Source organism: Spodoptera frugiperda, chromosome 31, assembly GCF_023101765.2.
Source record: "Spodoptera frugiperda isolate SF20-4 chromosome 31, AGI-APGP_CSIRO_Sfru_2.0, whole genome shotgun sequence".
In the NCBI taxonomy this organism is placed as follows: domain Eukaryota; kingdom Metazoa; phylum Arthropoda; class Insecta; order Lepidoptera; family Noctuidae; genus Spodoptera; species Spodoptera frugiperda.
The window spans coordinates 9,080,135-9,202,030 of record NC_064242.1 but is presented as its reverse complement, the minus strand read 5'-3'; the positions used below and the strand labels follow the sequence as shown (position 1 = coordinate 9,202,030).

The 121,896-nt window shown below is 35.5% G+C and overlaps 3 protein-coding genes across 6 annotated transcripts; 1 reads left to right on the top strand and 2 right to left on the bottom strand.

The window, feature by feature from the left end:
- Positions 1–405: 405 nt before the first annotated feature.
- On the bottom strand, positions 406–8,141 carry LOC118276418 (cell division cycle protein 20 homolog). Of its 2 annotated transcripts, none has more exons than XM_035594716.2 (10): positions 7,668–8,141; positions 7,287–7,393; positions 6,486–6,653; positions 6,107–6,200; positions 5,503–5,732; positions 3,196–3,342; positions 2,852–2,979; positions 2,227–2,374; positions 1,590–1,789; positions 406–1,057 (listed from the first exon to the last, which is right to left on the bottom strand). In XM_035594716.2, the coding sequence occupies exons 1-10, from the start codon at positions 7,963–7,965 to the stop codon at positions 958–960; spliced, it is 1,620 nt and encodes a 539-aa protein (XP_035450609.2). In that variant the 5' UTR covers positions 7,966–8,141; the 3' UTR covers positions 406–957. The 2 variants fall into 2 exon arrangements, with proteins under 2 accessions (XP_035450609.2, XP_035450610.2); XM_035594717.2 differs by having other exon boundaries at positions 7,287–7,363.
- Positions 8,142–9,358: 1,217 nt separating this feature from the next.
- On the bottom strand, positions 9,359–44,374 carry LOC118276327 (apoptotic protease-activating factor 1). 3 transcript variants are annotated; one of them, XM_050707255.1, is made up of 20 exons: positions 44,309–44,374; positions 34,673–34,830; positions 33,783–34,007; positions 31,440–31,648; positions 30,660–30,957; positions 25,870–26,105; positions 24,878–25,433; positions 23,538–23,728; positions 22,395–22,512; positions 21,785–21,971; positions 21,038–21,382; positions 19,312–19,570; positions 18,649–18,792; positions 17,934–18,219; positions 17,063–17,408; positions 16,537–16,850; positions 14,275–14,412; positions 13,621–13,892; positions 13,084–13,263; positions 9,359–12,572 (listed from the first exon to the last, which is right to left on the bottom strand). In XM_050707255.1, the coding sequence occupies exons 2-20, from the start codon at positions 34,808–34,810 to the stop codon at positions 12,410–12,412; spliced, it is 4,605 nt and encodes a 1,534-aa protein (XP_050563212.1). In that variant the 5' UTR covers positions 34,811–34,830; positions 44,309–44,374; the 3' UTR covers positions 9,359–12,409. The 3 variants fall into 3 exon arrangements, with proteins under 3 accessions (XP_050563212.1, XP_050563210.1, XP_050563211.1); XM_050707253.1 differs by lacking the exon at positions 44,309–44,374 and adding an exon at positions 41,947–42,220; XM_050707254.1 differs by lacking the exon at positions 44,309–44,374 and adding an exon at positions 34,896–35,052.
- Positions 44,375–55,352: 10,978 nt separating this feature from the next.
- LOC118276182 (toll-like receptor 6) lies at positions 55,353–60,281 on the top strand. The gene has a single exon (XM_035594406.2). The coding sequence runs from the start codon at positions 55,571–55,573 to the stop codon at positions 59,594–59,596; it is 4,026 nt and encodes a 1,341-aa protein (XP_035450299.1). The 5' UTR covers positions 55,353–55,570; the 3' UTR covers positions 59,597–60,281.
- Positions 60,282–121,896: the final 61,615 nt, after the last annotated feature.

Here is a 121,896-nt window from a genome sequence, read left to right as displayed (position 1 = left end):
AGCAGGTGAAGTTGTTTGAGAGTGCAAGTGCAAGGTAATTCGATTGAAACTTTCTTACTGGCCTTGAACTCAAGTTCCAAAGTTAGTGTTTAAAGTATTTGGTGATAACAAACGCTTTATTACTTAGTAAATAACAAGATTTGAGCTCGTAAAAAATGTTTAAACTATTTGACTGCCGGCATACAACCGTTGAAAGCAAATATTCCGCTAACCGCCACGCCAGTCACCGGTAATCACAGGTCACAGACGGTCTGTTTCAATTAAAAGAGTCAAAATAATAATTATATCAATCATTCAGTTACGTTATATGCCATAAAATGCCATAGGCAACTTAACTCATAAAACTTAAATAATAAAAATAAAACGTAATTTGGTCGATTGAAATAGCAAAAAAAAGAAACAAAATTTGGGAATGTAGGTAAATCTTTATTTTCTTAATGTAAAAATTACATACATAATTAAAAACATCTTAACACATATTTAAAGTCTTACAAACAGTTACAATAACATGTAGTTGTACAGCCCTTAAACAAGGAAGCCGAGGTAATGAAATGGCGAATTAAAATAAATAGGACATTTAAAGCAGGGAAGAAGTAAAGAGAGAAAGGAATATACTAGAACCAGAAAACAGTTCACATCTGCATTTTACGACCTCAACTTCGCTTGATTAGTCAAAAACCAAACACTTATAACAAAACATACCAAACGCCGCGAAATTGTGTTAATCGTTAACATGAAAAATTCATTAAAAAGTTTATCATTTCAAACTTTAAGTTAATACGCATGCAATGCAAGTAATGCACGTTTTAAGTCAAAAAATCACGAATATTTTATATAATTATAATTTAACAATACCACTGGCACAATTATACAACTTATAGAGTTGTAATTATAATTAATTAAACTATTGTAAGATCACTTTCAGTCAATTAAATAGTTTCAGCTCGTATTATCGAGTTATCTGATCAAAGAATTCATATTGAGTAATGATTTAGCTGCCTTCGAATCGGTTGGTTCTTTCTTTTTGGATGGGTCCAACATGAAGCATTTCCATAGCCTGTAATAAATATAAAATACTAAGTATACAAATGCCAAAACAGTAATCAATCAAGTGAAACATAATAATTTAATGGCCCACTCTTAACAATGACGTAAAATACTCCAATTTGACATCACATTAAACAAGTGCCTGCATAACATCACTGGTTTTTGGTATTTGTGAATATGTCGATATTATAAACGTTAGGTGACCGCACTGCGGCGAAACCTAGGCAGTTTTAATATCGTAATTTTGTGAAACAAGCGGCCGCACATACGATGTCGTGACAAATTTTAAAATAAATCGTAGAATAAAACTGTCGCGGAAGATATTTAATTAATGGAGAATTTAAGGTAGAAAATATCGAAGACGGTGTCGCAGTTTTCCGGTTAACAGCACGCGGGAAAAAAACGAAAAATAAATCTCGGGAATAAATCGTTGTGTGACCAAGAACTTTACTTGGCGTTCTATATTTTGTACAACATTCTACCTCTACAAGCATTTTATGAAAATCGGTGGGTATAGTATTACATAAGTAAATTTAACATACCTGAGTGTTTCATCAGCGCCTGCAGAGAGTACGGTAGTGCCATCGGGTGAGAGAGCAAGATGTAGTACTCTTGCCATGTGCCCGTTGAGCTCTGCAACTCGTGTCATGACGGGGTACTTCCAGATGACGAGCTGGTTGTTAGCGTAGCCGTGGCCGGAGATCAGCTCCTTGTAGTGAGTGCTCCATACGATTGAGCATACCTGTATTGGAAAGATTTTGTAAGATTGGCTTTCGGTTTTTTGATATGTGTAATACTTTCTTGGGCGCTACGGTTACGGTTCGGCGCTAAATTCTTCATAGTATCTATTCACCCTTCTTCTGTCCCTATTCTCCTCTAGATCCTTATTCACCCCGTTTTACCGTATACGTCGATTTCTGCCCTCATCATATCTCAAGTCTTAAACAAAACCTTCATTCTTGATGTAGATTGCGACTCTTATTTTAGATCATAGTAACATATGTTATGTATTGTTTTAGTTAGATGCCTATATTACCTAAAATGAGTCTTATTTCCTAATTGATCCAGCAAACCCATATCGCTAAAAAATAATTTTACTGTCTGTTTACTATAGTTATTGAAATAAAATCAATGTCAACAGATTTGAAATGAATATTTCTGGTGTGTATTGAGTGTTACCTGTGACTTAGTATCGACAGTGTTGATGTTGGCTCCAGTCTTGATGTTCCAGATGCGTATAGTTCTGTCGGCGGTCCCGCCGCCACTGGCCAGTATGCCGGCACTCCAGGGACACCACGCCAGGCCCTTCACTGCTGCCAAGTGCTGACTGCAAGGGAGACAGTATGAGATGTAAGAAGTTGTATTGTAAAACAAATTGATTGTTAAAAAAATCAATTGCTGTTCGTTAGTCTTGCTAAAACTCGAGAACAGCTGGATTTGATTATTTGTGAAAGTCTAGGGAAGGTTTAAAATGTTTGAGGCGGTACGAAGTTTGCCAGGTCAGCTAGTAAAATTATAATTTTAACAATTATGATATCTCTTGTCTGCTATGGACTTACATTATGTGTGGTTAGTAGTTTTTTAAGTTGAAGTTCAAATTAAGTTAATTAATATGGAGTAGTGATCCCCACATTCAAACATTCGTGTATTATGCTTTTCGTGAAAATATATAATTGGCTTTTGTCACATTGTATACCTCATAATTTAATCAAATTGTACAACTGTTGGTTTTTCATGTGGTTAAATAAATAAGCAAGTTGATTTTGGATATAAAGAAAATATCGTCTTTAGTGCAGTAACTTACTTGAACGAGTACAGGTGCTGTGTTTGCGAGTAATGTTGTCCTTGTGCAATTGGCCAGATATTGAGCAAATTGTCGTTGCCGCCCGAAGCAAGACATTTACCATCCGGAGACCATTTCAACCCGCAAATCTGTAGTGAAGAGAAAAATTTATTAATCCTTCAATTATTCAACGTGATGTGTCTGTTTTCGTGATAAACTCAAAAAATATCAAGCAGGTCAATTTTAACCAATATATTATTTTTTGTGAAGTTTTAGGAAAAAATTGGTAACAGTTTTTGTATCACAAGCAAAGGTGATTGATTTGCTAGTAGCTAGTAAGTTATCCAAGTTTATCATTACAATACCTCCTGCGTATGCGCATGTATGGTGGCGACGGCGTGGTCTCTCTGTCGTACGTCGTGGTGCACGATGTTCCCGTCGCGCGCGCCGCTGCTCACTATGTACATGTTCCACGCTAGGGATCCTACGCGACCCGTGTGACCGTCCATTACCTGATGAAAAAAACAAAGAATCACGCACAATCTAGACACACGGCAGTGTGTCCGCCAAGTTCGAGCAAAAAAACCGACACACCTGCCGTGGGTTATATTACACGAACCATTTCGGGTCAAGTTCGACCCACCTATAACTCAAAATCTATTTTATCTACGCATATGAAATTTCTAGTATCTGTCGAGATCTACTTACTTATCTAAAATACAAAATTTCATTAATGTACCTATTGTAGGTCTTGAGATATTGACGTCAGAAAATCGCTATTTTTACTATACACTCACTGACTCACTCACTCATCAAAAACCTAGACCACTTCCAATGGTCGTATTGACTTGAAATTTGGCATGGAGGTAGGTCTTTAGGTCAAGGTAAAGGAAAAAATCTGAAAATGGCCAAGTGTGAGTCGGTTTTAAAAATAATGAAGGTGTAAATTCATACCCCTAAGGAACTAAAACAAAAAATTTATCTATATCTTCCAATGGCTGTACCGACCTAAAATTCGTTACGAAGGTGTGTATTTAGTCAAAGTAAAGTAAAATAAGAAAAAAAGAAAATAAACCTTACAAAAATAAATGAAATCCCACCCAAAACATAAATGTGAAAGGCTGCCAAGTTCGATAATATTGGAATGTTTCGCCTATAAAAGAAGTGAGATCTAAATAAGTACCAAGTTCCATACACAGACCTCAGTTAAAAATGATATAACTTGGCAAGTTTTAATAGAAAATTATATACTTGACTCATTGCGTTTAGTAGGTTTATAACAAAGTGTGTGAAAACTTGCCAACTTGTTATATCTAGACACACGGCAGTGTGTCCGCCAAGTTCGAGCAAAAAACCGACACACCGGCCGTGGGTTATATTACACGAACCATTTCGGGCCAAGTTCGACCCACCTATAACTCAAAATCTATTTTATCTACGCATATGAAATTTCTAGTATCTGTCGAGATCTACTTACTTATCTAAAATACAAAATTTCATTAATGTACCTACTGTAGGTCTTGAGATATTGACGTCAGAAAATCGCTATTTTTACTATACACTCACTGACTGACTCACTCATCAAAAACCTAGACCACTTCCAATGGTCGTATTGACTTGAAATTTGGCATGGAGGTAGGTCTTTAGGTCAAGGTAAAGGAAAAAATCTGAAAATGGCCAAGTGTGAGTCGGTTTTAAAAATAATGAAGGTGTAAATTCATACCCCTAAGGAACTAAAACAAAAAAATATCTATATCTTCCAATGGTCGTACCGACCTAAAATTGGTTACGAAGGTTTGTATTTAGTCAAAGTAAAGTAAAATAAGGAAAAAAGAAAATAAACCTTACAAAAATAAATGAAATCCCACCCAAAACATAAATGTGAAAGGCTGCCAAGTTCGATAATATTCCAATATTTCGAAGCATTCCAATGCTTCGCCTATAAAAGAAGTGAGATCTAAATAAGTACCAAGTTCCATACACAGACCTCAGTTAAAAATGATATAACTTGGCAAGTTTTAATAGAAAATTATATACTTGACTCATTGCGTTTAGTAGGTTTATAACAAAGTGTGTGAAAACTTGCCAACTTGTTATATCATTTTTAACTGAGGTCTGTGTATGGAACTTGGTACTTATTTAGATCTCACTTCTTTTATAGGCGAAGCATTGGAATGCTTCGAAATATTGGAATATTATCGAACTTGGCAGCCTTTCACATTTATGTTTTGGGTGGGATCATTTTTAACTGAGGTCTGTGTATGGAACTTGGTACTTATTTAGATCTCACTTCTTTTATAGGCGAAACATTCCAATATTATCGAACTTGGCAGCCTTTCACATTTATGTTTTGGGTGGGATTAAGAACAACAATATTAAGTGCTAAATCTAAGGTATAATAAGAGGCCAACCAGTTTTTGACTGGCTAACTGATTTGGAGGATGCATGCACTGTGCATGCATGCATGGTGCATGCATCCTCCAAATCAGTTTTTTTAAGGGGGAAAATCATCCAATGTCCCGCCTTGGGTGAGGCGAGAGGGAGTGTCAGTCTCTTACTGACTAAAAACACGTTCTCACTCCTGATTTTCGAGCCAGAGCCCTGGAGAACTTACTAGGTAGTCCGCAATTCCGGATCCTCTTATAACTACTAATGAAGTAAATTATACACACCCTCAACCTCTTAATCTTCTCGCAGTCCCATAGTTCTACAGTCGCCGCAGAAGTTCCTACGGCAAGATGGGATCCGCCGCCCTGCACCCATTGTACTGAACACACGGTTTCCGATCCTTCTAGAGTACATAGCTGTTCTATTTGACCTGTGCCTGCATTCCACAGATAGACCGAGTTGCCTAGAGCTACAGCGAGGATGTTTGATGCGCTCCAGTCTACTAGATTGAGATCTGTAAATATAGGATTTAGAATATGAGAACAATTACTTAGAATATAACTATCTTTCTCTACTTTTAAGAGGTATGGTAGGTGGAGGGTAGCATTGTAATGTAATACAGCAGGTTTATGGTGATAGTCAGTGATAGCTTAACCCGTCGTTGTGAATGTAGATCCACACAAGATAAATAGTATTTTCTATTATGTTTACCAGCAATCAAATGGTTAATAAAGATTGCAGAATAAATACAAAATTAAAGATTTAAATTGTATTTAAAAATTTTAAAGACTTTTAAAAGGTCAAGGGAAAAAGATCATAACATGTCTTGATACAGTTGAGGAATGAAAATGATTTGGAAAGAAAAATTTATATATGAAGAAGACTTACAGTAGTCATCCAAGATATCAGGAGCATCCAATATTCTGTCAGGTGCTTGTGGAATGTATCTAGTTGTATTCTTTACTGACGATGGGACTTTAGCCTGGAATGTTAAACCAATATTTAGAACACAACTGCATATTCATATTTTATTTAACACTTAGTTAAAGGTATTATGAATATTTTAATGTACAGTAAAATAAAAATTAGTTAAGTTAAAATCACAAATATGATTGGAACCCAAAGCACCAAAGTAGGTTGTATAGTAATGAATGAAAATACCATATAATCTAAGCTTTCAAAGTTTTAAGAATAGTAGCCTTAATAAATATTTTCAAAGTATTGTTAGTTAAACTGGCATAAGGTAAGTAGAAGCAAGCAGGTATACCTGTGAATACACAACCCTAAGTCTGTTCTGGTATCCTTCAGGAGCTGCAGGTGCCTTGCAGGTGTACTGCAGGAGTCTGCCAGGCTCCGTGTCTGTTAGAGCTCGTCCTATAGCTTCACCAGCTGCTGATTGGGGAACTTCTTCATTCTTGTCGTCATCACGGCTCATCTGTTTGTGGTTAAAGTGTATTATGTAGCGTTTATTATACAGTTGGTAAGTGTAATGTTTACTTACTGTAAAGTAGTAAGGATGAATTTAAGAACATGATTTTGCCATATAGAAATTAACATAGTTCTTTACTATTTCAAGTAAAAAATGCTATAAGTTTATTTAAATTCCAAATGAAATAATCAAATAGAGGCAGTGCCGGCGTTAGGGGGAGGCGTGATGGGCCGACGGCCCAGGGCGAAAAATTCTGGGGGACGCCGATGCCGCTGCCGATGGGATCCGCAAAAAACGAACACTTGATATTGCTTCCCTCAAGTGGGCGCCACAATATTTTCGCCTGGGGTATCAGTGGCCCTTACACCGGCACTGAATAGAGGCATAACATAACATGATTGAAAGAAAGAAAAACAATTTATTTGCACCATTATAAAATGTTGCAGGCAAAACAAGAAAACCATTTTAAAATAAATAAATAAGCAACATGGCGCATAAAGGCGAGTGCCCAGTTAAAATGCCATAGTCCAAGAACAATGGCTGGAGTCACGGCGCTGATCACCTGATTGCTTACCATCAGGTGATCTGTCTGCTTGTTTTGTCTCCTATTCTATGAATAAACAATAAATCTCAACTTACCATGTAATGGCACAGGTCATAGTTAGAATTACTTCTGGAGGGAATAAACCTGTCAGCTTTATTTGGTGTCTTCGATGCTTTGTTTGGAGTGGGTGTAGTTGATCGACCTGAAAGGTATAGACGGATAACTTTTCCTTCGAAATTGTATGTCCCGCTTCTAAGGTAACAAAACAGGCAAGAATGCAGTACCATCTGACCAAAGCAAGGCTAGAACTTTATCAGGCAATGAGGCAGGTTGAGGCATAACTAACTACTCCCGCTAATACTCTTCAACTATTTGTTTCCCCAGTAAATTAACACAAGATGCCAACTGGCCACAAAAGAAAAAACCATGCTATGTCAACAGAGGTCCTGCCTTTGTTGTTTATTAAACAACTTTACCTGGAGATTTGTTTTTGGACGGTGTCTTCTTGCCCTTCTTGTGCTCAGTGCGCGTTGGTGTCTTGTTCGTAGAAATCACACTGTTGTTACAACTTTGGTTCGCCGATATTGACAACTTTTGCATAGACTGGTTGCAAGAACTCAAATTTACATTGGAATGATTCTTGAACGAGGTACTTAACGGGTTTATGTTTTCACTGTTCGATTTTTTCGCCCAACGTTGAAGAGGGCCTCGAGTTATCGGTCCGTCCATTGTCGCTAAACTATTGATTTCATTTAAGTAATTAAACTGGGCCATACTTCCACTAAATCAATTACTACACTAGACTATCAAACACTGACAATAAAATATAAGCTTTCTCATTCATAAAGTACGAGAAACTCAAAAGAGATAAACCAATTTATTCATCAAAAGAATAAAATCAAAATTCAGTTCCACTGACAGTTGATTCTAAAAAGTACGTTGGTTTTGAAATATTTGAAACGAAATATCGCATAAAATGTTGCCAGGTAATTATTTTACCACTGTTTGTTGAAAACCATAAATAAATTAATAAGAGAAACTATGAATTTATTTATTTTATGTTTTTTTAATGCATACCTTGCATTTTATAAGAAATAAAAAACCTGGTGTCAGATAAGAGATGATTTGAGACATTATAGAAAAAAAAAAAACCATTTATGTATTTTATGTTGTAATCACAATTAATTTCCTTGTCAAATCAATCAAGAATATTCATTTTAACACTAATTATCGAAAATGACATTTTGTTAAATCATTTAAAAGTAGAATATAGGCCAAATTATGATTATTGTAAGGAAATATTTGTCTAGTGTATGGACACACTACAAATGTTGCAATTTATAAAAAAAGTACCTTAATAGTAATTAATTTTTGTAGTTTTTTGTTAAAAATATTGAATTTGATTGTTATGTACATAGATGAATTTATTAATATTTTAGAATCATTTGACAATTTTAAAATATTACCATATCTCCAAATCATGCCCTCTCAGAAAACCGTGGTTATCTCAAAAACTAGAGGCACTAGCTCAAAGATAACGAAACTTTTGTCCTCTGACGACACATCTCCAGAAAGACATTTTCTGATCGGGAGGATGAGGGTGGGAATGACCTTGGAAGAAGTTTACCCTCTTTTGAAATCTCAAACATAGTTTAACATAGGCATTTTTTTTATAATGAACATTTATAATTTTTGAGGATAGGACGGTTCAGCCTCAACCTCGAAAATAAATTTTACCTCTAGTTTTTGAGATATGTGTTGTTTTCCTTGAGGCCGTGATTTTAAGATATTGGAATGTTTTCAACTTTTGAGATTTTAAAACAGGGCAAACTTCTTTCAATGTTTTTCTGGGTGGCTGGCTGGCTTTATGGGTGTCTCAATCATAAAATAATTGTTTTTGTGAGGAGTGTACGGGCAAGACGGTTATGAAATTTTCGTTGTTCTCTAGTAATTAAGATATCTACAGTCTTCTGTCAGGTCGTGGTGTCGAATCATAGCTCCTTGATCGTTGTTCTTCTATTAATTAACGAGATCACTGACAGACAGACTGACGGACAATTCTTTGACGTTTCAGTGCCGTTTAGGATTAATCGAAATAAATGCATAGACTCTTTCAGGTGAAAATGTATTTCTAACACGGGGTGTGGGTTTAAAATGAAACAAAAAGCATTTTTCATATATGTATTAAAAATAAAATAACGTATTATCAAAAAATATATTTAAAAATATTCTCCTTATACAAACCAATCACTACGATAAAATATAATTTCGATGTTGAGGAATTCGTCCATTATGCCGTTTCTCGAGGAACCAGCATAGAAGCGTTAGTTCCCGCAGTTTATTTATCGAGAAATACATAGCAAAACTGGAATTTACGGTAACTAACAACGGCATAACAGGTGAAAACATGTCTGTAGTGAATAACATAAGATTTTTTAAACATTGCATTGTCATTCATCAAAAATTATGCTGAGATTGATTGATAATATTACATTAAAAATAGCATACCATTTATAAAATACGAGTTGAGCATTATAATGGTAAAGTTCCGAAGTTCCAATGGGTTTATTATTATGGACATTAGATTCAAAAGAAATGGTCAAGAGATCACTTTTGAGCAGAATAAAATTGACTTATTTATAAAAGAAAAAGTACCTTTGTATTCTAATAAAAATACTAGGCGGACTTTTGATTCGACGTTTGGCTTTTACGTATACATTGACTACGGTCCTACGGAACTCTACATACATATACAAACACAATTTGGGCGGCAAATTTTTGTTCAACCTTCCTATGCAGTGGTGCAAAAATAAAACTATAATTTTCTATTGTTCACAAAGAAACTAACCACTGCATCTAAGGCTGGAGTCGAATTGAAAGTATTCTTTGTAAAAGAATGTGTTTCAGTATAAAATTACGACATACATAATTTTCCTATCAGTGGCACCCAAAAGGATGCATTGTATTTATCACCATTAACTAATTCATAAAAAAAATCATAATCAATTGTTCATTAATCTAGAGTATTTAAACTGGATAAGGCATGCATTAATAACATAGGGAAATTGTGCGTGGTTGTAAAGTTGCAAAACACGAATGCCGTCTCCAGTTAACATACTCTTTGTTCATAATTTCTTATCACCTAAAACTGGTTACAATTTAAAGTTCGACAAAGTTGAAGTACATCATATCTATACGTATTTATAGTTGTCGGTAAATAAACGTATCAACTACGTGTTAACATTTAAGCACCATTACATTATTTAGTTCATAATTAAAAATATATTTATGTTTAACAAGAGATCTATCATGGACTTATTTAAACATAATTACAATTAAAATATTGAGAATAATTTGACTTCGCTGAGAAGTGGAACAAAATAGCTGATGTAACTGTTCTACTCTCTCGGAAATCTTATCATAGTTTGGTATCTATATGGGCATTAAAATAGATTCCAAATACATTTAACAATATTATGTACTAGCACAATATTACCTATTTCGTCCTCCGGCTCCCAATCTCCTTTACTGGTTAAATTATTGCTTCATAAAGCCGAAAAATGGCACATTACGCGTTAAATATGATTCTCACTGCGAATTAATTTAATTTCACTAATTTTAGTCAGTACTTTCTTCGTTATCATAAACAAAATTATTGCAAACAATTTTCGAATACTGACGGGACATAAAATACATAAGAGTCCCCGTTTTCTTTAATTCATAAGAAAAATAAAAAATGATTTTAATTTACTAAAATAATTTTGGTTCTACATCGTCGAGTTGGTATTAAGTATTAAAATAATTTCAATTAATAATTTCAACTAATGAGGAGATTCGTCCAATACGAATAAATCATACCAAAAGTACTGGTGGGATTAAGATTACAATAAATCTTATAATCTAATAAATGTACTAATGTACTAGAATAACAGTTTGTTCATGATTAACGACTAACATGAAGCAATGTTCATTTGAAAGAATTCTATACAAAATGCACTGGACTAGTTTTGAGAAATAAAGGGAGAATAATCCTAAATAACTTGTCATTTAGGCTCATTATTAATTGGCATTAGATTTACTATTATAGGAATCACAACTCATTACCAAATGCATTATATTGAGTGATTACTTAAAAATATATTGTATTGATTATAATCTCAAAATGCTGCATGGATTATTTGATACAGAGTATTAATTGTTGTATAGAATAATACATATTATATTTATTTACGTAAATTTATTTACTCTAAAATTAACCTTTTGGCTGTCGGTATACGAGACATAATAGAAAACACATTGTGTCTCATATAGATATACGTTTCTACGTACAACGGGTTTAAAGTTCATTTTGCATTGCACCTATTATAAGGAACAAATGTACCTATCATTAAAATACTATACATATTTTCGTTTATAAATATACTAGCTGTACTACTTTAGACCCAAAGATATTTCGAGAGGAATCCAATAAATTTGATCTTTATTTACGTATAAGTACTTGCATTTTAAGTTTATTTGACAACCTGCAATATTGAGCACCAAACTCTAAACTAAACATAGCCACAACAAAAAGTTTAGTAAGAATTAGTTTATACTATTTAAAAATAAATGCATTGAAAGGCAGTGTATTTAGTTCTAAGATATTTCATTGAGCAGATCGTTTTTAATGTATTATTTGTTATGCAAAAGTAATCGTTATGCTTAAACTCATATGGTTGCTATTCATATACTACAGTAAAAAGAAGATTAAATTAATATTCATAATTTGAGCCCTAACTTCATAAGACCTACGCATTTTTAAAGATCATAATAGCACACATTTTCATAATATACTTTAAGATTGAGACAAAATATAGAGGTAGAATTTAAAAGTTGAATAACAGACCCAGGTCAGCTTAGTCCAATCTGTCAAACGATTTTCAACCGTATTATAAACGCATTAAGATTTTAATATATTTACTTACACCATACCCCGAGTTGGTAATATTCCAGTGTAGGGTGTAAGTCCATTCCCATACTAAAGACTACTTATTGAGAATTTGCCAAGCAAAGAGATCGTTGCGTTTACTCGATCAACGACGGCAGTCAACTTTATTGTTTTAGTAATAAAGTCAAAAATTATTTGACAAACCGAAGCAGCTGTATGATCTGGTCTGTTGAAGGGAATAAGTAATGAACATTGCTTCACGTAATATTAGAGTTACGTATAAATTGTACGCTATTTATGGTTCGAGCGCATAACATTCATGATATGGATGTGTCCAGGATTGTCCACTGTGACGAAACATGAGAACTTTTCGTCATGACTTAGCCGCTTTGCGTGCATACCTGATAGTTTGATGCACGCTAGGATTTCTTTCCTTTTTGATCCTTGTTTACACCTGTAATGAAATGGGATGAATTAGTAAAATTGATAATTAATAAATACTCTTCGAAAGCAGAGATGCACATAGAACTAAACTTTTGCTGAGGCCTTAGTATGAGTTTGTTGTACGTTTAACGAGATCGAAACGAGAGCGCGTTCGTACAAAGAGAAGATGTCATAACTGGGTCATTTTATGGGGAGTGCAGGAGGGACGCTACAACTATCGGCCTTATACTAAAAAAAATGTTGCCAGTTGTCTACCTACACCTTTTGTCACAGTGCAGTGCAATAATATTATGGCATCTCCTCTTTGTACTTCCTGTTTCATGGGAAGAATGAAAAAAAAAAAAATCAAAATTGTTTTTCCAATCAAATTATCTGGTGTTAGAAAAATAGGCCCTGTCCTATTTTCTACGTTTTGGGAAAAGTACATCTACAGAAGTCCTTCATAACGATCTGTTTTGAGCCTCATGTTCAAACAAATGTGATATCATAGCAATATAACAAATATGGAGGATGGTACTTACGTTTTTCCTTTCCAAAGAGCTTTCCAGCACTGCTGCGGTAGAAAGTCTCCGTCTCCGAAGAAGAAGTTGCGCTTAGGAGAGTTGGGCGAAGCGAATGAGGTGGAGTTATCTAGACTCGTATTGGGCGTCTCACAACTCCTCTCTAACGGACTGCCTAGTGGCGTCATCACATTGTAGTTCCTGTAAACGAACGTTTTAGGACGTTACTTTCTTCAATGTTTATGATGTTTGAAGTGAAATCTTATAAAGACGAATGATTAAATAATAAATAGGACTTTAATTACTGTATTGTTTTTTATTTATTTTGCTAACTGAAAGCGTATAAAATCTAAGTAGACATAATATCATGTCGCCAAATTGAGCTATTTTATTGTATAACGTTTTACAGATATCGTGGTGAGGATTTGAAAAATTAGAAAACCCAATAATAATTTCCCCTTTGCCTTAAAAGTTACGCTTACTTGAAGCACTTATTGTACAATTTACAAATTACGCGAACAAAACATTTCGTATCAAAAACTTCAAAACACAACTAACCTCTTCCCAAGCTTAAATTTCTGCGTCTTCATAACGTGCGTGATATTCCACCAAACAATCTCCGTTGCCATGGTAACCAGTACCAATGGCGGCTGTTCAGTGTCTACGTCATCATCTTGTGACGTCGACAAGTGATACGGTGTCAGATGCGGTGATGACGTCATCGAGTTGCGGTTTGCACGTTCAGGGACGGGCGAGAACGAGCACGAGTGGACTTTGGACTTGTGGTGCTTTAGTAGGCATAGTTGACGTCGAGCTCGGACGTTCCATACCTGGAATTTATTTATGAATTTTATTGTTTGTTAATATAAATTTTGTATAAGGAATATAAATAACGTTTTTGCAACTAAATTCTTGAAGGGATGAGACATGTGTGCAATATATCTAACACTTTTGGCCAGTTATGTTACAATACAAGGCCCATGTAATAGGAAGCAAGTCTACTGGTGACCATGCAAGGCACCCTAATATGAAGAGGAGACCTGTAATCCAGGTGGATTGTCAAGAATTGTTGTTGAATACATTAATATTAAATATCTCGAAGCTACACTTTGGAATGAGCACCTAGCTTCACTGACAGACAGACTGACGGACAATTCAATTTGACGTTTCAAAAGTGCCTAGTTTAGGATAAATGCTTTGACTTTGACTTACCACAACATTCCCAGAGTCGAGTCCGAGTGCTAGAATGTTCCCGTCCGAAGTGAGATCGCAAGACACAATCACATTGTTCAGTCTGTAGTCTTCAATAATCTGTAGTTTCACTCCATCATCAATTTTGAGTTCAAATGTCTGGAAGATGTAACTATGTTATTAATAAAATATGTTATATACAGGGTTAAAGGGTAAGTCGACCTAAATCCTTTAAGACGATAGAATGTTGACTGATTTGCAACCCCATATCCCAAACTTAATCGTTTAAATTATCGGCATTTTAACAACATGATGCTTTGTGGCTAAATTTTGTTTTTACAGTAGATTAGTTGCTTTAGAAAACTAAAACTGTTGAAGCAGTGTCAGACGATCGAATGTTAAAAAAAGTAAATAAATTTGTGATAAGTTATTTTTCTTTGTAAGATATTCAAAAAAAAGTATGACAACTGTTCTGCAAATGTGCGTTAAAATATCTACAATTCTTCAGCTTTCTGATAAGGTATAACATGATAGGGAATAATTTAAATTCTTTGCAAAACATCGATGAAGTACTACAAGGTAGTAATAAGAATATCGATAATTAAGCTTCAAATTTAACTTGAGTCAGATCAAAATAAAACAAACTGGTTCACTTCATTTAAGGAGTGTAAGTGGAAAAATCATCCAATGTCTTTGACGAGAGGGAGTGTCAGACTCATACTGACTAAAAACCACCCCCGGTAAACCCGCTAGGTAGTCCGCAGCTCCGGATCAGGCATCAGCCCTACTGGGCTCCATCTGTGGTGGTATGATGGCTCTTTGAGGCGCGCGCGGAACGCTACGCGTCGCACGCACGGGTCTGGTTCTGTTCGGGCGGTGAGCTACCCTTGCTCGCCGTCCGCAGGCCCGCACTGGACACTAATTATCCCAATAAGTGGATCGGGAGAGGCAGACCTGTACCGTGGCCAGCTAGAAGTTCAGACCTGACCCCTATGGATTTTTATGTGTGCGCCTCAAAGAGCCATCAGACCACCACAGATGGAGCCCAGTTGGGCTGATGCCTGATCCGGAGCTGCGGACTACCTAGCGGGTTTACCGGGGCTCCGGCTCGAAAAGAGGAGAAGGAACAGGGTGGTTTTTAGTCAGTAAGAGTATGACACTAAGGTGGGAGAAGACATTGGATGATTTTCTCCACTCAAAAAAAAAGCCACTCCCTGACACTCCTTCTGAAGTGAAGTGAACCAGTTTGTTTTATTTTGTTATCTGACTCAAGTTAAATTTGAAGCTTAAATATCGATATTCTTATTACTACCTTGTAGTACTTCATCGATGTTTTGGCAAAGAATTCAAATTATTCCCTATCATGTTATACCTTATCAGAAAGCTGAAGAATTGTAGATATTTTAACGCACATTTGCAGAACAGTTGTCATAGACTTTTTTTTAAATATCTTACAAAGAAAAATAACTTATCACAAATTTATTTACTTTTTTTAACATTCGATCGTCTGCTACGACTCAGTTGGTACAGTTATTTACAGTTTTAGTTTTCTAAATAATAAAGCAACTAATCTACTACACAAAAAAGTAAAAACAAAATTTAGCCACCAAAGACAAAACAAGGGAGAAATAGTCAAAAAAATGGGAAATTTTATCAAAAAAGTTAAAATGCCGATAATTTGAAAACGATTAAGTTTGGGATATGGGGTCCCATGGTCAAATCAGTCAGGAATGATGTAAACTATCACGTCTTAAAGGATTTAGGTCGACTTACCCTTTAACCCTGTATATAAATAATTATATGAATTTAAAAAGTAGAACGGTGATGGGAGAGTTGAATACATTTTTTTTATATATCCTACTCTTCTCGCTTGTATAAGGGCCTACATATTTGACCGAGACCTGAACCTTTTAAACTGCGATCTTGTGATGTAGAAGAATATTATCATTTAATACTTTATTAATCTAGATCAGTAGGGTTCCAACTGGTGATCCGCAGAATGCAATATATGGTCTGCGATTTATGAAAGATACACAAGAGAACACATAGTAAAAATACCATGTTTAAAGCTCAAATAAAACGTCACAATCTGAGAGGATCAACTGATTATAATAATCAAAAAGTCACTATTTTTATAAGAACGAATCTCACAACTTTGGAGAAAATCTTATGTGGTAAACGTAATAGTAATAGTGATCCCTGTCCTAAGAAAAATGTAAAAAAATAGTCCTTGATCAACAAAATCTTGGGAAATATAGATAAGGTTAATTAAAGCAAACATACCTGAAATGTACTATTCTTCTTATCACAAATAACAAGAACATTATTTTGCAAAGCGGCCGAAGTAATATAGACATCAGGCTGTCTTCCGATCAGTATTGTTTCTACATTTAAATTCTTGCTCCACAATTTGATGGTAGCGTTAGACTCCACTGTGATGATGCCCAGGTCTGGTACTGAGAAACATTCGACTAGACAACTGCCCTTACAAAGGTTTTTGTACTCTTCACTTCGGAAGATCCTGCCTTGGGAACTTAAGCTTGTTTCACTGCTTGAACTGGACAGTTTTTCTGAATAACCATTTTTCTTAGGAATACCTGAAATTGAAGTATGGTATTAGTAGGTGAAAATAAGTACCTATAAGTTTTTTCATAGGTTGTCTTCAATTATTTATTTATCTGTTGGTTAATACCATTTGATTTGAAATACAACTTGAAATCCAATACTTTTTCCAAAAAGCTTTTTTTAAATAAGATGAATTTATAAAACGTGAGCTACAGATGAAACACTGTTTGTAATGACAGCTTACCCTGAATATCATTAAGTATTTCTTGCGAACCAAGACTATTGTTGCCTCGTCGCATCATTTCAGGTTTCCAATCTCCATTAGCCGTTAGTTTATAGGCCATAAGGCACGTGTTCTTACCAGCCACAATTAGTAAATTCGGATCAACGAAGTTTAAATACTGCACTGGGCTATAAACATCCATTATTGGTACAGTTTCCTTAGTCCGTAGTGTGTATTTCTTCACAATACCGGATTTTAGTCCGTAAATGATATACTGATTGCACGGTGAGATTTTCACTCTTGTAATACTCTCTGATTTATCGGATCGCTCTGTGATTTCTGTTAGGACTTTTCTGCCGCGCATTACCTGGACAGGGCGAAAATATAATGTTACACATTTATTTTGATACGCGATATAGTGAGGCGTTTTAATCGAAAATTGTTTTATGCCAGTTATATACAATACAATCAGGCGTTACTTAGCGGAAATCCATGCTAGACTAACAATACAGTAAGATTTTTAACATTGAACATGCGGCGTGCATCATCGCCGCAGGTCGAAACGAGCCGCCGAGTCAACACCTCTTAAGGATGCTCCGTGGAGGAGCGAAACATATGTCGAGTGGTATATTGCATGTTATGTGTGTGTTTTATGTTGCACCCCTGCTGCATGAGAATTTCATTGCTGGCGGGAGGGCGGTGCTGCACGCCGCATGTTAAAAAATACATGTATAAGCGGAATTAAAACTAAAAATCTTACTGTATTGTTAGTTATGCCAGTTACATTAACCAAAAATATTGAACACATTTTTTTCAATAAAAGCGTTTAATTTGAAATATTGCATGACGTCACGTCTTTTTACATTAAAGCAAAATAAGTGTTGAGACATACCTGAATATTATTCTGATCATCAACAACAGCTAGTAAAGGTTGGAGCACACCGTCGTTGTTATTGCAGATTCCTTTCAAATTCAATGGTTTTAGAGCGCTTCTATCTAAACTCATGGAGTTTTTAAGTACCATTTTAGGTTGGGCTTCTCTAAGGTTAAATGATTGATGTCTTTTTGGCGTCGTGTGTACACTTTCCGAGTTATTATTTGGGGATGGTGAGTTCGGTGTTTGAGGCGAGAGTGGGTGGAGGAAACTCACGTCGAATTTCGTTGTTAGACGTACTCTCCTAGAAACAATGATATGTAAGGTTAGGTATGTTATTGACAGTTTGGTGCATATGACAATGATATTTGATGTTCCTTTACAGTAATTTTTGTGGGCTGTAGACTGTAAGCTACATAAATTAGAATGTGAGAAGTATTATATATAAGCCCAATTTAACATAATTATGACTTTATGACATTCACGCATCCTACGTCTGCGCACACTGCTCATGATGAAAAGTCCCTCTGTGACTCGAAACTAGTATAGATTTTCTCTATTATTTTACGTGAATAAACCGTGATTTTTAATTAATTTAGTATGTCTCACGATAGTTCTTATGTCCGATGTTTAGAGACTACTTTTGTATCAACAAGTTTGATTATTTATTGGTACCACAATAGTTAAGAAACATAAACCCACCAAATATACAAAATACTTGAATAAAACTTACCCATTCATTCGTGAGATATAAGAAGCGTCCAAGTACCATACTTTAGCTGAGTCTTCAATGGACCCAGTGCCCGTTAGAAGTACGTCAGAGCCTGGCTCGAATTCATCATACATCATTTCGCTCATTGCCATTGCTACTACGTTTCTGGAATAAGATAAATAATATATTAACTTAAATCTAGTAATTCAAGTTTAGTAAAGTGTGGGAGAGCCATGCTTCGGGACGAATGGGCCGGCTTGACCGTAGTGATAACACGGTCACACAGAAAAACACAATATCTCCTTTCCCAATCTTCCCCATCCCCGATTCCCGAACAACCCTTAAATTCTTAACCCCCAAAAAGCCGGCAACGCATTTGTAACGCCTCTGGTGTTTCAAGTGTCCATGGGCGGCGGCGATTGCTTACCATCAGGTGATAAGACTGCAAGTTTACTAGCGTGTTTCATAAAAAAAAATTAGAAGAGTATTTCTTCATTAACTCCTGTAAGCCAGGATCTACAATAGATACAACCATGTAAACACCGGAACACTGAATTTCGGCGCATCTCAGGGACATGCATGACTGCCCTGAATCCCGCAACGAAATAAACCAGAAGACATTATTAGAGGAGAAGAAAACGAATAATTGAAAACTAAGTAACAATTCATCAAAAAAAAACTTACCCTCGCCGATTCTCCAGATCGAAACACTTGGTATAAGTTTTGAGATCGATACAGACGACCCGACTATCATCAGTGGCGACACAGAGCAGTGTACCGGTTTTATTGACAGCCATTGCAATGAAATACAAGTTGTCTTTAATGTCACTACTTGTAATAACGCGGCGGCAACAACACGTGTTCTTTATTGCGCCTGCGTGGGGCCGACTCATCTCATGCTCCATAATCTCGTTCGGTTTTAGCGTTATGATTTTGTTGCTACCTGTAATTATAAGTTTTGTGTTAGATTATAAATCACAATATTTTTTTTATTATAACTTTCGTGAGACATACTGAATTAATTATTATGTTATCTGCTTATTCACTTAACTGTTTGACGAGGAACTCGACTAGTTTCAGAGGCTCATATTCAGCAGTAGCAGCGCGACGATCGCCGCGTCGTGTGTCACGGAATGCTGCTTATGAATATGAGCCTCTAGCATAACTTGAAATAGTCGAGTTTCTCGTCAAACAGTTACGTGATCGGGCGAAGCCGCTGCTGGCAGAAGCTACCGTAACATAATATCAACAGTCAACACTGCTGGACTACAAGTTTATCAATGGTGCGTGTAATATACAGGCGGGTTTGAGTTTGAACTATCAGGGGGCTTATTTGTGAAACCAATCTCAATGCAAATTCCAATTTAATAAAATCTCAATAATTATTCAATGTCAAAACTCCAATCGTATTTGTTAAAAAGAATTCAGAGTAAGGAATATAAAGCTTAATACCATTTAAGTAGTTCATTCGATATCTACTGTTGCAACTCAACAATCAAATTTCACAATATTATGTATGTCTATCGATCGGAATTTGGATTGAAGAGTAAGTCCCCAGGTTTATGAGAGAAAGTAGTTCCTCAGTTGGCTCTGGCGATACCCGTGGGAAGAGTAGGGATGGTGAAAAGATATTTACTCTATCGTGACTTCACGGCCTTATAAGGAGAAAACATTCAAATCAGTCAATTATTTATTTAAATACGTCGATTGCGTTTGACGTCACCACTATTACTCACGGAACTAGTTTGACGCATCAATATCAAGTTGTAATAAAACTAATAGATAAGAATACATAGTAAGTTGATAGAGGAAAACTGTACTATAATAAATATAACAGTTAAAACTCCAACGATAAAAACATGTGACGCAGCGTTAAAAAAAGGAAAGAACATTAAAAATAAATAATATATCCTTATGTAGATATCAATATCGGTCAAAGGCTATGGTATTCCATAGCTACTATATCTACCAGTCTATTAGCCACTCACACCCATAACTCAATCATTTTCTTACATATTGCACAATAGTCCTGCATCAACCGGGGATTGTCCTTTGGTGTACTTCCATAGTACATACAGGGATAATTGCCGGCTGATGTCCTATTTTACTTGGATTAAAATTGTTCAAAGGGCTTTTGCGAGTTGACTTCGGCCCCTCATACGCCTTCCAAAGGTCCGGGACCCTGTGGTCCCGTGAAAGGAAAAGAACATACATAATCACTACATAGTATAAAAAAGTCCCTTTCTGTGCTTAAATCTTTAAAACTACGCAACGAATTTTGATGTGGTTTTTTTAATAGATAGTGATTCATAAGGGAGGTTTTTAGGTATAATATATGCATAATATAGTACCATTGTACCTATGTAAAGCTGGGGCGGGTGGCTAGTAATAATAATAAACCAAAACTTACGAGGAACAGTGACCATATCAAGAACAATATCAGTCTCTTCGAAAGTGTTGATTCGTTCCTTGGTCTTCAAATCGATCACTTCTACCCTTTTCACGGGCCCATCGGTAGCAACGATGACATTCTTATCATAATTACAGGGGATACAACAAAGAATTTCTCTGTCTCTATCAAAATCCATAATTGTCCTGAAGATTTTGTTCCTCTCGCTTCTAGAAGGGTCGTAGAATTCGATCTTTTTGCTCGTGTGCATGATTAGATATTCTTCATTGTTCGACCATCTGCAGTTGAGGTATGAACCCTGGATTTGTACGTCTGCGAACGTATTGTTGTAGCATTCTTCTGGTTCTGTAATGTTACAGTGAATTATTATTATTTTAGTAAGGTAAAAGTTAACAGAAGATTTATTTATTGGAAAAGGTAACCCAACATTAAAACATGATGTGATGAAATACTGAATTGTATTCAAAGGCAATATATTAAGACATCACATCACAGGTTACGGGATACTTTAACTGTGTGTTAACAATATATGTATAACATTTTATCATAATAGTTCCATAAATTTAACAAGAATTTTGTGCGGTAAAAAGATGATGAAATGTATTAATCAAAACATTCAAGTCCGTCAACTATAAAAAGAAATACCACAACCAAAGTCCTCACAAAACACATCAACAATTACCCTTTAAAAAAAACTTAAACAATTTTATTTACAGAAGCAAAAACCAAATAAAAATCAAACAATACCTTCTTCGATAACATCCTCATTCTCTTCATATTCTAAGTCGTCGACGTACCACAGCTTGATGACGCCATCGTACGCTAGCGCGGCTACCATTGGCGGGTTCTTTGTCAGAGACACACCGATCCATTTGATTGGCGAACCTGTGCCACGGAGCTCTTTACCCTGCTTGTTTGTTACGATGTTGAAGAACTGGGGAAGAGAGAAAAATATAATGTAAAAAGATAGACGATTATGTGATAATTGAGGACAAAAAGGAGTGAGTGAGCAGTGACAAAAAGGAGAACGGTATTTTTAGAGACTGCACGGTTAGCGCGGTGGTTCGGCAACCGCCTGCCGTGCAACGTGTAGCGGGTTCGATTATCGCACGAAGCAACTCTTTGTGTGATCCACAAATTGTTGTTTCGGGTCTGGGTGTCATGTGAATGTGAACTTGTATGTTTGTAAACGCACCCACGACACAGGAGAAAATCCTAGTGTTTTCTGCCATTAAGAAAAAAAATTATTTTTCTTTAAAGTTAAGAAATTACCACATAGGATTGTTAATCCAAAGTTGGAAAAGTAATGTAATGTTATGAAGCAAGAAGGATAAAAACACCATTAGTATGAACTAACCTTAATCATACCGGAGTTGGTACCGACAAGTACGTAATCCCTTAGAAAGCACACAGCTGTGATCTTTTCTTTGACATCAATAGTTGAGTGCTTGATTTCATCCACGTTTTGTTCATGCCTGTAAATAACGTAATAATTATGCTTATTCAATACACAATTAATTCAGAAATATCATTTTTATTAATATTTATAAGTAATCAATATTTGAGCGTGGAAGCCATGCTTCGGCAGGAATGAGTAATCAATCGAGCGGAGTGATACCACCGCCTTACAGAAAACCAGCATAAGTTTCGTTTCGTTGTGTGAGTGAATGTACCGGAGGCCCAATTAGCCCCATCCTTAAATAATCGATTGAGCCACGTTATCCACGTGACTGCACGTTATGCGCACGCTTACGTCAATTGACTATTCCACGATGAATGCTTGCATCTTGCGTAGAACAAAACCGTATCCACGGAGCGGCACTAACTTCTCATAAAACACCTATCGTTATTTGTAGGCTGCATGCATTCGTCAAATGACAAGTCGTACATAGTAAATATTATAAATGGTGCTACATGAGCTTATATAGCGTGACATAAGATGTCTGTTCTTGATATTGAATAGTTATTACATAGATCTTACATAGAGATTAATGGGCCATTAAACATAGTCTATACAAGTAAATGGGATATATTTTGAGAATTCCATAGAATTATAATCATGAGTCATATGAAGATTTCGCGGTAATAAGAATGCTGTTTATTTGTTAAGGAAACAAAAATAAAAATCGGCCTGAATGACTAATAGAATGAACAAAATTGTACAAAACATTAATCAGGAGCTGGTTAGTGCATAGCGATACGATTATTTAATAAGGAAAAACAGTTTTATATTGTTATTGATCAAGGAAAACATTAGTATACAAACATACGCGCAATTAGTAATGTGAGAACATAGAAAGCTACAAGTCCAAAGTACGACCGTATTGAAATGCCTATAAAATCAATAGATATATAACTCATTTTGAAAGCAAAGTAGGCATACAGCAACTATAAGATCTTTACCAAGAAACAAGCAATAAACGAATTTGAATTTGCGTTACAATAAATTGCAACTTATTGTATAATCAGCAACAAAAACATATCGAAAAGAAATACTTACAGAAAATCAAAATACAGCTCATTATTATTGCAATTATCTTGGGCAATTTGCGATGCTTTCGAGTATAGTATGCCTTTAGACTCGTTTTGTAGGATACTTTGGATAATGTCAGTGCAAGGGTAATGAAATAGGTCATTCCCATGTGTGCTGAGGAAAGCTTTGGTGTTGTTAATCAGTTCCTGGTCTAGCTCCTAAGAAAACAAAGCATGATTAGCGAAAAATCTATAAAAGAAAAATTAAAGTGTGTGTGTAATAGCCACGCCAAATTAGACCTTATTTGTGGAGTAACATAAGGGTTAATTTAGCAAAAGTGTGTGTGTCTGTAATGGCCACGCCAAATTAGACCTCATTTGGATTAACATAAGGGTTAACTTAGCGTGTTACATTGTCTTTAAATTAATGAAAAGTCACAACTATTGCAAGCTGGAATAATAAAATTCAGTTTTATACTGTAGCCTTATAAATCTAATAACATTATGAAGAGATTTGAATTTAAAAGTGGAACAACAGTGCTAATAAATTAATGATCCATTGTTTGGTTAGCCATCCGTCAATCAGTCACTAATTCAATACTAAATAAGGAAATTCGCAGACATTTTGCGGTATTATACAATTTACTATAAAGTTATCGAGCCAATAGTATGAGGATGAGAATCAAAACATGGCCAATGTGACGCTTTAGTGAAACGTCACAGCGTCTGACCATTTGCATTAATAGTATAAGGAAAACTTTGTATAAAATACAAATAACACAATTTGTATCTGAAATGTTTATATTAAGTAAGATTAATTAGACTCAATTAATAAATACAGCTATTTAGACTGTTATACAGTCGGTTTTAAAACGAATAATAATATTATTGTAAAACTCTTTAATTAGGGTATCTACAGGCATATGATCAGAGCAAAATCATTTTTCACTATACAGTTTTAAAGATCACAATTGAGTAGTACTATAATAGTACCAAAGAACCAATACGAAGACCAGCAATTGTTTAGTTTGTGTTCAACTTTACGGGATCCTATGAAGATGTGCGAGTTATATATGTTATTGTGACGTTATTACGTGACTTGAATGATATTTATCTCTTATGCCGTGCTCAAAATCATTTAATGATTCCTTAACCCAGTCCTTAGCAATAGTTACAGGAACAAAATCGTTACTAAGAAACGGTTTAAAACATTGACTGCAAACAAAATTTTGTTGAAGGCAAATCCTCCATTAGCACAGGTCACTTTTGGCGTTTAATATGTTAAAAGTAATCATTAAATTTCTCTGAGTATGGCAATTAAACTACTACATATCTATCTCAATATTTAAAACACAAATCAATACTTACATATCTCAAAATATAATTCTCATAGTTCTTTAGGTCGGAGATCACATCGGCTGGTCCGGTTAACCTGACTTTGTTGCCCAAAAACTTTAAATTCAGGAACAATTTGTTGAACAATGTCCACATGTCCTTGTAATTATCAGTATGTTTGATATGGTAACCGATGTAGAAGGCAATGTAGCCATCATCAATGATTTCTAGCGGTGGGTTTTCAGTGTTATAATGATATCTACTTAGGAACTCTTCGTGTAACTTCTTATTGTCATCTTCCCCAGTACTTGTCAAGTACTTCATGATAAGATCATGGATCTCATACATGTAGTTCCTCTGTTCTCGATCATAAACCTCGATGATAAGAGATTTACTCCGCAACTCTTTCATAATAGATTCCACTTGTGAAATCTCCTTGTTCCACAATTTGCTCAAGACTTTGGTAGAAATTTTAACGTTTTTCGGTAGAATTTTTAGTTTTTTGAACAGGGGTAACACATTCTGGTTTAACGAGTTGATGCAAACTTCGATTGTTTTCATCGGATCGTACTTTTGTTTTATGGGGATGCTGAAATATTAAAATGTTATTATTTTTCTACTCCACTTATTTTGATATAAAATGATATTTATGTCTGTAGTGTATATCTATTGTTACCGTTTTGAAGGGGATTTCCCGAAACGGCAACTTTTTCTAGGCATTAGACTAGGACTTTCCGCGTTATCGGTTTTTATGACACAAGGTCTTAATACGAGTTTAGTTTTACGTTTAACGAGATCGAAACGTGACTGCGTTCGGCGTTCTGATTAGCCGGCTTCAATAAAACGTTAACTAAATGTAAAGCAAACTTGTACTAAGACCGCTGATATTATAACTTACATGTTATCAAATACCATTATCATAATAACAATCAAATTGATAAATGTATGACAAATATGGCTTAAAAATGATCTAGACGACTAAACTAGTAATTATTCAGTCAGAAATTTTAAGTAAATTGACTTACAATGAAAAATGATTCTCCTTTTTCAATTCCTTGACGTAGTAATTCCATCGTTTTGGGTCGTCGAGCAGTCTTTCCCTGTTTTCTGCTAGTTGTGCTCCAATTAATCCAATGTTAAAAGGGCTGCCTTTACAAAGCTCATGGATTTTCTTCGCTTGCCACGGTAACTTAGACACAGGCACTTCAAGCGATAGAGCGAAGATTTCCAACGATTCCCTTTCTTCTAAACTGTTTTCTATCTGAAAATTAAAATAACTTATAATATTTTACAAAGACCTAGCGGGTTACCGGGCCTCGAAGAGCAGAAGTAGGAACGGGGTGGTTTTTAGTCAGTAAGAGTTCGACACTCCCTCTCACCTCACCATAGACGGGAGAAGTCACTGGATGATTAGACCCCTCAAAAAAAAAAAAAAAACCATACATCATGACGCCATAGGTGTCACAGATATATTTAGGCTACGTTGACAATTTTCAATCTGGAGTGCTGTAAGCTATGTTGCTACTGACAAAGTTAAGTCTTTTTTTTTTTTGAGGGGCGAAAATCATCCTATGACTTCTTCCGCCTTGGGTGAGGTGGGAGGGAGTGTCAGACATTCCTTCTCCTGCTTTGAGCCGGAGCCCCGGTAACCTTTTACGTTGTCCGCAGCTCCGGATGTATTTGAAGAGTCTAATACTGTGATAGAAGTTACACAGGGGCCATTTATTCATCATTAAAATTAAAATTTACCGTTTGAATTAATCTAATATGATGAGTTTACAACGTCAAATTATTGAAGCGAATGATTGAACGTAGACTTTTTGTTACAATGCGTGGGGTAACGAGACTGATGTGAGCCATCGATTTAACCTTGCTTCGTTTTGGGGATAAAGAACCTTTAACACAAAGAAATATGGTTTCAATTAGATTGTATTTTTTTCGACTGTTCATTAGTTACGCCATGCAGAATTATTGTTCGGTAGGAAAGATGACATCAGTTATTTCAGTTAACGATTAAGTTGATAGTGTCTATATATTAAATTATTCTGTTAATCAGATGATATTTTTGCATAATATTCAATTTCAAAACACATATAAATGCCATTAAATTTAGCTTTATCAATTTGACCTCTATTATTAGTTCCACAAGGTATTCAATTCGGTATTCATGTCACTATAACAATGACATAATCTGCATTACGTAGCTGCATTACCAAAAAGCATTTGCATTTTAAAGATATCAATATTATTTGTACGCTCGTAGAATAAGTCAAGCACTTATAAAAATCAGATGGGGCCCAGTAAGGCTGATGCCTGTTCCGGAGCTGCGGACTACCTAGCGGGTTTACCGGGGCTCCGGTTCGAAAAGCAGGAGTAAGAACGGGGTGGTTTTTAGTCAGTAAGAGTTTGACACACCCTCTCGCCTCGCCCAAGGCGAGAAAAGTAATTGGAAAATTTTCCCCCCTCAAAAAAAAAGTACCAATAAAAATACGATGATCTGCGTTAAGTTTAAGTAAGCATTAGTTTAAGTAAGTAAGCATTACCTAAATATATTCGGTACTAGCTTTTGCCCGCGACTTCGTTCGCGTGGAATAGTGACTTCCGGCAAATTTTTGGTTTTAACCACATAGTTCCCATAGCTATAGGCTGATGATGATGATGATGATGATGAGTTCCCGATCTCGCGGGATCTTTTCAAAAATGAGATGTGGAAGATATTCCAGGGAACTCTTCAAAAGTCAACATAATCAGCTCTGCGTTTGATTTTAATAGATGTATACTCACTTAGGGCATTGAAAAAATAGTTTAAAAACGGACTTTAACTAAAGAAATATTATAATCTTTCCGAACGTAAGATGAAAACTAACTTAAAACTAAAGAAAGCTACGAATTACGAATTTATAACAATTAAAAAAGAAATTATATTAGAACCTATCCTTTATGCTATAATAACCAAGCTTAAACTAAATAATTTAAAAGAAACGACTTAAATCTAATCTAATTAATTTATAAATTAGACTTACAATTTTATTAAAAAAACTAACTACAGTAACTACTAATAATCGATATCAAACTAAACCTACGTTAAAAAGTTTAACCAGAAAACCAGGAAAACCCAACAAATAAACTTATTAATTGACAAATACAACGAAACCAATTTAGAATATACGAAACAGCAGGACCACTACAGACAAATAAATCATACGACTGATAATACACATTTTCTACAATAGTACCGAAGCGCTCGGCCGATACCCAACCAAATAATTGTAACAAAACCATAGCGCAATCTATTTCGATCCCAACGCCATCTATCGAGGATAAAGACAACTTGGATTATTTATTTATACTCCGTTCGGGCATTTTCTTTGTACTAAAAGTTTAATTATATTGATATAATTTTTTTCATACCTTTTTACTATTTGTTAACTTTTTTCGATGAATTAAAACAATAACATGAACCGAAGTCGTGTAACGATCGACATAGAATTATCTATACTCCGTTAGAGCGTTTTCTTTGTACTAAAAGTTGTATTATGTTATATTTTTCATTGCTTTTTACTATTTTGTAAAAACAAATTTCCAATGAATTAAAACAATAACATGAACTGAACAATTGTAATTACACCATTGCGCGATCAACGCCATCTATCTACGGAGTATAGGAACAGCCCGACATTGTTCAATTCCGTACTATAAGTACGAAATTGAACAATAGATGGCGCTGTATGTCCGGAATAAATTTATTTTTTATTTTATTTTTATTTTTTTTTTTTTTTTTTTTTTTTTTTTATTTTTGTTTTATTTTTATTTTGTTTTATTTTTATTTTATTTTTTTTTATTTTTATTTTATTTTTATTTTATTTTTATTTTATTTTTATTTTATTTTTATTTTATTTTTATTTTATTTTTATTTTATTTTTATTTTATTTTTATTTTTATTTTATTTTATTTTTATTTTATTTTTATTTTATTTTTATTTTATTTTTATTTTTATTTTATTTTTATTTTATTTTTATTTTATTTTTATTTTATTTTTATTTTATTTTTATTTTATTTTATTTTTATTTTATTTTTATTTATTTTTTTTCATTTTTATTTTATTTTTATTTTATTTTTATTTTTGTTTTATTTTTATTTTATTTTTATTTTATTTTTATTTTATTTTTATTTTATTTTTATTATATTTTTATTTTATTTTTATTTAATTTTTATTTTATTTTTTGATTTTTGAAATAAAAATATATCTATGTCCTTTCTAAGGTTCTAAACTATATCTGTACCAAATTTCAACCAAATCCGTCAAATAGTTGCGGAGATTAATGGTATAAGCATAGAATGTTCGACGTGATTCTTTACTTTGACATAACTTTTTTATTTATGAACCGATTGACATGAAACAAACACTAAATGTAAATTTAAGCATCCCACAATATATTCATGAAAACCGCATCCAACTCGGATCAGCCGTTTCTGAGATTAGCGCGCACAGACGAACAGACAAACAGACATACAGACAAACAGACAAACAGACAAACAGACAAACAGACAAAAAAAAAGTTAATTACATTTTTGGGTTCGACATCGACATAACAATAACCCCTGCTATTTTTTTTATTTTTATTTTCAATGTACAGACAGCACTTTTCTACGATTTTATTATATGTATAGATTGCATTCACAGTCATGCTCACGGAATAACTGTTACAATAGAAGACCAGACCACCTAGATATTGCAGAAAAAACGCAAATAATTTACGGAGTTTTATTTTTAAACCAAATACATAACAGTAATTTATAATTAACTACCCGCTTCTATCAGCGGTTTCGTCTGCGTTCCTGAGTGATAAAAAGTAGCCTATGTATTATTTTATAGCATAATCTACCCTTGTTCCAAAATTAATTCCAATCCCTCCAGCCATTTTGACGTAATTGAGTAACAAACATACACACGCATACACCAACTCACAAACTTTAGTATTTATAAATATTAAATTAGTATAGAAGTACCTACACATCTTCCTATTTGTATCTAAAGACGTGTAATGAAACACTGAATCACACTGATCACAGCATTATCGATACATTAACATTGTAATGGGTAAGCATAATAGAGGGGTAAGCACACAACACATTTTGTTTTTCATGTATAGTTGTACTGTACCCTTAGTATGAGTTTCCTTTACGTTTAGAGTAATCAAAACGAGAAAGCATTCGGTGCTCTGATTGGCCGGCTCGACTGAAACAACCAATCAAAGCGCCGAACGCGCTCTAGTTTCGATTACCTTGTACGTAAAGCAAACTCGTACTAAGGGTATTGATCTATTTTGTATTACGTAATCGTATACACGTATAGAATACACTTATAATTGTAACACGCGATTTTAGTTTATTGGATTAATGTTCTGTGCACATTATTGCGCTTAGGTTCATTATCGTAATAAAAGTAACCTTCGTAGGTCCTAATGGATTAAGTTTTATTGTAGTAATTAATTAATTAATGATGTCTGAAGTGTGAGTATCCTTCCTGCTTTTAATGTGTCATAGCAATGGAAACTAGACATAATATAATGATTCTATCCGGGTCATGATCTATAGATACATAGGCTCAATTTCATCTTAATCGGTCCAGCAGTTTCTGCGAATTTGAATAACACGCATCCAAACATAATTAAGCTAGATTTGTTTATAAGGAAGTATTATTTAAACCGTGGTATGCCGGGAGCGCGGATCCACACGAGACACAATGTATTTTCTATTGTTGTCTTATATACCAGCATACAAAATGTAAATAAAGTTTTTTTTTAATACTTACTTTGATAATCTGTGCAGAATAAGAAGCGACCACACTGGTGTCTCTAGTCGTGACCAAAATTTTGCATCCAATGTCGAACGCTTCCAAACACTTTTTGTCATTAACCTCGTCTAAGACAAGGAGACATTCTTTTAGAGGTTGTTCATAGAACTGGACTTTAAGTTTGTCTCTAAGCTCGTCCATTGTCCAGTCGATAGAAGACGATTGACTGTCGCCATTGGATCCAATGCTTGACATAGAAACAGACGAGTTCATGTATGAATTCTGCGTGTACATCGACGATGTTTTTCTTAGTAACCTGTAAAGATAGAAAGCAATGCAGTGACTATATTTAAAAAAGACTAGCTACTTCCGCGCGGCTTCACCAGCTCTGCTTGTCTCCAAATGGGAGTGATATTTTGAACCTAACGGAGCTCCGCCTCGAAAAGTAGGAGTAGGAACCTCCCATACTGCTGCAACTCCTGTAAGCCAGGATCTACAGTAGATACAAACATGAAAGCACCGGAACACTGAAGTCCGGTGCGTCGCAGGGAAATGAATGACTGTCTTGGATCCCGCAACGAAACAAATTAGAAGATGTTAAGAAAAAGGAACGGGATATTATAAAAATAAATATATTATTCAATTGGAATGCGATGGAAAGTTATTATACCACCCTGCACCTATCCTATAAAGCACCTGCTGGCCCCGTATGTTCGCGATATTGATTTTTGATACGTTTGTGAATGTCAAAGGATAAAATTAGAGGAAATTTAACATCATGAAGTAAAGTTTACTCACTTGCTTTGTTGGAAAATGATGTCATCATCAGTCTTACAGTTGCCGAAACTCAACCAGAATACAGCGCCATTGAAGTTAGTGGTGACTAAATCGCGGTTGTCCCGTAGAGTGCTGACAACCACACACGTCTTCCCTGATCCTGACATACCGTGCAGTGCAAGGACTTTGTGGCGTTGCAGCCCTCTCAAACATTCCGCTACATGTTGTTCCTAAAAAATAAAAATGTAAAATTAATTAGCTAAGCGTTTGTAAGAATTCTTAAATGTGTTCAGTGTTCAGAAATACAAATCTGCCGTTCAAAAAAGTGATTAAGAACACGTTTTTTCACCTTAATCTATACATTTGTAAACTGATTCATCATTTCTTATAAACTCATAACAGAATTCCCACAATGCAATACAAACATTAGGAATTAATTTGGTTAACAAGATTCATTTCGAATTAATTTCAAGTTGAAACGGGTTTACTAATTTTATAGTTCGTTCGACGGTCGTTATAGAATGAGATCAGACTAGCAGACAGATCACCTGATGGTAAGCGATCACGTGCCGTCCAAGGACATGCAACACCAAAGGAGTTAGAAGTGCATTCTTGCTAGGATTCTGTGACTGTCCAATCTAACTTTTGTAGTGACCACGTACGATAGCATTCTCGCCGCTCATTGGTCGAAATTATTCGCAAAACATGGCGGACAGCCCTTGAGTCACTTAGGTCTTTAGGATTCAAAGTTACAGAGTAGACTGGATTTTAGTTGGAATTAGGCATCCACTAACGTTATTCACACGAAATGAATGCTGAATGCTGAACAGGCAGGTACAGAATGAAAATATGCTACAATTTTAGTGACAAATTCTTCAGAATTTGTAATTTGATCAATTCTGAGTAAAAGTCTATTAATTCTATACATATATACTTATATTAAAATTGACTCTATGTAAAATTAAACTTATGTATAATATTTTCATGGGAAAATGCCAATGGAAAATGGCCTTAATACAGACTACGTAGTACGTACAATAGTCAGTTATTGTATGAAGCTTCTGTTAAAAACCGAGATTGATTCAGATATTTTGGATTGAATTCGTTAATTAATAAGAAAATGATAGTTATACATTATCGTACGTGGTCCCGGAGTTGAGGTTTAAACGAATGATTTAAGTCTTCAAATACTGGAGGTAGTAGACTGAACTATGTAGTAAGCTATTACATAATTACATGAAACACCTATGTGAATCAGCCAAATACGTTGTCCTTCACTTCAATACAATCAAAGTCATTGATATAAGTCGTCTAAAACTGACGCCATGATCGGAGCTGATTCACGAATTAACATTCATAATTCGAGACGGTGTAAGATTTTGTCTAGCATTATAACATGTAAACGTATTATGTATAAAATACCTTCATAATGGTTGCTAAGTATATTTTCAGACACCGTGTTATATTTTTTCCAAAATAGGTTATCAAATGAGCTTTAGGAACACTTAATGGAAGCGATCGATGCCAGCCATGGACACCCGCTGCATCTGAGGAGTTACGAGTGCGTTGCCGACCTTTTGGGATTTGAGGATTGCGGATTAAGAAATTGGAGATGGGGAAAGAGAGAGAGCCTTCGGCAACCTTACCCACACAGCGATACACAACGTAAGCGTTGTTTCACGCTGAATCTCTGTGAAGCCGAGCAGTCCGTTCTAGACGGTCCATTGGTGCAGAAGCATGGCTATCCCACGTTATCGGAATAACAAAACAAAACTCATAGTAAATAAGTATTTATGTGTTCATAAGACTATAAATAAAAAATCAATTGACGCATGTATGAAATAAAATAACTACTTGAAAATGTCTCAAGTGATTCGCTGTGTAGATGTCCATGAGATTACCAAAATATTAAAATATCATTCAATAAAATCTCAATAACATGCCTTGGTGTATACTCCCATAATTACTTTTTGAGGAAATTATTGAGAAAATAATTCGAATTCCAGTAAATGCAGTCAGTATAGGTATGTGGGAATAAACCAGTTGGAATATTTTGGCACTGTGACAAAACCGAAAGTAAAAGTTGTTTACAAAAACTAATAAAACATCCCGTATTAAAAAGCTACACAAAAACAAGACAAGTCTGGTCCGATTTACAAATTATTTCCTCAAGGGAGTTTTTGTGCACTTGAATCGGAAACATTTATAGGTCATTATTTCATCAGGGAGTGTCTAGATAAGTATAACTATCACATAGACACGCAAATCTAGTATTTATAAGCCAGCGAACGAAACATAAACTTACTACGTCGAGATTACACACAATCAAGATACAAAATGGCATAAAAAGTTTGAATCACTTACCACTTTCGTTCTTCTCACATGGTGATCCGGTAGTCTAGGCACATCGCCCCTGCTGAGGCTGTCCTCAAAATCATCAGGCATCGGATTATTGTTCTTCATATCAAATTTCTCCCAAAGCCAACTGTAGTCCTTTTTCAGGCTGTCTACAAAGGCTTGATATGACTCGTTGGTACCATTGCGAATCAACAACTCTAGTAGTAGTCGAGTTTGTTCGATGCGAGCCGACTGTAAGAAACGTAAATATACAAAACATTGACCGGAGAATTTGTTTAAGTATTGTCACGGTCACGACACGACCTTCCTCTACGGAAGTTCTAATCCGACTGACATAATTATTACTAATACATCATAATATACAATTTGGTGCAGTAATTCGGAAGGTGTGTGCATATTATGAATTATAATCATAAGAAATAATTAGCTAGTACGAGTATAAGTAACTTTACAAGGACTGTTATCGTTTTAGCACTTAATCTCAGAGACATTTAATGATTACTTAAACAATTCCTTAGTCACGATTTTGTATCGAAAACAATTGCTAAGAACTGGGTTAAGTAACCATTAAATAACTCTAAGTGTGGCAGTTAATCTCATACACTTAGAGGTTCCAGAAACGTTACACAAAAGTACAAATGAAACCGAGTACATAGTAGGTACTACTTTGATTATAAGGTACTTATTTTAAACTTAATTAAATAAGCAGGAGTTACTAACTAACATGGGTGCAATATAACGTAAATAATTTTCCTTATTGAATAAATCATAACAATTAGAAGAAAGGAGAGTAATAATGGAGAGTAAAAATACTAGTTATTCGAGTTGTGTGTCTGATTAATCGCTAAAAATAAGACACGGGCATTTTCTGTCAGAAAAATGTAGCAGTTACTTACAATACTGCGGATGAGATTGTACTCTTCAGCTGAAATAACATGCTTCGCGAACAATTCATCATAGATGTATGCCACATCTAGATCATCGATGATGTCCTGCTGGTACTTTTGCAGCAGCTGCCTTTTGTACATGTCCATTTTACCGGCTCACTACTCATCTAAAACAACACGCGAAATGAGAACTTATTCTACTTAACATAAACTACAATTGCACTTAACACACCTTAGATAAAGATAAAGGTAATAAGTAAACAAATGAATGAATAAAAGAAAATCAAAGACCGTATCTTCGTGTTATGTATGGCACTAGTATACGAATGTAAATTAAGTTTCACACTGAGAACAACCACTGACTTAAGCATACGACCTTGCCAATAGATACCACCTACATAACAAGACAAGTAAACAGGTAAGCACATAGTTATGTATTTAAAAAATTTGAGAACATAATGTCATTGACCGTACTACGATTGCTCGATTGCCAAGGCCGGATGGAAAACTGTAGTTCGATTGCGATTACCTAACTTCATATGAAAACTGAAGAACCAATGATGCGGAAACTATGTACAAACACGATATACTGTAAATTCTCTTCAAATGTTTCTGTCTGAAACCTTGGTCAGTGCAAATAGTAGTCGAAATGTTAACGATTTATATTAAAAGAGTCCCGTGCAACAAAACGACAAATGTTACAAAAATACAACGTGTAATTTACTTAGAACTAAAAAGAAAACACGTACCAACTTGTACTTCACAAGCTATTGTCTTGTAACCTGAGGACTTAAAGACCACAAAGCCCGACTATTATTGCCATCATCAAAAAATACAAAAGGTGTATTTTTTTGCCGTTTGGCCCTTATGCATGACAAATGAAATCTAGTGACGCATAGCAAGTTATCTCCAATAACGTTAAACAATTGTAATTTAAGTAACAATAATTGTTTAGGTTTGAATCGAATATCATAAAAAGCGAAAGGTGAACAACCTTAGTTTATCTCTGACGACGCATTTTCTTTAGCCCGATATGCCTTTTTTATATCAAAAGTTCGTCAAAATAATTAATTCATTAACATTTTTATTTTGTTGCAAATTAAATGGTAAGTTGAACCGGTTTTGTTTTAGTCTGGGTTTACTAAGAAATTTTTATTTTTGAACTGGTCTAAATATTGGTTTTTGTGATAATGATACACTTATACCGTTCGGAAACAAAATTAAATCTGGTATCGAGTAAACCAGCATTGTCGACGTCTTTAAGATTCAAATTAGGATGCAAGGGAAATTACATTTTCAAGAGTTATTTTCGGATAACTAAGTCATTTTCTTCAAGGAAATGTAAAATTGCAGAAAGTTGTTTTCGTAAGACAAGAAAACAGGAAAACTGAGCCGAAATTGTGTTTTTTTACAAAAGTATGCAACAAAGTTTGAAATTAAACTATGTGTAGGTACCTAATCTAATAATAACGATGAATCATCGCAGTGTAAATGTCATTGACCGATAGTAAGCCGCCTACTGTGTGTAATAAATAACAATCAAGCATATAAAATTACATTTTCAATCCGAATATGTATTATCAAATCGTCGATATCAAGGCATGTCCCTTCTCAGAATTTTCTTCAACAAATCGTGGTACATATTTTTGTCAACAAGATCTTAATCATAGGTAAGCACCGTCTAACGGGATTACCACCAGTGTAGGGTTTTTATTGCGACGTTTAAACTATACAATTTTGGCAGATATAAATATAAAATAAATAAATTTTCCTCAAACCAGGTTTACTATAATAATAATTTGTGGTTTGTAGACAAGCGACTCGAAGGACCAATCAGGAAATCTCTCGATATTTATGACCCATTTCTGTTTTCATTATGGTCATTGGCGTATATTTTGGTGATAATTTGACGTATTTTCCGTATGCAAATGTGTCAATATAATGCATCGTATGGGGAAAACCTCTTATGACTTTAATTTAAACCACATCATTATCATCTTGGCTGACAATATACAAAAAAATTAGCGAGTGAGGCCCAGTAGTTAAGCCAAAAAGTGCATCAATTTCTTTGAGCTATTTGAAAACTGCTTACAGCCGCGCCGCAAGTCCGTAACATTACTAGACAACTTACAGCTCTTCTGTGGCCAAGGAACATGAAGATGTTCACACAGAACTTAAAACTTGGTTAATTTCATTATTTTGTTTGAAAGTTAATTTTTTTATTTTTCGGTTTTCATTGAAATTTAGTAGTAGTTAATATGCTTCTGTAGACGAGTACGTACGTACTTGTGGTTTCATTTAAATCATACGAGAGATCTCCATACTGTATGTGCCAGTTAAGTTAACAGAAACTTATTCGGCAGTGGTGACACACGGGTTGCTAGTACGCTTAATATTCTGTACGCCATAGGTAAAATGATCATTGTATTTAAGTCAGTTAAGAAACATTACTTAGTTCATTGCATCACCTACTATCAGAGCCGAAGTCCTGAGACGTGTCCACAAATGACACGGTTCACGTTAGGAGCTTTTAAATATGGGTAGTTATTCGAGAAAAAAAAGATAATATAAAGGGTTTTAATGATTAATCGACATTAGGGTTTCTGTGGTCGTAAATAGGGATACAGTACTCCATCAAGATCATGACATTCAGCATGCGCAGACGCAGCGACGTCGCGCTGCCTACTGTGACGTCGCCGCTTTGTGACTCGACACTAGTAGAGCTTTCCTCCATTAATTAACATGAGTAGACCGTGATTTTTAGTTAATTTAGTGTCACGACAGTTATTATAAAAATTCAGTACTCCGTTATACATATATGACAGTCATAATATGTGCATTTTGAGGAAACTCACATCGCTATCATGTCCTTGCCTTGTCTAATTACTGTAACTGTAATCGTGTCATTTTGTGCGTATGGTGCAGGTAAATCAGTCATCCATTAGTCATTTACCTCGTACATTGCACATTGATGAAAGTTTTAGCAGAGATAGATGATTAAGTACTGCGTACTTCGGACCTGAGTGGCTTTCGACAGGCAATAGAAGAATATAATTGGGGTTTCCGTCAAAATGGGGATGGGTAGAACTAGAATAAGAAAACCCTTGTGTAGTAAAGGAACTAGCTGGTAACTGGCACTGTGAATAATAATTAGACCACAGATATTGGATTGGATACGGGCCTAACTTGTTCTATTAGTTAGTGAAGTTTTACAGATTACAGAGCTTTCTGCCATAAGACCAATCAAATTCGTCTGTACCTATCTTGCGTAAAAAATGTGACAACAACAAAGAATAATAATGTCATTGTGTGATGTCATTCCAGTCAGATGACCAGCCAGCAGGAAAAATCACTCGAATCTGTAAATTTTTGGATTGGATTATCGACTGTATATCAAAACATTAATGTTGAAAATCTAATAAATCTAACTATGTTAAGTATAGAATATAATTTTATGCTTAATAACCCTATACTTTAAGTTTTCGCATGCCTACTGAAGGCGAAATGTGTTTAGCTACATAATTACTATTACCACCTTTTGTACTATATTTCGGCGAATAAAGATTTATTATTATTATATTATGGAGCAGGTTGACCTGTTCGTGTCTGTACCTGGGAAAAACAGACGACATAATTTACAAAACATACTAATTACACTCCTACTGTGCCAAGGTCATGTTATCTTTGTACTAGCTAGCGTCAAATTAGTGTCATTTGAACGGAAATTGGTCAAGTAGAGTGATAAGGAATACTTATCGAACATCTATTGTACTATGATTCATAATATATTCCCTTAAATAGGTAACTGGTGGCAATAAGTGTGCCTACTGCTTCTTTACTGGGTAATATCAAATAAATATGTGACATCGTTTTGTTAGTAGTTAATTACAATTGTAATTCAATAAAATGTTGACAAAATTATTAAATTATACGTACAACAATTATACGTTAAACGGTAAAACGGGGTGAATAGAATACGAGAGGTGAATAAATACAGGAATGGGGTTTCTTTTATTCTACCATCTAACTATTCACCCCATTCCTGTATCTATTCACCGTTTGAATTCTATTCAAATCCCTTTTACAGTAATTAATATTTTAAAATAAGTAAATATATTAATGTAATTTTAATATAAATACATGATTCAAATAACATACCTCATAAGAAGTTCCAAAAGACACACATTAATTAAATAAATTCAAACTTTTACTGACTAAACTCACAGCTTATTGTGTTAATTAGATGAATGTTGAAACAGCACTGATCAATAAAAACTTATGAAACATAAGTAATCTAAAACATTATGTAATACATAGAAACTAAAAAAGATGAGAAATATATTGCAAATGTTATGTCAATACAAAAATTGCAGGTAAAGCAATAGATATCAACTTCAATAAGTAAATATTATGAAATAACTACCCTCACTTGAGACTATAAGGCATATTTTTGTGTGCATTTGAATAGATAACAGAATTTTATCTATACAACCTGCGTCACTAAACAATGAAAGATAGCTTTCTACAAGAATATCGGAAAGGGACTTTTTAATATAATAATTTATTGATATTCATCTATAGGTATTAAGCCGAATAGGCAGGAAATATGAATTAACAGTAATGAATGTGAAAGTAGGTTATAAAAAAGATTGAATACTAAACAAAATTGAGTATAGAGTTAGAGAGAGCTGAGTATAGAGAGAAGTAGTACAAAACGATCAGAGACTCCAGTACGTGATTGTATTACGTTCAACGAGATCGAAACATTACCATATTTAGCCTCTCTGATTGGTTGATTCATTGGAGCTGGCCAATCGGAACATTGAACGTCATAAACGTGTCGATCACGTTATACGTAAAACCAACTCGTATTAAGAACTCGGGTAAAACCCACACAACTATTTATCTCTAAAAATATAATAAAGGATACCCGGGGAAATAAATTTTTTGATAGTTTTGGCAACAGATAATACTCACATACATTTACAATTGTTAGAATTCTATAAACAAATTATTCCAACAATTTTTATTTAAAACATGACTAAGAATTAGCTCTCGTTTTTAGTATTATTTTGGATACTTAGGTAATTACTAATTAGGAAACCACTTACAACACCTTTTAACTTATTTTGCTCTAATATAGTGGTTTTTTGTTCACTAATGATGGTAGTAATCATTGGTTGCTTTGTAATCTTTTAAGAATGATTATTAATGTTGCTTATTAGGATGTGCTTAAAAATGTATTGTGGGAAAATTCATTCATACAATTCATCAATACTTGTTTTTTCTATTTGTTTGAAAATAGTTTTTAGTTTAGTAATATTTTCATAATATTTTGTTAAGTTAGATGATTAATGAAAAACAAAAACTTTTCTGGCTTCCAGACATGAGTAATAAAATGTTTCGTGGACATTGGAAATCCAGTCTATTTTTACTCATTTCGACATCACTTGAATTCTTTTGAACACATCTCTGACCTATGTCTAGAGGAAGGTTATTATGATTGAGCTAAGATAAAAATAGATTTAAACCAAATGACTGTCAGTATGAGAGACAATACACTACATGTCTATAATAATCCGGGTTAAGGGGGGGGGGGATTGATCTCTAAATAGGAGGAAGTTTCAGATTATATAATCTTTCTCTTATGATAGACCTTTAAAACAAGGACAGAATGCAATTTTGCACAGTAGTTGGGTCTTATACCTAACAATGGTTAAGTATTTAGTTTTCATGAAGTTTTAGATTGAAGAAACTATACTTATAACTATGGCTATATAATGTAGGTGCTGAAAAACTGATTAGTGTGAGACACAATGTGTAGTCTATTGTTGTCTCATATACTCGCAGACAAAAGGTTAATCACAACACTTACTTAATGGGGGTTGGCGATTTCAAATTTATATGTAATTAGAAACTATTAAGCTCATATTTACTCTCAATGTTTTCCTTCATCGTTTGTCAGTACTGATCTTAAAAAGAGGAGACTACATATAACTCGGAAAAAGTCACATTGGTACTTGCCATTGGTAGGTTAAAGTATGATTCTTACAAGATTATGAATATCACCATTTAAATGTGCATACAATAACTTGCGGATAAGTTGGGGTGTTATTTCTTATACTAACTTTTTATTATAAGGTTATTGCGCAATACAATATGGTATGGCAATCTGAAGAATTACGTAAAAACTGAATTATAATGAATAGAATGATGAAAGAAATAGGATGAGCTTTAAGACCTATTACAGAATGTCCCATTAATTTTTTGTTATTTAACCCTTTGGCAGCCGGTATATGAGACACAATTGAAAATACACTGTGCCTAGCATAAATGTATGCTGCAGGTAAAATGAATTTAAAAATTCAGCTTTATTTATGAGAATATCCATAAATCAAATAAGTGAAATTTATCTAATTCTTCTAAGATTTACACTTCAACAAGTCATGTTTCTTTGTGATGAATTAATTGAGAACTTGTAATAAATACATAACTTTAGATAGAAAACCTGTACCTACCTAAGAAGAAGGCCCGCTTTTAATATTTTTTTTCTACAATCTAATAAATTAAATATTTGCTGTAATGGAAAAATTACTTACTAAACAGATTTGAACATGAATTGGTATAGACAGCCACCAATATACAGTATGAGTTACAATTATTATAAGCTACTTTAAATTCAGGCAAAACAGGTAAAATTATAGACAGAAGTTGATACATACTTTTATAAATTAATTTCATTTCAATTTTAATAAAGAGAAAAAGTTAATTCTTAGATAAAACTAGAGACAAAGCATAATAAAACTGTTGTGCAATGATATTGTGATATTTGCAACAATCAGTCACTTATGTGGTCAATCAACTGTAATTCCAAGTAAAGATTTGTGGTTCCAAAAAGTACTTAACTAATGAAGTTACAAAAAATCTAAGATTTATAAGTATAACCCTGCTTTTCAAACGAATTTATTTTAAGAGATAAATATTTAATACATTAAAATTGCCTACTTCTATTTATGAATACGAGTCTAATGTTTCAGTCATGTGAGGTTTAAAAAAATCGTCAAATAAAGCTTTTGCTTTCAAGTTTTAATTACTTGTTTACTAATATTACAGCAATCGATACATATTAAACGCGATATAAATGTAATCATTATTAAACCTTTTAAGATTTCGTCGCTCTTAAACATACGAAATAAAAATGATGTTCCCGAACTCCTAAGAAATTATTTGTAAAATGACAAAAAATAACCGTTTAAAAGTTCACAATGAAAGTTTGTACTTACTCCCTTAGTCACAAACTAATCCACATTTCAACGCAGGTTTAATTATTCATTTATTATTTTATAGTATAAAAATCACAGCACAGTTCAAACTTGTTGAGCACTACTTCAAAACAAAGCAAACAAAGTGAATGCAACACAACTGCAATGGCTCACGATTTACACTTGTCAAACTCAAAATAGTCAAAATGGATTTTGAGATACAAGTTTCACTATTAAAATATTCAACATTTCAAGCATAACCCAAAAATAAATTTACGACTCAGTCTATGGCACAAACAAAGATAGCTAATAATTGCAATGCTACAAAATGTGGCCAAGCAAAGCACCTGCCACCGACATTTGTCAAACTAGGATTGACTATGCATAGTGCATTTCTTCAATTGGGTTGCCAATTTATAAATATCTATTAGTAATTATTATTTTTGATTTTATTTACAAATTAATCATGATCTACGTCCTTATTTGAAATAAATTATGTCCATAAAGGGATTTTTTAATATTAAGTAATGAAATTTGTTAGAAAGGTTGGCAACACCTGAAGACCGAGTCGAATCCAATGCGCTTTATCTATTAATTTTCCTAATGTACTCTTTCTTTCTTTATTTTTTTTGACTTTTATATTTTATCCAGTATTTAGATAGATCTACTAGGGTTAACTCCATGTTATCAAGTGTTATTTTTTAAAAGCTTTGCATTGCGTACCTAACGCCATCTATCAGATTTGTATGTAACTAAGATCGACTGCGTGTTACTAGAGCTTCACGTTCACACAATGCTAAGTTGTATGTAAGTATATTTTTTATTGTTTAGTTTCTCACTTTACATCTTGATGTCGTTATTATAATAAATTAAGCAAGTGTATTTTAGATTTGAACAAACCATTTTGAATATTAAATAAAAAAAATAATTTAGAAATGAAACAATAAAAGAAAGTACTTTCCTACAAATTCAAGAATCAAGACAAGTAGCAAACTTTTAAAGGAAGCATATTTAGGTTTTGTATAACTCACATGCCTTGAATAGGCCCTTTGCCGACCCTTTAATCGACAACCGAGCACAGGATCTCGGATTCGATTCACGGGTAGTGCAAAGAGTTACCTATTGAGTTTTCGAAAATCTTGATTATGTCACGGGTGTATGTATAGCCATAGATTCTATTACCTACATATTTTCTAAACTACCTATCTAAGAAGCATTGTTATGATTATGTCCTATTCACCTAACGAATTACCCCCTAAACAATCAAATTAATATAACTGAGCAATAAAATCACACACAAGGCATTATACATATTATTCCTATTATATACCACAGAACTTATTTGCGAAAGTGATACAAATAAAATTCTTACAATATCACGTGCACCCAGGTAGGTAGAGCAGATGTACGGTACGACAAAGGCTTTTAGCAATGTCTGTAAACAAACCATTCTTTTGAGGTCGGATCAAGGCCGGCCATGAATGGCGTTGTGGCGGGCCTAACTTTTAATAAGATTTATTGTAACCGATCTTGTTTTGACAATCACAATAGTGAGATTCGTGGCGGTAAACGGACATCTTTGTGTGGTCTTACGGTTTATTGTAAGAGGCTTTAGTGAAGTCAAAACTTTTACACCTGGTTAGTAAAAAAAGTAAAATTATTAAGTAACGATTTCTTGATACGTGAATGTTGTGGTGGGCCAGAGGTTTTAGAATTAAGACGCCTGCTTCTCATGCTAAGGTTGCGGTTTCGAAACCGCAAGGGCGAGTACCAATGTGACTTTTTCCGCGTCATACCTATGTATGTACTTTCTTAGACTATTTAGACACCACTGTGAAATCACAAACGTGAGGAAACCTGGGCTTACAATTTCTAATTATTAGTTAGTAAGTTTGAAATCCTCAATCCGCTTTGAGCAAGGGTGGTGATTAATGCTCACCTTCTCCGTGCGAGAAGTGCTTTGGTCAGCTGTGATTTCCTGATGTTTTGCATATTATACTCTTAACATAAAACTTCGTTAGATAAAAAAATTATGAACATTTAGTAGGACAGCTAGCTAACCGCAAAGAATTATAATCCTAGCGATCACTAGTCCATCGAATTTATCTTAGGAGCCTCATTTTGGACTACTTTACAACTTACGAGTTGCTACAACAAGTCACAAATGTTCCATAACAACGATAGCGTTAAAACTCAGCTGAGTTATGGTAATGGGCCCAGAGATACCTTCACAGGTTCCTTCGCTCCCTGGTCGGACTCGATCCAAAACGTAGGAAACCCTTTAATCTTAACGACACGTAACATAAAGATGTCTACCTCCACGTCACTAAAAGGCAATTGTTGTTAAATTTAATGGGGTATAAAATAAAATAGTCTGACTCACGATAATTATTGATGGATAAACGTATTCGGTGTTAGTTCTTGTTAGTGTTGCAGAGATTAATGGTGTTAAAGTTTTACAATAATGTGACACCGTGGTGACACCTGTACTAGTATAAGTGTATAATCTATGCCTGTATCTGTCAAGAACACGATGATTGTGAAAACTTCTTTGTATGTGAAATTTATATTTTGAATATTGAATAGAATTTAGTGCATAGATACTTAAATAATTAGGTGAGTAATAAAAGTTCCAAGTAAGGCTTTAACTTCGGTGTTGCGGACTGCCTGACGGGTTACTGGGGTCCGGTTCAAAGCAGAAGTAGGAACGGGGTGGTTTTTAGTCAGTAAAAGTCAGACATTCCCTCTAGCCACAGGCAAGGCGGGAGAAGTCATGCTTAAAAGGAAGGCTTTAACAAATACGCAGAAGACAAAAAAATTGCTTGCCTTATTTATTCCATACAGAGAAAATTATACTTACATGTATTCCTGTTATGTAAAACTGGACAGATCCATAATTCTAGGCCATGAATGTCATCATATCATTGTCGTGCTGCACTAACAATCTCAACACGTATAAATTAAACACATGTTTATGTTAATGAGCCAATTAAAGTTAATTTCAAGAATGAGAGGTAATTACAGGAATCGTCTAATTACGTTTGAATTTATAGTTGACAGTATAATTTCCGCTATTCATCGTTTTTGTTGTGATAGGTCGTTAAACTTTGGTACTTAGATGTTTATGAAAATTTTGAGTGGAAATTAGTAGATGAGTCTCGAAAGGAACAAAGAAATCCACCACGTTCATGTTTCCTAGTACTTTCTCGAAAGAGCTTTGGAACTAATCATCCTGTGGCTTCTCTCGCCTTGAGCGAGACGAAAGGGAGTGTCAGGCTCTTTCTGACTAAAAACCACCCCGTTCCTGCTCCAGCTTTTCGAACCAGAGACCCGGTAACCCGCTAGGTAGTCCGCATCTCCGGTCTTTCGAATACCTGGCAGTATTTATCATATTAATATTTTGCAAATAAATGATATGAATTCCTACAAAGTATTTTAATGATAATAAAAAAAAGTATTTCTAAAATGGAAGCTATAGCGTTAAGCGAAGCGGTTGCAAAATATGAAATCGTGATGTTTTACCAAGTATTTGATAAACCAAATCCCCTTATTAATTTAATGTTTCTGAACACCTTTTCACCTTATGTAGGTGGTAGGAAGAGATAGAGCAACAAATCTGGATCGTTTACTCATATATTTAAAGCTCCACCTACATACTATTAAACCTTTTTCGAAAGGGATAATATCATTAGATAGGTAAGTACCAACATGCTTTTCCAACATCTAAAAGAAATTACATTAAACTAATGGACATAAAAATAGTCGATTTCGGAGCAAATGTAGCTATCGTATTGAACTTTGGTGTTCGTGAATGCTTACACCGAACTGGAAACTTCTTTTGCTAACAATCATTTTTTCGTTAGAATAGAATGTTTAAAAAAAACTTCTAAGTACTATCTGCTACGGAAACCAAGTTAAAAATATCGTAAGTGATTAAAAGGTGTGAAAAATGCAGAACAATTAACAATAACTAAAGAGACCTACTTACTTAATTTGATATCTAAATAGACACTGGTTAATAAATAATTAGGTAAGTATGTATTAATTACATTCTTTAACACCAAATTATCTAATGACTTTACTCAATATTTATTTGTTCTCTAACAATACTGATATTACCAACAATAATGGTCATTATAAGACAATTAGCAAATGAGACCAAAACATGAACTTCAGGCGTAATCACTCTTTGCAGTCATAACGATAAGCCATCATTTGTTCGGGAATTCGACATTAGCCTTATAAGGCAAGTCGTACAAAACTCGGACCAATAAATTGGCTTCATAAATATTGCTAATACAACAACATGTCGGTGTGACAACAATGGTAACGTTGAAGTAAACATCACAGTTCGATAGTCCGCGCACGTCCGTGATTGGTCATTTCAGTATATCTCTGTTAGACGCAACGCGAATCTCGAATGAATTACGGGAATTGTTTACAACGATACACGCCGATTTGGCCAAGATAAAAAGTTGAAGAATTAAGAACGCGCCTGTTGTTATTTAAATAGCAAATTCTCAGATCAGCTCTTTCGACGCCGCTCTTAAAATGCGCGAAGCATGGCAAAACGGTTTGTGATTATGCAGTTTTTAGTACATGATATTCTGCATTTAATTTTATTATGTAGATGTTAACATTCGTGAAATTATGTAGCGTTTAACACACTCGTTTAAACTAAGCAAAGTAATACGGAATTTGATTGTAATTTGCAAAGAAATAGCCAATAAACATACAATCAAAAAGTTTGAATACGTTGGTGGGTGTTCCTAACGTTATTTATGACATAGCATGGTTTTATTTCATTGCCGTAATTTATCATTTCGTATTGATGTCATTGTATACCCACCATTAACTGGGCTTAAACGATTTAATTTTCGACTTTCCCTCAAAACATTGATGGCACCTAATCACGGCCCACGGACAAGATAATCCTAAAATTTATTGGCCATAACAACAGACTGTCGTCAATCGAATTGATATTGTGGTCATACAGAATTATAAACAGTTTGGTGCTAATGAAATTACATTGAATTGCTATAAATTAGAAGGCGACAATGTTTGAGGCTGGGGTGACCACAATGATGGTCATTTACAATACGCCGTATTTGGGTTAAATAGTGGTCACAAAATAAGACCACCCTAAATGTTTGGGTGCGTTGTGTTGTGTATCACAAGCCACAATGGTGTTGGGAGCAAGATGTTTGGACTACAAGAAACGAATGACGTAATTTATTGGGGCAGTTGGCCAACGACTAAGTTGACGTTAAGGTCATGGAATGTATGGAATTGTTAACCACTGAATATTTATAAATTGTAACGAAACTAAATTGAACTCACTTTGTTGTTATATTAAGTTTACCTGCCCACGAGATGACAAAAAAGTGCTACGGAGGATGCTCTTTCATATCGCCGAAAAATATTATGTAACATCGAATACAAATAACAGGCATCTAGAGGGGGTATAATTAAAGAATTATTTTGATATAATATCGCGGTTATTCTCACGAGCTTCCATTTCGTTCATGACGTATCTAAAATTCTTGTGGACAAAGGGTCGAGTGCCGGTAGGGCAGCCAGGAGCGTAGGTAGCGTCGTCCGCGGGGCCTTCCGTCAATATCGTGGACAGCGGGACACCATTGTCACTGGTTCCATTGTACCCGCTGACGCTGCGAAGCACAGACCAAAAATCATTAATTTTGTATCACAAAGCAAGAACCCACAAATCGAAGGCCTGAAAAAAATTAGGGCCCATTCAGGAGCGGTCACTGACGCACGATGGGATGCGCACTCGCGTAGCTCCGTGGATATTTCGATTTGAGTTTTAATTATACTATTTTATACGACGCCGCGGCCGACAAAGGTAGCTATGATGAGCAGTCGTTCTGATATTCGAACCGTGTGTGGACTATGGATAGTGATTATATTTTTCTTCACGCTTGCTTCGAATTTTAAGGTCAATAATATTTCTTGAATACTAAGTCTTTGTTCTCATAGAGTCATATTTTATTTACAGCCACGCGCCGAGCACTTGTAAAACTAATAAAATACATAACGAAGCTTTTGTTGGCCTGGGATGTGAGGTATGCTACTAAACTCTAGTTTAAACTGTAAACGGATCCGTGCTGTTGCATAGTTACATAAATCACGGGGTTTTTGTGATTAATGTCACAGTTAAACATAAAGATTCATATTTAGTGCAGTCGAGTTTGTACTAAAAGGCTCCGTGACAAACGTAACCGGATTAGTGGCAACTATAAAATACGTTAAAAAATAAAACATTTCAGCTTACTGTTTACAGAACGCGTCTATAATTATTTATTAAAATCCGGGGACATAAATTAAAAATTTCGTGTCACCGTGGTTTTAGAGATCTACACGAATAAAATTTTGGTTATTATTGCGTAATTTTGTAAGAGTTTCAAACTATTTTTCTTCAATAGTACAAAGAGAAATAAATAAGTACAATATACATTTATAAGTAAGTAAGTTTCTTGAACTTTTAATTCAGTTAAGTAAATACAATTAAATTAAAAACGATCCTGCTTCTAATAGCTTGACATTTTGTTTTTTGTTATAAGAAAGTAAGTCCAATTCTATAAAGTTCACTCAACTAAACTAAGCAGAACCCACTAAGCGAACTGGCAGTCGCATATCTTTGTATTTTATCTATCACCAAAATATTTAAACAAACCATTCAACTATCAATAACGTGTGGCGCGACAAATGCGATTAAAACAGCTATACAGTTCCAACCACCACAGATGTTTATAGGGGGGGAATTAAAAAGCACGTCAGAAAAAAAAACTCTTTGTGACGACGAATTTCGCTTTATCCAGTAAACCGGAATCTGCGACCCTCCTTACAAAATAATGCTAATCATAATGGCATTACATTCATTCGTTGGATTCTGTCAAGTATCCCGTGATAGGTCTCGGATTCTCATCATGTTTTTTCTCCCTCTCCTTAAGCTTTTCTCATTATAAAACGCTAATGTATGCGGCGGTTGCATTTGGAGGGCTAATTTAGAAATTCGATTTCTTAATTGTGTTAAGATTTTTAAAAGGTAGAACGAAAGTCTCTTTTGTATTAATAAGCAAGTCCTATTCGGAAGTTGATGAATACAGATCTATGTCTTCATTTAAAAAAAAAACATATTTCTTAGGCATGTTATCCTTCACGAATATGATTGTAATAATCGTTATTAATTATACTTATTCAATTAGCTTTGTTTTTGAGAAGGAAAGTCATCAAATGCCTCTTCCCGCCAAGGGTGAGGCGAGAGGGAGTGTCAGCCTTACTGACTACAAACCATTCCATTCCTAGTCCTGCTTTTCGATTCAGAGCCCCGGTAACCCCTTAGGTAGCATGCAGCTCCGTTATCCAAATAGCTAACTCTACATTATTATTATCCTGATATACCATTACTGCAATTCTATTAAGATATTCTTCTTCTATTCTTCTTTTTTCAGAATAAATCGATTAATCAATTTGAAAACACATCCTATTCAGTACAATATGAAAGGAATATGATTTAGTAAAAATACCGCACATTTGGCCACATAACACACGACATAAAATAACAATATGACCTTAATGCCGACTTTACAAACCATTAGCACATCTGATACAAAATATTTTGACATTTACTACCGCCAAATATGTATGGCTCTTTGGGGATCGCCCATTAGATCCCTGGAAACACGGGAACAAAGTGAATGGCAGACAGCTAGGAAGATCGATTCGATTTATGCGTTTTTTGCAAAATCACACAATGGTCCCTATTTATTGACAGATAATGGTATCCAGAAACCATAGGGAACAGTTGGCGGGAATCGATTCAACTTGTAATGTGGTTAGTTATGGTGATCGGAATCAGCGTTGATTTCATTCGATGTCATTAGGTTAATGTGGTATCAAGATGCAAACAGATACATTAGTGTGTTGTTCATCAAACACCTGTTTGTAAGACACACACTTTCATAATAATATACTCTTTATGAATACAGTTTTGTATACGCATTAAGAGTTAAGAGACAGTTGTGACCGTTATTTTTATATTTATAGTCACGGATGAGAGTTATTATAAACAATATTTTAGAATATCAAGGCCCATTGAATAATGATATGAATTTATCATCGGCGACATTTTGTGATTCTGATTCATTAGGCATAATTATGTACTACGACAAACGGTTCTTTACTAGATCTTCTTTTTTTAAATCTAAAGTTACGCAGGATGCGTGTGGGATAAAAAGTAGATTTAATGTTTTCAGCGGTTTCTCTAAATCTCGACCAGCTTATGAAGAACTATGGAGGTGGGAGAAAATTTGGATTTGTTCCTTAATTTGTTAGTAGAAAGAGGGGTGGAGAAGCTCAGATTAAGTTGGTGAGTGCGTAAGAGCATTTGAGATTTACAACTTCCTGAGTGAGTCGGTACGTTAGCACTGCACTTGATGTGACAATCCTAAGCTATCAGCATATTACACATTTACCGTATCTTTGTATGTACTACAGTCATTACCTTATTTCCAATAAAAACTTAACCATCAGTTGCTATCGAGAATCGTTATCGATGATCACTTTCGATAAAGAAAACAGAAGGTATTTCATTAAAAACTAGTTCTGATGTGAGCTGGATAAATATTAAAAATGTTAAATTATGTGTTTAACTTTTTGTTTTATTTTTATTGAATGTGCTCAGTCGTCTCTATTAATTTACATTGTTTTTGAGTTCAGTGTTCCATTGAGAAGTAGAGATCTTTTAGAATAAACTACTTTAATCTGAATTGAGTGTGGGAGAGCCATGATAGCGTATGAGAGCCATGGAGTGATACCACGGCCTCACAGAAAACCGACGTGAAACAACGCTTGCGTGGTATGAGTAAGGTTACTGGAGGCCCCCTTCCCAATCTTCCTAATTCCCGATTCCCCAACAACCCTTAAATTCCTAATCCCCAAAAGGCTGGCAACCCACTTGTATTGCCTCTGGTGTTTCTCGTGAATCGGGTGTCAATGGGTGGCGGCGGTTGCTTACCATCAGTAGTACCGACTTATACCATAAAAAAATATTTTGTAGTTTTAATTTATTTCATAACAGCTTAACTGCTCAAGAAAAGAAGTTATTTTTAATTCTTTATATAATCTGTACCTAACAGTGGCGTAGCGTAGTGGGGGCGGCAGGGGCGGCCCGCCCCGGGCGGCACTTTTTAGGGGGCGGCAAATTTTAAACAATAAATAATAAAAATATTTTGTACATATTCAACCATTTTATATTTTTTTCGCAACTAGAGATCGGAGAAGAGATCGAAGAAGTGATAGTGGGGATGGAACCTTTAACGAGTGGTCCTGCCCCGAGAGGGAACCTTTAGATAGAGTCGACTATACAAATTTGGACCGAATAAAATGAGCTTACTCTTTAGGCGTAGTCCGGAAATCATGGAAGACGGCCTTGGTCCATCCGATCCCTAAACAAAAACCGGCCAAGTGCGAGTCGGACTCGCCCATGAAGGATTCCGTAACAGCAAGTAGATGACATAATATAAAAGTTGTAAAAAAACTTGGTTTTACATAGTGTTTGTATGAACGACAAAGTTATATTTGCGGTTTTTGAAAATGTTTTATTCCTTAAAAACTAATAATGATATCTGGTTCAAACCAATTTTCGTTGTTAGTTTCTATTGAAATCTACAGCATATATTTATTTTAGTTTTCTCCTTCTCTTATTTTAAAAGTTAGAGGGGGGGGACACTCATTTTTCCACTTTAGAAGCGTCTAACTTTCAAACGGTTAATTTTGACGAAAAATGGTTTTAAGAACCTTAAAGTCTTTTTTAAAGACCTATCCATAGACACCCATTATGGATATGTTTGCTGAAAAAAATGTTTTTTTGAATCACTTCCATGTATGGAGTGCCCCCTTTTAATTTTTAAATTTATTAATTTTTATTCTAAATTCGAATAGCGGTTACCGAAATACATCAACCTTCAAAGTTTCAACTATGTAGGCCCAACAGTTTCGGAAATAAATGGCTGTGACATACGGACGGACGGACGGAAGGACAGACAGACAGACAGACATGACGAATCTATAAGGGTTCCGTTTTTTGCCATTTGGCTACGGAACCCTAAAAAAGCGATAGAACAAATCCGTCCAACTACAGACCGATAGCCATAACTTCCCTCTTCTCGAAAATAATGGAATCCATTATCAACTGCCAGCTCTTGCGGTACCTAGAGGATCACCAGCTACACAGTGACCAGCAATACGGTTTTCGTAAAGGTCGATGGGCTGGGGATCTTCTGGTTTACCTGACACACCGTTGGGCACAGGCGATCGAATCTAAGGGGGAAGCGTTGGTAGTTAGCTTGGACGTGGCGAAAGCCTTCGACCGGGTTTGGCATAAAGCGCTTCTTTCGAAGCTTTCTTCCTATGGTCTTCCCGAGAATGCGTCTACTGCTTCCTTGCAGACAGAAGCATTAAGGTCGTTGTCGACGGGGAATGCTCCGACTCTCTGTCTGTAAACGCAGGTGTCCCTCAAGGCTGCGTGCTATCACCTACCCTGTTCCTCATCCATATCAATGATATGTTGCAAATCAGCAGCATTCATTGTTATGCGGAAGACAGTACAGGTGATGCCTATTATACCGACCGCGCTAACATTTCTCGGGAAAACGTCATCGAGAACCGAAACAGACTTGTGTCTGAAATCGAGACTTCTTTGCGGAGAATCTCAGATTGGGGTGAATTTAATTTGTTCCAGTTTAACCCTAATAAGACACAGGTCGGCGTGTTTAGCCCGGTATTAGAATTGGGATACTTGGCATCAACATTTCGAGCGACGTCCATATCCGTGGCCATCTAGAGGATAAGGCTAAATTATCCTCGAAAAAGCTTGGTGTGCTCATGCTCAACAGATCAAGGCAGTATTTCACTCCAGCCCATCGCCTGCTTCTACATATATAAGGCGCAGGTTCGGCGCCATATGGAATACTAGTCTCATCTGTGGGCGGGGGCACCCCAGTACCAGGTTCATCCTCTGGACCGCGTTCAGCGGCGCGGCATGCGAATCGGATTGTTGAGTGGCAGGAAATTTAAAACCGACTTGACACTTTGGCAATGCGTAGAGATGTAGCTTCGTTGTACATTATATCGCCTATACCACGGGGAGTGCTCTGATTCATGACTGTTCTCGCCGAAAAGTTCTCTATTATGAATGTATGTAATGTGTAGTATACATTAAATTAAAATACCTAAATAAGGGGGCGGCAAAATTGTCTTCCGCCCCGGGCGGCCGACATTCACGCTACGCCACTGGTACCTAAGTTATACCTGGTTAATATTATGAAATGGCATTAGATTTCATCAATAGCGTATTACTGGCAAAAGAAATATGATAAAAAGGTAAATGCATGAATCGCATAAATGTAATGTAATCAGCAAATGCATAAATAGGTATCGTATACCACTAGACAGCGAGGTAGTCTCGTTGTAATCTGATACTTGCTATCACAAATTTACATTTCTTTATCAAAAACACGACTTAATCTTAAACCTGCTTTATAGTAATTTGGGACAAAAATTAGGCAATCCGTGATGACTAAGAATAAGAAAATGTTACGACTACTAAATACAGACTTTGAATTTTTTATTATATGTAAATGTTTTTTGAGTCCTTTTCCATGTTAACCAATATTTAAAATTCTTAATAGAGTAGTAGACGAGGTATGAAAATTAAAAATCTATATAATTAGTCCGTCTCCGGTGTCAGCTGGATAATAAAACAATATTAGACACGTATATTTTAATTTTGTCATATACAATACTTTAGATAAAACGGAGTAAGGTTTAGGTGTGGGAAGTCGTTACGTCACGTTACCCAGTAATATGTAATCGTGACGTCACAAATCAATGTATCGTTGAAAGTATTTAATTTTCCAAAATAAATATGTATACGTATAATGTATTAAACAAAATAGGATACTACCCTATTGTAAGTTATTGTTTGTAAGAATTATTAATAAGCAAGGAATAAGTTCGTATATTATTAGTACCCGCGTACTTCATAGAGTCCAATACGGTAATCCAAAAGGTTAGTACATAGAATAAAGAATGACACCCATAAATCCATGTTATGCCATCGGCTCGTGTCAGGTCGTCGAGAGTGCACTCGTTTAGATCAGTTAACTCTTTGCGGTACAATTTTTGTGTTTCGCCGCCGAGAATGCCAATAAAGCCCTTTTTATGTTCCCCGACGCCTTTTGTTTGTCCAACTGAATTGCGTGTTCGCTTTTACATTTGATTCTGTGATAAAATACCAAAGAAACCGAAGCAATGAACACATTGCCCAACAGTAGTTCAAATATTTAAACTGAATGTTATTCTGATGTGGTATTTTTTAATTAATGATCTCAACAGCCCGTTTTGGTTAAGTTCAAAATATGTTAACGGTAATGCGGATGTGAAAAGAAAGCATTTTAATGTGGCAATGGGCACGTTACTTTAAAAACACAGGGTGTAATTAAAATTTATATTATTAGACATTCGATTGCATCTAATAGTGTTCAAAGAAGGAAAGCGTCCATTAACGGAGATAGCTGTACGTAATTTACTGATTAGACCGGGAATTACTGTATACTTCACACTTGAATCCTTCGGTTCCACATTATCAGCGGTACATAACTTTCCAAAGACATTTTAAGAAGGTTTCGACACGTTAATGATGATGTCATCATGAATCAGTTGTTACCTAGATAAGCGTTATCACAAATGCGTCACAACCCAGGTAGGTCCCGACTTGTAGAACAAAAGCAAGTTGTCTGAATGGTTTCCGCAATTTGTATTGCATTATCGACGATCATATTGTGAAAATATGCACGTAGTCCGCACTGATAACAGGTGATAAATATCGTAGGTATTGTCTGTATCTATGGTAATGGAATGCTTGTAAGATTAACGTTAATTTTGGATTATTGTTTTGAATTATCAATGAGCATTAAAAATACCTGTACAGTCAAATGTATTTTACATGATAAGATGGAAATTATCCTAAATTAATAAAATTTATTAGGGATTTTAAAAGACTTAATGACGCTTAAAATTTAACCGACCTATCAGTAGTCTACGCACTTGGCAGTTTGATTTTTTTAAGTTAAAATAAATTCTATATTTTTTTTTATTTCGCACGCTGTTCAGTCGGAACTCTATTGAAATTTTATGATTAGACAAAACAAACAAAGTAAGCACCGCCATGTTTATAAAAGCTCGCAAAGCGCGCTTCTGTTCATGCCAATCTTGCGGCGAGCAACTTGTTGCCGTTGTGAACTTTTTAACAGACAGAGACAGACGTATCGGTAGGCCTTGTCGGGGGAGGAGCAACCGTGCGCGGGGAGCGTGCCGCCACCGGCCGGTCGCTCAACTTGCTTTGCGCTACGCTCAGTCGCTTCTCACGAGTCTTCGAGAGAGGCGCTTGCTGCACCTCAGCTCGCGAACTCGTGCCGTTATGTGTCGCACTTCGAAACAAGTTTGACGGGAAATTCGTGAAGTTTTCCGAGCGCGTCCGGACTAACGTAGCGATGTGCGCGATAATATCAACTCAAACAGTGACAATTTAAATAAAGTGACAGTTAAAAGTGAGTTATTCGAGATGTTATCGATGGGATTATTGGCTGTATGGTATGCAGCATGGAGTTGGATGTACTTGGGTGTCAGTGCTGCTTCGCTGACGAGCCGCGTCGCGGAGGCACCCCAGGAGTGCGAGTGGCAGCGAGTGTCGGGTGATGCCAGTGAATCTACTCGCGTCCAGTTGTCCTGTTCGCTGCGGACTGCTGCCGGCGCTACAGACCTATTGGCCGGTCTAAGTTCTTCACAAGCTCAGCGCATCACTGTGCTAGATCTACATTGTACAGATGTTCTCTTCTTTGAGAGCTCTTTGGATTTTGGAAGAAGAAAAGAAGAAGGAACACAGCTCTTATCTCGGTTCCACAACCTTAGAGAACTGAGGATAGAGTCTTGTAAAATTCGATATGTTCCCTCAGCTGTTTTATCACCGTTAAGTGGATTGAGAAGTTTAACAATAAGGACACACAACACGGATTGGTCAGCGATGTCAATGGAATTCCACAGGGACACATTCCGTGGGCTTACTGATCTGCGATCTTTGGATTTGGGTGACAACAATATCTGGAACCTGCCTCCTGAAATATTCTGCCTCTTGTACAATTTGAAAGAGCTAAATATAACACAAAACCGATTACAAGACATATCAAATCTTGGATTCTCGGACTGGGGCAATGGGCCAACTGCCCCCGGTAAATCGTGCAACACCGTGTTAGAAACTTTAGACATGTCTTACAATGAAATTAGAACATTACCTGACAATGGATTATCAAGTTTACGTGCACTTCAAAAGTTATTCTTGCAAAACAACAGAATATCTGCTGTAGCCGATAGAGCTTTTGTCGGCTTGAGTGATTTGCAAATTCTAAATCTGTCAACAAACGCTTTGACTGCCTTACCACCTGAAATGTTCCAGTCGTCGAGAGATATCAAACAAATATATTTGAACAACAACTCTCTAAGCGTTCTCGCTCCGGGACTATTGGAAGGATTGGATCAATTGCAAATATTGGATTTATCGGTGAATGAGTTGACAAGTGAATGGGTGAATAGAGACACATTTTCAGGACTAGTTCGTTTAATCGTTCTGAATTTATCATACAACCGAATCACAAAAATAGATGCACTGCTATTTCAAGATTTGAATAATCTACAGTTTTTAAGTTTGGAACACAACAACATAGCACGTGTAGCGGACGGTGCATTTTCTAATTTGAAAAACCTTCACTCGCTTTCTCTAGCACATAATAACATATTAGAAGTTGACAGCGGACATTTCTCAAATCTTTACGTTCTGAATCAGTTGTTCCTCGACGGCAATAGAATAACGAAAGTCGATTTACGATCTTTTGAGAACATAACGAAGCTTCACGACTTGGGACTCAGTGGAAACCAGTTATCGGAGGTACCGGAAGCAATCAAAACATTGAGATTTTTGACATCCCTAGACCTAGGCATGAACAGGATTACTAAAGTGTCCACATCACAGTTTGAAGGTTTAGATGATTTGTATGGCTTACGTCTCGTCGGAAATAAAATAGAAAAGATATCAAAGGATACATTTGCTGCCTTACCCTCGATGCAAATATTGAACTTAGCTTCAAACAACATAGATCAAATAGACGACGGAGCTTTTGCTTCAAACCAACAGTTAAAAGCAATCGGACTGGACGGTAACAAACTAGTGGACTTGAAAGGCATATTTACTAACACCCAACCGCTTGTTTGGTTAAACGTGTCTAACAACGAGTTGCTTTGGTTTGATTACAGCCATATTCCTACTAATTTGGAATGGCTGGATATGCACGAGAACAAAATTGAAAAGCTTGAAGATACATATGGGTTAAAGGAGTCTTGTTCAGTTAAAATGCTCGATATTAGTTACAATAAATTGAGGAGCATTGATGAGTTCTCTTTCCCAAGCAGTATAGAGACTGTTGTTTTAAACAATAACAACATTGATAAAATAAGTCCGGGAACATTCTTACAAAAGTACAACCTGAACAAAGTAATGCTGTATGCAAATAAAATACGCACATTGGAGCTTGGTGCTTTTGCGATATCATCTGTTCCTGAGGACAAAGATTTACCCGAGTTTTATATTAGCGAAAATCCATTTGAGTGTGACTGTACAATGGAATGGCTGCAGACAATTAACCAATTAAGTGACCTCAGGCAGCGCCCGAGAGTAATGGATTTAGAAAGTGTAAGGTGCTCTTTAACCCATTCACGAAGCAGATCGGATATGCTTTTGCTGGAAGTAAAATCTTCAGAATTTCTGTGTGAGTACGAGTCACATTGTTTCGCGGTGTGCCATTGTTGTGACTTTGACGCCTGCGATTGTAAGATGACTTGCCCAGATAAATGCTCGTGTTATCATGATCAAACCTGGACCACCACTAACGTCGTCGATTGTTCAAACGCTGGCTACGATCACGTGCCAGACAGAATACCGATGGATGCGACCGAAATATACTTAGATGGAAATGACTTGAAAGAGTTAGGAAATCACGTTTTTATTGGCAAAAAAAAGTTACAAGTGTTGTATCTAAATAATAGCAATATCAACACAATACAAAATAGAACATTTAACGGTATTGAGTCATTGAGAATACTTCATTTGGAGAATAATAAATTGGAGGTTCTAAGAAATACGCAATTTACTAGATTACCCAATTTGAATGAACTTCATCTTAGTGATAACAAGATTAAGGTTATAGAAAATGATACGTTTAATTACCTGCCCTCACTGGAATACTTGAACCTCGACAATAACGGCTACGTTGATTACATGCCATGGAGAGTCATTACAGACAACGATCCCCGCACTCGTGTCTCGGTAGATGGGAATAACTGGATTTGCGATTGTAAAGACGTCAACCAGCTGAATCAATGGCTTCTCAAAAAGTCAAAAGACACAGAAAGTATGATGTGCTACTTTGCCCATGGTCAAGCTATGAATAAAACCATCGCAACTGTAGCTAAGGAATGTAAAACGGAGACGACTACTGAAGAAACCGGCACTGAGACACTAAAGCGATTATTCATTGAATCGCATGACGGTGTCGAAAATTACATTCCATATATCGCTGCGGTACTGATAATAGCAATTATTCTCTTACTAATGTGTGCTTTGCTCTTCATGTTCCGAGAAGATTTTAAATTATGGATGCATTCGAGATACGGTGTAAGAGTATTCACTTCGACTCCGAAAGATATGAACGACAACAAAAACAAACGGTTCGATGCTTTTTTTGTTTACAATCCACGAGATGAAGATTTCGTTACTCGCGCCGTGAGTTCCGAATTAGAAAATATGGGACACACTTTATGTCTGCAACATCGAGACTTGCCTTTGGTTGAAAGGCGTTCAGGTGATAGTTTAGTGAGTGCTTCCGAAAGTTCTAAAAGACTCGTTATAGTGCTATCGATAACATTTTTACAACAAGAGTGGTACGCGGCAGAAACAAACGCTGCTATACAAAGTGCAATCAATTCAGTGAACGTTAGGCATAGACGTCAAAAGATAATATTCCTTGTGACGACGGACTTGAGTGCCATAAACATTGACCCGGACCTAAAAGTGCTACTTAAAACGTGTACAGTGATCGTGTGGGGTGAAAGAAACTGTTGGGAAAAGCTAAATTTTCGGTTACCGGATGTGGACGTGACACTTCCAAATCGGACGCTTCATAATGCGAATAATATGAAAAGTGGTAGTAATAGGGAGGCGTTTGGTCGACATGGAAATTTGAGGTATACGGCGCCGCCGACATCTCATGATCCTTGGTATAAGTACGGTATGAATCCGCCTGGTTTGATGATGTCGAGCCCGATGCATTCGACAAGCGCAAGCGCAGAAGTGTCAGCGCGCAGCACGGAGGACGAAACGTGTTCGGTGGCAAGTAGCGAGGGTCGGCCTGACGATCGCCTACCCCATCATCATAGTTACGTTTCTATAGATAATCACCAGTGCGAGGAGCGGCCTCTAAGGCCCGCGCAACAAATTCCCATGTCGAGCACGACGCATCCTAGAAAGACTTACTTTGTATAAACGAATGATCATTGTGATTTGTATTATTATCTGTAAATAACTAGCATTGTATAAATATTGTAATCTGGCATAATATATTCGATGCAAATTGTGTTTATAAGCTTGTATTTGTTGGTGCTGTAATATTAAATTGTTTATGTAACAGTAATCGGTCTTGTGCCAGATTTGAAAATTCTTTTTATCGTACTGTGAGTACTATTGATGTCTATTATGATTCTGCACATATTTGTATAATATTTTGTACCTGTTTGAATAGTATTCATTGTCCTTCTTTTCTCATGAGTTATTTGTAGATAAATGAAGTTATGTAAATCAATACATTCCTTATTGCATATGTATATGCAACAGTTATACTATAACGAGTAATGATTCATACACTGGTACTTTAAGGTTCCTGACTAATTTTAAGACCTGACATGCTGAGTATTTGTGATAATGTTAGGTACTTATATTGAATTTATCGTATGAAGTGAGAACTGTGTGAAACTATGAACTGTAAATATTATGTAGGTAAAGGTATCGCAGAACTGAAATGTACCCTAGTCAATTGTAAATAGCGTAATTGTAAGATGTATACGTAAGTAAATAATTTTGTGATGTAATTTTTAGCTAGGATATGAAATTTTTTCGTATTTATTACGCTTCCAAACGCAGAGTATGAATAAAATAATATTTTTATCTACTATTTACCGTTTTTTAATGACCATCCATATAAGGCAACCCAAAACACTCTTTATAAAACACACACACACAACATCCAAAACAAACTCAAGTCAACTGCTCAAAAATATATTCGAAAATAATTCTTATTATCAGTTCAAAGAGATTAAATTAGTGTGCTTTACTCTTCAAGTCTGAAGCATATTATAATGATAAAAGCCCAAGCAAAGACCGAGCTCACCCATCTGTCAAAGATGTCAATGAAAAGTAAATATTGAAAGAGTTGTCCATATAAATTAAATGGTTAGGCTCCATGAGCTTGACAAAGACAGGTGTAGTAGGCTCTCGAAAGCCTCGGACAAATCTATTGAATTTGTTTGGCTTAGTAATAAAATTATCTAATAGACCTGTCTCGGTTCAAATGTGAACTTCTCATGAGCTCTGCACTTCAAAGTTTATACAGCAGATTGACAGAAAAAAATGCTTATCTTTCGTAACAAGTCGTAACATTTTATAAATGCATATCTTAAAATCGGAGCAGGTGATAGAATAGGGGCAAACGTCTAAACGTCAAGTAAGTTTTTCATTGACATAATCAATTTACCGAACGCTTTGTTCGCCCATCCAGAGTTAAATGTATAAATATTTATTTTATCTAAATTGATCGAGCCGGATAAGATCACGCCCGAGCCCGTACGATTTTAATTTAAAAAGCGACCGCGACAGTGCGCGCACGCCGATGGCCCGCTGCGAAATTATAAATCATCTGCCGGCCGTTCCGATGATGAATAAACAGCATTTTAATTGACTTTTGATTACGACGATGTCTCTTCATTGTTAAGTAGAGGTGTAAGTAAATGGAGCAATCGATTATGCGTTAAATGCGCACACGCATGTGTCAGATGTCCTTTGGTAAGCAGTTTCACAGAAATTTAAATGTTTGTAAGGGTCAATTTATGGTCTCTACACAGATTAAATTGTATTAAAGTACTCAATCAATAACGGAATTTTATTGTATCCTACATTTTGAGTTCAGGAAAAAAGTAGCTTTTGTGATCGAAATACGGATATCTTGAATACAATTTGAGATATTATGACATGATTTTGCTGAACACAACTGACACACTTTTCTGAATACATTTTGAGGTATTTCACTTTTTAGGAAGCTTTAGATATTTTATTTTATCCATCACTAAATCATAACTTTCATCGAAACCATATATTGAATAGCTTAATCGAATTGTTGATGTAATATTATACCGAAAAAGATTTGAGACTTTGAATATCGTTAAGGATTTAAATGATGGTCATCAAGAGGTCCCATGTCTATGACATACAGGCCATTCATTCAAGCGCCAACACTGCGACAACGGCCACTCATCACCTTTTTTCCTCATGCAATACGATATCCTATCGTTTATTGTCCACGGGCGATTCCAAACTCGTTCCAAATGGATCTTAGACATCTTAAACTTAGGTGGGAAATATCTAAACTCGAAGTGACAATTGATTATGTCCCGTGTAAAGACAAAAAGCGGAATCGTTCGATTAGTTATGTCGCCGGCGAGCGTAGGCCGACTGGAAACAATAGATTGGCTCTGCTTTATGATTCTATAAACGTTTATGTCCCTATAAACGGCCTTTTAGCTTTTGGTGGAGTTGAGATTGTGATGTTATCGGTGTCCAGACAGGTTTATTACAAAAGTATTAATGGCACTTCTTATGAAAATGCTGTAATAAATTTTAGTTGACATTTTTAGGTCTTTTTAGCAACTCTCGAACAGTGAATATGTAAATCATCACCGATATCTACAACATTTGAGTGCACGCCGAGATGGTGCCATCTCGATACGATTTCTTATTTCTTCTTTGCATAATTCATTTTTGAATTCTAACCTCTCAATTCGAATATGTGGGTGGGTAAATGAAGGTTGCGTCTTATTGGCTTCAGATTAAATGTATCGGTATCCTCATTAAATGATACTTCCATAACCGTAAACGTGACCGCCCATAGCTATCCAAAATCGTAAATATCCCAGGCTCAGCTAATGAAATGTTTAAAGAAATGTTCAAGCGCGCAAGTTTCGCGTAGGACGTTTCGATGTCATAATAAAACGTTTCGGTTATGGCTTTATATAAACAAATAAAAATTATGACAGTTATTAGATTAGATTTTTATATGATGATCTAACCATAAATGTAGTTGTAATTATTGCCACATTATCAAGTTGGATTGGTACTTATCCGTGGGCTGACTGTGTTAATAAATAGGCTTAGTAATTGCAAAGCTCAGTACTAATAAATGTATAAAACAATTAACAAGTCGTTGTGTCTTCCATGCCAGCTGGAAAATTAATAACAGTTTTCTATAGATGATTAACAATAAAGAACACTAGTTATCAATAGCTTTGCCCAATGCTCAAGAGTCCGTGTTTGTAATAATTAGGGTTGCAGCTGCTTCCGTTGGTGGGAGGAGTCACAAGGTTTTTTAATAAATGTTTCGCTGTTATTGGTAGCAGCGAAGGAAGGAATTACAAATTTAAATTCGCCAGGGAATCGCCCGTGACAGTGTTGAAAGTGGAGAATGTAACGCATATGTTGTGCGCTGTTACACAAAATTAGTTTCCCGTCTTTAATGTCTTATACATACAACATTTTCTATTTTAAAAACTGGTGCGATTGTTTAGATATGAAACCTGTTTCAAGTAATAACGTTCAAAGATCACCGAATTAAATCATTTATGTCTTAACGACTTTGATAAAAAAGTAAATTTTAATCGACAGAATTAGGTATATTGATAGAGAATAAAATGGGCCGTACATAAGGTATTTATATAGTCATCTTTTAATTATAATTTGCAAACGTTAAGATATAGAAGCAATAAAACTGCGATAATCGCTGATAACATCTCCAAAAAGCCTTGCGTCATAAAAATGTTATAAAGTTTCGAATGTGTTAATGAAACTAGCACTTTGATATGAAGTTATTTATTTATGTATGTATGTGTAACACCGTAACGTTACTTGGGTGGCTTGCAAGATTTGTGAGAGATAAAATTTTAATTTTAATTATTATCATTGATCGAGGGCGAGCGTGTAACCCCTAATTTCTATTTTTGATATACGTTTCTGGTTTGGAAACATCTGTAGGCTATTAGTCATATGAATCTACGGTATTAAGTTGAAAGTTTTTACCTCGACGTAGAGAAAGGAATGCATGATTTTGAGGATAAGAGTAAATAGTGCGGGACTAAGATTTGTGCGGATAATTCCCCGGACGTGCTATAGACGGATGCTACGAGATAACGTGCATTTATCTAAGTAAACACAGACTTAATAAATGCTTCTGGGCCGAACATGAGTCACTATGTAGCAAGAAAATAATTACCGACCGACCACAAGTATCTATTTGCATAATCTTTGTAAATATTCCGGAGCAGTTATTGGAGGATGGGTTTCTTTTTTTTTTATTAAATACGGAACTAAGTTTACCTTTGAAAGAATATTTTTAAATTTTCTTTAGAAAATAAAAAGGGTTTAGCTACTACTGAGTATAGTAGAGAAAAAGCCGCATTAAATTAAAATAACATAACGTGGTTAGCAAAAATCTGGCATATGCGAATAAATTGGGAGGGTGTGTCAAAAAAATAATAAGTGGCTGAAATTGAATACGTTGATCAGTAGACAGACTGTGGCGTGCCCCTTTACAATACAAGGTTCATTAAAAACTACCCCTGGATACAAGTGCACGATTGTAGAAGGAATACAAATGAGGTACTATCATAAATAGGTATTTGTGTAAGTGAAAGATACGACGTGGTATAATTAGACGAAATTGCACCCCAGACTGTGAAAGCGGTCATGGGATTCGTCGCGGCTAATCCACTGTACCTTCCATCCTAGACCGTTAAAAAAATAACAAGAACAAAAGTACTCGGCTCCACAGAATGTGACGTTCATTCCCGTCTCCTCGTACCAACATTCCTTTTACGTTAGCCGCCACAATGGCCGACTTATTCTAGCTTTTTTATTTCGGTCACGGTGCTTGAATTACGTAATTAGCAGTAGCTTATTGGAACTTTGGGGACGTCCTGTCGCTTCCAAATGTGATTAAGTACTGACAGTGCCGAATAATTAACGACCAACATCAAATTGATTTAATTTAATTGATAATGCTTGTTCGCTTGTCTTTCATCAGTGGATGTCGACTGACCGACGCGCAAATGTCACTGTAATTCCACACACTTGTTTGTTATTGTTAATAAAAAATTCAATTAGCGACAAGTGGTCACAAGTGCGACCTCAATCATTCATTTTATTGTATATCCGACTGTAGTACCCCAATACGTATCCTATTGTAACGGACCCCTATAAATAAAAATGCACATTTGGTGTACGACTCGATACAAAAGATTAAAAAGCGGGATCGCATAAAAAACATCAGTGGTTATCTATTAGTATCTAGTTAGAGTTACTCGTACAGATGTTACTAAAATAATAATCCCTCGTCGTGGCATTTCGACACGAAAGCGAGGAGATCGTGCGTTGAAAAAAATATTATCTTTACCTGAACGGTAAGTTAGTTAGCTAACGATGGGTCCCGTTAAACAAATGTGTGCACACGAATAGTCGAGGTGTTTTTTGAAGATTTGACAGGAATAAACTTCTACCAGTCTTCGTTTGAATAATTTAGTATCACTACTTTATCTCAAGTTAATCCTAAGCATTTTGGCCGCACTCTGCCTTGAAAATTAAGCGACAGTTCTGGCAATTACATTAAACAAAGCTGTAAATTAGACGGACTTAAATAAGTCCTAACACATAAATTGCGAAGATAGTTGCAGTAGCGAAACATTGTTTAGTTATAAAATTAACAAAACGCAAACGCAGCAGATGGTGTTTATAGGTGAAATTCAATACTCCCCTACTAGTGCGGGCACGTAGCGTATATAATAACTACGTATACAAGTAGTCATGTTTCAATGGAAGAAACTCCGAGATGAATACACGTGGTTTGTGAACAAAACGAACACAAGCCAGACAGATCAGTCAGTGGCAACAAGTTCGAAATTATTTCCTGTTTAAAGACACACCCATCTGCTATTGCCAACAAATCGCTTAAGAAAATATCGCGTTACAGTTTATACAGCGAGCGCATTGAATGCGCGGATGTTGAAGCTTTGGGAGATTTCGGGTGTTTTTTTGTGTTTTTTCGAGAGCATTACGAGATATTAAATGACTGCGGCTGAGGCCAATTAATGTGGATCTCACAATGGCTTGCGATGGGCGTGCAACCCAGTTCCGACCGGAAAGGTTCGATCGCAATTCGCGATACACAATCGAACGAAATACGATGCCGTGTGAGGTAGGAGCCACCTGTACCGAGCTGTCCTTAGTAGTTCGCGATGAAAGCGAACTTGTACGGATTGCATTGGAAGTTATAATTTTACGTTTGACTAAACTTGTTCTGTAGTTCTGTTGGCCTTGTAGAGGTACTGTTTCGGGGAGTGGACGCCAAGTTCAAAACTCAGCGGGGCTGAATAATTTGTCGCGGTGTGTTTAGGACACAGTAGGTGGCGTCTATCTAATTAGTGAAACAAGTTAAGATTTATAAAATTCGTAGGCAGTTGTTGGCATTAATGATCTTGACAGTGTTTGCAGCTAGCACGAGGGTATACTGTGAATTAGGTAGCACTAACCCATAAATAATAATGTGTAAAATATTTTAATGTTCACGTAACAACGGAAAGTTGGGCTCTACACAATATATGCTCGTTTTAGTCCATAATGAAGTAGACTGACGACTGTTTTTCAATGTCATGTTTATTTAGATTTATTGTTAAGTATGACAAGGAAAAGACACGTTTATAAAATATTTAGAAACCGTTTTTAGGTAAGAAATATCTTATTGTCTTTTTAAATTAATAAATTCAGATCACCATGTGTATGTCAAATAGGCCAGGATAACATTAAAAAAAAAAACAACGAAAATGTTAAATTAAAACAATATTTTAAGTAAACAGATTTCAAGTTCTACAACAGAGATTCTAAATTCAAATAAATGTGCGCCTACTACATTCGTGGTTATGTGAGTAGCGCTACTGAAAACACTTCGTCTGTACGACTTTAAATACGAAACCTTTCAGTTTTCAGCTGACCAGTTTGTGTGAGGCTGGAACGCGAGAGGGCGCTACGTCATACACTTTTGTTTTGATTTGTTTAACTGTCATTGTGACACGTTTATATTTTTTTTGGTATTAATGTAATTTCGAAATTCGAATGGTTTTTGTTGTAAAAGGTTTTATAACTATTTTTAAATATGTCATTGTATTAATTTGTATTTTGTTTTCGTTAGTGAAGTAATGTTGTTTGTTAGTTTGTTTTATTACAAAAATATTAAACTTTGGATTGGAATTGAAAAATAATTAAAAACTGTATCTACTAGAATTTAATTTGTAATTAAATGGCAAATGCGTACAATTATAATAACAAATGATACAAATAACTCTTAGACTATATAAACCTATGAAACATGATTTTAAGTAGTGTATTCCATTACACACCGAAGAAGGCAATTAGAAATTAATAATTTCAATTATATCAGATACAAGCTCAGCAGTGCAGTAATCGTGCCAATACTGCGCTTTACAGACAGTAATTTATATGTGGGACGACATTTAATATCCAAGTGATAAATTTTAAATATAGTCTGAGTATCGCGCGGCGGCCGGCCGTAGGGGGTTAAGCGAATAATTGTGTGGCCTGCCTCCCCGACCATATATTACACTTTAATAGCTACCCTTAAAAGCACATCTTTTTAATTGCCTAATCTTAATCCAGATGCTAGGCCTGTCTTTGATATATCGTTTGTAATTTCCGTTTCTATCCACGATCTGTTTCTCTATCTATAAATAAGCCAATTCCGATACAACACTTTTGTTCTTAATCGAATAAAATTAATTCAAATTGCTTTCAATTTTATTGCTGTTTAGGCGGATTATCCTATAAAATAATGTCGTGGAATATAATTAATAAAAATTTGATAATAAAATAAGAATAAGATTATTACGAAGCTCGCATTATAAACTATTACTGAATAGACATAGGAGGAATTATACGAGTTGTAAAGGTGAATTTCATTAAAATTCACTACGGGTGACTGAGACGAGTGGGTCCACCAATAATAAACAGGATTTGGTCGTCAAGTGACAGCTTGATTATACTTTTCGGAGTTTTTAGTTCCTAAAAATTTAAATTTATACTTTTAATTTGTTCTAAGCTAATAAATATTTGGATACCACATCGGTCGTAAACGTCATCTTAGCCGGCTAGGTGTTACGAATACATTCGCATTTTAATTTATAAGCGTAACCATAAATAATAGGACGACTTATTCGGAACTGGGTATAATTATACGAATAGTATTTCAGTTTCCTTAGCATGAGTTTGTTTTACGTTTAAAGTAGTCGAAACGAGACAGCTTTCGGCGCTCTGATTGGCCGGCTTGAATAAACGAACCAATCAGAGCGCCGAACGCTATCTCGTTTCGATTACTTAAACGTAAAGCAAACTCATACTAAGGCTACAGTTTAAAACAACAATAGTCAAGCTTAAATATAGGAAACGATTTACAATTCCTAAATGCTATTAGAGTATCCGAGTACAAAGGAACTAGTAAATATCGAGTAACATTAAGACGATTGTAATATTTATCATCATAAATAAAGCGGGTCACCCACTAAGATCGTGATAAATAACATGTAAAACGTTTATGGGGATATAAAGAGTTGTATCGAGCAACCGTTTTGTACCCGGCCGCATCGGTCAGATAACTCTGGCGCGAACGCGATAAAACGAAGCTTGAGACCGAAGCTTGCGAGTCTTGCGACCGACGACTGCGACTTTAGTGTTGCGTTTTGATCGAGTGAAACGGTCCGGGTGCGACCGTACGTGCGGGCCAAGTATGGCGAACTTTACAAAAACGTTTCGGACACGATTTTTACTTCTTTGTTGCACAATCTATTTTCAACGTATTCTGTGGATCTCTCTTTATATTTTTTTTTTGGATTTCGTCGTCGTTACGTATTGCTTAATTTAATTTATACCTATTATGTTTAATAATGTATACTTTGTATCCTGAAACATTTTCAAGTCCATTTTTTAAATGACTCATATTTTGAAGCCGTTTTTCTCTGTGATGCAAACTGGTTAAAAAATGTGTGCTAGTATATTCTAATGGAGCTAATTGATAGTAAGTAAACAATAGATATTGTAGCATTCGTAACAGAGGAGCCGCAGTCGTCAGTTCCCGCGCTGTGGAGCTCAAAGCGCCCGCCATGTTTGCATTTCGATCCGCAAGGAACCTGTGTTTAAGTTGACTCGGGAATTATATCGCTGCGATTAGTGTAATAACTGGTTGGCTCGCGAGGCTTTTTCTTGTATCAGCGCATGCGCTTTCACTTCAACATCCCTTCGTATTGCATCGACCATTTCGATTGTTCGAATCGAGCGCATTGTTTTCCGCGCCATAAAATTTATCCGTTTATTTTATGATTGCCTTTACTTTGTCTTGTCGGTGCAATTAATTCTTTTTCGTTTTTGATTCTGTGAACACCCATGAGACCGAGGTTTAATCGATATTAATTGAAAACGAAAACAATCATACAACGTAAGTAACACTTTCGCATTTTATTTATTCGCTGAAAGCCCATTTGTTCTCGATATCGATGGCTCCATATCCAGTCGATATGAAAAACGAAATGAGCGATTTCAAATGACTGAAATGATAATGCATCGCAATATCATTAACTTGGAAGATTGCACGGTGGGTTATTTATGCACGGACACGAACTCTGCAGGCCGGCCAGTGTGCGCCCACCCTTACATAAATCGCTACGCCTGTAACGTGAACAAAATTTAGAGTCGGGAATTGATTGCCGGCTTCACAAACATGGCGTGTTCGTGGTCTGAAGCCGACGCAGTAATGTAGTAGTGTGTCCTGTATTGTCTCGTAAGGGAATAAATATTGATTGTACCGCAAAGAGGCGCTTGTAATTGCGTGTGCGGCCGAACGGAGCTTTTATAAAACTCGTTGGAAACCGCACGGAATGTAAACCAGAATGCTCCAGGACATTAATGTGTATTTATTGAGAGCGTCGAGTAATGTTTTTATCGGTTGCGTTTAAAGGTCTGAACGTGGCGATTCGCCCGGATATGCGTTAGTATCGCTGTCCTTTTGTTATTTAAACGTTACAGATATCGTTATTTCGCTGGGACATTTATATTTTTGTCCATAGTTTGAATTGTCCATAAATACATAGATAACGATGCAGCAATAGATTTTGTAATAATGTTATCTTGAAGGTAACGAGTGTATAAAACAAAGCAACTTGTTTATTTTAGAAGGATGTTAAGTTGGCACTTAACTCTTTGTGGATTGATATGTGAGCAATTACGGCGCATAGCAGCTGGAGCCGCAGTGTACGGCGATTAGTGCCTCGGGGGTATTAAAAAGCAAGCAGAGGCCGACTGCCGGTGAATAAGTTGTTACACAGCCGTGCAATGTTTGTTATGAAGCGATTCAATGAGAAGAAATGCTAGCGTTTTTTGAGCACTGACATTGACTTTTAAAAATATATTTTCAGCTGTGTTAGTCATTGGGATGTGTTCATAAAAGATGTCTTTTGTTTTTCTGGCGTCATTCATGTGTGCGCACGCGGTGGTGTGCGTGTGCGTTTATTTTTGTCCCCACAAATGCAAGAATAACGGTGTGATGACATAATCGCATAATTAGGTGCATATATTTGTTGTTTTTATCGTGTTTCGTCATAACGGGTCATTCGCATTGGATTTAGCTGAGATAAGATTACCTATAACGCATCCGCATAGAAAGCGGATTAGCGAAAATATGTTAATGACGTATTTATAATACACCTGCGTATCCCTAATTGATACTAAGTATTAAGAATTTATTGTAATTCCTTAATACCTTTTATTATATCTTTCGAGCTCCTAGATTCCTAAAGCAGCATACACGTCACAAAATTAAAAGAAAAAAGTCTTTATACGAAAGCTAATTAGGTACTAAATCGATAAACTTGCAATGCATTGGTCAATCCTTCACGTGGTGTAGCAATAAATCGGAACGAAGTCGACTAACGGCTGCTGGTAACTGCCATCGATTGTTTCAATTTAATTCAATTAAATCAAGTGGCCACATCGGATGAGACCGCCTGTCCTGACTTGCCAGTAGCTACTATTGCAATATTTACGGCATTGAGTATGAATGAAAATATGTTTCATGTTGCTTGTGGTCCGCAATTTGTTGGATTACGAATAGTAGGTGGAATCGGAGAGGTTTAAAAATGGAAATAGATCATAGTTTAATGGCAGAGTCATGATCAAACCATGAAGAAGTCTTTGAAGAAGTAAAAGAGCTAAAATTGTTAAATCATAGAGAATTTGAATATTATCTCTTTACAACTTCTTCTCTACAAGTTTGTCCAGTTCTTCAACGTCAACTAGGACTGTACCCTTAGTACGAGTTTGCTTTACGTTTAAAGTAACCGAAACGAGAGCGCGTTCGACGCTCTGATTGGTTGGTTCATTCGAGCTGGCCAATCAGAGCTCGTTTCGATTTTGTTACATGCAAATCAAACTCGTACTAATTGTACAGAACGAGTGATGGTCAATTATTTTATCATAGTCAGTAGGTTTAACGGCATCTAGGAAACAACTGTAGCAGATTGTTTTACTTATCTACTGATATTCAGAACAGTAAGACAGTAAGAATATCCATCCATCTTAATGAACTAGTTTCTTAAGATAAGAGTCCACTCATTTCTATCATTACCACACGCTCCTCACTTGTCCTCACTTGGTACTAAGATTGTAAAACTCTGTATCTAATGTAGGTAATAAGCAATCATTAGTGCCTAGTTAAACCGTTTAATGAAGCCATCATTAAACCACCGTATGAAGCAAATTAGCAATCATCATGAATTGACAAGATTAGTATTTCTGATCAAAAACTACCGCCATTTGAAATGTGGGTAATAAATGTATACAAATTAGCTTCAAAGTATTAACTAAAGCTATGCTCGCAAATCCTCTGTTATTAATATGTTTTGAAAAAACGATCTTGTAAAGTCATGCTTTAAAATTTTTGAAGTGGATTACTACTCAAAGATCTTTTTCTAAATATTTTTTAGAGATTTTTTTTTAAGGCGGAAAATCATGTTTTTCTTTTTCGAGAGGGAGTGTCAGACTCTTACTGACTAAAAACCACCCCGCTCCTACTCCTTCTTTTCGAGCTGAAGCCCCGGTAAGCCCGCTAAATAGTCCGCAGCTCAGAATCAGGCATCAGCCTTACTGGGTCCCATCTGTGTTGGTCTGACGGCTGTTTTTGAGCCGCCATCAGCATTATCATATCTGTTTTGCAGAACCTCTCTTGAAGAGTTTTGGCAATTCTAGTTTCTAATTCTTTATCATCATATCCTTCTTTAACATCTCCAGAACTTCCTTCCTAATCCAAGAAAACATAATTCTGACCATGTTTTATGATCAAATTACATGTTACAACATATTTGTTAAATAACTGCATATAACTTGGTGTGGGCCGACACAAGAAGACGTGTTCACATACTTCATTTAAATGTACTGTAATCTACGCGGATTCGTTATGCGATTTTAGTTTAATTGTTACCACGGGTATTATCGTGTATAAGCGGTGACAGGTATTTGAAAATTAGTGACGCAATTATGTTGTTCATAGAACAGGTTTTGGCGCAAGCTTTGATGCCATTGTGTCTAGCATTCAAGCATTCTTATGATGATAGGTTTTGAAAAACTTTAATAATTCTTAAGTTAAAGAACTTTTATAGTATTGTTTCCACTTGCCTAGTAAAAATGTCGTAACATTATGACTTTGAGCGAGTAGTTCAAACGAGGCTCGACAATAACAATTGATGCCTTCTAATTGATCTGATTGATCCCGAATAAATCCCGGACGCAACTGTGCCTAGTCACCAATTGAATTACAAGTCCATTTAAGACGTGTATGTCCGTCAATTCGTTTGATATACGTCGCTGTATCTTCAGTATAAGATATCTAAATTAATTTGTTTTAAAATGTTGTTTTGCCTCGAGCGTGATACAAAAAGTGTGGTATTTCTCAATCGCTAGAGGCTTAGTGGCCATTAGCGAATTAATACTAAATATTTGATAATTCGCTGCATAAACTGGTGATTAGATGAGTCATTGAGTTGATATATTCTGATTTCATAATCCTTGTAGTAGGTACTTATAACATTTCAATAGATTATTTTAGGTATTATGGAAGTGTAACGGTCATATTTCTGCAAAGCGTTGTTTTTATCCGACGTCAAAATCAGGATAATATTACTAATTATGAATAAGGAAAAGGTCTGAGTTATAGTATTTTGAGCTTTACAGTATTTGTGATTGAGAACAGAATAAAACACTATTTCCGAAATTCCTGATACTTAAAAACATTCTTTAATCAAGCTACCGTTAAGCGTTCCGATTGATGTATTCATATGTTCCCGTGATAATATGCGTACACGGTGTAAAACAATTAACAGACATAAAAACGTGTAAACCCACGAAGGATTCTATTGCGTTCTCACTAGTTCTGTTTGTTCACGTGTTGTCCGCATTCCCATCAAGGATTCCTCGCGTTAAATGAATCGGACCGAGTTACTCTATAAAACGTTCGTATTTGTCGAAGAGAACGAAACGTTTTACAACCACCATCACACCGACTCACAAGTACGTTAAAGTTTAAAGACAAATCGCTGTAAAGTACCAAGACAAGTTGTCGTAATGCTTGTACGTAATTGCGCAGGAAGTGATTATTTTGCTATTCAAAGGTGTCTCACAGAGCAGTTTTAAATCCATTACCTCTTAGATGTCACACGGCAATTTTCCAGTAGCTGCTCTTTTGTATTTGCCCACACACAGTCGGGTCACAATCAAAATGAGCTAATAACTATCATCTAAAATAGTTGAGCAGGCGTCAGTGAAAATTATGATTAATATCTGTTTAGGTAACGGTGTTCGGCGCTAGATGCCGTAGTGATGGGAATGTGGGGCTGGGAGCCGTGCCGTGTGGCTTCTAAACCGGCGTGCTTGTAAAACAATGTCAGCTAACGGTACAGGAGTTTTCAAAGTGCATGTTTATTTCCCACTTCACCGGTGGTTTCGTGTCAGTTTCTGAATGCGGCGGTTTCCTTGTTTGAATTATTTGTTAGTTTTTCTCGTAGAATTCCTACCGCCTCCGCTGACTTCGATGCCCCATTCAATGTTTCACAAGCTCATTCATTGTCTTTGCGGTGTGGTGGCGTGCAGTAATTTCTATTGAATTCGAAATATTTAAAGGGCGTCAACTAGTTGATGCCCGAACGAGCAGGTACTTAGCTGTTGATATCCGTAATAATACTTTCTATCATTCACACGTTCTCGCAATTTCTTTGTTCCGTAAAATTCTTACTTTTTGTAAGGCAATAAAACAGATTTGTAATGGGTTACTGGCGTTCATTGCTGATGGAGTCACGCTTTATCACGTCTAGGAGTGACCGTTTTAAAGTTGTTTCTACTATCCATTATCTGAAGTGTACGTTTCCGTGCAATTGTTTGTTTTATTATAAACGTTTGGCATTGAATTTCTGTTCTGTATAAACTGCTATGCATAGATAATGTTGAGAATTGAGATAGATATGATCGATACGATAGAAATCTCAATGATTTACGCATATCTCAACAAGATTACCTACGTATCTGTTATCTCGTGTTAGACAAGTAGAACAGCGACGTTCAGCTCATAAATCTCAATATCTAGATCCCAGTGTTGACTAATGTTTACCGATTTCCCATGTACTAATACATTTTGAACGCATTGGAACGTTAATCAAGTGTTTAAAATACGAATGTTCCGCTGTTCGATGTTGCCAGTCTTACAAGTTGGACATAACATCGCGGGATCGCGCTAGGAGGCGGCCTGCCGTTTCACTGACAGCCCCCTATTTAATAATAGTCCTCGCGTGGAAGATTATCTGTGGTCGCTAGTCGGTGCGTCCGCCCAGAGCGCTAGCTAGCAGGCCTAGTAGCCCTGTCCGCCGTCATTATGCAATTGAAACTTAGTGAATTATTACGCACGATAATAATCTCCATAAATAAATAAATGGAGCGGTCGGCTCAGCGGCGGGAGATTATGTTGTGTTGTGCTCTCTAGAGGCTTCCCTCTTCCGTCACGCTACTATATGATGTTCTGGTTTGCTTGCATCGCCTTCTGTTTATTTAATTTTATATTTTGAGCTACATGCACATTAATTTGCACATAGGTGAATTTGAAGTCTTGATCGTACATACTAGTCGAACCTTTGGGTGGTGCAGAGATGAGCTGATGGGCAATGATTGGTGCAGAAACAAAGGTTTTTTATTTTTTTTATTTGTGCCGAAACACTGCGCTTTCTAAAAGTATGTTCTTTTGTTATTGAAAAATCGTTAGTTATGTAAGTGTCTAGCATGATTGGCTAGTTAAAACTTGATGGACAATAACTGAAGCAATAAAGACGTAACGCGCGGAAGATATTTACGGAAGACATTAAAATAGCGAACAATTACACCTAACTAACAACTTTAGAGCATGAGTTCTAGTAACCACTACCGCTTGTGGCTTATGTAGGAAGCACAGTTGCCCAAATTCACTTCCTCTTGAAAATTAAAAGAAGAAAGATTTAATAAAATATACAGATAAATGATAATCTTCAACCTACTAAAATTATTAAACTGAATAAAAATTAAAACCTAATGAAAAGCCTGTTACTAAATTATCAGAACCTAAGGCACTTTTAGTTTGTCCGTAAAGTACACGATCTCAAGTCCAGAACACCGAAGTTTCTTAATCGGAAAATTTTGAACAGTTTATGCGCATTCATAAAATGAATTTTAAAACTTTTATTGCGTTCCGATATTGTAAACGTGATTCGCTTTGTAAAATCATTATCGGCGAATCTTATCGATACAGTTTATCCTTTAGGTACTAAAATCCTTGGACAAATATCCTTGAATGAATCGGTGGAAGTTTTGTTCAGCAGATAAATGCATGCAGTGCAGATAAGACCACCTCATAAATCGTCGAAAGTAGCTCAAGATTTAAATAACTCCTTGAAGAGGATCCGATGGAAATCATATTGCTCTGTAATACGATCAATGAATTTCATATTAGCATGGTGTTATCAGGGAATCTGATTAATGCGGTGCGTGTGCGCACGGCGCGTGCGATCCTGTAACGTTTACGAACACGACTTGGGCAATACTCTTGATCTTTAATTCTGCTTTAGTATGAAAACAATAAAACTGAACGTGTATTGAATTGTGTTGTTAGATATCTGAGGAAGATCTAAGGCTAACGCGTGAATAGGAATGACTGAGGAAATATAGGACAAAGGAACTCAAATAGAAGGATTCAGAATAGAAGTGATGACAGAGTTAAATGTGAAGATGTGGACAAATGAAAAGAAACAGGGTTAAACAATATCTCTGAATGTGAACTGATACGGTAATTCAACGGATGAACTACTGGGATTGCTATCGCTGATAGGAATTTTCTAGATTGTACTCTAGAATTTATAATAGGTAATACAAAGGTTGATGCTATAGATGGATGCAAAAAGCAGACCATGATTATCTTCCAACGCTAATTTTAATCAAAATTTAACATTGTTAAAAAGTTAAGCAGTTTGATGCTGTATCAGAAACAAATCTTGTAGATACAACATTAACCAAAGTACGAAAGTACTATGATTAAGCCAATATTTAACTTCAACCGATAGTTATAACGGTTTATGGGACGTCTGCGTTCAACAATGGACGCTTACGATCTAATGTGATGATAGACTTCATAACCCATAAGTTTATTGCACTTCCTTTATGTAAAACTGTTGTTGATACGGTTTATTCTAATCGATTACTAACTCGATTTGATTTCAATAATCAACAAGCCGCGTCAGACGAACTAGCGAAGCCTCGTAAACTCAATAATTTACTGCAAATAAATATACTCATATCACGCGCAAGAGACAATAATTTCCGATATCAATTCCTAAAGGGTTTCCCGGGTTTCATCGTCGACCGATCAATTATTCCATATAGTTATGTCTCGAAAGGCAGTGGGAATTGTGGACCGGCACCGAGGTTGCTCTAATTGAATTTATGCAGGATTGCGACCGCCCTACGACGAAATGGTTTATTGCTAATTGATCGAATATTGAAACTAGGATATGTTATGTGTTTCGTGATATTGTTGAATATGAAATATGCATGATTATGTGCGGGTATCGCTTCTTTTACAATGTTTTGATTTCCTGTCGATCTATCACGACTTGGAGAATATAGAGTGGCTTCTTGTTTATGAATCTTGTTCATTGAGGTTGGAGCCTGTATGAATTAAACAAAGAACTTGTTTAGTCTTTGTTCTCCTTTCTTCACGTCTTTTGGTAACTGGGTTTGAGGAAGTCTGTTCCCATTTTTGGGATTTATAAACAAATAAAATTTCTCGGTATCTGACACATCGGTGCACAATATTACATGAGTTTCCCTTTAATTTTGCAATATTCGTACTAATGAAGGCATTTTTATCTGATATCTAACTTAGTCGGCATGTAGGAAGCGATTAGGTTATCTGAAAGTAGGCACTCAAAGTATGTTATCTATGTTTACATATGTCTGAATAGTGGCAAGTACTTATACTTGGTTTTGGTTCTGTGACATACTAGTAATGAGTGGCATTTCCATTATTTCTTTAATGACAACAAAAGACCGGTTCTGAGTAATTTGATACACCTTTTGAATTAATTGAGGTATAATTTATGAAGAATAATGTCAACCGAGCGAATAAAAAGTATAAAAACATCTATATTTTCAAAGTAAATGCAGTGATGGCCTTTCATACTGCAGCAGCGTGTAATTTTAATACTTGAGTAGCAGACCGAACTATAATTACGACAAAAACAAACAAAGCACGGGTTAAATTAATACCCCGTGTACAAAATTGAGTTGCGCGCTATAAACAAAACAAAATCAGCATCAATAAGATCAATTTGGTCGTGCACGGGTTCTTATACTTCTTATAAAAACTTAAAAGTTAATTACTAATCACTATAAAGCAAACATTCAATTTACAAGGCGGGTTAATTGCATTGGCCCGTAAGATGCTTTGTAAAAAGTCAGCTAAAAACCGTATCTCAACTTATTTCTTAATTATAGACCAATTCGTGGCGGCGACGCAAGCTACGTGCCAGTCCAGTCTTGACGGACCGTAAACTTCCACTACACACCTTTCCACTCTAAAAACTTTGCTTTAGAGTTCATTTTCCTCCAGCCATTAGTAGTTTGTACTCGAACATTAGTAGTCTCGGCAAATGGTATCTCCAATAATTATACGGTTTGAATAAAGGTTATCAGCCTCTTAATGTCATGTATATGTTCGTTATCTGCCAAGATCTGCACTAATTTATTATCGTTTTGTTGATTTTCCTAACTCGTGAGTTACGTTGTAAATGTTTTTTGTTTCAAATAAAAGAAAATGGGAAAATTAGGAAGGTAGGTTTCTTACGGTATAATGCTTCTATAAAATAGGCCTAGTGCTATGTTATAATAAGAAATGGTGTTTTAAAAATCAGCATTTTTTAATCTCGACTTAGGTACGTTGCAGAGAAAAGAAGGATGAATGGGAGCACTCAAAAGCGGTCTCACGCTTTACGCAAAAAGATAGCAACAATATTTCTGAGATGGTGTTTAAAGCTTGCATGAGTCTACTTAAGCCCGCCTACCCAAAGGTAAAGTCCTATTGTTACGATAGCCTTGGTTAGGCGACAAATGGAATGGCTGCTAGTCCTCAGACGGTATTAAGCCCAGAGCTCTAATTTGAAAAAGCCAGACATATAAATTTTACTCTAATCCTACAATTGTGTGAGAGAGGAAAATTGGACGCAATTTCGTACGCACTCGTTTGCCCTGTAGGTTGCAAATCGTCACTGTTTATTGCATAATGAGTGTAGGGTGACACGAAAAAGGCCATTCTGAATACATAAATGTTTAGCGCAGACATTAATAGCAGCGGTAGCAAATACCGACCTACATGATTTCATTTAAACATCGCAATATACTCGCTGCGAACAATATAATGATGAGTTCTTTGCAATTCGATACACTTTTACGTTAGCGGTTTAATTTTGACAAGCGAGCGTGTTTTGTTCACTTTCGAATACACAAACAAAGTTGTCGGCATAATGATCATTAGCAATACACATGTTGTGTGTAAGAACGAAAGTTTCCACCTACGTTTTTTTTATTCGACATTCATTAAAGTATCCACAATGAACTATTCTGCTGCCGTTCAAGATGAACAAACGTAAGGATGAAGTCATACAAGCAGTCGAGTCGTTTAGAAAATTGCCTTTATAACTAGCTCACTAAACTCTTATTAAGTTGAAGTTGTTTTAATTTTATACGAGAGGCATTGTGCCGTGGCGTGTTTATCCTGGATCTCTGAGGCCATTTGTCGCCGTGAAATCCGTCTGAGTGACAAACAATACAGGATGGGGGACATAATGTTGTGCCCCGGCTCTGCCTCGACACGGACTCTTGTGTTCCTCGTCTGCCGACTGCTACGCATTGCTCCTGCGATCCGGTTAGCTGGTTAGCTCGGCCCTAAAAGGTCTCCGGCGAATATAATGGATTGTAATTGTGTTCTCATAAGCGGCGCACCATGTCGCTTGTTCGATTCCGCATGTGCCTACGATTGAGTCAGCGATACACGAGTAATGCTGTAATTGACGTTTACTATGTTCTTGCTCATTGTTGTCGGATGATATGTGTCAAGGCTTGGCTTGGGAACGGAGGCGGTGATCTCAGTGTCTAGCTGCACGTAGATTAAGTAAGCAAAGTAATGCAAGAATTTCTATAAACGGCAAAAATAATACGTTATGTCTGCAAAGTTTCAATTATGTATATTTGAGTATGATTCCTTTTATGTTCACGTTGGGTTATGATGACTTGGCTGGAACCGCAGCTTGGAGTGACTTATAAGGGCAAAGATTGCAGATTCATGTACCCAAGTTATGTGAGTACACATAATCTATGATGTTGGTAAAAAGGTACAATAGAGGTTTTAACTGTTTCAATCATAACGTTGAACTGAATATGATACCAATTAAGGAATTTCCAAAAAAACAAATGACACTTTTTAGCTTGCCTCCGGTGTCAACTGGCAACGTAATCACAAAAAACGCATTCCAGAAGCCCCCATATGGCAGAATACGAAAGTTTCCATTTCATTTCACAATTTTAGATATAATTCATTAATTATTTTGACTGCCACCGGGATTCAAACTTCGTAAAACCCTCGACGAACCCGATAATGTTACACTTTGCAGAGACATGCGAGCGGTTGCGTGTCTCGGATCGATTTACATGCGTTTTTTTGACAGCTTCTAACACAGGCTACGGCTACTGTCTTGTTACTTAAGACGTTTTTTGTCCCTAACAAGGAACGCGATGAAATTCTTGACATTAGGGCCAATTTTGAGAATATGATAATTGTGGAAAATTGTCGGGTTCGGATTCTTCCTGTCTGACTGTTATTAGTGGTAAATAACTTTGGATTTACTGTGGTAGATACATGAAACTGTTTGGGTTTCTATGATTATTGTTGGATTGTTCAGTAACGTTGATTATTCAAGTATGTTTTAGTTTTAAGATTTATGTTTGTATGTACTTATTTATAATATTTCTGTAACTTTTGCATCTTTGCGTTTGAGACTGCTCTTCAGAGGTGCTTGCGAAGAATTGACAAAGATTACTGAAATTGTGCTAACTGGGTCGTAACGTTTTCGATTATAAAGTTCTGTATTTAATTGGAGTAATTCATTTACAGTTATCAAAAATCCGACATCAAAAATCTTAACGGATTCTACTTTTAGAAGTAAAGTTTCAATTGTAATAAAGTAGTTATGTTTATTAAATCAAAATCCGTTGCTAATATGTATGCTATGTATGTCAATAAGTATGTAGTTATATTAAACCTTAGTCGTCTAGAATATGGAGCATAGTTCTAGGAATGTGTAACGAAGTGTATGGGAAAATAGTGCTACCATTATTCTTAGAATGGTGTAGTGTGGAACTGTCTCTGTAAGTTAGAAGTTATGAGGTCGCGGATTATATTGTGGACTAATTTCAAATCATGTGACGTCATCCCGTATTTATTCACGTGGTATGTGCATTTGATAATAGTAATATTAGCATTAGCAATGCAGTGTTTTGTTTCATCCATTTTAGGTCTGTCTTCCATTTTTGAAGTTGTCTGTAATTTATAGTATAGCCATGTTTGCTGAGTTGATCAAGTAACAGTTTGGCATTAGATAACGAGGTTGCACTTTGATGAGCGATAAAGAGGATCTTTAACCAGATCATCATTATGGACTTTTTCTTCTCATAAATCGGTTCACATGGCAAGAGCGCATTGAAGCGTTAATTGAATTAATTCGATGTTATTGTGGACGCAAAGCAGAACGATTAGAACTAGTGATGGCACGCAGCGATTTGTCACAGCTGAGGATCGTGGGGCCCCGTGGCTTACGTTCTACTCCGACCACGCTCGCTCGCACTTCCGCCGCCATTCACTAATCGATCGAGTATCGAATATCACCCACCATTCATCACGAAATCGATCGAAGAATCAAACGTTTGAGATATCGATTTCACGGACACGTTCTCCCTAGCGTTTGTTAGGTTTATCACCGTTAAGTTTCGTTTTGTTTGGCGGATGTATGTTTTTTACGCTATTCGATTATTTTGGATCTGGTCAATACAAATATTTTTTGGTTCGGTTATGTAATTGCTTACATTAGATGACTCAAGAACCTGGTCAGCGGCAACAATATTTTTATATTCACTTATTTATTTGTAGAAGAAAACTTGCTCCGTCTAAATGAATAAAATTGATTGCTTATACAAACCATGCGCCCAAATACTCAGCCATCACAATAAATAAGGGCTTTTGAAGAAAAAAAAAACGTATAAAAGTGGACTGTGGATGGACGGAGCGGCGCGGCAGGTCGGGCGCGGGCACGCCAGCCCGACCTTGGCGCGCTCTGTAAGACAAGTCGATTTTGTTATTTGTTTATACACAACACTACCTGTTCCCGACACCGCCGCGCGCCGTACGCTGAGGTGTGGAGCTCGTATGCACGCACACTGGCTCGCTCGCCGCCCGCGCAACCCTAGCATCGATGTCGAATCGCTCAGGTATTTTACGGCGATTTCTGTAATGAACATCGATTTATTGTAGCCACGGCATACCGCTCAAAAACTGACTTTGTAGATAAAACATATGAACGCGATTACGATCACTTTTATTGAAACGAGACACGCAGACCTCAGTGTATAAAAGGCGAAGCGAGTGCTCTACTCCAATTAAAAATAAATCTGTAACACAATTTATATTCGACATCTTTCAATTTAAAACAAATATTTATGGATCCTTAAACTGCAGAGCGGCTCGAGCCATCGCGATATGTCGTCAAGATGTTGTGAAACGTCGTTGATGTAATGTTCCTATGAGATATGAGCTATAAAACGTCGTAATAGGAACATGTAACTAGATCCGGGCCGGGGACAGTTTGAAAGACGCGGAAGCCGCCTGCATCTAAACGCTATAAAAATATTTCACCGCGGGCATCGGCGCTACCTGATAAGGATACGCAGTCATTTGTAGTAGGCTCGTGATCCAGAGCGCGACGCGAGCCCGGGACTCCGCTCCCTACACAATTTATGTGTAAACCACTGTCAGCATTATCTACTTAATGTGTTTTTAGACACGTCGCTAAGATACCAAACTTCGACATCCCAAAGGACGCCGAGACATTTTTTCGTTGATCCTTTTATTCGTTAGTCGATCGAGCCATATTTGGATAAAGCCTTCATATATCGATCGATCGGGACAAAAACAAACGGAGATGCTTGATATTTGGTGTGTGACGTGACAGTATAATTGACAAAAAAGTGCTCCGTAATAAATGGCATCCAGAGGGGCCTACCTTTTTTGTCTTCATAAATATTACCCAATAGGAGTGCTTCGTGACCTCTGTTTAAAATCACTGTTGCGATTACGTCCAGTGATTTAGATGGCCATTACTGGGTCGCCTCCACAGATGGGTGGTTGAATTACAGTCTTCCCGTTTGCTTTGTTGGTTTTGTACCGACGTTAGCTCGCCAGTAATTATGAGATCATGTTTCATAGTTATCTATTGATTTAGAACTGTTCGAAGTCTCAATTATGAATCATCGATTATCGTTCAAATCGAGAGTTATGTGCGACGGTCCTCTATCATCATCGTTTTCCTTGGTCCCGAGAGTTTGTTCACCTCTCATCTGTGGAGTTGGAACTATAACTTTGTATTTTATTAATGTTTTGTGTACTAACCTTTGCAATAAACGTTCGTGTTGTTCATTGATTGCTTAATGTTCTGTGTTTTATCAGAGGTATGCCATGTTTGTCGTGGGTCGTAGGTCATCTATAAAACTTACAGCGCTGTAGTAAACGGGGCCAGCCTTCTATTTACTGTGTACTGCCTCAGGTTTTGATAAACGGTTCTGTTGTAGGGATTAATAAATGCGAAGAAAGTACTTATAGCTTTACGAAAATACTTTATACGTTGCATTCTAAAGTCTCTTGAATCAATATCACCTGTAAGTTTTGAAAACAAGGCAAGCTGTACAAGCCTTACATAGTTGTTTAACTCTTTATCTAATTACAATATTTGTTGGATGTTTTACTAAATTAACATTCTTCAAGAACCCATCATCTCCCTGAGGCTAAAATTCTTATTTCGCAAACAGTGCAGTTGTAGGGGAGTACTGGTACAAGTGTAGCGTTCGCGTGACCGGTCCGACACGATGCGCCCGCGCCATCATACGCCTCGTAACTTTCTCACGACATATTTTGACATTTCACTGAACAAATATAGAAGCCATTTTTGATTGGAACGACAAACACGCGAAGAATGCGAATATATCGCTCCTACACATTACGTGAGTTACTCCGTTTTGACAATAGTCCCATACATGTGTGTGGAGTTAAAAGGTCGCATACTTATGGAGATTTTATAGAGATTGAGCTGAATATCTCGGTTTTATATTGCCTATTTGTTGATGGACCAACATTGTTGCGGATCGATTACCATCATCATCGAATATACGCAATACGAGACGCTCATAAAACTCAGCTGACTGACCGCGACTGATTTTAATACGGCTACCGGGGAACGCAACGTTTGTTGATGAATTTGATTTCGGACCAGTTAAAACCTATACACCAAAAACTCAATCAGTGTCCATGAAATTTACAAGGTAGATAAAATTTAATTTAATGTTTTATCGATAGGTGTGCGGCCAGTGGCATGGGTGTGTGTGTGTGTCTGTGCACAGTAATTATGCGGCGGATCGGCGGCGCGGGCGCAGCGCTGGTGGTCCGGCCCCCCTCCCATGCCTCGCCGTGCTATAGAAAAGCTCACTACATCTGGGAACTCACGGCCGGACATTTAGTATGGTATTAGTATTGGCTTTCGACTCGGAAACTGTGAAGTATTGTTCATTGTTACACGCCATACTTGTTTCAAGTTTGATTTAATGAAACTCGTGGAATCGCTGTTATAATTTTTATTGCGATGTTATTGGTCGAGGGAAAGTGTGAGAATCGCTCGGAGGATGTTTCCAGGGCGACTTGAGAGCGACGTCCACGGCGCACGTCTCCGTGGCCGGCGCGATCGTCCCTTTGTCTACTTTTATTTGCCTGTCAGTCAAAGCGCCTCACTCGGACGTGCTTTAAGCGCATGACAATGTACCTCATTGTCAGAGGCTTTAGCGACCTTTACAACAGTAAATTTCGTTGTCATGCATAAAACCATGTGTTTATATGGAGCACTGTATGAGTGCTCGTATGTTTGGAATAGGCCGCTCTCAAAGGTTGCGACAATTAACTTTCGAACGTTGAGTGGGAACAATTTGTAATAAGAACTTGTAACTGGTTTATTACAAGTTGTTAATAGGTTCTTAGTTAATTGTAGATAGTTATACAGAATTAACTACTGGGTCTGTAACTGGTGTGAAAGCACGAGGTTGCATTCAATTCAAGAAAAGAGAACATTGATTTTCAACATTCTCAAAACACCTAATAGCATTTGTCATTATAAATTTGCGGACTAACATGACATATTGACTCCGAAAAAAGTAAATCAATAAAGTCCAGTAAAACTTAACAACAAAATTTAACATTAATTGCAACAACAAGACAGATTAATCAAAGGGGATGGAATTAATCAAGAATCAAAGTCAATAAATCGATCGTTCAATATCAGTTCAATAATTGCTTTAGCAAATGCCATAACAGCTCATAAAACCTCATAAAATACGATCAGTTCATCAAAGCGATTAAACTATATAATAAAACAGATGTCATAAAGGCGAAGTGGTGTGTTATTACTGGGTTTATGACCATTGTTTTAATAATAAAATGTTCGGATAAATAAGGACAATCACTTGATAAAAGGGAATTGATTGTGATCACGTGCCATGCAGTGTATAATATGCACCCATTTAATTGTTTACGATTTAGTATTCATAAAAATGTCATGGTGGCCCGGAGGTCAGGTTCGAAACCCACCAATAGCACGTACCAATGTGACTTTTTTCGAGTTATATGTACTTTCTAAGATTATTTAAACACCACTGACAAACGGTGAAGGAAAATATTGTGAGGAAACTTGGGCTTATAATTTCTAATTATAAGTTTGAAATCACCAATCCGCATTGAGCAAGCGTGGTGATTAATGTTTAAACCTTCTCCGTGCGAGAAGAGGCTTTAGTCAGTAGTGGCTAACAATAGGGTGTTATTATGACAAAAGTTCATGATGTAACTTGTCTACGCTCGGGGTTTTCTAAAAGTACAGTTATTCGGTAATTGCAATGCTTCTTTTGCCAGAAACAGGACATAAACAAAAATATTTATTTATAACTCTTTAGCTCCCGTATGCTTCAACAAAACTGTAAACAATAAACCCTTCCTTTTGGCAATAAACATTCCTTTTTGTTTACTAAGATTTGCCGAAAACCCGTTACACCCTTTTGTCTTTAATTGGCGAAATCTTAAATCCTAGAAACTTTGTAAACAATTAGTTTTGGTGCAATAAATAAGCCCTTTACCGGACTAACGGTTCCCGAGTCAAAACAAGTGTTGAGTTTGTAGATTCGGACCCTTTTTTTGTAATGTTTGCAACTCTTTTTGCGAACCCTTCAGTACCGTTGATTGCTAGTTTTATGTTAACGGTCACCAATAAAAGTCGGCGCCTTATGAACGCATAAAAATTGCATTGTGCAACAAAAGCAGTAAAAAGTGGAAAATTTAAAAAAGTAAATATTAGCAAATGGAATGTTTTAACGCTTTAGTGAATCAACTCTTTGTGTTTGCCGACTATGGTGTAGAAAGTTCCTACCTTCCTACATAGGTTCATTAGACCGCTATTACAGTAACGGCATTTTGTTCAAAAAGTCGCGACATCCGTGCAATTTGTCTAAATTGACACTATAGATGTTGTTAAACATTGTCATCCTGTGTTGTGTCAACAATGATACAAGTGTTTTTTTAGAAAAGACATTAAGTTGAATGTACCTGAATGTTTTGTCAAACATCAATTTTAATGACACGCTGTTATTTGTTTAATGGGTTAACACTAGTAGTTTGTTTGATTGTACTACCCTTTAATCGTCACTTATACATATTTTTAGTCACAAGAATTTTTACAATAACCGTCTATTTACCAGGTATAATTACGAGAAATCTTCATTATATGACGCTTTGAAGCTATCACTAATGAAGATGCGTTGCAAACGCCTTCCAAACCCAAAGCAACCAAACCGCTTAATAACACAAAACCAAAATAACAATAACATTTACGTCTGAAAGATAATAAAGTACGCAATATTCAAATTGCGGTCTCTAAACCGCAGGCTCGTATCGCTAGGAATCAGGTATGCGGCGTTTCAGATCTAGCTGATAAAGTGCGATGGGGTTCGACTTGGGGAGATTCATTGCGAATTGACAACGCAAGGAATAGAGGTGCTAACGTACATAAGTATGTAACTTACGCTAGAGGAAACATGCCGATGTGAAGATTAGATACTCTACGCTACAATTCCTGTTTAGAACAGTATCAGGTGATGTAGTTCCTCAATGTGGTCAGAGTATGTGCTTTTCGGTTTAATAGCTGATGTTCGTTTTATTTGTTGTGGTTAGAACCAAAAGTCGAAGATGTGGTTCTCTAATGTCTTTAAGATTTGTAAGTAAAAAGTAACTAAAACATGATTACCAAATCCCAATAGGGTAGATGACAATTTTTTTTAAATGTCCGTTTTGTAGATTATTGTAAATGATTAGATACGTATTTTTTATTTTCTTGCCGAAATAAATACTTTCGAAGATATATTGATTTGAAATACAGCGTGACGTCACTTCTAGGTACTTTTTATACGTAGAAATGTTGTTTTTGCTCCTAAACTTTGATTCTTTTTATTGTTATGTTGTCTTATATGACAAAAAAATACGTGTCTAATATTTTTTCATTACCTAACTGATGGACTAATTAGATTTTTAATTTTTATACCCCGTCCTCATCCCTATTGCTGAGAGGTATATGAATTACCTCTGCGAGTAAGTAAACACTAGGAAGGCTGTGCAAGTTCAAACTGCCTTTAAATTAGACTTACTTCTGGGGTCACATACAAGTCCCAACGATAAACGTGGATATTTTTCCGAGTGCGTGACTGTTTCCACGAACACATATCTTACAGTTAGCCTTTCTTGATCCTATTTTTAAGTCCCTACGCTTTCAGCACGTAGTCAAACAGTATGGTTGGTAAGAAAAATAAAAGAGAGCCTAACTCGTATTATCATAAAGATGTTTTCCAAATATTACCGACGTTTACTTTCCCTGTTGACTTTAGACGCTTCATTAAGTTTATTCCAAACCTTTGTTTGTATATGAGAACGACAATGCTTCTGCATACATACATTCAGATTCCGTATATCGGTAGAAGAGTCCTCATATTTGCATATTAAACAACTGCATAATCACATAATGCATGGCTTTCATTGATTTTTTACAATATTATGCGGTTTGCAGGATTTATTATTAATGTTGTGTGTAATAATTTCTCACATGAGTAATCTGCGTCCGCTTCGCATGCATTAGCATCTCAAGTTGGATACGTTAAGTGTTCCAGGTCGCGGGGTGCAATTACGCAAACAATATAATAGCACGGTGTCAGCTCGGTACTGATGTCCATGCCAGCTTATTTACTGCTACACATCGCCTCGAAGAAAAGAAATGTCAAGACATCCTCTTGTGTTGCGATTATCGTGTCGGAATCGCTTGGAGCTATGCTCGTCGGACCGGGACGCTCATACATAAACCCATAAAATATGCTTCGCTACGGGTAGGAGACAGTAAACAGCCATTATGCTTTATGTGTCTTTTGAAGCATCCTAGGTAGCAGTTTCGTGGTGGCAATGTTAAACAAAGTGTTTGTGAACAACTCTCCTTTAAACTGAACAAGTTTCGAGAATCCAGAAACCGGATTGAATAAAACCTTTTTGTGAATCTCACAAGATTCGAAAATTATTCCCAGTGAAGTTTATTCAGTCGATGACAGTCGCCGTCTATTGTTTCTCGTAGTGTTAGCAAGAAATGAATCATGCCATGAATGACGTCGCAGAGATGAATGGCATCCAGTCTAGTCACACCAAATTTAGTTATTCTTAAGGCCGTCTCCAAAACAGGTTCCGAATTTTATAAAACATTACCATTTCCAAGGAGGCCGACTGTGTAGCTTGTGTCAAGCGCCTTTTTTCAAAATTTTAGCGTATCACGAAGACAAATCTCTGAGCGGAGCCTAGAGCCCGCTCACACCGGCTTCTTTATCCTTTCCACAAAGGACGTAATAACCATATCAAACAGCGTGTCCCTTTGCTGTGTTGCATACATATCGCCGCGTACGAGCTGCGCGACGCCTTTATCCTATATTAAAATAAGTAAAGAAATGCGTTTTGTTTCCGCTGGGGAGACGCTTCCATACCTAATGCATAACCGAACATCGTTTCTGAATACCTGACACGTACTCGAATGGACACATCGACATTTGGTATGACTTCACCCTTACCTACGTCTCTAAAATTAGGATGTCTACCTATATAGCGATAGATTTTTGTTTGAATAACTGGTTAAATAAAGTAACAACTCACAAAACGTCTTAACCTGTTTTAATTGGTAATCTAATCTTAACAAAACTATTTTTCGTATTTTAGTCACATATTTTTATGATTGTTTATCATTTTAGTATCATGGTCATAAAGCTAATGGGTTTCTATGAAATACTCATTATTTTTGTGTTGATAATATTTATATATGACGTGGGGGCAGGTAAACGTCACAGAGCATGCTCCGGTTCGCTGTGCTTACGTGAGGGGCATGAGAACCATACAGACCGACCCCGCACATAATTTTAGTGGTCTCGTCCTTTGTACCCGGTCGTCATTGTTATTAAAGTAATCACGGCCGCCCTCCATCATGCTCCAATCGAAACATTATGGGATATAAACAAAAGAAAGCAAGAGGAATTCAATGAAAAGCCATTATGTCGCCGCGGAGGGCACTCGACAAGCCTGTTGTCTCAATATTTTTCTTGGTGGATGGAGTTGACGCGTCATTCTCTCGCGTTCGTTCAAAAACGCCGCGTGGAATTTTGAAGGGCCCTCGATAATGGCCGATATTTACTGCCTTTAGATAATGTTATTTAAGCGACGGCCGATTGAATTATGGTAAATAAAACGTGAATAATTGTCACGTGGCTCTCCATATGGTCTCTTTGTCTCCGTTCATTGATGGTTTCAACATGAAAGATTAAGGTTAAGTGTTTAAATATGATAATGAATGTAACATTATGTCAAGATTTCAACAAATACTTTAGTCTAAGTTAAGCTCTATTTATCAGTGAGCACTAGCAGTGTTCCAAACATTAATTCGTCTAGTGACATAGCTCGTGGCTTTATTGGAAAAAGCTTAAAAAATCGTCGCTATGTGAGGGATTTGGTTGTATGTGTCACATTATTGTGATTGAGACGCGTGATCCGACAGACGGCTAATGCGTTTATTGTCGGCACTTTCAGGTTGCTATTAGGACTGCCTGACAATATCGGATTAAATATTTTAAAAATGTTTAAGCTTTTATGAATACTGCTAGTCTTTTGTGGAGACTTGGAAGATGAGAATCTAAGTTTGTTAATGATCATATAATTGACAACATCATTCACTGCCCGCAGGCAAACAAGTATACCGATAGATTATGTAAATGATAACGAAATTAATTGCCTACCATTTGTTAAGTCAACGGATATTGTTGGGAATTCAACATCATCATCCTTCATACTTACACAGTTACACACAACGTATTGTTGGATGTTGTATCAGTGTATTTGTCACAGCTTTTATAGCGTACACACATTAAACTAATAAATTGTGTAGATATTTGTCAAATCGGCATCTTCAAAATGTTGTAGAAGTAATAAACGAATGAGATACTACAATATAGGATTTCTTTCCTTCTAAAATATCGTAAAAACGCTATTTTATTGGTATATCGTATATCGGCATCAGCTATCGAATATTATAATTATTCATAGGTTTGCCATTGTTCAATTAAAACTGCGAATCACCCTATTATATGAAGTTTTATGAACACAAAAACAATTAAGTTTTTATCAAAATATCTTTAATAGTAATAATACCTAATTTAGTGAGTTCTGTTGATACTTATCTAGATTTTACGGCGGACTATTTTAAACATTCAAAATTATTCTAAATTCCGTCTATAAAGAATAATAGCGCAATAAAATCTTAAGTATATTCACGGACGAAGCTCGGATTTAAATGGAATGGTCATGTTTAGAAACTCATAAGAATATGTGCTCGACAAAAATGCCAACCGTTCCTCTCACGGAGAATGCTTTGAGGGAACTATACTCGTAAATTGGGAACGTAGCAATTCCAGATTGTATCGTTTGTAGGCAATTTAGGCTTTGGACGAATGTTTTATAGCTTTATGTGGAAAGCCGAAACTAAATTAATGGCCTTAAGCATGCCTTAAGCGCTTTAAGAAAATGACTTTGTATCTAACGAAACGATAGAGAATTCAAAGATAAATGTCAAACGGTTGATGTATTCAGATACATGTAAATATATGTACACGTGTTTGATAAGCAATTTAACAGTAGCTCGCTAGAGCAACAGTCAATATTTAGATATCTCTCGAACTGTTCCACTGTTAATAGGTTACTGAGTCATCCGTCATTGCGAAAGCTCCCAAAGGGTTTGCGCGTAACAAAGACTTTGTACTAGTTTGTGAAAGATCTGCAAGTATTTATGTTATTGTTTACGAGGTTCGCGACAACCCTTTGTTTTGTGACGTGGAACAATGAAGTTCTGGTAAATGTTTATTGGTGCTGTATTGCGAATGGGTTAGTCTCCATCAGAAAGTATTGTCGTGTAATAGAGTGGCCCGTTAGTTTTATGTTACTGCGTGATTTATGATCCAGTTACTGAGATGTGAATATTATGGGTTTTTTATTAGTGTATTTTGAATTGTATAAAAAATATTGACTGTTTAAAAGCTTGTAAATGGGATTTTTCATAAAGATAATGTTATCAAATACTGCATTTATATTAAAACTTTTCGTGTGATAAATGGCCTTTGGTCAGCAGTGGGCACTTATAGGCTGATGATGTGATGTAATGTGAGATATACTAAATTAATTATTATGTGTTTTGGGCTTACTCACGTAACTATTTGATGAGTTTCCAGAATTCATGAGCAGTCTTCCGTGTTACGTGGGTAAGTTGAAAAAAAAATAAAGTTAACCAAATACTTTTAAAACTTTCCGCTTTGTAATTTAATTTGATGATGTGTGAAAAGTTCGCAACGTTATGTACTATTTATACATTCATGTTACAACGTACATTAAATTATGTGTATAATAAAGAATAGGCATTTAATTATAATGTTGTTTTATAAAATAAAATTCATTATTTAAACAGATTATTTAAAATTGTTTGTATTATTTTAATACAAATCGTTCCTAATGGTTTCTCTTGAATTTTAATGTGTACAAAATGAATTGTTATGATGATTCTCATTCTAGTTTCAGTGTAAAAATGTCTTTATTATAACTGTATTTGCACATTTTTTTTACTTGATTCACTTCATATAATTTTAACTCATTCCTTTTGATACTGCCTTATCTATATTAATATTATATAACTGAAGATTTTGTTTTTCATTCTAGTTTCAGTGTTAAACGCGTTAATCTCAGGAACTGCTGGTTTGAATCGAAAAACTATTTTTGTGTTAGATAGATCCATAATACATAATAAATATATTAAATATCTAACCAAAATAGTCATTAATGTTGAATAACATAAAAATAAAATATTAAACGCAACATGTAATCTTTTGCAGAAATGTTTATGTGAATCTACTATAGTATCTGAGCAATTTTTTTATTCCTAGCCAATGTTTGATTGTCTATCAGTTTGTACATAATTTGAATGCGATGTGTATGTACATTGTGGTATCGGCAGGATGGCTGGTTCTCGTATCTGACGGTTTGATCAAAACATGTCAAATAAAATATTCCAGCCGCTGTTACGTCAAACTAGACAGCTGAAGCTCCCAATTGTAAGTCGAGTTGATATAGTGGGTTTGTTTTGATATATGTATATTTTTTCTATTTGAATATAGTACTGAAATATTACTAGTCATTTTATATATGGTGAAATTGAAACATTAGCTCCAAAGTTTTGTTTTAAGATACGAAAATCAAATAATACCATTTTTTTTATATCTTTTCAGTCTTTTGTATCTCCCGTTATTATAACAATAAATAGATTTGATATTTTTATTCCACCTAAAACACAGATAGGTACAGGAATTATTAGAATTATGAGGACCTAGTAAGTATGTATAATATATTTGCAGTAAACCCTAATAAAATCATCATCAACAACAACAGATCCTGATAGTTTAAGGCTGGACTGGTTTAGAGATCGCAGTTTAACCAAATTAGCCCACAATTATTTTCACTGACAGAGCAACAAACAAATAGATCCAACTACAGAAGATGCACGAGTAATGGAAACTTCAGCTTTCAGACTGTTTAGTCTCAAATATCCATTAGGCATGTCAAAATCTCATATACTAGGTGCACTATATCGAATTCCATTACGACTCAAAGAAGTCAAAACAATCAGTTTCCTCGGCGATACGGAGCATTTTAGGATCTTCCAAATTGTGCCTAAAACTGGATTACATATCCCACCCAAAGGTTCTCTGGAAGAAATTGCTATCAGTAATAAGACCGCCTTTGTACCCATTAACTTTATTATTGTTTCTTTTTAATCATGGTGTACCAATACAATAAAGATTAATCTATCTATCTATCTATAGGTACGCGTAATATAATTAGGTACTATGTATCGAATGATTAAGAATTCATATAAGAAATGTACTGTACATAAATAACACTGAATTTCTTAATTTTTCCTTAGTGGTTAAAGGAGAAAGAAAATAGCCTCCTGGAACTTTGTGTATCTTGTCGTATGATTTTTGCATCTGCGCTCTCCTTTCTATCTCCAGATATAGATATAACAACATTGCTCTGTTGTCACAAAAAGAAAGAAAAACGAACTCGTACCATATTTTCACGTTCCTTATATTACTAAGGACTGACGTGTGATGACGATTCTGGTCAATAATCCGTACTGTGTGTAAAGTTTCAATTAGTATTATTTTAAATTGTAACTTATGACCTCTCACGCACCCACGCTCGTGAACTCCTTATCCGATTTACGTGTTATTTATTTATTTTATAAGTGTATACAGTAATTTTTTTCTATAAATTTGTAAGGAAATGACAAAGAAGTAGTACCTTAAACCAGGATCTTCAATAAACTACATTCAAGATAAAAGACCCAGTCAATAGATAATAAACCAAGTAGAAAATAATAATAGCCTTATAATCAACAGTAGCGTCCTCTACGTTAAGTGGCCGCACTAGTCCAGTTACAAATCGTACCCTGCTTATCCCCCTGGGGATCATAATCATGTTTTAGTTATATCCCGTTTAGGAGCACAAAATAACCAGTTTTCCCTTAACGCTCCTACAACTTGGGAGGCATGATAACCAAGTGATGCTTCATTTTATTTTTATACCCAAATTAGCAGGAGAACAAATTGAATTCGTAGTATCGGGATCTTGGCCTCTTAACAAATTATTTATGATTGAAGCTTTCGCAGAATATAGGTCTTGTTTTTATATATGGATAATAAATAATATCGACAGCAATACGATGTCTATGAAGTGGTATTAATGGACTGCGATTCGTGCCATAAACTGTCTAGAAATACTTTCGTTAGCGTGCGTACCGCACATATACAAATTCCTCGCATAAAATCACGGCAAAACGTAAATTATATCAAAGCAGACTTCATTTACATATTCACATAAACAGGACCTAGTGTAGTAAGCTCTATTTTTGTTTATTACGTACTTACAAACCCTAGCATTAGTAGCAGATACTCTCAGAGAATCCATTAGTGTACCCATCGTCGTACAGTAATCAAATAACCAGTTCTAGACTTAAGGAATAAGTAATTCATAAAAACGTCCCCTGACTTAGGTCTTATATCAATATAATTATATCTTCAGAGTTTGCGTTATAGTTTATCTTGAAAGCACTGCAGGCGATGTATCCATTTTCTTATAAAGTTCTTTACAATGTAACCGCAGAATCGCCTTAAGCTACTAAATGCTACTATAGACATAAAATATAATGCTTTTTGTGTCTTTACTACGCAAGAGTTTTCCGCTTCCGAAATCCGACCTTAACCTTTGTGTGGCAAGGATTAGATTGAGTTGTTGTTGATCAGCCGTACCCCGTACAATTTGTTAGGGCAAGTTTACACAGGACCCGAAGTGCAACGTCGAGACAAACATTAAGCTTTGTGCTGCTCATGGAAAGGGTAAATATTGACCCTTTACTTCGGGGAAAAATGCGTTTAGACAACAGGCGAGCCGCTGTGTACTGTTTTAGTTATTGGTATTAGGTTGAGGTGCTGGCCGGTGCCCACAGCCATTGTTGCCGCCTATTATGTTCTTGTTTAAATTTGTTTTTTGATAGATGCCGACGTATATGCGCTGCCGGCCGATATAAACTGATCGAGCATTCATTATCGGAGCAATAAAAGCGTCCATATTTGTTTTGAACGGTAGTCGCGAAGTTGCTCTTAATGGTTTTGTATCGGAAGGGATGCATTATCATGCTCAGGTCATTTCTTATCGTAGACATAAAAGTTGTTTGGGTAGTGACTCAGTGTTAAGTAAGTAAACATGTAACTAAGAATAGAAACTTTAAAATATGTCTGAGCCTGTAGCCAAATGCCATTTAGCACTTGTCTACTTGTAGAGTAGAAAACTAAATTGTATGGGATTGATACAAATTTTGACCATTGTCAGTGTCAATCTCAATATTATATTATTATATTGAGTTTTCTACTCTCTCTCTGTAGACAAGCGCTAAAGTGGCCTTTGAGTTTGGAGTAGTACAAATAAATACTGTATAACAATGCGATTCTATTAAATTACTGAGAATACATGTTTTTTTAAACTGTGAAAACATTCTAATTTTAAAATCGGTTACGTCACCATGTCTTGTCACTTCATTTTGTCAAGAAGTCGAAAAGTCTTTTGTCATTTTATGCATCAAACCAATTTTCAAATAAAAATACTATCTTCAGTATATTGTCAATTTCCTCATAGCCCCGCTAATCTCCAATTCCCTCTGTTATGCATAATACAAGCGAGTGGTCTATAAATGTGGTGCAAGTCCACCATTGTGGGCATTGTGTGGACAATGCGCAGGAGTGGGCAATGTGGCATCTTTGGGGGCTGGTAAGATTGTTATGTTCGGCCTTTGCGTGTGTATGCTAAATGGTTGAATTGTTTCCTACAGCCGTGTTACCATGAGTTTTAGGGGATTTCGGATAAAGAGAGAATATTAGGTACCAGGAATATGGGTATAACGTGGTATAAAAAATAATATTTAAAGATTACAAGGAACTTTTATAAACCAAGCCGGATAGGGTTTCTGATTTATAGATTACTTCGACCGTTGATCATTCCTATGATTTAAGCAAACAAATATTTTAAACTAGTAGGTAATAATGTAACTGAAAAATAAAAGGAAATCTGCATTTCGCTCAGCCATATTATTTATTTAAGTGACGTATTGTTTTGCCACAATACTTACCTTTAACACACCCAGAAAAGCAACAAGTCTTTTGTGACAAATCGTTGTCTTCAGAACAATTAAATGGTTACAGTAGCGTTTAAAATAATAATGTCCTGTCTTTGAATATGGTCACCGTAGGGTACAAGAAGTGCACCAGCTTTATGGCGGCCATATTCTCGGTCACCTGAACAATAAACCGACAATGTCCATTCACACTTGTATCCTAAAATATTTATCACTAGCCACCAATGAAATGATATGATATAAGGGAATGTTTAGGATATTCTTCAACCTACGTCATTTTTGTCCACCAATCTGTGAGATTGGATTTTCGACTTTATTATCTAACCTGTAATAAAGTTGAAAATCGAATAAAAATTGAATAGGGTAGCTTGATATGCTGGTGTCTGTAATGTACTAATGGTATCGGTGTAATGTCACACCCCTGGTATAGCTTTGAGCCAGTATCTCACTAAATATCATATTATATTGAGCGTGTTATAAAATTTCTATCGCGTTCAAATGTGTTTTGAAAATAGAAATTATTGTTTATGACTTTACTGTACCTCTAGCATGAGTTTGAAGCAATAATATTAATTGTCGATAGTCGCTGGCGACGACGTACATTTTTTGTATGGCAAATTTTAGATTTACTAAAAAAAATCATGTCAGCAGGTACTGGACGTTTATTGAGCACCATGAAGATATATAGAAACAAGCCACTAGTGTATCTTCTACTAAGATTTCGACCTACTTCTGCATTTATTAAAAGATTTTCGATCACCTCCATAGATTACTGAAAACTTATAGCATCCTTTTACACACACAAAATACCGACATCCAAACGATTCTATTAAAGACTCGCGGTTTTAAAATCAGTTTTTATACATCCTTTTACATCGAAAGCATCATTAAAAAAAACTAACCGTATGTTTTTACCACCGATACAAAACTGCAAGTGTTGCCATCATCCTGTCTACAATTAGGATTTCCGTTACACGTAATGACTTAATTACAAACATTGTCTGTACTCTGTAGTCTGAGTTATTATATCAACGCGTTTATTATTCATACTCATCTACCATTTGTTTTAAATCTATATTTATAAAAGTATTGTGGTTTTATCCAACGAGAATATGCAAACCTCTATTCTAAAGTATACACATATCTTAAATTACAATCTCATAGTAGTACATAATTATCTAGATAAATCAAAAAACATAGCACAATAAATAAATAAGTAACTACAAGAAAAGAGTGTATTCCTTTTCTAAAAAGCCGGCAAAGCACCTGTTACTCCTCTGGTGTTGCGGGTGTCCATGGGCGGTGCAGATCGCTTACCATCGGATGACCCGTCTGCTAGTTTGCTCCCTATTTCATAAAAATAAAATAGTCACTCTTGGACAGATTTTACTATTGGGTACAATCGTTTAACAACTTTCAAAGTTGGTTGTGCAAGTATACTTTGTATCAGACCTACATCCAGTCTATTAAGTTTAAATTCCTGTAAAACAGATTATGTTTATCCCTGTTAGTCATCTACTATGAAATCGAGAACGCACAATTCTCGATCTTGAACACTCGTATCGAATTTCATAAGGTGCTAAAGACCCGCTTTAAAGAGTATCACATAATTTTTCCGTTGAATTTATTTCATCCATTTGCATATATTATTAAAAAAAAACCAGCCTCCTAAATTAAATTTATACTCAGATTTTAACTGATATGAAATTGATAAGTATCATAAAATGCCAAAGTTACGCGTTTTGCCGTTGTTAAAGGAAACACATCGTTAAATGTCTGAATAAAGTTGTAAATTTTCATTGTAAATAAATTTTGTTTAGCGTAAATGTCACTAGATCGACTTGCCTATTGCGCATTGTAAAAATATTCCGTGGTGTATCGCCTTCGCTATAAAGGTATGTTGTTAACTAATAATAGTATTTTATTGCTTTTTAATGGGATTGTGATGAAAAAGAAAATTAATTTAGGATTTCAAATTATTAAATCGAAATTAAAATGTAAATTGGAACATTAATGTTGATTTAGTGACTGACGAATAAGGATGCAAGCGCCAAACTCGTAACACTGTAACCGAAGCTTTGCGAACGTTGAAATCTTTTGTTCGTGATAACAAACTGTTCGGCTTTAGAACAGCCTTTGTTTTGTATTTCACAGACGTGTGTTACTCATAGGAAATTAAATATTTTCGTAACCACGAAATCATACAAGACATCTAAAATTAGCATTAAAAACTAAATGTCTATTAAAATAACCCTAAAAATCGATAACCAGGTTAGATAACTGTTTCAATCTATAGACTCTGTAAGCACCTTTCGAATGTATTATTATTATCTAGAAAATTTTATCAGATTTGTCTAGATTTCTAGTGTCTAGTGTGCCGGAAAAGTCAACGCTGTATGCCAATTTGATAGGCAGCAGAATCATTTGATAATATCATAGCATGCATGGTTTCTACAATTGCGAAAGTTAGAAAGCCGATACGAACAAAAGTAGGGATTTAAATCTACATACTTGTGGAGCAAGAAGTGTTGAGTTTTATGAAGTTTTTATTATTTTACAATTCTCAGTTATCATCATTATTTTCGTCATCATCTGCCGGTTTTCATCTAGGTATTGTAGATTCAGGGTAACTAACGTTATAGATATGCTAATCCTTTAGTAAGCCCGTAAATTTTTCATAATAACTTCTTCACTACGAACACGGTACAAATGTTTCAACTTCTAATGTGCCACACACAAAGCTGAAATATACACCTTAAAGAATAAGAAATAAAATCTTATTTTGTATATTTTTTTTAAAGACAATAACTAGCAATTGATAAGCAATTAAAGTTTAGAGTTAATCAATTCCTTCTAGTTATATTTCGTAATTAATTTAACAAAGGCCTTAACATTTAGAACTAGTACCTAAAGTGAATCGTTTTAGTTAACGACCTCCGATTGGAAGTTTATAGAAACCTTGGATACAACACTATAAGATTTTATGCTATGTAGTAACTTCGTTGAGTGCTAAGAAAGTTTAGATATTTCTAGTTATTTTATGAAAAATAACAAGACAGTTATGATTCTTTGGTCGAGCAAGGTACTGTTATTCAGGGTTAATTTTGTTTGCTAAAAATTTTTAATAGTATCGAACACAATATTAGGTGGAGAAATTATAATAAGTTCACATCTAATACTAAAAACTTTAACATAACTGGCGAAAACGAAAAATTTATGTTACGTTATATCAGAACACCTCTGTCATCCTCTCAGTTTTTATTTACATTCCTGAAACAATAATCCAAACTCATCCAAATCAATTAAGATGAAAGCAGCCACAACTGACAATAGAAGAACTATTTAAAACGCAACGTAAGACATTCGTTTAAAAACGTCCTCATTTTAGTTAAGATACAAATAAACGATTCTGCTGCGTTCGATTCGATCCGTGGAGCAATATGTTAGGGCTAGAGCTTACTTTGAAGATGAATTTACAAATGATGGCGGCGCCGCGCGGTGACAGCACGCATGCGCTGCGCCGACGCATTGTCGCAGCTGCGGCTGGTTTGTTAGCAACTAAATATAATATGGATTAGACTATCAAACAGCTTCATAGGAGTTTTGGTAGCAGGTTAATCTATTACGCGTGCCTTCTCCTTTGATAGCGCTTGTTATACACTTCAAAGTGGACTGTTTTCTGTTGTGGTTGGTTTGATCGCCTCATTAAAGGCAAAAAGAGTTTTAAGTACTAAGTAACAAGTATTGTATTCGAATGCTCTTCTTCGTTTAATTTCACAGTGATTATTGTTAATGTTAAGATCAGTATCACAAACTCCAACGCCTATTCCTAACCTACGCATCTTTATGTTGATAACTCTCGTGTATCTACGATCCATCTTCCCCTTTTAAGGCTTTGTATGTATAAATATATTCCAGGTTCGTCCAAAGCCCAGTAATATATTGACTTATTGTAACTTTAGTTATTCAAAAATGCTTTATACTTGAAAACTCATACCTGTCGCCGCGGACGCAGTGCTGACTGGATTTTTAAATGAGCCGTCGAGTCTCACCCCCTTGACAACTCGCATTTATGTCAATGTATTCAGTCAGCTTATAAGAAACCTCTTTAAATTACTTGTATTTCAAACTGCTTTGAACAAAATCTACTGCTCTGTCCAAAAACGTAATGAATATAAATCAGCTTTGGATTAATCGTGAGTAAGACCACTTCTAAGGACTTCTCTTAAAATATATAGAAAGGAAAGAACATGTAAGGGAAACGAACCATTTAGTCCTGTTCTTATTTTTATAAAAATTCTATTTCTATTTATGGTAATAGTGTCTAGCTCGCGGGGCGGGTGTGTTACCTGTCGGATCGTGTCCAAAGCGATATTCGTTACGCGACTGAGTCTCGTTTAGTGCTGACACATTGACTATTATTTCCATGAATAAAAAGTGACTTGACCGTTCCCGTTGACATTCGGGAGCTGGTATAATAAGTAGGAATTTACATTTCATCGGCTCATACGTCCCTCCGTTGTTTCTTGTGTTTTAAATTTTAAATGTAGCGCTCACCGCTTCACATCGCCTATATTATCTAGAAAATATTTTCCATGTCGAAGTTTAATTTAAAAAGTTGACGGGTATAATAATGGTTAGGTAAGCTCTAAAATTCGGTATTATAACGAGTGAAGTGACCGCGTTCTACGCTCATTAATTACATACTCATTTATGCATGTAGAGTTGAGCTTGAAGACCCACCCGCGCCATCGTCGCTGCTCTTTAATGAATTTTTAACAAAAACTTAATTAAAAATCGTATCTCGCGTGTTCGAAGGAAATGAACTCATTCTTTGGACTCGCTGACTGACGGGCGAACTGACGGGCCCGTCATTATGAAGAGCGTCCACCGTATCTTGACCCGCGATGCCCCCTGTTGCATACATAAAATTGTGGCCTCCGGGGGACTCAACGTGCTGTCAAAGGTCAACCTCCACTGGTGCAGGTTGTATGTTTTGGAAATTTTGTAGTTGACGAGGTATGCGGTAAATGTTATTACGCACTTAATTATTAATTATTGGTTCACGTAACGTTAACTTCGGTTACTCGTTTATAAGCGCGTTCAATAATAAATACATGTTCGGGTTGAAAATAATTTTATGCAAAAGTAGAGTATCCATCATACCTATAGCCATACAGCAACAATGTTCAATTCAATTCTGAAATGTATTCGAGAGACTATATGAATCGAAGATCCAATGGCTACATTGTAGAACAATGTGCATCTTCCAAAACCAATACAACGAAGTAAATAGAAACTCATACAGGTTTGATGGTAATTCAGAATATTCTATTGTATTCGAATCATATCGCATACATCGGTAAGAAGGGCTTGTAAACATTTTTTCACGTCCACTCTAGGTGTATTGAGGTGGCAAAAAGTGTAAAAAGCCTCGCATGTAGGTATGAAGACGCTGGCTTCAACAAAACCAACACGGGGCGGCCACAAATTGGCGGTTCAGCGAGACGGGCACGTCGTGACTGCGCCGCCGCGCCGCGGGCGCATCCACGCACCGCGGACACTGCATGAGCGGAGCGGGTAGCGAATCTCTGCAAAACAAATATATACCACACTTTAATCTACAAATCCTAACTTCCTCAAAGATTTCAAGCCATTACAAAGCCCAATATCTACAAAAGCATACAAAGCTGACGAAGCGATATTTTCCTTAGTAAAGAGGAAAACAGATATACAGCAGACAGTATACGACGCAAAAAAGCACGAATAATAATATGGAAGAATGCTAAAGCAATAATTTACTCAATGACTAGAAAAATAATGTTAACCAATATTTGTATTGTAAAGTACATATTTGAAGTTCGTTAGTAGTGAAAAACGCACGACATGAAGTTTATTTAAAATATGGTTTTGGCAAGTTTATGTGCCTATGATTTGAATAATTTAAAAATAATAACGAGATATAAATAAATGATATAAAACATGGCTCGTTAGAAGGACGTAGTGGAAATAATTGAAAGGTACAAAATTATTTACTACGCGTACATAAATTGTGTTAATAGACAGCGCAATAAGTGCGCACCCTTACAAGTCCAGTACGATTATTTGCTCAGTAATGGTAGAAATCCATTAAACAAGCTCCTTTTAGTGATTGAACAAGTACAAAGACTAGAATGCATTTTTGAATTGCATCCAGCCAATTTACAGGCACTAAATTGCATAGCATGGAAATGTGAATCCTTTTTTGGTTCTTTTTATTGGATTGCGAAATTAATTTGAGTGCTGAATTATAGTTAATTCACTGAGGCTGATTATTGTGGGAATGTTTATTGAGTTTTACCGCAATCGCAATTTGATGACTCATTTAAATATATATTCTTATGTAATTAAAATAATATAAAAACGGACTATCTACATGACGCCTCGTAAGTCGTACTTGAATGAAGCAGAAGAATATCATTTTATACGCTATCTTACATCTTTCAGTCAAATTCTGACAGTAGTCATAATAGAAGATGGGTCACTAATTTTCAGAACTATTTTAATTTATGCAATCCATTTTCAATGCATTTTGAACCCTTACTGTATGGCATCAAAGTAAAATTTACTGTCAACGGAAAATGCCAAGGAAACTTGGACATAGTGACGATTTTATTTCGCAAGAAATGTCTTTATAATTTACCGTCCAGTTAGTAATAAAAGGTGATAAAATACTCATTTCTCTTTATGATCGTGTGTCGAGTTTCCATTTATACTATATTTATGAATACAGGTTAATCTTTTAGTGTTCGGATGCAGAATTAAGAAAGTTTAATGATCATGTTGAATGGAAATTTAAATAAAATTTAGGACAAAACACTGAAAATTGTTTGTCCCGTTTGAAAGTTTTAAAACCAATAATATTTTTATCATAGAATGACTTATTTTGTAAATGAGTGTTTACATAAAATTCAATACCAAAGTAGTAGAAGTAAGACAAAATTCCCATTTCCAAGAGACAAAACACAGCTAGGCTATATAAGTATTGAATTTGACTAGTTGTAATCTATCATATTATATAATAGCCTGGTTGGTTTTAAGTTTCCGTTTTCCTGCCATATACAGACAAACGGAAAGCTTTATTATTAATGTGGTGCATTCATTTACTTGATGATCTAAATAGTTCATAATAGTTAGGTAGTTATGCAATCCCTTGTCCGTATAAACTACTGTTGACATTGTATATGTTTAAAAACGACCGTATAAAAACTACAAGCAAGTAGCAAAAACATTTTCACATACATTGCGTAAACTGTTCCATTACAGTTTGATTACGGGCACGCAACGAGCAGTGTTTTGTTCAGCAAAAAAGCTCGGCGTACGACCGTCACCGGACTTCATTTACATATAGCGAACATAAATTCTCGTTTGTAAGAACACACTGGCACTTTTATTGTGCAGTCTTCGTTGGCAGCAAAAAACTGACAGTCTTTTTTTTTATACAGAGATAGACCACCGCTATATGACGACCTTTGATCGCGTCTATACAAATATTAATTCTTCGCATGTTGAAGCAGTGAACTAATCGTTTTTTATTGGTCACGGCGCTTGAACGGTCGTGAGCTTTTTATGTGGGAGGTATTGGTTCTATAGGCAATTTGACGAGTATGGATATGCATGGAACAAGTATTGCTTGTGTATCTGATTTAATATCGTTCCGTTTTGAAAATAACGTAAGAGCTCAAGTGTGGGATTTTTATTGGGATTCCTGATTCGAACCGAAGCTAAATAATATTGAATCACACACTCAAATACTTAAGTGTGAGATGTAATGGCGCGATAACAATTCTTAATGCGATTTTAATGCAGTTATCACTGTCACAACGAACAAATTATTTGCTCAACTTAAAAAGAGGTTTGTTATATCGAAACACATGTCTTCATATCTGAGTTGAATATAAACGGGTGTTATTTTCTGTATGTTGATAAGGAGCACTTTGCGATCAAACCTTTTTCTTTCGAAGTTATTTGGGTCTCGTAAAATGATATACGGTAAGTAACAGGCGTAATGGAGCAAATATTGTTCGTCGCGTATGAGGTTTGGGATATTGTTTAAATATCTCGAGTATTTGTGTAAACAATAAAACTGGAATACGTTTACATTGGCGGACTCGTAAACGACAAATGGGCAATGTTCATCGGAAACAGTAAACATTATTTAATTTTATAAATACGGCCGCGTACACCGGGGCTCGTTGGACGGCCATTTTCACAATACCAGTCTGCGCGAACATGCTCATATTTTACATGTGATCATCAAAAACGTTGTAAAATTGATTTACAACAACCTCAGAGTGATTGCAGCGTCAATATATGAACGGAACGCTGAATTTGTACGAGATATTCAATGGAGGCTCATTCATTTGTTAATTTTGTATGGCGCAGTATTATTTAGTGGTAGTAAATATCATGGCTATAAAACGTCCAGAATGCTCTTAATATTTTAGCTCCCGTTATTTTAGACGTTGGATTTTTATGAGTTTTAACATAATATATTTTGTTAATAGGAAGTTATGACATAGATTGGTGCTATATTGTTTATAAACAAAACGTTGCTTTATTACTATTTCAAAACTGGGTTAAAATATTGCTGGTTATAATAAAATTAAAAAGTCTAGGAGTCAATATAGTTTTTTGTAAAGGATTGTCCGCGAAGTCGCCTCAGGTTTGACCATGACGTAGGTCTGGCTCGCAACCCTATAATCATGGAAAGTTTTTGTCTTGTATTTGATTCATTCGAATTATTAGTTCGAAAATAAATCAATAACGAGTTTAGTGCACTCTTCTTTGTCTTTAGTTTTAGACGTTAGACGTTAGTTTCTATTTATATCTTTTGAAAAAGTATTTTGGTACATTGTTCAACGTTTTTCGATGACTCCTATTTTAAGAAAGTCTACAATAAATCTTTTTCTATGATACGAATATGTCGATATCCCAGATTATAATTATCAACATAATTTGCCCGCTTTAAAGCATTTAACTTGACGCAATTGAATTCAAGCATTCCCAACAAGAAGGTTGTATATGAAATGTTTTCTTTCAATAAACAAAGCTGAAAATCACGTTGTCGTTGTCTCGCAGTCACATCTGTTGTGTGATCGCTTGTTTGGATCGCGAACAGTTTTATGTGGGTATAAATACTGGCCGATCTGTCCCTTTGGCCGCGTGCTTTGCTAAAGGTTGCCTTCGGTATTGTTCGAGCGAATGATTTTGGTGCGAGTATTGGTGAATATTATTGAGAATATATTTGGTTTATAATAGTAAATTACAAAATGATTCAGAATCAAGTTTTTTAAGTTGTACACCAATTTGGTAGAAGTAATTAATTTGACTGGTCGTTAGCAACATTTAGAATCCTTACTATAGCGTTTCTAAAGAGTTTGTTCTTAGTTATATCTACTAAAATCTACCGTGTGCAATAATAATTCAAACCATTGTTCGTTGATCAGCCAGAAATATGCAACAAAAATAGCAAACCACACACAATCATTACAAAAAAATATGCGCCTTCTGTTGCAAATATTTCTTCTCTAAAATACATATGGCGGTAACATTTCCATCAGCTGTTTTTGTCAGTCCATCTGACCACAGGGCGTGCAGTACAGAATGGTCGGCTCCTTAGATCTGTGGAAAAAAACAATGCCAATTAAACTACTAGAAAAGGAAGAGGCGTACACACCGATTAGTTATTGTAAGAAAGTAATAATTGCAAATCGATTATGTTATAAAGCTGGTATGCTATAAAACTCTAATGCTGTTACTTTTCTGGGAACGTTCCGCGATGACAATGTGGAAGGACATTTTGATGATTAGACGTACGTAGGTACCTATCTTTTAGTCTTTTATAGGCAATTATAACTTATATTGGTTAGTGTGAGACGACGTTATTAAACAAGAAACAGAAAAACTTATTAGTTGTAAAATTGTAGGCAAACCAAAACATCTTATTATATTATACAAATTACAGACAACTTCACTCAAATTTTAAAAAGGCAAGCGAAATCTTACTAACTCAGCTTTATAAAGTTAAGTCTGTGTACAAACTACGCGACAATATCGTCTGCGATCAAATAATACGACAAACTTCTTTGTGACGCCGCGGAGTTTGCGCTCACTCTAATTAAATGCGCGGACTGTAGCGAAAAGATTTTGTCGCGACGATTTCAGATTTAAGTGAAACTTGTCCCTTGTCTTTGGTTGCGTGTAGGTGTGTATTGTATTAAGATCCTTACGGCCGTCTAATATTTTCAAGACAAAAAAATCTACGTGAATGTTTTGTCGTCGCCTCGTCCGCATAGTGTGGGAATGGTATTTGAATTTAACGTATTTTTATGTCATATTAAACATAGTGTGTACTACTAGGTTATTCTGGTTTGTAATTAATAAAATACAATCACAAGCTGACATGTTGGGTCCTACTCAATTTTAATCAAGTAATGGATGCCTTGCCTACCCATTTAAAAAAAGTTGACACAAAATTACTCGTAAATCGTGAATGGAAATAATGCAAAGCTCAACCTTTTTACTAATAAACGTACGAATAAAATAAACATACTTCCAATTTGAACTCGAACTAAAAAACACTAATTTACCATTACCCACTTTAAACCATCTTTTATGAGAACAAAGCACACAAACTATTTACTTAAAATTATGATTTACAAAAATGTCGAAACTGTAGGCGGAAAGTCAAATACAAAGCCGGTTGCCATAATAGGCAATAAAAAAAAAAACAACTTGCATTCGTGTTGCCAGCCTAAAAATTCCGTTTACATAAGACGACCATCATTCATGTGATAATAGTGTATTCATGTAAATTGTTCTCATTAGCCGTCTTGATTCTATTTACGAACATACAGAAGCACCGACTAAATAATTACATGTACGATTTAAATGTATTTTATTCACACGTTTTATTTGATTACTTTAAAATTTCGACAATCTACCGTCACATCAATCTGTTTGAATTTCGAACACGCGAGTAAAAAACCGTTATTAACTGACAGTATTTTGAAATGAATTCGATTATAATATAAATGTTATTTGCTTTTTATTAAAATTGTAATTTATTATTTAGTTGTTTATTTACAAGAATCAAAATATTAGTCAAAGTCAAAGTTCCAACATAAATTCGCTGATTGTGGGCATTCTACATATCGTAAGTGACCCGGTTGTGGCCACTTTAAGAATTTTGTCGACTTTGAGGCTTTCTTAACTTATAGTTTTTGTTATCACGAACATATTTCTAGTAAAAAGTCATTTAACATGTATTAATCTTGCCTAAGAAAACCCTTTTTTTAAAGAACGTCCAATAGAAAAATAACTGTATAGAAAAGAAAAAAAAAAGGGAGTTTGTGCCATTTTTGGCCAGATTCGTGCCATTTCTGGCCACGGTCGTGTGCCAGTTCTGGCCATCAAAAAATACAATAAAAGTAATATAAATTTGTCATTTTAGAATCAATGGTTTTCATTTAGTCTGGAAAATATGAAATATTATTACTTCACTTGAATTTAACTTACAAATAAAGAGATCAACATTTATATGACATTGGTAAAAGCTGCAAAGTAAACTGACCTCCCTTTGTGTGAAGGCAATTTATTGCATCTCTGAAAATGAAAAATATGTATTTGTTGATATGTAAAGCCAAGGAAAAATAATAAATAAATTACGATAAATGACTAGAAGTGGAGCGTTTATGTACAAAAGTTTTGGCCAGCCGTGTGGCCAAAGATGGGGAAATTCATAATTTTGTCTCCATTAGTGGCCACCTTCTAATAATCCCACTTCAGAAACATATGGCGACAAAATAACTTTAGTTCCACTGAGACAATATATTCTTCATGTAGTATTAACATAAACATCCAAACAATAAGCAAAGATTAAAAAAATAAAAACCAAATCCTCACCCGCTCGCCTTAGCCTTTTTGTTAAGCTCAACTAAAAAGAATGACTTGTTGCATCGAAGTGAAGTTTGACACATCAAAGCTGCCAACGGTATCAGTGTCTCTAATATTCAATATTTGAAATACTATACATCACAGAGTAATTTATTTGTCCATGCCTTAGTTATAAATATTTGAAGGCCCAAGTGGCCACAAAGGGGTCGATGGCCACAACCGGGTCACTTGCCCTACATTCATTGAGTTCACCAAACATTTGGTTGTCAGCATTAAGTTCTTAGACTCTTAAAGTTCTAACACTGGCGAAGACAGATGTGGCGTGTGGTCCCCAAAGACTCGAACATTTATAAGGATTATTTTAATCACTATTCCTTTCATAACTTTTCTAAAGCTATTCCCTAAATACTGTATGGGAATAACATTAGGAACCATAGTAAGAATTTATTAGGCGGGTTTAATGAGTCTTAAGTACCAAAGCACAATGATTTAATACATTTTTTACTTAAATGTTAGGCATGCTCCCTCGTAAAGTCATTCCTTTCATACAAAATTCGGCTCCATTTCTTTTACGATCAGGATAACGATTCATGTTAAGAACTCTAAATAGTTTTTTAAGTATCCATAGCCAATTAAAGGGAAAGCCGTTTGGGAAAAAATGTATTTTACCGTGACTTCTTATATCTTATCCAAAACAAGGGTTATAACGATGCACTTAAAGTATGAACACATGATCTTATGAATACGACCATAAAAGCACTAATGATATTATGGTGTTATTATACAAACAAGATATTTCGAGTAATAACCCCTATGAATGGGAGCCTACCTTACAAGACGGGCTTTAATTGGCGGTTTTAGTGATAAAAGCCGCTTGTATTGTTATATATTACGACAGACGGACGCGGAAACTTGTGAACTTTGTAAGTAAACAGAATACCCGGCTCGAACAAGTTTCGTTTCGTTGTTACTTATTAATTTATGAACCTCAATAAAATGATTCACTAATGCCAGAATAAATTTGCGAATTCAATAACGAAGTTTATAATGAGCTCTTTAAAAAGGACATGAATTATAACTTTGTACCGGACATAATTAAATTAATATTAATAACAGCATTAAGAAAGGTAGATGGTCTTGTATCGGAGTTCTTCGTATTAGGGTCATATGGAGTATGATCACATCGAATGAAATTTGTTTCTGTTCGGCGATCAATATTTTTTTGGTCTTCTTGGATCGAAACACAGCCCTTATGTCGGTTGAAATATAATTTTGAATAATGAAACGTGTGTCGTTATACATCACTCTGTTGGACAATAACACGCGACTCGTACAATGCGAGCGAAATTACATGCGGCTCATATTGACCGGCGCAAATAAATATTTTGAACTGACGTTTGGATAGGTTTTTTGTCCTGTTTTTAACTAAAGACAAAGGCAATATCCGCCCACGAAGCCGGACGAAGGGCACCAAAAATTATTATGGACCGTGTTCACTTTCCGAAGCATTCCACGACTAATGATTTCGAGAGATACCCTCCCCTTGAATGTAAAACGACCCCGCCCCTCGAATGAATTGAAACACTGCACTGGCTGGAATTTTTTATTTATATTTATTAATTGTTGTTTTTCGACGACTGGTGGCCGAATGGAGCAAAAACTCTTATTCTATTTTTGAAATCGTTTTATAGAATGAGAGTTTTAGATGAATTATGACTTGGGGAACTTTCTGCCTCCCACGAGAATTCGATTATACGGTCAGAGACAAGTTTTTATGGTAGTATATGAATTTAATGATATAGGCAGGTTAATTGCGATTATTGAAAAGAAGTCGGAATGGGTAATTTATATGTCTATGCAATGGCAGGTTCATGGTATAAAGTGATATGTTAATGGGGGCGTTTGAATGGTGTATCTGTTGGCATGTTTTGACATTCCCAAGTGGAGTAACATCTAAATCTTGGCTAAACTTGTCCGACACCCACACGGTGCATGATTGTATTATGGCCGCCTATGTTAGTGCTAAGTATAATTTATCGGTATTATATTTTAGTGCTATAGTAACGAAGTAATAACAGGATTAGCAACAATGTGGACTAATTAATATTGATATTAATAAAGTAGTAAATAATAAAGTTGAATGCTTGTTGGCGATAGCCTGAGGGCGAGACGCGAAAATAAAATAAAGTTACTAGTTTTTATTCAAACATTGCGAGATTAATGTTTTAATCGTCTCGTAAGTTATGCATACTTTTAAAATTATATTAATAATTTATATTTTATTGAATGTGTATAATTTTTTATTAAAGCGAGGCAAAATGTTTCCAAGAATTCTTTACCAGTTCCATCTCTTCCAAAGAGTAAGGATAATGTCACTTTAAAATGTGGTATTAAGCATGATTTTTTACCCTTTTTATTATTCCCATTTATTTTATTACTCTGCGTCTCATGTTAAGTACAATTTTACTTTTCCTGCCACAGGTTCACAGGAAGAAATTCCAATAGGAATATGTGGTACCTATGTACCTCAATTGTATATATGTGTTGTCCTTTATGTTGTATGTGTGTACATAAATAGTAAATAAAAATTGTTTAAACATTCTTCTATAATAAAAGTGTTACATATAAATACATTCAGAAACAGTAAGAATATAGTATCCATAGTATGGTGTTATACCACAAATAATTTCGAGCATTCCCCATCTATTATGGTGGCATAACCCATCAAAACATGTAGTTACGCCAATTTCAAACGTTAATGAGCGGATCCCTTTACATTAAAGTTCCTGACTTTTGAATACTCCAACCGGACTATGAAGCGTATAGAAACAGCTGCTATGAAAGCGAAACTGCGATTTTCAACCTTAATGCTTAAGAAATAGAAGCCATATTCAAGGCACAGTTTAGTATTGATATGCTTTGTCAAGTGACAATCTAGTTTAAAATTGATTCTTATTTTGAAAACTGTTACCTCATTGGTTAATTGGTTGTTAGTACGATATTTTAGGGTGAGATCTTCGGGTTTAACTCGTAGGTTGAATAAAATAAACACACAATATTTTAAGTCTCAAAGAATAAAACAATAAAGAATTTGAAATTGAATTTGAAATTTGAATCTTAATTATAACTACATAGAGATTGTTCTATCCTGAATTTCTTGATAAATATTTTTTTTTATTACGATCTCACCTGATGGCTAGTGACAATAAATTCGAAAATGGAACATGCCTGAGAAACAGCCTATTCACTTTGGCCTTGAAAACATCTACAAGAATTTCGTCACCAAAAGATTTCTTACCGCTTTTTTAATAAAATATAATGTACAACATAATACTAATATTTTTTATAACGTATAATATAATTATTAACAGTAGCTTAAATCGTGACTGTATGTAATAGAACAACTTCCGCTATGAAATCATTTGTGTACTCATACCGGTGAATCACGTGATATTTCATTATTAAGTCACTATGTGTGTAAGCTGTAAGGTCGACTTAATAATTGCAATAATAATATAAAAATATATGGGAATTAAATTACTGTTCCCACGATGTAGGTCAGAATGGAATGTCATTATGTAATTATTGATTGGAATGACCCAATCACATTATAGTCATTAGGTATATTTTGACATTCAATAATTTGTAAAAATTACTGTGTCCAATTGACTAAATCAATTCTTAAGCTTATGAAGTTTCTGGAGCTATCTAGCGGGTTTACCGGGGTTCCGGCTCGAAAAGCAGAAGTAGGAACGGGGTGGTTTTTAGTCAGTTAGAGTCTGACACTTCCTCTTGCGTCGCCCAAGGCGGGAGAAGTCATCGGCTGATTTTTCCCCCTTTAAAAAGCTTATTAAATTTAAGCTATGTTTAGCTTGATACACACTACAACTTGATACATTGCACATGAAAATATGTGTTGATTAAGTTAAAGTATCTCAATTATACATTTTGAAATAGGCCCATAAAATACGTATACCATAAATTACTGGATATCCTGTATGAAGTACAATATTATTTTGGCATTTTATGGCGTTTAGGCCTCTCGACCATAGAGGCTTTTATGTAGGAAGCAATAAATACACTAAGATATTTTATTTCAACAATTTTCCATTAAAATAGGATTTACTATATCGGATGTCACATTAATTAATTAAATACCATTTAACCTATTCATTACAAGATTTAAATTAAAATATAATTTAGACATTTAAAAAAGCGAAGGAAACATAAATGGCGAGTGACATCAATATTTTGCCGGGAAATAATTAATTCTTAGTTTAAATGTAAAAAAAAATATTTCCATAAACACCGTAGGTATATTTTTCTGCACGAAGTATTTATATCTGTCATTTGTTTCATAGACAACCATGATTCACGGTAGAGGTATCTTACGTTCTATAAATAAATAAACATCACATCAATCCTTTTTGCTTAAGAACCTTATTACCTAGGTAGCAGGTTCTGATATTCAGTAGTTTTTACTATCATTAGAACTTAAAACGGGATATTTACCATGTTTATTAATTTTTGCGAGTTTCCGATATTTCGGCACTGTTGCAAGCGCCATGATCACGGATGAACATAAACTCGCAAAAACTAATAAACATGGTAAATATCCCGTTTTAAGTTCTAATGATAGTACTAGTGACCATGTCAGTTTAAAAAAGTTTTTACTAGTTAGCAGTTAGTAATAAGTCTCATATGTAATTAATAACTTATTTCTATCCATCAACCCTATGCTATTTCCAGAAAGTGCTATTTCAAACATTATCAAATACTCGAAACTCTTTACTCTTCACCAATCGAACACAAAATCTCTTGTTCTTAACTTCTTGTAGCCATTTGCTAGAATTAAGCAATCGTGCAGGAAAGGTAAATATTGAGTGGAATATTGAAATAGACTATAACGAGAGATGACACGTTGTGTTACAAAAGATACCACAATAGACGCATGAAAAGTTACGCTGGTAGTTCACGACTACATGGATGCAATGCTAGAAACATGACATATAGAAGTGAAGACAGAAGGGTAATTTGTAGCAAAAAATGATTAAAACATGATCTGTACAAGTGTACACTGATGTGTTTTGAAATTAGTGCTTTTCATTAGGTCATTTGTGTCATGTTACGTTTTATAGACAAACTTACTATATAAACTGATCAGAAAGAAATTGTAGGTATGCGTTTGAATTTGGAAAAAAATATGTCAATGAAGATTTAAAGACGTTTTTCTGGCAATTATCTAAGCATATATGGAATTATTGATTTGTGTTTAGACTTCGAAATTTGAATTAATAATGCATGTTGACTTTCACTGACGATCACTGGAAAGCAATAGCGTATTGATTTAAACTTATGAACCTTCTGTATCTATCAATTTCTCACCATAACGTGTGTGTCCATTGAAATGACCAAAGGTCGTCTCGCATTAGATTTTGACATAACACAATGAACGAATGAACGAAATTCACGCTTCAAACATTGAAAGCTGATCGCAATGTTGCACAATTCCATCAAGTGGCGACCTCTAGTGCTCTTACGTGAGCAGAGCTTGGGAAAATTGTGGTATTATTGATTGTGAGTGAGTGATTTTAATTTTAAAACTTATATTTGACATTGGTCTGACAGCTTGTGGGTAAGTAACGCCGATACAACTGCACTTATGTTAATCTGTGTTCATGGTGCTTTGTCTATGCATAGCATTATCGTTCCAAGATTGCGAAGTATGCATGATTTTTCTTTGGTGTTTATAAGTACAAACATTCACAAAGTGTCTCAAAAAATGTGTTCTTTGATAACTGATATTTCATTGTTAAGAGAATCAATGAAAGGGAATGGTGAGGTAATGTTAATGTATTGGTAAAAAATGACACAGTTTTGTAAGCATCGTACGATAGTCAGACAATAGAGTTCAATTTGATACCCAACATTGTATTATTGACAACAAATAAGTACCTTACCATATCCATTCCATAATAAAATTTTACAACCTGAGTAATGTGCATAATAATCTCATTGACGAAGTTTTCATTGGTACAAAATGGCTATGGAAATTAAATATCTATGAGACCGTTACATTTAGTGCTAACCTTTGCTCTTCTGTATGTCGACATGTTTGTCTAATGTATTGGGAAACTGTTATCAATATGAACCATATTGACAACAACATTATACGTTCCAAATTCAAACAAGTACGGTATTCAAGTTAAATTGTCATCATCATTAACGTGTCAGGCCACTCATACACTGTGGTCTTCCTTCATAAGAAGCTTCAACATTTAGCAGACGTGTTGAAGATATCAGTTTAAATCAGCAGTTTAAAAATTTAAGGTAAGTTAGAGCACCTAGTACCGGTAGTCTGCAACTCCGGGTCATGTTTAATCTCTAAGTTGGGTTTTACGACACTTACAGGAAGACAAGGAATGGTAACAAATGTTTTCTACTCTGCGGTCATAAGGTTTATCTAACTTAATAATTATTTATGCAAAACTTTCTAACGTAACCTACATCCAATTTCAATATCGCCAACACAAAACATTAACATTTCTAAAGTCTTCAACTTTCGCCCTTTCCAGAAAGGGTGGTAACTACCACGCATCCCTTTGTACTGATAATAATCAATCAACATTTGGGCAAGTTCACATAATTGACATGGGTTTGACACATTGAACGTGATCTCTGGTCATCTTTTCTTCCTAGGAAAGGTCGATAATTGGCTTATATTCCCAAAGTTGGGAACGTACGAAAAGTTGATACATTTTTTAGCATTATCCAACTGCAGTTGGTGCCAAGAACCAAGTATGTTGTGACAGTATATATAGTGCTTTTAAGTGACGTTAGGCCCCAAGACGCAAGGCGTTTCATTGGATTAGTAATACTTCAGCTTGTTCCTTAGTTATTGACTATTTTGAACTGACTTTCATTAATAAAATACACACACCGGCAAAATTAGGGGAACACAAAAAAAAGACGGTGATTTTTTTATTATTAGCTTTTTATTAATGTTTTTTCGATTCATTTAGGCTAGGATATTCAAAATAAATATGACACAATAGAAACTAGGGTTAAAAATTATTTATTTATGGATAATTACAAAAAAAATTGAAATGCAAGACTTTTAGAATTAATTGGGTATTTTTTTAATTTTAATTATCATGAAAAATATTATTAATCTACTGATTTAATACCTCGTGTTGCCACCGCGGGCTCTTATTAGGGCTTGAATACGTCTGCCCATGCTTCTTATGACACTCTCTATCATTTCCTGGGGCAAATTGGCCCACTCTTCAATTAACGCCAATTTCAATTCCTCCACATCCCTAGGAGGTGGAATCCTCTCCCGTACTTTCCGTCCAATCATGTCCCAGACATACTCTATCGGGTTCATGTTCGGGGATCGTGCTGGCCAGTCCATTTGGGTAATTCCAATGTCATTTAGGTAATCGCGTACCACGCGAGCAGTGTGCGGCCGTGCGTTATCGTGCATAAACACAAAATCTGGTCCTATAAATGGGGCAAAAAGCATTACATGGGGTTCCAGGATCTCGGTTATGTACCTGTGTGCAGTCAGAGAACCGCCTTCAATGATGACCAATGCTGTACGGGCTGTTAAAGTAATGCCACCCCACACCATAACGGACCCTCCTCCATATGGCACCGTTTCGGTAAAATTGGCTTGATGGTACCGTTCTCCTCGATACCTCCACATCCTTTCCCTCCCGTCGATGAAATTTACACAAAATCTGCTTTCGTCAGAGAATAAAACACGACCCCATTCATCGGACCAATCTTGGTGCTGACGAGCGAACGCTAATCTTGCGATTGACTTGCCTCAAAGTGCTTTTGCTGGCACGTACGACTTTAAACCACATTCGTTTAACCTTCTTCTCACTGTTCGTTTACTTACACGCACATTACGCACTTCTTCTAAAAGATTTCGTCTGCACAGCTGTTTGACGACGGTTTCTCAACGTTTGCACCCTTATGAAACGTTCATCTACGGCATTGAATTGCACGTTTGTTGTTGTCCCCGCTTTCGTACGTAAGATCCTGTCTGTCTGTATTTTGACACAACGTGGATCACAGTTACTGATACACCCAAGTTCGACTCACTGAACGGTATGTGTGACCTTCGTCGACATTGTCAAGCTCTAGCGACTTCAGTAGCTGGCAAATCACTCATTTTGTATGCAATACAATGTTAACTCTTCGAACAACAACAACAAAATAAGCTAGGGCCACTATGAGACTCCAACAAAATCCTTATCAAAAGCACTTAAAAGCGCTAACATTCAACAAACACTTGAGAGCGTATAATTTCTGTTAGATTGTTGACAAATGTCAAAATATCTCAAAATATTGTGTTGTACAAGGGTAATATCATAAATAAATGAACCACTTAACAAATCACTTACGAGTTCCAGAAAAAAAGACTTTTTTTTTGAATTTTGCCGGTGTGTGTAATAATGAATGTTAATATCTGAATTAGGCTACAAAGTTCTTCGAAATACCCTTTAATAAGAGGGTTCCGAATACGTAACTGCTTCAACACCGATAAATTGAAATAGGTTTCCCAATAATTGTTTCAGAGCCAACGGATCTAAGACGCAGCTGTATTGGCACTATTGTACGAATGAATAATGATCGCAGTTACTATGAAGTAACAGTAATCTATATTAGAGTAGGAAGAGATTGTATTACAGTAAATATTTAATTATCAGTCGTTTCTAAAGATAGTATTCTAATATATTTGATAGTTGTTGATGAATGGTGCTAAAGGGGTTCACTGAATTTAAAAACTTCAATTTTGACTATTGTTTAAAGCAAGGCTTTAGTCATTAGAGAGTTTTTGTATTTACGACCTTGCGGTTATATCCATGTAGTTCACTGTACATATACATATGTAGTTCACTATACATGTGGTAGCTATTACGTTACATAAGTAGTCTGATCGTTGTCTGATATTACTTGTGTGGTCCACCATGTACTTACTACATACATGACAACACAAACACATAACGCAACGAATTCGACACGAAACAATACGTCAAAATACGAGTTGGTTCGTAATTATTTTGATTGGAGCACACCCCTGATATAATTAATCATACGGTTTCGTCCGCACTGTCTGCGTTTATTAATCGCATGTAATCGTAATGGTCACACTGTGAATGTGTTAAACTGATTAATGGACGCGAATCAAATTTGATTATCTGAAAGTGCTTTATGCGGCGGTGTTCCATAAAATACAATATGTTGCAAAAACATTTCGAGTGGTCAGTCAACCGTGTTGTTAATAATGTTGTACTACAGACAGGATTTATTAACTTTTGACCGTAACATTCATTTTGAATTCTTTTGTTGTTATAATGAGTGTTCTGTCTCAAGGATTGTTCAGATTTTTGGATTTTGACATCAAGTCCTTTCAAGTTGCTTGCAACAAAATAACAAAATGTGAGGTCTCTTTTTTTTGTACATTAATCGGAAGAAGGATCTTGAAATTGAAGTGCCACCTTTTTAAGGGCGAAAATCATCCAATATGTTGTCTCGCCTTGGGCGAGGCGAGAGGTAGTGTCAGACTCTTATTGACTAAAAACCACCCCGTTCCTACTCCTGCTTTTCTAGCCGGACCCCGGTAACCCAAAATACAGTCTGCAATGGGTGTAATGCTGTAGTAATTCTAATGATTATTAGACTCATGAAATTAGTTAAAACAAGACGGAATTAGACACTGAGGTAAATAAACGTTTTATTTATAAACGAATAGTAATCCTAGGATATAATATTGGTTTTCCTTATACAATAACACAATAATGACAAACAGTACAATTACTTATGATTGTAATAAAATAAATACAAATTTACAAATGACTACAATTAAATGAATCATGTATATACTATACATGATATATAATATATATTGTACAGTAAATAAATGATTATAGAATTCCTAAAAAGGAGAATTTTATTTTAATGAAAATGCGTTGACATTGACATAAAACGCCGAGTAATAAACAAAAATTTACTGGTGATAAAAAGCCTTATATTCGTAATAATTAAATACGATTTTACGATTTCCTCAAAATATTAATTGACAGGATAAAGGAACGACTAATTGAGTGCTCATCGGTTTTACGAGTGCGTTATCTTTATCTTGAACAAGACTTGAAAACGTTTATGGTTTGCAAAACTTTAGTTTTATTGCTTGTTTATTATTTATCGTAAAATAATGACGTTTAAAAATAATAGTGATTTTTATTTCAATATTTTGTATGGTATAAGCCGGCAAACGAGCAGATGGATCACCTGATGGTAAGCAATGAGCGCTGCCACCCATTGGGCATACCCGAAATGCACCAAAGTAAGTAGTCAACTCGGACCACATGCCTACGGCCCATTTTAGGGTTACGAGTTGGGGCCGAAGCATGGCTCTCCTACACATAAAAAAATACATATTTACAGATGACTTAAAAATTTTTTAGACTTCAGAAAACTACAGAGTAATCCCTGAAATGACAACATTAAAGAATAGTTTGCACACGTGTGCCAAACCTTAGCTAGATAACATCCGGGTAACACCAGAACGAACATAATATTTTACTTATTGTTACAAAATAATGTACCTATCTATCTACACAAACACGACGAGTTCATATCAATCACCAGTCATAAATACCAGCTAAGCTGTCTTCCTCCATACAAGAACCAAGGTCACAGGCGAATAACACAACAAAAAACGTTGTATCGATTAAAAATCATTAATCAATAGACTTGGCCAATGATAAAAGAAAAAAAAAATCACCTTAACCGTTCCGCGAAAGCGATAGCCAATCAAAATAGAGTTATTATTCTTTTGATTAATTCAAATTTCAAATCTTGTTCTATAAGTATAAACATCTTATTTGGCGATTATGTGTAGAACGTAGAACGTTATGCTAGAAGCGGCTGGTTGCATGTGTAATTTGGTCGGAAATTTAGGAAAAAAGTTTTTATAATTACATTGTGTGGTGCAGGGAAATAATAACTGCTCATTATTATCATTTACTGTGGCGCGGCCGCTGTCCAACCGGCCTGTACTAATGAGCGCTGTGTTATTTATTTTTAATTTCCCCAACTCGTCCCAAATGGGCCGTAGGCATGTGGTCCGAGTTGACTACTTACTCCATGCACGTTTACTTGCGCCTGCCTACTTATATTGTTTATTGAATATGGAGATTGTATTAATTTATTCGCATTCTTGGGTTATATGTACATCGTACATCCAGTACTTATACGATGAAAATTAAGTTTTTAAGGTTCATTTTGGTGTATTCCTTTATTTATAAGACTATAAATTTATTAGTAACAGTAGGGATCTACTCGTACGTAAGTACCAACACATGTTACACGTTTACCTTAGTAATAATATTAACGGCGGTTTACACAAATACCTCAAAAGCGTCTTACAAATCCACAGAAAGAAACGGAACTAATAGAATTCTGGTTTACAAAAAAATGCCCCTATCTCTCAGTTCATTGCCTTTCACATGTAACAGGCTTAATGCCTCTAATTGTAGCAAATCCGATTCAAATAGAGAACCGACGCAGAAACTCCTTTTCCGCTCGAAGGCACTCCAAAAAACAGGCGCATCCACAAAATTGTAAACGTATTTCTAACGACCCGGCTAAACAACTAATAACGAATATTTCACTCACCAAACACTACTACGGAGGACTACTAAACATTTTTTCTTCTCATAGACAAAATAAAACAACATATGTCGTCATATTTCTCGTGCCTTATTATAATCGGCGTCAGGTATACACATCGTCTATTGTTATTCGTTATTTTTTTTCGGAAATACAAATAGTTTTAAAATTCGATCGCTACCTGCACTCGAGTGCGGATTTTCGGAATTCTGTTTTTGAAAAAAAATTGATGCTCACCGCAAACATTGTTTTTGTAGCGTTTGAATTTAAATTCGGATACAACGGGGTGCTCAACATTTAAATTTGGAAATAGGTTGCAAACATTTTTATTAATTTTCTCTAAATTCTTTCCACTCATCATATAATTAGAGTTTTGTAAGCTATGTGGTTTATCTACGAGACAATTTCTGTTTAAGACCATTAACTTCATTCTCTCTAAGCTCTTTAGTACTTTATAACCTCTATATATACTTCATATTTCCACGCTCGAGCAATACACAAACATTATGAAGTAATTGACTAGAGGCCGATATAGAAACGAAGCCCTAAATAAATAATAAGGTCAATAAAACCCCAATCTGTACTCTAATAGCAGTGAACGATCTCTAAATTATTCATAGCTGCTATTATTCGTAAATTGTTTTTAATTACAACGGGTTTTCTAATCGACCCAATAAAAAATAGTTCGTGATCCCTGATCCCACGCCACAGGGAATTAGAAAAGTAACAAAAGTTAAATGTTGCAGATCTTCACCGTATGGTGCAACTGTCAATAAAGGAATGTTTTTTGTAACACGTTACATTGGTGGTTTTGGTCTAAATATTCCTGTCTAATCTTTGAGGTGGCCCGCAATGGATTTAAACAACGTTTTTTATTACGGATATAAATCTTGCAAAGGGCGGGTGGTGATGCGACGTCATACTGTGGCGGCGGCACGAATTTATCTTTGTTTATAAGATTGTTAAAAATTAAGTCGATTTTTTGCGTTGTTAACTTTTGTCGTAATCGACAATAATTTATTTATTTAACGATGCGACAATGACGTGGATTCTTTTGTGTCGTCGTGTCTTGCAGTTTTATTTGGCTCATTTTTAAATTTCGAATTTACACGGATTCGAAATTACGATGTCAGGAATACATGGTCAGTAATTTAATAAGTAAATGGATTTCCCTTTAGTAACTACTTGCATTGTTACTTACCTACATGCAAAAAATAAACATAGTTTTGGTTCACGGAGCGACGTATGAAGACCGCGAATTAGCGTCTACATGACAGTATGAGATGGAATTTCACGAAATAATTGCAGTGGTACAAATTAATGGAATAATTATAATTATATGAGAGGCAAAGGGGCCGGCGACCACCCGCTGTCCGCGCCAACTTCGCCGATTGTTATACCCAAAACAGCAATTAAAAAATGAACCAGTAAGAAATTACATTGGATTGTGAAAGAAATAACTTCTTTTTTTAATTCCCTATTCTGATAAGCCGAACTTTTTGTAAGCTCCGTTTCTTATGATTTGTAAATGACATTCACACAAAATAGTTACAATGTAAATGTAGTGAGAAATTGAAATTGTATTCTGTCGATGCGATTCGTAACACAAAAAAATCTATTACGTGCAATGCCAAAAAATACGAACTCAATATTATAGAGAAGTGGTTTCTGGTGAGATTAGATTAGGACAGTGTCGAAGGCGTTACAATCGCGGTTCTTATTCACTGTGAAGTTGGATTTTAATAACAGTTTGTTAAGCGTCAGGTTGAATTGATGTTTTCAATTTGTTCGACTGATCTTCTTAAGTCGGTGAAAGTGATACTATGCACTAAAAAACTGAATTTGAATGAATTGAATGACCGTTATAGGGCAGAGGAAATACCAAGGAGTACAGTTAATAGTCTATGGATAGTCTTTTGTTAATCGAAACCGTTCTTAATTTGAAAGTTAGAAACAGTTGTTATGGTTCTATTTTCAAACGTGTTCTTACGGTCACTCTCACGGGAGAGTAGGATGAAGAGGAAACAAAACGTTGACCAAATTGTAAAGTGACAGAAGAGCAATAGCGCCACTTATGGCGTTGGGTAACTCAGAGACGTGGAGTGTCCTCGCCACGATGACACTTCATTGAGAGCCCGCGCTCACTCCACAGAGGTACAAATGTTTGAAGTTGTGACACGCACAACTATGACAATAGTTTTTGTGTGTTCACCGGCTTTACAATGTCAGACTGGAAGCCAGAAAAAAAAATTACGGTTCTATAAACATAAACGAAATAATAACTGAATTCAGAGTGGCAAGAGCGACTACCGAGCAAGGGGTAAATAAGTGAGTCACATTAAATATGAAGTAATAATTGTATTTCTTTGTAATACCTTTATTTATTACAAAGAAATACAATTATTACTTCATCTGATATAAATCTAATAAATGAAAATCTTCGAGAAATTAACAATCATGGAACAAAGTCAAAGCATATATCTTAAAGGAGAAATAATGGCCTGTGAAGTAAGTAGT

Excerpts from the sequence above, each read along its gene's own strand:
- LOC118276418 (XM_035594716.2), bottom strand. The coding sequence starts at position 7,965 with ATGGCCCAGTTTAATTACTTAAATGAAATCAATAGTTTAGCGACAATG. Across the intron at positions 6,654-7,286 it reads ATGACCTGTGCCATTACATG|ATGAGCCGTGATGACGACAA; the intron begins GTAAGTTGAGAT and ends AACCACAAACAG. Across the intron at positions 2,375-2,851 it reads CAGCACCTGTACTCGTTCAA|TCAGCACTTGGCAGCAGTGA; the intron begins GTAAGTTACTGC and ends TCTCCCTTGCAG.
- LOC118276327 (XM_050707255.1), bottom strand. The coding sequence starts at position 34,810 with ATGGACATGTACAAAAGGCAGCTGCTGCAAAAGTACCAGCAGGACATC. Across the intron at positions 17,409-17,933 it reads ATGATCAGAATAATATTCAG|GTAATGCGCGGCAGAAAAGT; the intron begins GTATGTCTCAAC and ends CGCCCTGTCCAG. Across the intron at positions 12,573-13,083 it reads GCTCTTTGGAAAGGAAAAAC|GTGTAAACAAGGATCAAAAA; the intron begins GTAAGTACCATC and ends ATTTCATTACAG.
- LOC118276182 (XM_035594406.2), top strand. The coding sequence starts at position 55,571 with ATGTTATCGATGGGATTATTGGCTGTATGGTATGCAGCATGGAGTTGG.